A 121,896-nucleotide genomic window follows, 5' to 3' on the forward strand; every position below is an offset into this window, starting at 1 on the left:
AGATTAGGTAACTAATTAAAAATATGGAGTGGGCAAAAAGAATGATCAAGGACAACAGTTTTCTAGCTTGAGGAAGTTGCCAATAAATAATGGTGCTCTTTATTGAGGTATGAAACATTGAAAGTAGAGGTCTACGTAATGAAAATTATCAATGTAGATCTCATGGTGTTAACTTTGAAATGTTCATGAAATTATTAAAGTGGAGATAATAAAAAGGCAGATATGTGATTCTAGAGTTCCATGAGACACTTGGTCTATGTACATATTCAGAATTACTTGACATAGTAATGGAAATTAAAGACACACAGAAGCTGGCAGGGCGCGGTAGCTCACATCTGTAATCCCAGCACTTTGGGAGGCTGAGGCAGGCAGATCACCTGAGGTCAGGAGTTCAAAACGAGCCTGGCCCACATGGCAAAACTCTGCCTCTACTAAAAATACAAAAGTTAGCCAGGCGTGGTGGCACGTGCCTGTATTCCCAGCTACTCGGGAGGCTGAGGCAAAAGAATCACTTGAACCCGGGAGGTGGAGGTTGCAATGAGACGAGATCACACCACTGCCCTCCAGCCTGAGTGGCAGAGCAAGACTCCATCTCAATAAATAAATAAATAAAAATAGAGACACACAGAAGTAGGTGAGATTGTCTAGACAGGGGAAAGTGTAAATGAGGAGAATGAATGACCCTGGGCAGGATTTAAAGGAATGACAACACTTAAAAGTTTAATAGAGAAGGAAAATCTAGCTAAGAAGATTGAGAGCAAACAAAAGAAAAAATGGAATCCTGAAGCATGTCCTGACGTGAAAAAAAAAAAAAAAAGGAAAACAATACTTTTAAAGAAGACTGGAAAATTTTGTTGAGGCTGCTGAGTGGTTAAGTAAGATAAGGACTGAAAAGTGTTATTTGGCTATAGTAACTGGATATAGTTATAATTGGTGAGATTAGCAGGGACCATTTCAGTGGAGCACTGGAGTTGAAAATCAGAATGCAGTGGGTTGAGAAGACAGCAGAAAGTAGGTTAAAAGTGATAGTGTACAGAACTCTTTCAACAAGTCAGGCTGAGAAATGGAGGAGAAAGATAAGAATATAGCTACACAGAGGGACATAGAGTCAATAAATGGTTTAAATATTTACATACTTAAATGTTGATGAGAAAGATCCCATGAAGAGAAAGAGGTTGAAACTAGAGGTTAAAGTAGCGATGAGATTCAGGTGGAGGAAATGACTTCTTATAGGAAACAGAGCCCTTAATTGGTGACAGTAGTGCCATCTGAGTTTAGATTCAGAGGAGGTGGGTATCTGGGCTCATCTAGAGTTGGGGGCTATCCAAGTAAATGCAGCTGACAAAGGGTCAAGGGTGCTAGAGTGTTAGCAAGACTGCAATTGAAATATGGATGCAAAAAATCAAATGTATGAAGGACAAGGACAGGAGGAGACTGGTATATCAGTAGAGAGAAGAGAGATCAATCGCCTAGAGAACCAAATGAGTTAGAAAGACAGACATGGCAGAAATAGTAAAGCAGGAAGCCTTGAAGTGTAGGAGGATGTGGCAGATATTAGCCTAGCCCCACATTGCCCACCTCCTGGTGTTCAGGTCTTTGTGGGATCCTATTCCCTCCCCAGACCAGAGGCGATGATAAAGCACCAGGTTATCTCAGTAATAAGTGAATGAGGTGAAGTGAAGGAAGGAGACAGTGGGAATGGGGAGAACAACTTAGAGAACCTATGACTTGCTTCTAACCAACTAAATACAGCAAAGGAGATGGAATATACCCGATTATGTGCACCTGATTACGTTATGTAAGCCTGTAAATGCTGTCTTCTCTCCCTTGCTGGCTTTGAAGAAGCAAGCTGCCATATTGCGCACTGGCCTATGTCATGGGCGATGTGACAAACAACTGAAGATGCTCTCTGGACAGCAGCCAACAAGAAATGGAGGCTTTCAGTCCAACAGCCTGCAAGAGACTGAATTCTGCTAACAACATGAATCCTGAAGCGTGTCTTGACATGAAAAAAAGGGAAAAGAATATTATTTTAAAAGAGTGGAGAAAGTTGTAGTTGCTAAGTGGTTAAGCAAGCCAAGGACTGAAAAGTGTTACTTGGATATAGTAACTGTATATAGTAATCATTGGTGAGCTTAGCAGGGACCATTTCAGTGGAACACTGGAGTTGAAAACCAGAATGGAGTGAGTTGAGAAGCTAGTGGAAGGGGGTCCTTCCTCAGTCTAGCCTTCATTGAGACTGATGCCCCAGCCAGCATCTTGATAGCAGCACTGAGAGACCCTGAAGCCAAGCCTGTACTTCTAATCCATAGATACTGTGAGATAATAAATGTGTTTTGTTTTAAGCTGCTGACTTTGTGATAATATGGTTACAAAGCATATATAACTAATGCAGAGGATGTCATCAGAGATAGGAATGTCAGACCAGAAGTGATGACAAGCACTGGGTTATCTCAGTAGTAGGTGGATATGGTGAAGTGAAGGAAGGAAACAGTGAGAATGAGAACAACTTAGAGAATCATGTTTTGTTTGTGTTCCATCATGACTAAGAAGTTATATATGCAATGAACTTTGGACTTTGAAGACATATGATTAAACAAAAGGCATTATTGAGAGAACTGTTGGCAGTACACATATGGAAGGATGTGGTATTTTACTGATAATCAAAAAATGAACACAATAATAGGATATCTGTGTCTAGGATAAAAGAATAATCACAGCCCAGTCTTTCAGAAGCCTCAATGCAGTTACTGAGCTTGGTCATTTGACATGTCTGTGTTTGTACATAACTCTGTGACTTACCAACTATGTGACTGCGGGAAATTTTCTTCACTGAGTTTTTGTTTCTTATGTATAAAATGTATATATTAAAGTAGGGTTGTTACGACGATTAAATGAGATAATAGATGGAGAACACTTGTCACTGCACATGGCATAAAGTAAAGCTTAAATATAACTCTTTCTACCAGCTTTTCACAGAAGAAACTCCTACTTCACACACACATATAAATTGATCAAATGAATTCGAAAACTAGAAAATATCACATAGGAGGTCAAAGAAAGATCTTAGAAGAATCTATTTCTAAAAAGTCATCCAGGCCAGGCACGGTGGCTCACATCTGTAATCCCAGCACTTTGGGAGGCCAAGGCAGGTGGATTGCTTGAGGTTAGGAGTTCAAGACCAGCCTGACCAACATGGTGAAACCCCGTCTCTACTAAAAATACAAAAATTAGCCAGGTTTAGTGGCACATGCCTTTAATTTCAGCTACTCAGGAGGCTGAGGCAGGAGAATTGCTTGAACCCGGGAGGCAGAGGTTGCAGTGAGCCAAGATCATGCCACTGAACTACAGCCTAGGAGACACAGCGAGACTCCAACTCAAAAAACAACAACAACAACAAAAACAAACAAACAAACAAACACCTAATCCATCCAGATAGGTAGAATACCACACACAAAAAAAATGATAAATTAATTGTGTCCCAGAAGGGAAGAAGGAGGAAAAGCCTGTTTTGAAAAAGAAATGAGGTAAGGCTTGATTACAGACTTACAGAATGTAACACTAACTTTCAGAAATATGATCTCATTTTCCCCTGAGGAGATACTAAATCGGCATCCATACCTCACAAAAGCAACACACTTTTAAACGCTTCTTTTTCTAACTGTGAGTAAAGACTTTATTTCAGAACTATGTTGTACCTCCAGATGTAGTGCTAGCTTTCGACTGGCCTCATATACAGTGCTTGCCACTTTTTCAAGATGAAAGTAAAGCTATTCTTCCTCAGGTGCTTATTAATCATTGTAAGCTATCGTTTAAAAGCAATAAACAATGCACACATGGTGATTAGCACAGGTTTATTTTTCATAAGAAAATAAAGTCTGGCTCAATATGTTTTGGATTCACACTCACAAGGAAAACCCACCATGTAATTCTCCATCTCTTTACCAAGAAGAAAGAAAGATCACCTGTTCTGAAGGGCACACAATCCTGATATTTAGATTAATTTATGCTTATAACTATCCAAAGAAATTTCAAGAACTAGCTATGTTTGCGAATATATTTTTTGGATATTTTAAATAGAAAAATCACATTTTATGTAAGATAAAAAATCAAAGCACCAAAAGGTTAAATTTCATGGAACCTCTGGTCTTACAAAATACAAATAGGTCTTAAAGTATAAAAGCTTTCTCTTATATCCAACATTTATTCTAATGTTTTGTGCATAAAAGTATCTGTAATGTGTACCAAATGCCCAGGTGTTTACAACTATTAATAAATGAAAATGTTTATAGAACTTCATGCCTTTGGGCAGGACATAAAATTTAGAATACTTCCAACAAAAACCTGAAGAATTTCTTCATAAGTAAATCACATTCGGAAAATAAAACAAAACATACAATTCACAAATTTTAGAAAAAGACAGAATTTGCAGTCATGCTCCACACCACACAAATAATTTTTAACTATGTCACATGCTATTAAATCAGATATTGTTGCCTTAGTTTTAATAATGTCTTTGGTCCAAAAATTGACATAAGTTTTTGTTTCAGTCTGTCAGAACATTTTTTCAGAAATGTATCTGTCCCCTTCTAGACTGCATGACCAAAAAAATTATTGCAAATACACATTTCAAACTAGGTTTAGACGTTTTTATAACACGGCATTTTTCCAAGATAATTATTTATAAGATAAGGAATGCTTTAAATGGTTGATAATATTTAAATTATCATATATTTAGGTTTGATCTAATTATATATTTTTGAAAATATGAAATAAAGTTATCCTTCAAATTTTTTAAAAAATGTTTTACCAAATTGTCTAACTGACTAAATTGTACACAACTTAGTATTGTTGAGGATTGGTTCTGTGTCTTGATTAAGGTAGCCTGTTTTGAATAAATGTCTTAGTATTTTTACACTACTCTTGAGTTAAAAACAGAGCATGTTTTCATTTAGTCATTAGCAAATATTCATTTGCGTATTTTGTTTTAGTGGCTTAGTTGCCAAACATTTAGCTAAATGATAAATAGATACTCATTGAAGAGTTAAACTTTCCAACAGGGTGGTCTTGATATGAGTCAAAGCCAGGAAATTAATGCTTACTTTCCAAAACACCTAATGCATACAAAAGTAATTAATTTGATAGCTGTGTAGGCTTTCAATTCTGTGAATTTATAATGTCTTCCATATTTTATTGTTTACATAGTTAAGGTATTATACTTCCTTATAACATTTACATAGAGTTGAGACACAAATAAGTTAATTTAATTGATGTAATCATTAATTACTGAATCGTCTCAGTTGTGATTGTTCTGTTTTATGAGGTAATTTCACGATGTAGACTGTTTTCCATTATTTTATAATTAAGTACCATTTCTGCACACCCTCTCCTCCCATTAGCTCACCGTTGAAATTCCATGGAAGGAAAATGTATTAATAAATTACACCACTTGCAGCTGATTCAGGTATTACAGAAAATTGACGCTTACTAAAGAAATACTATAAAAATAACAGTTAAGCCATTACCACTAAATAAAGCTATGCTTTAACTGAGTTTGGTTTGACAAGATGCAATTCCAAGAGACATAACTTTCAGGCATCATAAGAAATCTACATGAGACTCCTGTTGCAGGCATCCAGGGATCTCCATCTCAATTCTGTCCTTATTATACTGACTCCAGTCAATGTGCAGAGAGCAAATCAGTGAATTGAGGATGTCCAGTGGGGTGTTAACAAAGTTATGGAGATTCAAAAACACATATAGGATACAGGGCTGGCAGCACCAAAGAGGCTATGGGGATGGCGGTAGATTACAGAGCCTACAGCTGTAGCCAGATGTAGTGAATGCTGCAGATAGATTATTCCATCATGATTCAGACATGATAAAGTACCAATTGTAGACATTTAGTAAATGTAGATGCCATCTGCTAAGTGCTGCTGCTCCTAAAGATTTTAAATCTAGCAACAAAATTTTATCCAATGGAATTAAAAAGTAAATATAATATGTAAAGTACAAACAATAAGACATAATTAATACATAGTCCTTAATATCTGTTCTATAATGAATTAATTATATAGTAAAACAGTTACAATGAATCATGAATAACTTAAATATAAATTGAATAGATTTAAAACAATTATGAAATTATGATTAATATGAATTAAACTGTAATTAATATATCTGCATAGTAACTTTAAGAGAAAATGTCATGGGAATGAAGCTTGAAAAGATGATACAACCTAAGCAAAAAATGCACCTTTTTTGGCAAATTTACAATTAATGCATTTCAAATAAAACTTTGCCAAAATTAACTCCTCCCTTTTCCAATATCCATCCCCAAAGTTCCTTGCTCTGGAGTCAATACTCTGGGGCATGGTCTTAAGCATGCCACGTTGCTATTGTTGATGGGGCCAAAGACCTCTCCAGGTGCTCCGTTCTTGAGGGCTTAGATGTCATCTCCATAAAAATAATTCTGCCATCTGCCTGTATGTCAGCAACTTACTTCTCATTCCCATAAAGGCTCAACCAATATTTTGCAACTTCCCTACTTTAAGAAGAATTCTATTTCAGAAAAATTTAAGCACTTATAAATGTAAAGTGAATAATAGACAGGTCAGCAGGGGTCAGATGAGAAAAGCTCATATATTTTTCCTATAGAATCGGGACTTTTTTCTTAATTGACTATGAATTCGTTGAATAATTTTATGCAGGAGAAGCATATGAAATGAGTTGTGGTATACAAGAATTCATTTAGTGGCACTAGGCATAATGGAGTAGAGTTGAAGGAAATAAATTATAGGCTTGGAAAGCTTAGGGAGATGTTATAGTAATGCTGATAAGAAATGATAGGCCCCTAATATATAATGGACCTAGACAATGATCATGAATAGCTGTTGAACCCCTTAGATAGATGATTATAGAAATTTTTTAAGTGAATGGATTAGTATAATAATGCTTAAAGTCATTGAAAAGTCTTATTGTTACAATGAGAGAAATAGCCATACATTATATGTTCCCAAATATGATGAAATAGAAACCACTTACGGAATATTCTTGCAAAATTTCCATTCAAACCTCTAGAACTAAATATGAGTTTACAGAAAATACAGAGATACAGAAACTGGCTTAAAGATATTAGGACAATACAATCAAATAAATCTGCAATGTTTAGAGAGATCCTACAGAACAAACGACCTGATTTCTTCAGTAAATAAATGGGAAAGAAAAACAAAAAGGGGCTGAGTGTGGTGGCTTACTCCTGTAAATCTCAGCACTTTGGGAAAACAAGGTGGGCAGACCACTTGAGCTCAGGAGTTCCAGACCAGCCTGGCCAACATGGAGAAACCCCATCTTTACTAAAAATACAAAATTTAGCCAGGCATTGTGGCATGGCACGCATCTGTAATCCCAGGTACTCGGGAGGCTGAAGCACGAGAATTGCTTGAACCCAGGAGGTGGAGGTTGCAACGAGCCAAGCTCATGCCACTGCACTCCAGCCTGGGTGACAGACTGAGATTCTGTCTAAAAAATAAATAAATAAATAATAAAAAATTAAAAAAATTAAAAATTTTAAAAATGGAGGAACCTCTCTAAACTAAAGAAGAATCAGTAAAGTTATGTCAACCAAATGCATTGCATGGATCTTGCTTAGGTCCAGATTTGAACAGACCTATTATAAATATATGTGACAATCAAGAAAATGTAGTGGACATATTAATATATTTCATAGTGGACACGAGAATAAATTATTAAGGAATTATTATTTTTATGATGATAAACATTTTGTTCCTATGTTTTAAGAATTTTTTCCTTTTAGAAATGCATACGTTTTACCGAGGAAATGATATAGCATCTGGTACTTATTTTAATATAATCCAGTGGAGGGATGAAATAGAGAGGAATATACATTAAATAAGATTAGCCAAATGTTGGTAATTGTTGAAGCGGAGCCACAGTTGTATTTTACTGTGTTTAAAATTTCCTATAGTGAAAAATTTAAAATGTTTGTTAAATAAAAGAAGCAATAGCTGAGAGGATGGAAAGAAGTATATAATTTTGAGCAATATTTAAGAGGTACTATGCACAAGACATAATGGCCAATTGTATCTAAAAGAGGAAGTGAGGATGGCTCATAAATTTTTAGACTTGTGATTAGAAGTATGAACGTACTGGCCAGGTGCAGTGGCTCATGCCTGTAATCCTAGCACTTTGGGAGACAGAAGCAGGTGGATCACCTGAGGTCAGGAGTTCGAGACCAGCCAGGCCAATATAGCGAAACCCCATCTCTATTAAAAATACAAAAATTAGCGGGACATAGTGGTGGGTGCCTATAGTTCCAGCTACTCAGGGACTGAGGCAGGAGAATCGCTTGAACCTGGGAGATGGAGGTTGCAGTGAGCCGAAATCGTGCCACTGCACTCCAGCCTGGGAGACAGAAAGAGACTCCATCTCAAAAAAAAAAAAAAAAAAAAAAGTACTAATGTACTGTTCATCGAGACAGAAAGTACATGTGGAGGAGCAGATTTAGAAATAAAGATGACCAGTTCAGTTTGGGATTGTGGAGTTGGAAATACTAGCTGGATATCCAAGCAAAAATGTCCAAAGATAATACCAAGAAGAGCTAAGGATAGAAATTAGGGGTACATAAACATGTAAAAGAGACGTAGAGAGGAAGTGAAGGCTGAGGAGTTGTATCCAGATAAATAGGAAACCCAGTTGAGACTGGAGTTACTGAAACAGGAGAAGACATAGTTTCAGGGAAAGGAATTTGTCATAGTGTCAATTAAATAATTAAATGTTAGTTACTATATATCTTTAGTTTTAGCAACTAAATAGCAAGTGGTGTCAGTTCAAGACGGCAAACTGAGCCTATAAATTTATCCCATCTTTTTCCTGGGATTCCACTAAAATAATATTCAGTAGTCCTCCCTTATTCAAGATTTTGCTTTCCATGGCTTCAGTTACCTGTGGTCAAACTCAGCCCAAAAATACTAAATCAAACATTCCAGAAATGAACAATTTGTGATCTTTAAATGGCATGCCATCCTGAGTAGTGTGATGAATTCTCATGCTGTCCATTCTGTCCCACTTGGGATGTGATTCATTCCTTTATCCAGTATATTCACACTAAATACTCTACCCACCCCTTAGTCACTTAGTAGGCATCTCAGTTATAAGATGAGATGGGATGATGCTTATTTTACTTAATAGTAGTCCCAAAGTGCAAGAAGAGTGGTACTGACCATTTGGACATGCCAGAGAGAGGCCTGAAAGTGCTTTTTTGAAGCAAAAAGTGAAAGTCCTCTACTTAAGGAAAAAGTCTTACGCTGAGGTTGCTAAGCTCTATAGTAAAAACAAATCTATTTGTGAAATTGTGAAGAATGAAAAACAAATTTGTGCTAGTTTTACTGTTGCACCTCAAACTGCAAAAGTTATAGCCATAGTGCTTTCATCTTAGATTTAAGATGAAAAGGACATTAAATTTGTGGGTAAAAGACATGAATAGGAATGTGTTTCAACTGATAGCAATCATCCACTGGGGGTCCTGAAACATAGCCCCAAGGTTAAGGAAGGGTTACTGCATACAATTTAAAAGGGCAGAGGCAAACACAGAGCTGTGAAAAGAACAAGAATAAGTTTATCAGTGGATAAACTAGTTCAACACATTTCTAGAAAGTGGAAAACTAGTGGAAGAGTGGAGCTCAATAAAGCAGACTGGGAAAAGATGCAGTCCAGAATAAATATGGAGAAGCTGCAGCCAAGGTGGGAGCCATTCTGTCTTTCAGAACCTGGGGGAGGTTATAGACTCAAGGATACCAGGTGTGATGGGCAGCAGAGTACAGCATAAGACTAAAAACAGAAACAGTTACTGAAAGCCTGCTACTGATTTCCCTTCCTTATATTCAGAATACACAGCAGCCAGGTGTTACCCTCTAGGCAAAAAAAAAAAAAAAAAATAGAAAGGGTTGTGTGTTTTCAAAATAAATTTAACACGCTGTACAAAATGAGTAACTGTGGATGTTGGAGTACCAGAAAAAAAAAAAAAAAAAACATTCTGAGAGTCATGGTTCCCCAAGGTAATGGCAGAGTAGGGAAGAAGGCATGGTCACGGGTCTGGAAACAAAAGGTGATAGACAGAACTAAAAGGTTTAGATATGAGACAGGGAAATGTAGTTAGGATTACCATTCATAATAAAGAGCAAAAATGGAAAAAGACTGAAATAAACTCCCACCAACTATTTTGTGACACTGTAGACTACATAAAGTGATAGGCCCACAGAAACAGGAAGACATGAACAGAGGCTGATAATAAAATATTGAAATGAATCACCCACTGGCTTGGTAACTGGGCGTGCTATACCCTCTATTTATTAAAGTAATTGAATTAGTTATTGAAAAACTTCCTATATGCACGAATAAAAAGATCTAAGACTCCTGCTTCTAGTCAAGATGGAATAAGAGGGATCAGATTAATCAACCCCCTGAAACTACTAAATGGTTAATATTATGATATTTTAATAATGGGAATTAAAACTGAACAAATTTTTTAGGCATTGCATATCAAGTAAGTAAGCAGAGGACACTGACCCCTGAGAGAGGGAAAACAAACAAGGTAAGCCCTATGACTGTCCCAGTTTACTGCCCAGACAGATTTTCTAGGCAGCAATGCAGGGAGGGGGAATTGAGAGAGAGCTAAGCATTAACTTTGAACTGAAGAGACAGACATGGGGTCTAGAGAGGCCAAGGGAACTGGTGTTAAGAAAGCAGAGTACTAGAGAGGAGCCAGCTGCACACAGAAAGCTATGGAGATCCACAGAGGGATACCCTCCAATTCTTCAGCTGTGTATTTAGTACAAAATGCATATTGGGAAATTACTAGAGAAAAGGGAAGAACCACCTGAAAGAAGTAGGTCCTTAGAGCTCACATAGGCCTAAGAATAGTTGGTGTTACAAGAACCAGAGGAGAACACCTCATAATTCAAGGAAAATCAGGTAGTGTCCATTTTTTTCTAGGCAAACTTAGAATAGTATTGTCTTAGTAGCGGAGAAAATAAGATTTAGAATAGAGGTGGTTCTGGTTTCACCTAACAAAGTTTAACAGCAGGCTTGAAAAGATCAAACTATTACTAAGTAATTTAACTGTACTTCAGAGCAAAACTCAAGAATATTTATGGAACTATAATGCCAAGCAACCAACAAAGTGAATGTCACAGTATTTATAATCTGTCTTAGTTTGGGCTGCTAAAATAAATTACCATAGACTGGTGGGTTAAATAACAAATATTTATTTTTCGCAGCTCTGGAAGGTGGGATGTCAGAGATTAGGGTGCCAACATGGTTAAGTTCCGGTAAGAGCCGTCTTCCAGGTTGCAGATGGCCAACTTCTCCAAGTATCTTCACATGGCAGAAAAAAGTGAGAGAGCTCTCTGGAGTCTCTTCAGTAAGGGCACCAATCTCATCTATGAAGTCTCCACTTCCATGCAGAAACTACCTACCAAAGGTCTCACCTCCTAATACTATCGCATTAGGAATTAGGATTTCAACATATGAAGTTTGTGAGGACACAAACACTTTGTCTAAAACCAAAATCTAATAAAAATTATCAGGCATGCAAAAAAGCAGGAAAATATGAGCTGTAAAAAAGACAAAAATCAACAAAATCAGTCCCAGAACTGACACACGTAACAACATCAATACACAAGGACATTAAGATAGGTATTAAAACTGTCTATTCCCTATGCTCAAAAATGTGCAAGAATGTAGAGAAAGATGAATCAGGCAAAGAACAGACTGAAGAGACTTTAAAAGACTCAAATCAAAATTTAGAGATAAAAATGCAATGCTTAAAATTTAAAAAAATACATTTGATGAGGTAAACGGAAGATTAGACATTTAGAATTACCTAAATGTCTAAAAGATACAGAAATTATCTAAAATGAGACACAAAGAATAAAGGCTAAAAAATAAATGAACAGAGCTTCAGTGAGCTGTTGAACAACTTCAAGTGGCCTAATATATATACAGAGTCCTTTAAAGATGGGGAGGAGGAAAACACTGAAGATATAATAACCAAAAAAATTAGATGAACTCTATAAACCTACAGATCCAAGAATAACCTCAAGCACAAGAATATGAAGAAAACTACACCAAGGTATATTAGAATCAAATGGCTTAAAGATGTTGATAAAGGAAAAATATGAAAAGCAATCAGAGAAAAAAGACATTATATACAGAGGAACAAAATAAGAATGAGGGTAATTTCTCGCTGGAAAAATGTAATTAAGAAGATAATAGAGCAACATCTATAAATACTGAAGGGAAAAAAACAACCTGTCAACCTAAAATTCTATACCCGGAAAAACTGTCTCTCAAAAACAAAGGTTAAAAAAAAAAAGACTTTTTCCAATATACAAAAGCTGAGAATAAAATTATCACCAGCAGACCCTTACTACAAGAACTGTTAACGCATGTTCTTCAGGCAGAAGAAAAATCATATCAGATAGAAGTTTGGATTTACACTAAAAAACAAATAGCAGTAGAGACTTTTTCTGATATGCAAAAGCTGAAAATATAACTATCACCACCAGATCCTTACTACAAGAACTGTTAACACATGTTCTTCAAGCAGAAGAAAAATCATATCAGATAGAAGTTTGGATTTACACTAAAAAACAAATAGCAGTAGAGACTTTTTCTGATATACAAAAGCTGAAAATATAACTATCACCACCAGATCCTTACTACAAGAACTGTTAACACATGTTCTTCAAGCAGAAGAAAAATCATATCAGATAGAAGTTTGGATTTACACTAAAAAATAAATAGCAGTAGAAACGGTAAATATATGGATAAATCTAAAAGACTTTTCTTATTTTAAAATCTCTCTAAAAGATAAATGTCTATCTAAATAAAAAATATTAATACCATACTGAAATATATAATATACAGGTAACATATGTGCAAAGGCTGGAAAGGAGAAATGAAAGTATATTGTTTTAAGGTTTTTATACATGAGGTGGTGTAATATTAACTGAACATATAATGTCACAAGTTAAACCCTAAAGTAACCACTAAAAAAAGAATATGAGGCAATAAGCCAATAACAGAAATAAAATGCAATAATAAAAAATGATGAACCCCAAAATAGGGAAAAGAGTAAAAAGGAAATAAACAATAGCTAGGACAAATAGAAAACAAATAGTAAGGTAATGGATTTTAAACCCAACTGAACTACTAATTATATCAAATGTAAAGGGTTTAAATATCTTAATTAAAAGCCATAGGTTATCATATTGGCAAATATAAGCAAAACTCAATCCTATGCTGCTGTACTTTAAATAGACAGAAATAGGTTAAAAGTAAAAGGATGGGAAAAATATATGTTAACATTAATCAAAAGAAAATAGGAGTGGTTATATTAATAATAGAATATTTTAGGACAAAAAATATTACTAGGAAGAAAGCAAGACATTTTGATGACAGAAGGTTCAATTCATTAGGAAGACATAACAAACCTAAATATTTATGTACCCAACAACAAAGCTTCAAATTATACAAAGCAAAAATTAATAGATCTGCAAGAAGAAACAGATAAACCCCTATTCAGCGATATAAATAACCTTTCAATAGTTAACAAACAAGTAGATACAAAATCGAAAAGAAAACATAAGACTTGAACAATGCTATCTACTAAATTGACCTAATCACACTTTCATAGAACGCTTCACGCAAAAACAGCAGAGAATACATTCAACTGTACACAGAATATTTATCAAAATGGACCATTTTCCTGCCCAGAGAAAGTGCCAAAAATTTAAAAATTCTATGCATATGGAATATATTCACTAAAAACAATGGAATTGAGTTAGAATCAACAAGAGAACGTCTTCAAAAATAAATCCCCAAGTCTTTGGTCACAGAAGAACTTAAAGGAGAGAATAGAAAGTGTTTTGAACTGAATGAAAATGAAAGCATGACATTTCAAAATTTCTGGAATGTGGCTAAAGCAGTATTAAGAGGAAAATACCTACATTAGAAAGAGAGAGAGACACCAAGACAGAAAGAGGTCTCAAATCACTGACCTCAGGTTTCATTTTAGGAAACTATCAAAATCAGAGCAAATTAAACCCAAAGTAAGCAGAAGAGAATAAACAATAAAGATCAGAGAGGAAATCAATTAAATTACAAAGAAAAACAATAAAGAAAATAAATAAAACCAAGAGCTGGTTCTTTGAACAAAAATCAGTGAAATTGATAAACCTACAGTCAGATTGTCGAAGAACTAAGAAAAAAAAGATGCAAATGACCACCAATATCAGGAATGAGATAAGTGACATTATTACAGATTCTATAGAATAAAAGGATAACAAGGCAATCGTTATGAACGACTTTGTGCCAATAGATGAAATGGACAGATTCCTTGAAAAGTGGAGGCTACCACAGCTCACCATGCTGCTAACAGTTCACAGCTTCCCTATCTCCAGAGAATTGGTCTTGGCAGAATGGAACCTGCCTACCTGGGGATGCATGACCCCTAAGGGGAAAACCTGCAAATAATAACCCACTATTATAAGGGTTAAAAAAAATTAATCCCTCTACCCTAGTCTCAAGTTGGAACCAATTCTATGGTGCAATTCATGCTCCAGAGCCCCCTTGGAATTAGGCTGAAGATAGATCCCGCTTCCACCCTTATTTAGCTTCCTTCCCTGGCCATATTCTGCTGTTCTCAACCTCCTCTTCCTTAGTTCTTCTCAATGAATTACTTTCCAAGAATCCCTGTTTCAGCCTCTGTTTATAGAAAATCTTACCTAAGATAGGGCACTAGAGGGAGGCTAGAAGGCAAAAGAGAGAGAGAAAAGACTTGCTCCTTTCTCTTAGTTTGCAGTTCCTGGCTACATTACCCCAGCAATGAGCCCTTATCTTGTGTTATGGATTAAATTGTGTCCCGCAAAAGGATGTTAAAATCCTAATGCTCGGTACCTGTAAATATGACCTGATTTGGAAATAGTGTATTTGCTAATGATCAAGGTAACATGAGATCATTAGGGTGAAGTCTAATCCAATATGACTGGTGTCCTTATAAAAAGGAGAAATTTGGATGCAGAGATAGTCATGCATAGAGAACAGATATAGAGAGATCACTACCTACAAACCAAGGAGAAAAACACTGGAGGCTGCCGGAAGCTAGGAGAGAAGCCCAGACACATTGTGCCTCATATGTCTAGGAGGAGCCAACCCTGCCAACATCTTAATTTCAGACTTCTAGCCTACAGAACTGAGATAATAAATTTCTGGGTTTTTGTTGTTGTTGTTTGAGATGGAGTTTCACTCTTGTTGCCCAGGCTGGAGTGCGATGGAGCGATCTCTGCTCACCACAACCTCCGCCTCCCAGGTTCAAGCGTTCTCCTGCCTCAGCCTCCCAAGTAGCGGAGATTCAGACATGCGCCACCACTCCCGGCTAATTTTGTATTTTTAGTAGAGACGGGGTTTCTCCATGTTGGTCAGGCTGGTCTCAAACTCCCGACCTCAGGTGATCCACCCACCTCGGCCTCCCAAAGTGCTGGGATTACAGGCATGAGCCACCCGGCCCGGCCGAATTTCTGTTGTTTTAAGCCACCTAGTTTTGTGGTACCTTGTTAAGGCAGTTCTAGGAAAGGAATATATCCTGTCAATAGCAACTGGTTTCAGCCTCCAATCTTCTTCCCGCACTGACATCATCAGCTTCATTTCATCATCTCAGGTTATCAACACCCCCGGGCAGCAACCCTATCTACACAGCTCTACAAGGACTCTCCAACAAGCATCTAGGTTCTATTAACCCCAACTCTTCCCTCGTCCTCAATCCCTAGGGATGGGAGTGGCTTCCTGCAGTAGTGTTCCCCTTTTGCCTTTTCAGTTCCCTGACATCTATTTAACTAATTCCTCATATGTAATTTGCACTGTGAAAATAGCTAGCATGGTTTATTTCTGACAAAGGCCCCTGATTGAAAACCATCTCATTCTGAATTAAGAGTCTAAATCCATAACATACCTTATAAGATCCCATGCAATGTGGACCCTGGCTATTTCTCTGCCCTTGTTTCTTGTCTCTGCCCAAATATTGCCCCAGTAAACACTTTTCCTGACAATGTATACAAAATTATTATTTCTCCCAACCCCTGCAATCTTTCCCCATGCTCCCTTTTCTCTGCAGCATTCCTCCCCATCTGGTATACTCTATATCTGTTACCCGTCTTCCCCATTAGAATATGAGTTCCATGAAAAAAGTTTTGTTCACTGCTGTGTTCCTAGGGTCCAGAGCAGGCTCTGGCACACAGTAGGTGCTGACTTTTGAAAGAAAGACTAACTGTAGAAAAAATCCTAGAAGCAGCCCTACCATTGTGCCCATTTACCTGAATTATAACCAATCTTTAATTTTTAAAGGCTGTGTATTTATTGCCTCGCTTTGCTGGCCGTCCTTCCTCTGTGGAATCACACTTTAATAGCAAGGTCAGCTGCACTTCTTTAGTGATGGTGCACTTTAAATTGTGTGCTTTCTTCTATTTCACAATTTACTTTTTGAGACAAGGTCTTGTTCTGTCACCCAGGCTGGAGTGCAGTGCAATCATAGCTCACTGCAGCCTTGATCTCCTGGGCTCAAGTGATCCCCCCACCTCAGCTTCCCAAGTAGTTGGGACTACAGGTGTGCTCCACCATGCCCGGATAATTTTTCTAATTTTTTTAGAGATGGAGTCTCACTACGTTGCCCAGGTTGGTCTCCAACTCTGGGGCTCAATCAATCCTCCTACCTTGGACTCCCCAATTGCTGGGATTACAGGGGCAAAACACTGTGCCTGGCCCAATTTAAAGTTTTTATAATGCAAATATGAGCTCCATTTTAAACCTTTAAAAATTATCAACTCAATCAAGATCAGCCACTCAGCAGCATTTATTGAGAGGCCGGTTGCTGTACTATGAGTCTAAACTAAACTATGTTGGGGTCTCCAAAGAAGGAAATGCAATTCCTGCCCTTCTGGAGATTATAATCTCATGAATATTCAACTTGCACATATAAAAACATCTCAGGTATTTACCAATGATGCACAAAAGAAAATAAATAAAATGTATCTATATGCTTGTTAGATGAGGTGCAATGCTTGAAAGGCCATTCAAACTAGAATAATTCTTAGAAGAGGTTGCTGTTAAGCCAGAATTTAAAGAAAGAGACAAAGATGGATAAGTATGAGGTAGGAAAGAAAGGGCACTTGCAAAAACAAAAGGAAATGACAAATACATGGAACTAACTTAATTAGTTACCTGGAGTCTATAAACTAAAAATCTATGAATTTGGCCTCTAGCCTTTCCATTCTGAGTTATCTATTCTGCACTTCTCCTCAAATGTATCAAATTATATTCTGAACTCAAAAGATCCTATACTTTAAACAGTGGTTGGACTCACTTCGTACTCCTTCCAAGTCATCCTAAGTCTCAACTGAAATGTCATTTTCCCAGAGAAGTTTTTTCCAGTCACTTAATCTGAAATAGGTGTGCTTTGTTATTCTGTACCTTAGCATTTCTTTCACACCCTTTACCACAATTTATAACTGTAATTTTATTTGTGACCTTATCATTTGTCTTCTATACTAGATTATTAACTATCTAGAAGCAGGGTGTTTGCATTATTTTTCAGTACTATATACATACTGTTTAGCACGGTGCCTGACACTTAATATATATTTGTTGAAATGGAATTAAATAGTACATATTTCTGTGAAGGCCAGAAATCCATACATAAAACTGATTCCAAAACTCAAAATAATTTTATTTCAAACACTTAACAAAGTTAAATTGTCCTCACTTCTGATACACAAAAATGTATATTCATATAACTCTCTTGATATATACAAATACATACAAACATAATTCACATACATGGTAATATTCTGACCTTTACCTCTGAAATTAATTTCAATTTGTTTCATATATTTCATTTTTTACAATAAACTAAATACGTTCATAAGAATAATTAATTCTTCTAAAGTAGGGAATATAACCCTGGATAGGACCAGGGTATGAGGGTGGGATGGTCCGAGCTAGTGCCAGTTCATACAAGATGCGTTGGTGCACATTTTAAAAAGGACCCACATCCTCTGGGTAGACACAGACACACAGCAACATAAGCTCTGCTTGGTGAATGGAGCCTGGGCAGGACTTCAGCTCCCACTTTAGGTGCTCTTGCACAGGGCATGACCTGCGCATAGGTGGCAGTCCTGGAGAGGGTTGCTCAGTGGTGGTGTGAGCAGAAGATGTGATCTAGCCACCCTTGGGCTGTTCTACTCCTTGCTGGAAAGGGCCGATTTGATTTGTCTGGATTATTTTGGTCAACAAGGGGTCCCTTCTTCTTTTCACCACTCTGTCGGTTTAGCTGAAGAGGGAGACCTCTCCAATGAAAGAGGACCATTTTTCACGTTCGAGTGTGTGCATGGCTATCCTCTGCTTCTTCAGCCTCCAAGGGGGGCTTTTAAGGTTTAATCTAAAGAAATAACCCTGTATTGATTCTTGATTCCTAAGAAATTATGCTGTCAGTCTGGTTGTAGGCAAGGGTTGCAATTTTCCCTCTGGAAAAAACAAATCAGAAGTTAGTCCATTTGTATAACACTGCTTAGTAACTGTTTAGAAATTATATCAGTAACACTAAGAATAAGCTCAAGCTATCTCCTAAGTGACCCAATTTATTGACTTTCAGGACAAACAGTATATGAAATCAATTCTAATTTCCATATATCAAGAAATAACAAGCATGTCTTATTTCAGTAATCTTTTATAAACTTTCTATATCTTAGGGTCATGGGTTATAACAGATGCATAGTATTTTAAAACCAAAATAAATTTACCTTTAAGTGGCCTTAGTCTTGAAGTATAAGCCATAAGAAAGGCCTGTTTCAAAACTACTAACAGGAATTTATCAGAGTAGGAGCTCAAACCACTGAAATACGATTTTAGAAGGACTTTTATTTTGGAAAAAGAATATAAAACTGGCATTTGGGAATAAAGGGTTAGATAGTGGAAAGCAGATTGGATCCGAGTCCTTATTCTCAAACTACCTAATGAGATGAAATTGTGCAAGTGATTTAAATTTGATGAGATTCATCTGGAGATCTATTAATGAGTTTAAAGTCTTAAAGTGCTTACTGCTTTCTGATTAATTTTATATTAAAAGTCCTCAAAGCAGAAAGAATGTCAGATAAAAAAAAGCATGTGAGATCCAAAGTGGGACTTACAATCACATGCATGAAGAAGTCATGTGTATACAACAGCCCCTGGGGAAAATGTTAAATATGTCATGGGGGCCCTACATTTAGCTGAGGACTGGGCCAAACATCCTAGCAGATTCTTTTCAGTTATTCTGATGTGTCATCTCTTTTGGGAAAAACCTAACTTCACTAATATCCAGGCTCAGGAAGTGAAAAAGACAGAAGCCTTACCTAGCCACTGTGACCAGAAGTGATTAATTTAATCAACTGCCCACCTCAACCATCACCAACTTTTGCAATCGCTTGGCGAAATCAATGTCCAACAAGTGAGGCAAACCCAAATGTGGTGAACATTCCTCCATTGCCAAAATGGGACAACTGCCTTATCTCCTCATCAAAGCCCATCTTCTGGGAAATCAGCTTCTCTGTTAAATACCCAAGTGGGCTAGAAGCGCATTTTGTGGGCAACCCTATAGAAGCTCGTCCTGATGCCAACTTGCAGGGATCCAGTAAACCTCAAGTCACCGCTCCTGATAACGTAGACATCTTTTTAGACACACTATTTACACAGACTCTGTCTAGCTGGGGAAAAGGTTAATTTACTTGTATACACGGGGATAAGTAGAGCACAGCGCTTCTGGATGCCCTCAGACTTGCATCTAATTCTTTCTCCAGATCTAACGCCTCTGTTTCTACACCCGGGAGAACCTCTCCCCAGGGACTGCGCGCGCGTGCGTGCAGGTGTGTGTGTGTGTGTGTGTGTGTGTGTGTGTGTGTGTGTGTGTGTGTTAAAACGAACACTAATTCCGCGCCCAGCTTCTCTCTCCGTCCACCTGCGGCCCAAGAACTTGTGTTCCCAGATGGTACCAGCGGGGCCCGGCTTATTCCCGAACACATGTGGGGCCCTGAAAGGGGCGTCGGGGACTAACCCGCCCAAACCGTGGCAAACACTCTGGGAGGCCGACTCGGGCTTGGCCTGTGGCCCGACACACCGCCCCACTCCGCGCACACGCGTCTGTGCCACTTCAGTGGCTTGCAGGACCTCCGGCGAGGATGAGTCTCCAAACCATCTCAGCCTACTCAACGGCATCTGGGATGTCCCCCTGCCTCTAAGTCAGACCCCAAGAAAGATCTTTGAGGACTTGAGCTTCACGTTGAAAAATCAGTGTGGAAAATGGGGGTGTCAGTGCGGCTGGGGGAGACAAAGGGGCCCAAAAGCTCCCTCCCGTCCGCTCCAGCCCACTTAGTTCACCCTCCCACGGGGCGAGGGGCGGGCCGGGGGGCTGGGGTGGGGATGGCCCTGGAAGGGGTCCCTCCCTTCCCACCTCCTACCGCCCACTCTTACTTACTTTCTCTCGGAGCCTCAGCTTGGCCGCCTTTAGCCCAGGCAGTGCGGAGGGGAAGCGGGGAGGAGAGAGCAGCCTGCGGGCTGCAGCAGCCGGGCAGTCCCGGAATCTCCGGACTGCGTCCCTGCCCCAAGCCCGCCGGGAACCCGGGCCGTGGACGCCCCCACCCGGGGGCCGCGGCGAGGCGGGCGCGCGGGGTTCAGCACCCTCGAGGCTGGCTCCGAAGGCTCGCGGCCCTCCCCCTCCGTCCGCCGCCGTCGCGGCTAGCCGCCCCTCCCCGCCGCAGCAGGGAGGCCGCCGGGGCCCGGGGGACGCGCTCGCGCGGGGGCCGCCCCCTCCCCTTCCCTCCACCCTGGGCGGGGGCGCGCGAGAAGCGGTGACGTCAAGGGGCGCGCTGTGGCAGCACCTCCCCGCGCGCTAGTTAAAAAGAAGAAGAAAAGAGGGAACGAAACATGAGAGGCTGTGTGAGAAGCTGCAGCCGCCGGCAGAGGAGACCTCAGCATCATCTAGAGCCCAGCGCTGGCCCTGCCTCCGCCTGCCCCGCCGCCGCCGTCGCCGTTTCTGTTCCTGCTACTGTCCCACCTAAACAACTCCCGTTACACGGACAAGTGAACATCTGTGGCTGTCCTCTCCTTTTCTTCCTCCTCTTCCAACTCCTTCTCCTCCTCCCACTTCCCAGCCCCAGCAGAAAGCCCCCAACCCAACTGACACTGGCACAACTGCAAACGGTGTCATCCGCACAACTTTATCTCGCTCCTCGGGCTCCCCTAAGGCATTGGACCCATCGCCGCGTCTTTTATTTTTTGCAAAGTTGCATCGCTGTACATATTTTTGTCCCCGCCACCTCCCTCTGTCTCTGGAGTGCCCTACAGCCCCGCAAACTCCTCCTGGAGCTGCGCCCTAGTGCCCCTGCTGGGCAGTGGCTTTCCCCCCCATCCTCCCGCGCCCAGCCCCTGCTGCTCTGGGCAGACGATGCTGAAGATGCTCTCCTTTAAGCTGCTGCTGCTGGCCGTGGCTCTGGGCTTCTTTGAAGGAGATGCTAAGTTTGGGGAAAGAAACGAAGGGAGCGGAGCAAGGAGGAGAAGGTGCCTGAATGGGAACCCCCCGAAGCGCCTGAAAAGGAGAGACAGGAGGATGATGTCCCAGCTGGAGCTGCTGAGTGGGGGAGAGATGCTGTGCGGTGGCTTCTACCCTCGGCTGTCCTGCTGCCTGCGGAGTGACAGCCCGGGGCTGGGGCGCCTGGATAATAAGGTAGGCACTCACCGGCTTCACGGATGCGTACTTGGCATATTGGCTGGGTGGGGTTCCCCGTGGCTCTGGCAAAGCCGGTGGCTGTAAAAAGGTCAAAACTTCTTTGGGGGAGTTCTTTTCATAACTTTTCTAAAGCGCTAACGTGATTCCGTTGTGTGTTGCTCTGGGGTAAGCAAGTAGCATTTCCTCCCCCAGAGTCCGCGGTCGGGATGCTGTGCAAACTTGCCTATCTCTGAAAACAGACGCTTCTGCGGTACCCGCACCCTGGGCTGGGTAAATATTTTAAAAGAATCGCGATGAACAGTGTGTTTTGGATCGAATGGGGCATTGGCTGCGGTGAAACTGTAAATTAAGGTGGCTGTGGTTTCCGGTTTATTTTTCTAGGGTAAAAAGATTTGTGCTGTTTTCTCCACGTGCTCGGTTAGGGAGAGGATTGAATCGTAAAGGATGTTGAAGCATGGTTGGTTTATGATCCCCAGCCCCGTCAGAGGGGGGTGTCTTGCATTACATTAGTTAAACCAACAGAAAGGAACTCCTGGTCCTCCGGTTAGGGACCTGAAAAAAACTGGCGAAAGATTTTGCTGGGGCGTTATTTATCACATAAAACTGAGACGATTCTCCGTCATTTTGTAACATTATAAATTCAGACTTTCAGGGTCAGTTGGTGTCTTGGAAGATTTACTCTAAGAATTTGTTTTAAGAGTAATGGCATTTACGTTATCCTTGTGTTAATAAGTTTAACTAAATACTAACATGGTGTTTGTTGACTGTAAAGGCACGCTTGTTTTTGAGTTTGCAATATCGTTCTTGCCAGGAGATGCAGTCATGGGTGGTATCTACTGTACTTCAAGGAATCATTGCTGGCTCACATCATTAACAATCACTGCACGTGAAATAAACAATCAGGTGTCTTTGCTCCCCCTCCCTTTCCCCATTTTAGGTTTAATTAAGAATTCCTCTGTTAGAACACTGCCAGTTGTCAAGGTCTGAGAGACTCTTGGAAAACTTGTGCTTCAGTCTTGCTGGCCCAGGCATAATAAAAAAAAAAAATACCCAGGCTGAATCTAATTTTTATGCTCAGTTCACGGTAGATTTCACTCTATTCTCATGTAAACAGCTCCTACGAATCAACATATGTGTCTGGGTGGTATCTCTCACTTTGTTTTGTAACAAAAAGCCATATTGCATCATTTAATTTGCTCAAGTCATGCAAATAGGAAAAAATCAATAGGACAAAAAGGGGTCGACTTATCCTCCTCCCCACTAAACTGCTGCCCACACACAGAGTCCTGTTGCTTATGGCAAAAGAATAACAACAACACCATTGTATTTGTTAGTTGGTTCACTAATGGGTGAAACTAGAGAACATCATTCTCTTTCAGTCCCCAGCTCTGTCCAAATGTTCATGCCTTTTGAGGGAGCATTTGTCCAACTCCTTCTATTCCCAGATGAGTGAGAACTGTCTTGCTGCAGGTTTTCAGCTGCAACTCTCTTTTTATTCTTACCATATGCAGCAGGAGCCTGAGATTCAGGGAACAGATATTCCAGGATTTTATTCAAAGCAATGTCTTTAAGCTCCTGTGTTGCAATTGAATTAAGTTTCAAAATAGCTATATTCAGGTCACCTTAAAGGTTTTATCAGGAGCCCTAAAGAACCAGGAAATTCAGAGAAAAGTTTAGAAATATTTGCCATTAAGTCTCCCTTGGTGCAATACGTACTATGAATATACTGATGATCTAGAGACCCCTGCAATACTCAACTCTTCCAGAGACATGTGGAATGAAAATTTTGTTCTTGACTAAATGGTGGGGAGAAGGGGAAGGGGGATGGGACCACGGGGAGTTATAGCCCTTAAGAGAAGTTATATAAAAATTTTTTTAAAGAAATCATTCTTTAGGAAGCAATCTGCCATGTTAACTATATACATTCCTTTCTGTTTTATGTGCTTTCAGTCTCCAACAAACCCCTACTCATTTGGAAAGTGTGTCTGAATTAAGTTTGGTACACTAGACTTTTGCTGGTTCTATTACAAGAGGTTTATAAATCAACAATACCCAAATTGTTCAAAACAGAGATTTGCTATAGCTATGCATATGCATTCTTGACCTATGTTAGTTCTCAAGTTTTAATAATTTTTAAAACATGTTATTTTATAATAAACTTCAGTGTTTCCCTTTTTCCCCTAAGCCTTCCTGGATTATAATATATGTTAGGATCTTATTTCATAATGTGTATACAGGAGAGATGATTGCTATTTGAAAGGGCCCTTTTTTGTTTATGGAAGAAAAAAAAATTCCCCAGAAAGATTTCTGCAGCTTTTCAAGAAACTACAGTAGTAGCTTTTTCCTACAGGAAGAAATTTCTTAGACAAATAGATAGTAGCAAACTAGGTAGGAATATTAGCATGCTCAGCTATGCAATTAAGTCCTGTTTCTAGGCTAAGAAATTTTTTTTAATGAACTAGACTTGAGTTCAATTCTTTAGCCATGGAATTATGCTCTATTTTAATTTTTTGTATATTTTAATAATGTTGTATATTGTAATAAGATTGTTAACTACCATGACAAATAAGTACTGTCAAAATTTAGGAAGTCATATTATCTTAGCAATATTTTCGCACTTTCTAAATACAGCATGCTAAAAGGATCTAATTCTTATTAACCAAACTGAATCTGCAACCAACTGAAATACCCCCATTTCTAAAACTTAACTTGTAGCCACAGAGGCATAGAAGCTCTCTCTACCTTGGGTGGTTTCACAGCCAAAGCTGTCAAGGAATGGGTGAAAAGTAATTGTTTTCAAGTGTGCCCTTTTACAATCATTTGTTTGCTCTGGCTCTTTCAGGGACAAAGGCTATTGTTGAACACATCCAACTAAACAAATAACTCATCCTGGGGTCCCTTTAACAGCTGCCTTAGTACAATGATCTATTTACATATTAGCCTAAAATTGAAACTGAACTCTTTAATGACATAATCCAGCACTATAGTTCAGAGACACATGTGTTCTGCCCAACAGCTGAACCACCTTGTAGGCATATGATTTTTAGAAATAACTTTTTGTGTACCAAGTGATCTTAAGGCGACATCTTAATATACTGTCATGTATTTTCTCCTTTTGTCCCCTCATCGAACCCATGTGGGTGCCTTTTGCCCTCTTTGTTTAGTTACTTGGTAAATAAAGAGAAATACAGAAGGTCTCTGTCACCCATTTTACTATTTGTTGATAAGCTATAGTTGGAGGCCACACTTTACTGTGTATCCCCTATTTATCTTACCCTTCTTCTATGGATTTTACTTTCGTGCGGCTAAAGATTAAAGGATGACCTGCCAGATGTTATAAATTAGCAACAGCCACAATGATTACTAGGCATGCTGTAATAATGTTTCGAAGTTTTACATGATTTCTGAAGTATATTTAGTTTAAACCACTGTGATGGTTTTGTATATGGCTTTTAAAAATTGAAACAGGAAATTAGCTTAAATTTCTTCTTAAGATTGACGGCATCATCAGAAATAAAGTTAAGGACCTATATAAGACACAGACATACAGGCAGAAAAGAGGAAGAAATTACCCTACACACACCCAGACTCATCTGTCTAAAACACTGTTGCAGCTTTGGCTGAGTCAGTTTAATTGACTTCAGTAAGACTATTGGTTCATTGAAACCAAAGCCAGAATGATGGCTCTATCTATCTTCAAATAGGTATTTACACTGCAGACCTCACACAGAGCAAAAATGTTACCATCCTGCTGGGCCGGAACAGCATGAAACTTTAAAAAGAATAATATTATACTTGATTTCAGATAATTTATTGAATCCTACTTCTGAAACGTTTGATGAGAGATCTGTGACCAGAACACATTCCAAAAATTGTAAAAGACAAAATTCCTTAGGCACTAAAATCAAGCTCTTCCTGGATAGCAGATGAGAGAGTATACGAGGATCATTTTGTTTTCAGCTATAAAAAATGGAAGAATGCATAATCTCCATAAAACCAAAGGTAATTACATTCCAGTTTTTCAGCCAGCAAAAGAGGTGCCTTCAGCATCCTGCAGTTGTTTTGTTCTTAGTGGACTGTCATATGATAAACAAACAGAATTGCTATATGATAAACAAACAGAACACAGTTGAACACTATTAATATTAAATAGATCTGGTGAGGTCTGCCAGAGTATGGACGATAAAAGGCATTTAAAACATTCTTGGAATGCACATTCTAAGTGTGTAGTGTATGTTTCCTTTTAGAAAATTTTATCCATTTAAGCAATTGTTATTTAAATAAATTGATAAGACAGTACATATAATTGTGATTAATAATAACCTTTCTGAATATTGTAGCTACAACCCATTATACATTTTTCCAAAATATGATAACTTCTATTGGACTTGCTGCATACTAAAATTTCAGTATGCTTGTATTCAATTTTTTTCGTTACTTTGCTCTTGCAGATTCAAATTTTTGTGATGACCTAGAATATCATTATCCCAAAAAACAGAAGCCATAGATTTACCCAAATTAGAACCTTAATTTGTGAATGGAATATTTGTTTAAAACAGTGCTCTAGAATTTAAAATGCTAATTTTGGTTGACAGTTCTAAAGAAGTAATAAAGTATAAATATAGTTAGATGAATTGGGAAAAGGTATAAAATTCAATTCCATTATGATGTTTTTAATATAAAAAATCAATACTTGATTTTGACAGCACTACATTTCACATGTCAAATATTGTGTTGATATTGCCTTCTATATAGATTAAAGGAGATTCTGAAGTCAGGTTTTTAAAGTTACTGCTAAACAACAAGACCTATTCTGTCCACTAATTGCTAAACTCAATGACTCAGTAACTCAAAATGGTCTTCTTGAAATCAAAGACATGTCATTGTAAAAATTGTGATGAAGGTACGCCATTTTTCATTAAAATTCACTACATATTATTCAAAAACACTTCGTTAAACTCTTGTGTTTATTCATGCATATAACATACCTGAGGACCTAGTTAAAAAATTTTTCCTGGCTAAGATATAATGAATAATAAAAATTGGTTTTAAACCTGTTTGATTGCACTTTGGATATTATTTTTATAAAACATGAACAGCAAATCCTACTTTAGAAAATTTTCCCTAATGCAGTCTGCAGATTGAAAACTAATTGAAATTTTAAAAAAATGTAACCCAAGTATATTTTTGACATTATCATATTAAGAATTTCAGGAATGAAATAGATTTTCATGTAAGACACAAATAAGCCATGTCTTGAAAAATTCTGTTTTGCATGCGGTTGGACAAAGGTTGGAATTTTAAATATCATTCAGTATATACTTGAGGCAGAATGAAGTGATAAAGGCTTAAAGAGTCTAAATATAATTGCCTTTTAATTTTTCACACCTGAAGTACAGATGAAGTCTTTGATTTGCAGGAATAAGAAGCACTTTTATGTATCCCTGTCCTTTGTTCTCCCAGCCCAGCTCCAGAGACTATACTTGTATCCTTATAAAGGCATTCTGTATTGTGACACAGTAATTCTTTTCAAAAAACTTCATTGGCTAAATTAGACTTTTCTACTTACACAATTGCAAAAAATAATAATAATAACTAAACCTAAATTTACCTACTAAAAAAATGTTTGTTTCTGATTTATGGCTTTCAGATATTTTCTGTTACCAACAACACAGAATGTGGGAAGTTACTGGAGGAAATCAAATGTGCACTTTGCTCTCCACATTCTCAAAGCCTGTTCCACTCACCTGAGAGAGAAGTCTTGGAAAGAGACCTAGTACTTCCTCTGCTCTGCAAAGACTATTGCAAAGAATTCTTTTACACTTGCCGAGGCCATATTCCAGGTAAGAAAAAAATGCATAAGTAAAATAAACCACTGTAAAATATCCTTGTAAGATACTTGTACTTAAATGCTTATTTACAAAACTTGTAAAATTTATCTTGCCTTTAAAAATACCTATTTTACCTCATAATTAACATTTCCAAATTTATAACTTTTACTGCCTCTAAAGGGAATATTGTAATTTCAGTCTGCAAATATTATAATTGGTTTTGTTGACTTGTTATATATTTCTTGTTAAGCTGGTAATAACAGCTTAACAGATTACAGGTGGTAATCTTTACACACGTTGGATTCTCAATCCAAACTCCTTGTTGGTGCCTTCTTTACCGTAACATCAGCTTCAATATCAAGGCAGCGTCTTCTTCTACATAGCTGATACATATATATATTGGAGAAAGTCCACTGACTTGTAAGATAGATCATTAAACAAAATATGATTAGGAATCCAAAAAGTAATATCTTACAAAGCACTTTCACATAAAATGACTAATTTTCTCCTCAAAAACCCTGTAAGCTAGGTAGGAACAGTGGAGTCCTCTCCAATTGGCAGATGAGGAAATCTGAGCCTTGGGAGAAGTCAAACGCCTTAATCAAAGTTATACAATGAGAAGGTGATAGGAGAGATATGGAATTTCTTATGCATATAGTGTCATGAACATGCCTAGTCACTATTGCAGTTTGGACTCCAATAAGCATATATATTCATTGATTAATTTTTATCATCAAAAATTTGTAAATTTTGGTTGCTGTTGCTTTAGTTGGAAGACTCAACATAGAGGAAGAAAATAATTTAACAAGACATTCTGTTTAGTTGGGCAAAGTCGCACACAAATCTACTGAAGATTAAGCAGTATTTAAGGAAAAGACAAGCTTTAAGAACCGTAGAATGCACCGAGAGAATTTTTTTAAGTGCTATGTACATTTTACTTTTTTCTCTGACCCAGGAAAGTGTAGACTTTTGTATTTTTAATAAAGCTCTCTTAATAACCTTATAGAACATTTTGACTAGGGTTGCTTGCTCCTTTGCATCTAGCATAACATATATCTAAACCCTTTCAATATGAAAATATTATTATTGTCTTCATAAACCACAGCCATGTTTCTAAGCCTTTTCTCAAGCAGCTGTTTCTTCCTCTTTATCACATTCCCCAAAGCAAAGTAGAATAGGTCACGGTTGCCTAGATGGCCTACAAAGAAGTGATAACAGATTAGATACCATAAATGTTTGCTGGAAACTTCAAGTCTTGAACATTTGCCTTTAGGACTATAAATTGAAAGTGATATCAACACTTAGCATTTTTATTTACCATTATCTACTTTAGATAACTATAACATGCTAGATTTGGGGACTTAACTGTGGGGGTCTTTATATATTTGAAGTAATTTTAGCTTCCAAAAACAATAAAATAAAAGTAATATCCACTGAAAGAGAGAGCACAGCAAACAGCTCAGAGCCAGAACTGCAAGCACCTCGCTCCCCAGATCAACATATGTGGTGACGAATGACAAATTTATTTTTCTACAAAGTTTGTATATATGTAAAACTGCTGAAGTGCATCAAGATGTCAAGTGCTTTTGGTGGCCACCCAGGCTGCTTTGAAAGATAACCAGATGAAAGCTCCACTCTAGAAGTGGACAGAGCAGCAACGGTGCTTTCCAGAGACTCTGGAAGGCTTTACCGACAAGCAGAGGGGGCTGCCCCTGCGTACCTCAAATGCTAATGATCATTCTCAATACTTGCCCCAAAAGTGAGCTGTAATAACACACTCTTTGCATTACTTATGCTAATCGATTTGTTGCCTGGATTGATCCTTGGCATGTAGGTTACCATTTCCTAAAGTACAATAAATAAGATGCTAATCCCCACCCTTCCCTGCCCCTGCCCCCAGCACAGAAGTGTCTTTACAATTGTGGAACACAGATTTTTTGGAAATTACTATAAAAGCAAATTTTAATAGTTTTCCCTTAAGTTGATTTAATGATATGGTTCACTTTCCTCTGAAGTTCAAAGTGTTGGAACAGCTACTTTGTGATTCTTTTTTAGAAGAAACTAATCAACATATTTTGACCATCCTCATTAATAGCTTCATCTTTCTACAAATCAAAAACTTGAAGAGGAAGGTACCCCGAGGGATGTATTTTGCTAAAAGAAGCCAAATGCTGGAAGAATTGGGAGAGAGAAATGATTCCAGAGACATCTTCATTTGTTCCTTATTGCCCAATGCATGAAGAAATGTACATATAAATGACTTAACCATTTGCTTTGACTTCATGGCTTTAAGAAAGCACAGTCACTTTAGAATATTCATATACCTATAAGATAGCTACTTCCTAGAAAGCTTAATTAAGAAATAGTCATAGTCTGCTTATTTTCCCAAAAATGGGAAAAGATATTACAAAGCAACATAGTGAGAATATACTAGAGTTTTATTAATCATAATATTTTCCAGTTGTGAATTCACTTAGGGAAGTAAATTCTCAAAACTTCTAAAAATGCCAAAAACTCTCCACTTGTTTCTGCAGGACTTTTCTTCTGCTTAACTGAGCAGGGTAGCTACTTTGCTAGTCACTAAAAGAAGGCATAACACACTCTATGGGAAGCATATCAATGGACATCTATTGGCCTTGCTTCTTCCTCTGTACCTGTAGTCATAATGATTTTTATCACTCTTCGACCTCATCTTCTCAGCAGTAGGTTATTGTAGCGTGAAATGTCTGCACACAATTAGTTCAATTGGTATAATCCTATTGCTAAGAAGGCCAAGGTCAAGGGTTTGATTCAACTGAATTTTCTAGTCCATAACCATTCCTAACCCTGGCCAGTTAGCTTACACATGTGTCTTCTTAGTCCCAAGGAGAGTAAACCAGAAGGAATAAACAGATGGATATATCAAAATCCACCACTTCTATTAGGATATGTTCATGAGTAAGTCTTACTCATGAAGAGTCAGTAACTCTTTTTTTTTTTCCTTATCATGATGAGCAGCACATATAATGAGGAAAAATAACTTTTCCCTGGAATACATGCTGAGAGAAAAGGGAGAACTCAGAATACTCCAAGGAAGCATTTATTTTATACGTCAGTATTTATAGGGTGCTTTGTGGTATAGCAGAACCAGGCTCACGATCCAGGAGAACATTTACAGATCCAAGATAGTTGATAAATGATCAGAACTTAAAAAAAATACAGCTGCTAGAATATTTGGTGTTTGTTCATTATTAGTAGACCTGACCATATTATGATGATCCCGAGTGAGCTAAACATGCACTTTCAGTTAAATGACAAACAAAAGGGAACCCTGGCAATAAATGTTAAAATCTCCCTATTCATCATTGTTCACTGCAGAATCGTGTCATTTAAGGTAAAGTATTAATAAAAGTGTTAGATACTTAAATTCAAATAAAATTACATGATTGTAAAAAAAAAAAAAAGCCCATGTACTTAAGTAAAAATCTTCTGAGTTGGTTTTCACACTTAGGTTATTCAGTTTGTCTAAATTACATAAGAAGCTTGGAGTAAATTTATTGTTAACATTCTGTATTTTTTCTTAATTTGCTAAGCAGGCATTGTACCTCTGGAGCCACCAAGTTTATGAATATGTATTCATTAATCTTTAGATATTCCGTTTGAAAATGACTTCTCATTTCCTCATATTTGTCCCAGTTACTAATTCCCTTTAAATTGGAATCGACCACCAGCATTGTTTATTAATTTCACCTTAAGATGGTATTGGTTAGTAGACAGTAATGCTGAAACACACATTTTTTTTAAGCAAGCTTGAAATTTCTTTTGAATTGCATTTTGAAATTTTTCTGTGACCCTTCTGGCAAACATCACCTTAAAACTATATTTCTCACTCACATATCCAGTTATAAATATGACCATAGTATGACAGTCTTCCTGCATGCATAATATAGGCATGGAGATTTTGTTGCCTGATGGTAAATATTTCCAAAACAAGGTCTAGCCCAAAACTGTGCAAAGAGTTTGATTTAACAATTTAGTTTTTTTTCTCTTTTTACCTCTAAGAGACTTGTTTAACACTATTAGGCAGTTTTCATGTGAATGCTTACCCATTTAAGAAGGGAGGGGAAAAGTTATCTTTTGCAAATGGTGACTTGCTAAAGATGAGTAAATGTTTCTATGGCCTTCATTCCTCTCCCCAGCTTCTAATCCTTGAATTTTTTTTCAAAGAAAAATAACTTTCCAATTGCCTTGCCCCTCCCGTGGAGCACTTCCCAGCTGCTTGCCTCTTTTTCTCTGTGCCCCCCGCCGCATGCATGTACACACACATACACACACACTCCCAAGGACATCTGCTCTTACTTGCCTGGTTGCCAAGACAAGATCCTTTCCAATAGCCTAGTCAGAAATTGGCAGGGAAGAGTCTCTCTCAGAAAGTTCAGGGTGAGACATTTCACTCAAAAGTTAGGTCAAAATGTACTTCAAGCTTTACAACCATTTGGGACCTTCACATTCTAAGATAAGTTTTAGGTTTGAGGGGTCCTAGGTCAAGCACACAGAAAGTAAACTTGTAGTGTCTTTTATGCGCCACTGATGAGTCTCACTTGGCTGATCCCAAATTCTTATTCTTAGAAATCCTTGCTAAATCTGAATTTGTTATACGACTTCTAAATTTCTACTGAGCTACTCAATATGTTTATCACAAAATTGATGAGGTGTGAAAATATAATTTGTTATATAAAAATAAAAACTTTAGATATATAATATAAAGTATAAGACCAGAAGCAGCAATTTAGGACCATATATAAGACTGACTCTGGTAGCACCGACATATTTTGAGAGCAGAAATCATTAGAATGTGGAAGTGAGTCTTGCTAATATGTCCCAGAAAGGTAACACCTTATTAACTCAAATTGTAAAAGTAATATCAAAACTTTTTTGCCATAAAGTTCTTTTCTTTCATATTCAAAGATAGCTGTCTTTATATGATAAAATATTTAATGTGTAAGAAAAGAAAAAACATCTTACTTTTAGATCCTATTAAGTAACTCCGTTGTGTTTTTCTTTTGGCTTGTTGATATGTCAGCTTTTCTGTTTGAGATGATTGAAGGAATATTTTAAATATAATTTTTCTATTACACATTAATCATTATCTCCTATAAGTGAGGTGCAGGAAAAAGGCACTTACATATTTGAAAATGGAGGCTCTGTTATAAGCACCAATTCATTGCTTGATCATTACACAGTAAGTCAGTTGTTTATTATAGCATATAATGACCTTGTGTTATTCATTAGATTTATTATTTAATCTTATGTAAGTGGCAATACACTAAGACTTGTAAAATGACCAAAACTGGCACTTGATGGCCTGTCTCCTTCTTGATTCTTGTTTGTTCATCTGAGGAAGTTATTTAATATTGTAGGAAAAAATGCTAAATACTGATGAGATACGCTTACAGGTACAACATACAGTAACTAGAGAATCTTGAAAAGACATCAATGCAATAGCAAGATAAATGCTGAGTTTGTCTTATTTGTACTTCATGGGAGCCTTTTAATACCCAATACAATATTATTTCACTTTTACCACAATTTTTAAATTTAGTTTAAAACACAAATGGGAATCCCAACCCCCGATATTTTTCATTCTTTTTATTTAGTATTTATTTATTTATTTATTTATTTATTTATTTATTTATTTTTTCAGAAGGTGTCTCACTGTGGCTCAGGCTAGAGTGCAGTGGTGTGTTCTCAGTTCGCTCCAACCTCCACCTCCCGGTTCAAGTGATTCTCCTGCCTCAGCCTCCCGAATAGCTAGGATTATAGGTGCATGCCACCATGCCCTGCTAATTTTTATATTTTTAGTAGAGACGGGGTTTCACCATGTTGACCAGGTTGGTCTCAAACTCCTGACCTCAGGTGATCCACCCACCTCAGCCTCACAAAGTGGTGGGATTACAGGACTGTTTTTATTTCAGTCTAGGTTCTTCCTAAAATATCCACCTAGTTTCTCAAAATTCTTTTCCTCATCTTATATCTTTCAAATAAGGTGGTTTTACTATGACATTAAGTGCTTCTAATGAGTCTTTTTATATTTTTTAAAGGTTTCCTTCAAACAACTGCGGATGAGTTTTGCTTTTACTATGCAAGAAAAGATGGTGGGTTGTGCTTTCCAGATTTTCCAAGAAAACAAGTCAGAGGACCAGCATCTAACTACTTGGACCAGATGGAAGAATATGACAAAGTGGAAGAGATCAGCAGGTTCATAAAGATAAATGCTCTTTAATCTTTTAAAAAAAACCCAACTGACAAATCTTGTGGTTTTGACAGTGAATCAACTGTCTGTGCTTATGTTCAGCAGCTATATCCTCCAGATGCTTTATTTTTTTCTTTGTGGTAGTTTGTTTCTCTAAAATTCTAGCTTAAATGCTTTTAATACTTAGACTACTGATCGTATATTATGAGCTTGGCTTCTCTATGACTCATGTGAATTTTATGGGTATAGTTTTAAGCCTGAATTTTATGATTGTTGTTAGTCTATGGCACTGTGAAAATGTTCAGCACAATTACTATTAGCAAATCAGATTTTTCTAAATAGATCTTAGAACTTTCTCTCTACATGCCTTCCATAAGGTTTATTTATTGTGAGTAAAACTAATTTTAATTATAGTCGCTGAAATATGAGAAAATGAGATTATGACATTTGAAAATATACACATGCTTTGATTCTCTTATTTTACTTTCTGATAGAAGGCTGTTTTGTTTTTTGCCATTGAAAGAATTTAAAAGAACCACTTAAAAGAATTATATTGTGACCCTTGGGTTAGCAAGCACTTCATGGTTCTCAAAACCATGATTCCTAGAGGAAATAGAGTTTGAAAAGGATGCCAAGTGCATCTCTTATCTCCTTCATCTCAAGAAAAGCTTACTGGTTTTCTTTAATTTGTTTAGAAAGCACAAACACAACTGCTTCTGTATTCAGGAGGTTGTGAGTGGGCTGCGGCAGCCCGTTGGTGCCCTGCATAGTGGGGATGGCTCGCACCGTCTCTTCATTCTGGAAAAAGAAGGTTATGTGAAGATACTTACCCCTGAAGGAGAAATTTTCAAGGAGCCTTATTTGGACATTCACAAACTTGTTCAAAGTGGAATAAAGGTTGGCTTTTTAAATTTTATTTATTTTTGTGCTGGCTATGTTAATTTTATTTTAGTGTTACCTTCCTCACTGAAGGTATTTCTTTGTAATAAAAGAAAGAATCTTGCAGGAGAAAATAAGGGGGCAACATAAGAAACAATAATTATGGCACCTGAATTAGGACAGTGACATTAAATTTCTGTTATTTGTTGACTATTGTGCGCTGCAATCGAATTGATATTTGACATGCTTTCCCCATGTAATTGACACATTTAAAGGAATCTTTGGCTTTATAAAGTATTTGTTTAAATATTGTTTAATGGGCATAACACAGGATTGTACATCAGCATTTGCTAGTAGAAACAAAGAGGTCTTTTGGTTATTTTGGCAATTGCAAATCATTCTTTCACCATCTCTGTTTTTGAGTCTGTCTCATAAAAAATACTACTTATACTACAACTTCCTTGTACAATGTTTTTACAGGTAAGTCAAATATTTCTATAATTAGCCATCTATAAAACATATATTGCCCTCTTTTTCACTTCTCTAATTTGAATTCTCATTTTAAATCACCTAGGTATGTAAACAAAATTATTGTCAAGTTTGTTTCACGTGAGTGACACAGTACAACATTAGCAGTACTAAACCATAAAGCAAATTATGACGTTCTAAAATTAAGACACATTTAATAGCTCATGCCTATTTTAGAATGAAACAAAGTAACAATATGATTTGGGAAGAACTGGTTATCCTTTTCATTTCTTAACTGAAAAAAAAAACCTGAAGGAGGATTTATAGTCTTCTACTCACATAGAAATGAACTCTTTCTTGCTTTGTTGTGCTGTACTCCAGTGGTAAGAAGACTCAAATCAGAAGAAACAAGTCAGGAAAAATATAGATATATTCCTGCTATCTATTTCATTTTCTTATCGTGTGAGAGTTAAGATGACTCCAGTCTTTATTTTTTACCATTGTAAATAATGTTATTTATTATTCATGTACATTTTACTTAATCTGGTCATGGATGACTTCCTTAATATTCATTCACAGGAAGGGCATTACTGAGTTGAAGATTATAACCATAATACATATTGCCAATTTGCTTTAAAAATATTTTCAGATATTTGAGAATAATACTAATTATTTGAGAGAACTGATATTAATATTAACAATAGTTTTCAAATGTGCTTTGAGTAAAAATGTTGGTATTAAAAAGATATGTATGATGTAATATAGATGTAAGGAGGGCTCAGAATACTGGAAAATTTTTTGTAACAAGAACTGATGTTCTTGTTTCTACCTCAATTTGACTTCCTTTTAAATCGGGGTTCCTTCAGCATCCCTATTTCAATTTACACCCTTCGTAGGGCTCTCTGATGATTCATTACCATATTCAGCTCTGACATGGAGATGTTTCATTATGTAATAAAATTGTACAAGCAAGGATATAACAGTACCTTGGTTCTGAGTATGTGTGTTCTGCAGTCTTCCAGGAATTCTGCAGTACTTGGCCAAATTTACAAGAAAACTTGCAGAATTTGGACCTCCTTTTCCAGAAGAGCTCCTGGGTTTCTGGGGCCTAAAATATACTTCAAAACCTGTTATTCTGGTGAACTTATATGACATATTTTAAGATGCAATATTTTAAATTCCTTTGATGTTTTAGCACTAATTATGTCCACAAGATAGGAATATGTCACATGGATATCAGAGTGTATAGTGAGTAATAAGATCACATCCTTCTTACTTCAAGCAGGTCATGCTGCATGTGACCTTTATCTCAGTGTCTATGGAACTCCCCGATTGGAAGAGTTAAGGCCACTGTCAGTATGATGGGGCAGATACCACCACATTTATGAGTTGAACATAGCACTGATTTTGGTGGTTGCCCCTCAGAGACTTGTAATGTAAAAGCATTTTCACAGCTATTTCTGGCTTCTTTAATATATGAAAGTTATCATATATTTATGACAGTATTCTGTGTTTGTCAATAATCATTTTGCATAAGTAATGCCAATACGAATTTTCATAAATTATTATACATATCAACTATTCTCTATTTTTTCAGTTTTAAAATCCTAAGAGAGGGCATAAAGCTGTTTAACAGACTAAAGTATTAGTTGCAATACTCAAATCACAGAATTGGTAATACATACTAAACCCAACCTCCACACGTTTGAAATTGAGAATAATACAAACCACAGTGCAGAACCCCTTCACAATTACATTAATTGATGACTAAGAGGAATATGTTAAGTCAGACATAAGGAGGAATTTCTGATTATAAGTGTTTCTAAAATCTATTGCTGGCTATTTAAAAAAATCTGGAATTCCTTGTCTGCTAATGTAAATTAATTGGGAGTGATTTCTGTCACATGGTAAAGGCTGACCTTTTTTAAGGCCAAGAGTTGGACTTGCTTATCTCTTTAAACCTCTACCAACTCTGATTCTTATAAGTGCTTGAGGGGGATGCCATCAGCCAAGAGCCAATCATAAGGGAACTTGGACAACTCTTCCTAAATGGGTCCTAACTGAAGCCAGAAAGATGATGTCTTATTTTTAAACACCAAGATCGTGCTGCCTAAATTGTAGGAGATTGTAGTACCCTGGGGGCTAAACTGTCTGCAGTTCACAGAGAAAAAGTTAATCTGCAAAAAATGCAAAGCACAAGCTAAAGAATTAACTTCTTTTTGCTACAGAAAAAAAGGTGTGGCATTGAGATTAAAGAGTAAGTCAGGAATATGTTTTTAAAATATGTAGTGATTTGATAGCTCTTTGATGATAGTGTACTCTACAAGCTAATCACTAATACTGGCACTGGGAAGAATGGGCCACATGTCAAACTGATGAGCAAACTTTAAAACTTTCATTGTGTGTGTGGCTGTGTGTGTGCATGTGCACATGCAGCGTTGTTATTGTTCTGTTGTTATCATTTTATTCCAAAGGGCAAAAATTACAAAAATTTTACTATCTCCAGAAAGAAACACTTCTTTAAGATACTGGGTGATTTGAAATCTTTAAATTGAGCTTATATCTGAGCTCTGAAATCAGAGCTTCTGGCAAGTGCTAGAACCAGCTTTGTCTATCTAAAGTCCTTGGCAATGATAGACTAATGCCTCTAATGATACTGTGAAGAATGGCTTCACAGTATAATCACCCGGGAGCTTTCAAAAATTCTTATAGCCAAGTTGGGTGTGGTGTCTCATGCCTGTAATTCCAACACTTTGGGAGGCCAAGGCAGGAGGATTACTTGAGGTCAGAAGTTCCAGACCAACCTGGCCAATATGTTGAAACCATGTCTCTAATAAAATTACAAAAAAAATTAGCCGGGCATGGTGGCATGCACCTGTAGTCCCAGCTACTCAGAAGGCTGAGGCAAGAGAATCACTTGAACTGGACCTGGGAGGTGGAGGTTGCAGTGAGCCAAGATCATGCCTCTGCACTCTAGCCTAGGCAACAGAGCGAGACTCCATTTCAAAAAAAAAAAACTTCTTATACCCCAAAACAGTCAGTCAGAATATCTGGGGTTGGCACCCAGGCATCAATATGTTTTTAAAGCTTTCCCAGGTAATTCCAATGTGTAGCCAATTTGAAAACTACTGATGTAGCCTGAGCCAAGCTTCTGGATCACTTACACATTGAATGAGACATATTTTCTCTGCCAAGCCTACACCGAAGTCCTATTACTGACTTAACAACTAAGAGCAGGTGGTTGGATACCAGTTGTCATTTGCCCTGTACCTTTTCTAATTTACTTAGTTTATATATATTACTTATCCAACTTGAGTGAGGAATTGGGTTAATTCTGGCAGCATGTAAGATGCTTGATATAAAGCATATGAAATAGCATTTGAAAAAAATGGTATTTAAAAATCTCAAGTTAATTCTAACTGGGAAATGGCTTTACCCATTAATCTTTTTCTGTTTTTGTTCCATTTTGGAATCCGGTGCTCAGCTAGTTGGCAAAACTGCTATTGTTCCTGTTCTTAAAATATGTGGATTGTGATTATATATATAAACCCTTGTTAAAAGCAACAAGGCCACCAGAAGATACTCTAGTGTAATTTCACCAAAATGCCCCCGACTGCCAAGAATGTGAAAGTCAGCCTTAGCTTTGCATGTGTGTTAAAGGAAGGATATGCCCGCACCTGTCACTTGGCAGGGTGGCCCCTCAAGGAAACTAGCAAACACCATTCTCCACCACTTAGTTCTTGCGAGTGGTCAGAGGATGAAGAGGTTCACACCCTCAGCAGCCCTCGGCTAGCAGCACACAGCAGACACAGCTGAAAGCCTTGTCTATCATTGGAACAAGTGTCACTGGACTCCTGTCCCTCTCTATCTACTTGGATCCTCATTTCAAAAGATGCTTTTAGAAGCAGTCCTTTTACCAGGGGAGGAGAGGACGTGAGGCTGAAAGCTGCTAATTGTCCAGGTGACTGAGCCAATTGAGGTGGAGCTCTTGAGAGACAGCAGTCCCGGTGCCCGGGAGTCACAGGAGCATGTGGAGGAGGATGCAGGGTCCACCAGGGCAAGCCCTGATGGGGCAGCCTCTGGTTTCACAGGCTTGTAAATCACAAACATAATTATGAGTATCAAAAATTTGTGAAATCTAAGTCCTCATCAACCATGGAGGCTGATGTTCCATTTCTCTGAACTTTGTCAAACCTTTTTACATTTTTTTCTTTGACTTGCAATCTTAAGGCAACCCATGAAGCATTAGTGTATTTTTGCTTGAGTGAAATGAGTCAAAGCAGATTGAGAAGCAATTTATTTTTCAAAAGTAGTATTGGTAACATAGCATGCATACACATTATACACACATACACATATGGTGATTACTAGATCATGTAGCAAATGCTTCCCCAGAAAAACTGCTGAGAACTCTGCTTTTAAGCACACATTAGGTTAGAATAAAGCCTGTGTTAATAGAAAGAAAGCAACAGATTATATTTGTTAAATATTACAATAGAAGAATCACCATTGTGGCACATTTTTGTATACTGAATGGCATTTTTACTTTTTGACTTATCAGATTACTGCTCAGAAGTCATAATGCCTCATCTAAAAGAGAGTTGCTATAGTGGTGGAAATAAACAATAAATAAACTCATTAAAAAGTGGTAGAAATTGTCTTCCCCAAAATAAAAATTTTTAAGCAACTTCTTTATAGTTTAAAATTCTGGTCACAAACCGTTTATGTTATGTAAAAATGTAAACAAAATGCAGATTGCAAATAAAGATGTTTTTATTTGTTTTTTGTGTGTTTGTTTATTTTTTGAGACAGAGTCTTGCTCTGTTGCCCAGGCTGCCGAGTGCAGTGGTGTGATCTCAGCTCACTGTAACCTCCTGGGTTCAAGAGATTCTCCTGCCTCAGCCTTCTGAGTAGCTGGGATTACAGGCGTGTGCCACCATGCCTGGCTAATTTTTGTAGTTTTAGTAGAGACAGGGTTTCCTCATGTTGCCCAGGCTGTTCTCAAACTCCTGGACTCAAGCGATGCACCTGCCTCAGCCTCCCAAAGTGCTGGGATTCCACCACACTTGGCCTCTTATAAGTAAAGTTTTCGACTGCAGTTATTTCTAATATCAATGTAGTAATGGCATGGCTTTTAATCCAACTACTTTTATTTTATTGAGTGTTGCTGATCCTTTATATCACAATGCTCTGTACTCTGTGAAAAATGTCATTTTCAATTTTTATGTAAGTTTAATCTCATTCTAAATGTATAAATTCCCACAAAGAAAAATTATTTTTCATAATGCCAAAAGTCCCTTAATAATGTGAAATAACCTCAGTGTAATTTTTCATTTGGTTGAGTTAGTTTTTGCTCCTGGTATTCTTTCATTATTTTTGAATTTGCTATTCTATTGATAAAACCTTTTAATAAGTATAAGTGGGCATTTATGTGGTTATGCCAGTTTAAGGCAGTTTAATCTATAGTTTATTTTCCACCCTATTTTTTACTGAAGCAGAAACTGGAGTGACAGATGCCATGTTTCTCCAGTTGAGTAGAGAAAGCCCTGCCTTCTCCTAAATTTTAGGTCCCATCAGTCACAGCAGAGGTGAGGAAAGTTTTTACATTAATATCTTTATATTTACCTAAGATTTGAAGGGCAGAGGAAATAGAAGCTATAAATCTGAGCAATCTCATGGTAATCACTTAAAACAAGTGAAAAATCGGGAAATCTGGACCCTAGAAAAAGTCTGCCATCTTTAAAGGGCATCTCTTTAAGTGAGATATCTACCGTCTTCTACAGACCGTCTCTGACTAGAAAAAATAAGAAAATCTACTGATGATATAAGTTATCATTGTTTTCCAGTGGCTGTATTACCTCATAAAAAGAAAATATCAAACATCACAAAACTATCTCTAAATGGCAGAGAATTCCCTTTGGTACAGAATTCCCTTTTGAAGATTGTTTCCTGATACTACAGTCGTGTGTGTGTGTGTGTGTGTGTGTGTGTGTGTGTGTGTGTGTGTGTGTGTGTGTGATGAGAACACTTAAGAAATCTATTCTCTTAGCAAATTTCAAGTATACAATAAAGTTTAATACTACAGTCTTCAAGCAAGCCATGTTGTTAGCAGGCACTCTCTTCTTCTTTCTTATTAATCATAACCACCACTTTTTAAGTCCTTACTTTCATAGTCATTTCATTGATTACTTCTGGAATCCCTGTCAGGTAGGTGTTAATATCCCTTTTCACAGATGAAGGGACTGAGGCCCACATGTTAAGGAAACTGCCCCGATACCACAGCTAGCAAGTACCACAGACAGATTTCAAATGCAGTTTGTCTGACACTGTGCTCTCAACCAGGGTGCTAAGCTGCTAAATGCTGCTATATGCCTCTAATGAGTGGCACTGCATGAGAGGAGAGACTGCAGAGCATGTTAAGAAAACAAGATTGGTGATGGTTGGTGTCAGCATGCTCAATGAGGAGGCTGAGAGCCCAGCATTTAGAGTCATGGATAGACACCTGGGTTCTGACCACTGTTCCTACCAAGTCTTACTGGTTGTTTGGCCTTGGGCAAGTTGTTTAACTTCTCTAGGCTCACTTTCTTTATCTGTTAAATAGAGACAATAAAAGGTCACACCTAATATTTTGCATGCACAATCACACATAAATGTGAAGTGCTTTGTAAGCTGTTAACCATCATCTATCATACTAACATAAAAAGGAGGGGAAGAAGGAAAATATGCATGACTCACAAGCTCCAGTGACCACTGCTAGCAATACACCCTGGGGTTGAAACAGTCCCTCATAAAATGAATTTTGGTGGCTCACTTCCAATCCCAGCATTTTGGGAGGCTGAAGCAGGAAAATCACTTGAGGCCAGGAGTTCAAGACCAGCTTTATCAACATAGTGACACCCCATCTTCTACCAAAAATTTAAACATTAGCCAGGTGTGATGGCATGCACCTATAGTCTCAGCTACTCAAGAGGCTCAGCGAGAGGATCCCTTGAGCCCAGGAGTTCAAGGTTGCAGTGAGCTATGATTTTGCCACCAAACTCCAGCCTGAGTGACAGAGTCAGACCTCATCTCAAAAAAATAATAAATAATAAATAATAAAACAAAATGTATCTGTATAACTTACGGGAAACTCATGATAGTGTTAGCATTCGCACCAAAATAATACGGCAGTCCCTTGGAAACAGTTATTGACGCATGTGGAGTGGCTTTCTTTACCTCAGAAAGATAGACCTAGGATATGTTTTCTATTTAAATGTGTTACTAGAGAAAAACAACACCTTTTGACAGCATCAATTTTTGACATTAATTATAGGGTATTGCTGCCCACCTCACTGCAAAGTCCCCAGCTCTGGAGTTTCTCGAAGCACATGACACGATGACTAAGCACAAAGCAGCTGACCCATAAGAACTACAGCAAGCTTTCAGCAGCATTTCCTTGCTTTCATAGTAGTTTTTCTCAACCTGGATATTATAGTAATGTCGGTCTTTTTTGTGTTTATTTTGGAACATGGTTTCTGTCAATCTACCACAGAGTTAATAAATTGTAGGATTTGCAAAGGAAATATACTGGGACTGAAAAGTAAGAAGGCACATATTTTTGCCCACTAGCAACTATGGCTCACAGCACAGATTTACAATGTCAGTTGGGAGGCGGGCAATTGGGTAAAGCTGCTATAAAATTAACATGAAATGGATGTTACAGAGAGTATATTTCTCAAGAAATTATTATGATTATTATTATTATTTTGAAAAGCAGATCAGGCCAGGCGCAGTGGCTCACACCTGTAATCCCAGCACTTTGGGAGGCCGCGCCGGAGGACCATTTGACGTCAGGAATTCAAGACCAGCCTGGCCGACGTGGTGAAACCCCGTCTCTATTAAAAATATAAAAACTAGCCGGGTATGGTGGCAGATGCCTATAATCCCAGCTACTTGGGAAGCTGAGGCAGGAGAATCACTTGAACCCTGGAGGCGGAGGTTGCAGTGAGCCGAGATCGCGCCACGCCACTGCACTCGAGCCTGGGTGACAGTCAGATTCCATCTCAAAAAAAAAAGCAGATCAGTAAAATGTGCCATGAAATCAGAGAAGAGAGAACTTTAAAAGATTGTAAAGTTAAATAACAGCAACAGTAGACAGTAGACATTATCAGTGAAACGTGCTGAAGATCAGGTGCAAGAATACATAAGTGGGGCCGCTCTTAGTGGCTCACGCCTGTAATCCCAACACTTTGGGAGGCCTAGGCGGGCAGATCACGAGGTCAAGAGATCGAGATGATCATGGCCAATATAGTGAAACCCCTTCTTTACTAAAAATACAAAAATTAGCTGGCTGTGGGGGTGCACACCTGTAGTCCCAGCTACTCAGGAGGCTGAGGTAGGAGAATTGCTTGAACCTGGGAGGCAGACGGTGCAGTGAGCCGAGATCACGCCACTGCACTCCAGCCTGGTGACAGAGCGAGAGTCCATCTCAAAGAAAAACAAAACAAAACAAAAGAATATATAAATGAAAGAGCCCCAACTACCTATCTCTCAAACCTCAGGCTACAATAGACCCTCTTTCTATCACATTGATAAATTTTTTATATAAAGTCTAAATCTGTAAGCAAATTTGCTCTTTGGTTTGTGTCTACCTTTCTATGACCAACTTTGGAAGTTTGTTTATGTAGTGTAAGGCTTTTAACAGACTTCTTTCATCTTTGCACTTATATAATAAGTATACACATAAATTTATTTTATATAATATATAATATTTATATGCAATAAGTATGTACAACAAATATGTTGTCAATTACTACAATACATTTTAAGGTATTTGTTGATAGTAGTCATCAATTGATATTTAATTTTAAAGTCTATAATTATGTTGAGCTATTACAAATCAAAGTGCCCAGAACTGAGGACATAATCAAAAGCGTTTTAAAAACTAGATCATTGGCTAGAAATTAAAATTATCTTTGGACCTTTCAGTCAAATATGTTTTGAAAAATAAGATGCTATTTATCAAGACCATTTTATAACGTGTTATCATGAGAAAAGTTTTTTCTAAATCACGTAACTTTCTATCCAGCATGACCTGTGATACCAGCTGACAATGTATATGGTCACAGTGGCACTCAGGAATTACCATCAGAAGGGAGGTCAAATTGGAATCCTTTATCTAAAGAATTTCCATTTTACTCAATCTGTACATGTCATATACACCTTAAAGTTCATCTATTCACTCACTTAAAATATTATGCAATTCCTCAGTCCTCAGCTTCAACTTACAGAAAATCTATTAAAATAACAACTTGTTTAAGATAAAATATGTGCTAATTACTCTATCATACCTCTATGTAGTAGAGTAACAAAAAAAAGAGAATGTCAATGAATATGATCTAAACTAATTCCATCATTGCTAGCAGTTGAAATAATTTAATCTGATTATAGAACTAAATCCAGTAAACTGAAGCTTAACACAAAAATAAAGCATTATTTTAAAATATCTTACAGTTTTATATATGGCCACAAAAATTCTTGTGGAAAGAGTTTTTTCAAACATGCAAATATTGAATAATGTGACTTTCTCTTTAAGAGTAGCTAAATTGGCTGGGTGTAGTGGCTTACATCTGTAATCCCAGCACTTTGGGAGGCCAAGCGGATCACGAGGTCAAGAGATCCAGACTATCCTGACAAACATGGAAAAACCCTGTCTCTACTTAAAAAAAAAAAAAAAAAAAAAATTAGCTGGGTGTGGTGGTGTGCACCTGCAGTCCCAGCTACTTGGGAGGCTGAGGCAGGAGAATCGCTTGAACCCAGGAGGCAGAGGTTTCAGTGAGCCGAGATCACACCACAGCACTCCAGCCTGGTGACACAGTGAGATTCCATCTCAAAAAAAAAAAGCTGAATTGGTCCCCTGCAGTCGCTCACGCCTGTAATCCCAGCACTTTGGGAGGCTGAGGCCGGCGGATCACCTGAAGTAATGAGTGCTCAATCAGCCTGGCCAACATAGTGAAACCCCGTCTCTAATAAAAATACAAAAATTAGCCAGGCATGGTGGTGCGTGCCTGCAATCCCAGCTACTTGGGAGGCTGAGGCAGTAGAATCGCTTGAATTCGGGAGACAGAGGTTGCAATGAGTCGAGATTATGCCACTGCACTCCAGCCTGGGTGACTGAAGAGACTGTCAAAAAAAAAAAAAAAAAAAGCTAAATTATTTACTTTTAGTTTGGTGCAAAAGTAATTGCGGTTTTTGCCATACTATTTAGTTCTAATAAGCTGTTTCTAAACCACCCTCTTATTCTAACCCAACTTTGATCCAAACAGACCACAAACTTTCATAAAAATGGCATCTGTCCTCAGGCTTTTCTAGATAGGGAAACATGTCTGTTTCATAAGAAACCTTAGTCCACAGTTTCAAACTGTTCAGAAGAATTTCTTTAAGAAAAAAAAAAAAACAAAAACAGGATTGTGCCTGTGAGTGAAAAGATGCTTAAGATTTGAAAAAAGAAAGAAAGAAAGAAAGAAAGTGCTAGTCTTAAGAGGATAGAAATAACGAAATTTAATTCCCATTAAATTCTTAGGCTTTCTAGGAAAGCTGTGGTGATGAGGCTTCCGTAAGTGCAAATATCTTTGTGGATGGCTGTGAACACATATGTTCAGGAAAAGTGAAACAAAACTTGAACCAACGTCCCTCCACACACAGGTCACCAAACATCTGTCATAAGTTATCAATTACTACCCTAGACTGGACTCAAGCCTGTGACCCGAGGTTGAAAAAGTCACACAGTTCATTCTCTTACCCTGTCTGTGATTTTTCTATGTATCATCTTTAAAGCTTCTGTTTAAATCTCCAGGGATTTGGAAGATCAGATGACCCCATGAAGTTAATAATATATTTACACTCGAGGTGTCTATGTATATCACCGTGGGGTTGATCACGCTTGCTGCACCAAAATGCTTTAACCTATAGTTGGCATGGCTCTTTAATTGCATAAATTCCTTAATTGCAACCTACAAACAATGTCTCCTTGTCCAAGGAGGGTGTTTTTTTTTTCTTAAGATTTTGGCTTTGATTAAATGTTAATACATATAAGACTTCTGGGCAAACAAGCAAACAAAAACTGAAAACTCTTCTGGGCATGACTAGGTGAGCTTCTTCCCTTGAGAAGAATTAGTTATTGGAGGGACTACTAAATAAAACTTAGGTGACAGCATCAATTTTCAGAGCCTTTGATCTCTAATGGGTTGCATTCCTGTAATATCCCACCTCAGTTGGATGTGTGAGAACTAATCATGGCATAGCCATATCACTCACTCACTGATCATATGATGATACCAGTTTTGCCACACAGTGATGGCATCTCTCTTCGGGGATCATGACGGCCTCATCTATGAAGTCAAAGGACTAGGCTAAATAATACCTTGGGTCAGCCACGCCTGTAATCCCAGCACTTTGGGAGACTGAGGTAGGCAGATTACAAGATCAGGAGTTCAAGACCAGCCTGGCCAAGATAGTGAAACCCTGTCTCTACTAAAAATACAAAAAATTAGCTGAGCGTGGTGATGGGCACCTGTAATCTGAGCTACTCGGGAGGCTGAGGCAGGAGAATCACTTGAACCCAGGAGGCAGAGGTTGCAGTGAGCCGAGATCATGCCACTGCACTCCAGCCCGGGCAACACTTCAAGACTCCATCACAAATAAATAAATAAATAAAAACAAATAATAACAATACCTTAGGTCCTTTCTTGTTCTACAATTCTGAGGAATGGAAAGTAGTGCAAATCTCCAAGAGAATTATGGAAAAGATAAGGGTTCAGTGTGATCAGGCATTGGATGACTCCATGCTTGTCCAGGCTCAGAAACTGTGGGACATACTTTGCTTTATTTTGATTTTTTTTCCCTTTGTAATAATACAGAAACCCAGTCAGCATCTCCCAATGCAGAGTTTGGGTGGGTACCTTGCCTCATAGGCCAATAGGTGCATCGTCTTTCTGTATGATCATCATTGCTCTAGTTAAATTTTAACAAGCTGCAGTAACTCAACATGTAGTGAGATTTCAGGTTTCAGTTAATGACAAGATAATGTCTTGAATGTACAGGGAACAGGGAAGCAAATTTTCAAACCTCGGTCAAGGTGAAGACATACCATGACTTCGAAGTGGACAGTACTTGGGGTGGTAGGGGAGAAGCCCAGCCTGGAACTGAGTGAAGGAAGAGGAGAGTAGTTGTAGGAGATGAGATTGCAGAGTTGAGCATCTGTGTGTTGGTGGGAGCATGAAGTGTGCAGGCTCTGCTAAGGTCTTTGGCTTCTATACTGAGTGAGATGAGTGAGATAGGGAATCACTGGAGAGTTTGAACTGGAGTGATATGATCTGACTTAAACTTTTAATTTTTTATTTTTTTTTAATTTTTATTTTATTTATTTATTTATTTGAGATGGAGTCTTGCTTTGTCACCCAGGCTGGAGTGCAGTGGCACAATCTCGGCTTACTGCAACCCCTGCCTCCCGGGTTCAAGTGATTCTCCTGCCTCAGCCTCCCAAGTAGCTGGGATTACAGGCACCTGCCACCACGCCCAGCTATTTTTTGTATTTTTAGTAGATACAGGGTTTCACCATATTGGCCAGGCTGGAACTCCTGACCTCAGATGATTCGCCCGCCTCAGCCTCCCAAAGTGCTGGGACTGTAGGCATGAGCTACAGGGCCTGGCTCCGGCCCAAACTTTTTAAACAAGATCTATAGCAGCCATGCTGAGAGTAGACTTGGAGAGGCAAGGGTGGAAGCAGGGATGTAGGGTAGAATACTGACTTCTAGTACCAGCTCTGCTGTGAATGTTCTTTGTGCCTGTGAGCCAGTCATTTCACCACAAGAGCCTCAATTTTTACCTGTAAAATGAGAGGATCATTAATATCTGAGGTTCCTTTCATTTCTACCTTTCAGTGGGTCAATACTTGAAAGAATACTGCAAATTTTTTCCTATTAAACATAAGCATTTTTACACATGGTGTTTCCAAAATTTATACCTTCTTTCTCATAGTTTCAAAGTGCAAATTTTGAAACTCAGTACATTAGCAACATAGGATATTTCATGGGTTCTGGTGAAAGGTTGTAAATTACAGGAAAATATCAATTGTGGTAATGTAATGAAGAAGGCTCACTCTACGCCAGTTGTAATTGCTAATTCATGAAAATGGTAACCACAATTAAAGACTGTTTGAATGAGACACACACACACATGTGTTCCTCCTAGGAAATGCACATTTAAAGGGGGAAAGGGGGGAAAATATGATTATTTTTTAAAGGATAACTATACTTGGGTTTAGCGTATAAAAGGTCAAAATCCAGGTATCCTGAAGTCAGAGAGGATTAAAATGATAATGGAATATAAAAACATAGACCTCTAATAAGGGGATACGGAAAGCTTATTGTAGGGAATTTCTAACCTTTTAAATTGTAAAATAATTGACCTTACTAATAAAGTACCTATAATTCACTCTCAAAAGTAGAATAATCCCAAATATCCATAATGGGTTTCTTCTTTGTTGTAGATATTTGAGCAAATAACCTCATCTAACAAATCATCCTTTCAGGCTGTATGTTAAGCTGGCAAAGAACTGTCCCCTTTCGTACCTGCATCTGAATCTATGGAAGTTAATTTGGTTGTGGATAGAGTAAATTAGATGTGAAAAATTGAAAAAGGAAAGAGGTTAATGCTTGATCATCTTACTTGCACATGTAAGGATTGCAGGGCTCTGTGTTTCCTTGAGAGAATTCCCATGATGCCAATTAACCTAACTTATTCCAAAACAATTCTCTGTTTGGAAAGAATAATTTTCATTGTGGGTGTTCCTTGAAATTGTATGCCTCATCCCCTGTTATTACTGAGATGTGTGCTGTGCAATTGAAAGTACCAACCTCGTTTCCATACACTGTATAGATTAGAGCTGTATCCCACACACAGTGTCAAATAATGTTTTAATTTTGTCCAATGAACACATATTTTAACTTCTAGCAATTTTTTAAAATGTGCGAAGGCCATCTCTGCTTAATATTAAACTCAATATCTTCTGTCAAAAAATAAAAGCAGGAGACTTGTTTTAATCAGGAAATAGCTTTTCTTGCCATTTATTTTTTAAACCAACTTCCTTGGCTGGGTTTAAATGGCATCTTCATTTTTTAAAATAGTATAATGCATTTTTCCTCCACTGTGAGAATAAACTGGACTAGAAAAGGTTGAAAAGGATATAACTAACTTTTGGTAAATGTATTATCCTTTTTATTAGACTGCGTTCTCTATTTGGATTGCTGGAGTAAAAAAAAAACGAATAAATCAATTAACAAATATGCATTCTGAAATTTAATTTGGTGAATAGAATATATGTGCTTTTCATCAGGTACACACCTTTTTAAGTCTGAAACCACCACACACAAAGAATTTAATTCTGACAGACATTTGTTCTCAGCATAAATACTTTAGGGCCAATAGTTGTCCCCACTTAATCATGCTTCTTAAAAGTGAATTCCAGAAGACTTGAGGCCCCAAATGACCCCTGGTAAGGTGAGTTGTCAGTAAATTACTTTTATGATGTGCCCTAGGGAAGTAGGTCTGCTAGAAACTTGGTAGGGAACTGGGCCCCTTTGCCTGTAGGGGGATGACCTTTAACTTCATCTAACCTTTGTGTTTCTAATTCTAAATTTCTGGGAGGCAGTTAGTCACATTGTTGGATATCATTTTAAAAGAGTCTCTCCTTTACTCAGAAGACAGTGTTAACCACAATTTTGTTGTTTAACCTAATAAAATGCTTAACCTAATAAGCATTTATTTCTATACTTTAATTTTAAATACCATTTAATGAATTGAAATAGAAATGAGTTCCAAATGGATTCATAGTTAAATTATGACTGCTTTAGATAAAATTTAGGAAACACTGCAGAACATTTAATCTCTCTAATTTTGCTAATTTGAACTTACTATGTGACTTGAAAATGCATAAGAACAATTAGAGATGAATGAAGATATTACATCAGAATACAATTAATTTTTCACAAAATATTTAGTTACTGAAGACAAATCTTGCTAACTTTGTTGTCTTCATTACGAGAAAGTATTTATGGTGCTTTTAAGGAATAATAAATACAATGAAATTATCAAACAGGAATTTAGATTCAGTTTTGGATTAAAAAAACCTTATTTGGCTATATTAAACTGAAACCATTGGGAAATAATTTTTGTTTACAGGACATAAAATACAAAGAGATTATTAATTTCTCATTAGTTTTGGCTAACATTTGATAGGGCAGTATTTTTCATTCTTTCCTAAACAAAAATAGTTCATGGCTCAGTTTTGTTATCTATAATTGTACTATTTGATTAAAAAATATTTACATATGTATATATACATATGTGTGTGTATATATATGCATAAAACACTGTATTGTTTAATGAAATATTACTAAAAATATAAACTTTTCTAAAAAATTACACACCTAATTTTTAACCAGAGAATGTTTCGGTATATGAGTACATAGACTAAATGTGGAATATTTCCATAATCTCTTTGGTTTATATTTCAGTTTATAGCATAAGCAAAGCCAGGCAGTCTAAACTTTGCATTTGATATCAATCCTTTGGAGGAGATCAACAATAAGCAGTCATAGGAGCCATTAGTATAACTTCAGTAATTTTTCAGTGGGGAAAGGAGATCATCAAAATTCTTTCCTATAAACCAAAGGTTCTGGCTCAAGAGTGTATGTAAACAAGATGTATGTTTTAAATACAGCTTAAATGCCACCCAGGAGAGAAATTCAATGGTGAAAGAGTTGTCAACAGACTGAGGGCAATCTTTAAATGATGGGGAAAATATTAAATTAATGACACTAATGTTGGGAATACACAGGCATCTGCTTCCAAGAAATTCAGCACAAAATGTCCCCTTTTCCCCCACTCTAAATTGTTTATATAGTAAAGCAAAAGATTTTACTTGAGAACATGGCAACCAAACTCAGAATTTTGAAACAAATTTGAAAATAAAGTTAGAATAAAATGTTATTATAATCCTGCCAAAAGCATTTGTTCATCATCATGTACATTTCTACTTAGATATGGCTAGGAGCAGAGTTTTTTAAGTTATTGTTTGTGTGTTTGTTTTTGTTTGGTCAAAAATTTTGCATGAAAGTAAATTTATTGTTGTAACCATTACAGCATGTCCCACGTTATCATTCTCTGGAGACTTGCTATTCAGTTTCCATTCAACCTGGACCAAAACACACACTCATAATGTGTTCTATGCAATGAACAGGGCCCATCTCTGGAGCCATCTCTGGGGCCCAACCCAAAACACAGGACCTAGAATGTGGAAGGTAGTTTCCCCACAGGAATATCAGTGTACTTTCATCAGAGGAAGGTAAATGGGTGGTGGTCAGGAAAAGCAACAAGGATATGAGGAACTCAAATTTCATGAGGGAGAGGAAATAGAAGCAGAAAAACTATAAATGACCTGATGTATGCCGTAAGGAAGGTATAACCAAAGTCTTGGAGATGCCAGAGGAAAGAACAGGTGAACTGGTAACTCCATCCTTCTGAGGATGTCTGTGTCTCACATAGGAATGATTCTTAAAGGATATGGGCCTTGCCTTTCATGCAAGAAACATGATTAAGAGATTGAGATTAGGCTAAACATGTAAACCGAGGCCAGAGAGGGTACCTATAAAACATCTTATATGTTCAGCTAGGGACTCTGTGTCTCTTCTGTGGTAAACAGCAAGGACAGTTACGGCCAGCCTCCTAGTGACATGTTAGGTCTCTGTGCAACCAGTTGGCTTAAGACAAATGTTACCTTAGCTACTGTGACTGCTGTTCTTCCCCTTGTACAGGATTTGGGAGCTTCTCCCTGTTTGGGGGACAAGACAGCTTAAAAACTGAGTCTCAAAAGAATTGAAAAATGAATGCAAGGGGAGAAGACTTTAGGAAAAACAGAAACTTAATTCAGATGGGCTTCATCAAAAACCAAACAATTTTACTTTCCCCCGTGTTGGCTTCATTTTTTCGCAGGCTTTCTCCTTGCGGCACAGATTGTAGCAGTTCTAGGCTTACATCCTACCAGCTTAGCAAATCCAGGAGAATGAGGGCTGCTTTTCTGTGAGTCTCAACAGCAGTCTCATAACAGATGCCACTGGATTGGGCCCCACACCCATCCTGGGGCCACTCATGGGTCCCAGAACTTCTTTGGAGCCAAGGACAGAGTCCAAAGCACTCAGCCACAATTGTGGTAAGGGTACCACCCCAAGGGGAAATCGAGGTGTTGTTAGTAGAGAAAGGAGTGGACCCTGGGCAGCAATAACAACAGACATTCACGGCTTACAGAACAAGTAAGACCACTTGGAGCCGGAGTCCAGGCTCTTAATATTCAATCCTGCCTGACATTCTCCCTGTGCTTCTTAGTACTGGGCTTTCCTCTGTTAGAGACGTTTAAGGTTTACAAAGCAACCCAACTAAGGCTTTTGCTTGGTAGAGTGTGCCTAATTAGATGGTATTTTCTTAATGTTCATATAATATTTGTTTCTTGCTTACTTATATCTACTTCCTTTTATAAGACATGTAGACCCAGAGAGGTACCCACATTTGAGGTAGCAATGAAATATGTCCAGGAAGCCTTGCTGGAATGCCAGAAGCAATGGGGTCAAAAAGACTGACTTAGTAACTTCTAAGTTGCAGAAAATGGCTCATCTCCCAAAAAAGGAGTAGCTGAATCCTTGTAGGAAACACATCTATACAACCTATAGTCCCATCCTTACTTTAAAAGTCTTTTGTAAAATTTCTATTTTATTTCTGTCCATTAATCATATTTATTAGGGAATCACTGTAATTTGCGTCTAAAACTATAAGAATAACAGAAGTATATCAGGAACTGCCTCCAAAATGCTTATATAGAGATTATGAAACATCTAATGATGAGGTTTTGTACTTTGGTAACTTAATTTTGAAATATTTTGTACCCTACGGCTCTAAAGTTCACATTTTCTTTCCAATGATGTTGAACTCCATTATGTGCAATTTAATTAACTTTGGTAAACAAGTATGACTTTTTTTTATTATTATTACACTTTAAGTTCTGGGATGCATGTGCAGAACATGCAGGTTTGTTACATATGTATACACGTTCCATGGTGGTTTGCTGCACCTATCAACCTGTCATCTACATGAGGTGTTTCTCCTAATGCTATCCCTCCCCTAGCCCCCCATCCCCCTGACAGGCCTCGGTGTGTGATGTTCCCCTCCCTGAGTCCACGTGTTCTCATTCTTCAACTCCAACTTATCAGTGAGAACATGCAGTGTTTGGCTTTCTGTTCCTGTGTTAGTTTGCTGAGAATTGTGGCTTCCAGCTTCATCCATGTCCCCGCAAAGGACATGAAATCATTGTTTTTATGGCTACGTAGTATTCCATGGTGTATGTATGTCACATTTTCTTTATCCAGTCTATCATTGATGGGCATTTCGGTTGGTTCTTTGCTATTGTGAACAGTGCTGCAATAAACATACCTGTGCATGTGTCTTTATAGTAGCATGATTTATAATCCTTAGGGGTTTATAATGGGATTGCTGGGTCAAATGGTATTTCTGGTTCTAGATCCTTGGGGAATCCCCATACTGTCTTCCACAATGGTTGAACTAATTTACACTTCCACCAACAGTGTAAGAGCATTCCTATTTCTCCACATCCTCTCCAGCATCTGTTGTTTCCTGACTTTTTAATGATCTCTTTTCTAACTGGCGTGAGATGATATCTCACTGTGGTTTTGATTTGCATTTCTCTAATGACCAGTGATGATTAGTTTTTTTTTTCTATGTTTATTGGCCGCATAAATGCCTTCTTTTGAGAAGTGTCTGTTCATATCATTTGCCCACTTTTTGATGGGGCTGTTTTTTTCTTGTAAATTTGTTTAAGTTCTTTGTAGATTCTGGATATTAGCCCTTTGTCAGATTTATAGATTGCAGAAATTTTCTCCCATTCTGTAGGTTGCCTGTTCTCTCTGATGATAGTTTCTTTTGCTGTGCAGAAGCTTTTTAGTTTAATTAGATCCCATTTGTTGATTTTGGCTATTTTTTGCCATTGCTTTTGGTGTTTCAGTCATGAAGTCTTTGCCCATGCCTATGTCCTGAATGGTATTGCCTAGGTTTTCTTCTAGGGCAGTTTTAGGTCTTACATTTAAGTTTTTAATCCATCTTGAGTTAATTTTTGTATAAAGTGTAAGTAAGGGGTCCAGTTTCAGTTTTCTGTATATGGCTAGCCAGTTTTCCCAACACCATTTATTAATTAGGGAATCCTTTCCCCATTGCTTGTTTTCATCCGGTTTGTCAAAGATCAGATAATTGTAGACGTGTGGCATTATTTCTGAGGCCTCTGTTCTGTTCTGTATGACATATTTTGTCTTTAGTCATAATAATATGACTAACATGCTGTAGACTACTTAAAATGTAATATTTTCAGTATTTCTTTATACTTTGAAATATGCAGGACATTTCTGAACATTCTAATGAGCCTATTAGTGTGCCTTTGCTATTTAATATGCATATTAAAATCTGTTCTTGTTTATTCACTTATATAAAAACAAGAGAAAGTTTAAAAAGCACAAATCCTGACTCTGTTGGAGAATGTGTGTGCTTTTATCTCTAGCAATTTGGGAAGATTTTAAATAGTCATTTGTTTTCTCATTGACAGTCTTTGTTATATTTAAACATGTTCATGAAATTAATGCTAACTATATACAATAAGCATTCAAAAATAAAAAGTTAATTTCTTTTTAATGAAAAGAACATGTTTATGTCTTATATGTCTGAGTTTTAGGTAGGAGTAGTTTTGTGCAATTATATGACATGATTTTAGTTTTTTCTGACTAAAAACATGCTTATGTCCTCACTGTGCTTTACCAAAAAAAACTTCTTGTTTTCTATTGTCTGCCATAGCCATTCTAAAAGCAATGTTTAATTTACTTATGTAGAAAGTTTAAATAACCTTTCTGCTTTATTTCACCACCTTGACCCCTTGTCATGCTGTTCATTCTGCCATTCATTCAAATGATGGGAAGACATTTTTCTTTAAGACAAGCTTTTTACCCATGGCGCAACCTAGCTAGAGGATTGTTACCAGAAGACAGTTACAAAGCTACTTTCTGTTTGATCAAAAAACTGACAGATTTGTGGAAATCAGCTCAGAAGAATAATCTATTTTCTAAGATCTCTATGTAGGAACTTAGTAAATGTCTTCCCTGTACTTTGTAGATCTGCAAAAATAATATGGTTCAGCTCTACATCAGAGCTATGACTATATGTTTGCCATTCATTGATGAATTCATTCATTCATTGAGAGAATGATTACTGGACTTCTTCTAAATGAAACAGAGGAACTCTATTTTTACATGTTGATGGATTACTAATTGTAAACATTCAGGTAGATATTTATGGTATTAGAAAGAGAGAAAGATAGAAGGAATGAGGGCTTTTGGACTTGTGTCCAGGATTACTGTCTAAGCAGGTTCAAATGTTTTCCTATTTACTTGTTTACTGTCAGGATATTGACGCCATCTCATTGTTCCCAGTATTGACCTGCAAAATACTAAAATGCAGAAAATTTCTATTTATCTCTACCAAGGAATAGGAACTTCTCATTAACTATATATTTTGACTGACTAATAATTTAAAAGATACACGGTGAAAATGACCAGTTTTCAAAGAATGTACATAAAAGTATCATGAAAAATGTGAAAACAGCTTATTCTTATATGTAAAATATGAAATACTGTATTATTCAGGTCATCTTTACAAATATATCAGATTCACCATCTTTCACTTTTCTTTATGTGAAACCCATTGAGACTAGGTAAGTATTAGAATTCAGGGATTTTCAGGTGTATATTAAGTCAATATGATTTGTATATTATACATTAATCTAACTGCAGAAAACATCTGAATATATAAAGACTATGAATCGTTTCATAACCATTCAGGTCTAGTTTTGCTGGCAAATAAATATGCATAAAACATAAACATAAACATAAAAAAAAGCCTTTGCTCTTCAGAGCTTCTTGGACTTCAAAAGTCTATCGGATTGCAGAGTTCTTTTTTTTTTTTTTTGAGACAGAGTCTCGCTCCATCACCCAGGCTGGAGTGCAGTGGCGTAATCTCGGCTCACTGCAGCCTCCGCCTCCTGGGTCAAGCAATTCTCCTGCCTCAGCCTCCCAAGTAACTGGGACTACAGGTGCAGGACACCACACCTGGCTAATTTTTGTATTTTTAATAGAGCTGGTGTTTCACCCTGTTGGTCAGGATGGTCTTGATCTCTTGACCTTGTGATCTTCCCGCCTCGGCCTCCCAACGTGCTGGGATTACAGGCGTGAGCCACTGCATCCGGCCCCCAGATTGCAGACTTCTTATCTCACAGCAGCATGCTTTAGCATCTCATTTATCTGGCAATCAGATTTCATCATCACCTTTGGGGGGCAGAATTGGGAAGGCAAAATGAAGCAACATTGGCTTCTGAGCATCAGAGAAAATAGCTGTGGGCCACGTGCTTTAGTTATAAAATTATAAAACTTTTCGAATTGGAAGGAACCTTTGGAATCATGCCACCTAGCTCTTTCATTCTACAGCTGTGGAAGCTAAAGCATAGGGAGACAAAATTGTTAGTTTGAGGTTGGCTAGCCAAACAGAGCCATACTCATGTTGAATTATTTGTAAAATTAATCTTCATTGTTTAACAAGCCTAATGTTTTGCTGTAAGCTTTCCCAGAACGTTCATGTTTCTGAGTGATAGTGATTAGAACAGCAGATTAGAAATATGGGGGACATAGAAAGCACTCTAGAGACTAATTTACCGAGAAGTGGAACTGAGAAGCAGAGGAGGAAGCAGGAGATTTGCAGGACAGCAAAAACTTCTCAACATACTCTGAAAGTTAGACAGCACGAGTAATAGATTCCTTTAGGGATAACAATGGCTGCTGGTTGTTCAGGTGCTCTTAACCAAAGGAAATGCATTTTCCCATGAAAACAAAGTGAAGGGCCACATGGCACCACGTTTTGACAAACCCATTCACTCTGGGTTGGATTTATTTCTTTCAAAACACCACCAAATATCAAAGTAAAAGAGTATTTCAGGGGACTGGAATATATGGGAAATCTCTATCTCTGTTCAATTTTCCTGTAAACTTGAAACTTCTCTAAAAAATAAATCTGTTAGAAAGAGAGAGATTGCATTCACTTCTCATTGATATTTCAATCAATGGAATTTCTTAACAGACAACTTTGGGAAGAGAGACTGAAATAGCAGCATTACTGCTATTGACTATTAGTTATTTTTAAGAAAACACCATCTCTATGTGTCAAACAAAATACAGATGAGACCATTTTTTAAAAGGTTGATACTAAGACTCTAAGAACAAGTTAAAACTGTATTTACGTAGGCAAGGATGTGTAAAATATATTTTTCAAAGATCACCGGCCAAATTTTTATTAGCTTAATCTCTGTTAAAGTGCAAATATTACTGAGAAAGCTGACTGTTATCCTTACCAGTCTTTTTAGTTTAATGAGAGCAAATTCCAGTTCTTGTCTCAAATGCAGATTTTGATAAAACAAAGCTTGGATATATTTGCGTTTAGAGGAAATAGATTTAAGCAAAGAGAGAAAGAAAGGCAAAACCTGAGAGGGTTTGGACACTGAAAACAAGTCTCTGGTTTTATAATCTTGCCCACATTAAAGTAGTAACTTCTAGAATAAAGCTCCATTGTCAGGTCATAGGATTTTACGTTCTTGTCCAGTAATTTTGAAACATTATTAATTTGCTTGGATTGTTGATATGTAATTAATCATTAATGTTTCTTGTTTTCTATCTAAAATAAAGGAGCTTGGATCAGATTGAACAGAAATAAAATATCTTCTTAATCTTAGTCCTCACTTGAGATAAACACAGAGCTAAGCTATTCACTTTAGTCTTAATTTTTATATAAGAAATAAATAATAAGTTGGTATTTTATGAGGAGTTTCTGAATATAAAAGTTGAGCTATAGTTTAAAAATATTGTGGCTAATTACAACATTTCCTTTTGTTTTAGGAATGGTAAAGAGTTAACAAAAGACTACTGTGTTTAAATGGTTGGTTCTTGGAAATTAAATTTAAGATAATAGTCAAATAATGTAAATTTAATTGCATTTAAAACTTACGATAAATTATAGTATACCAACTGCTTCCACATATGTGGATATTATTTAGCTTTTAGGCCAGAGTAAAGTGTACTTAAGACATACTATATGGTAATGACTTAGATTCAGGCTTGACAATCTACGGATTGAATCTGGCCTGTAGCCTGTTTTTGTAAATAAAGTTTTATTGGAACACAACCACATCATTTGTTTATGTATTCTCTGTGGCTACTTTTGTGCTACAACAGCGAGGTTTGAGTAGCTGCCAGAGAGATTCCATGGCCCACAAAGCCTTACGTATTTAATATTATATCTGGCTCTTTAAGAAAAACGTTTGCTGACCCGCGATTTGGATGGTCAATTAATGATTCTCAGTACACTCCTCCCTGAGAAGTTGTGTTGCCTTAAATCTTTGAAGACCTCCTGTAGTCTCTCAGCTACTTAGGAGGCTGAGGCAGGAGAATTGCTTGAACCCAGGAGGCAGAGGTTGCAGTGAGCTGAGATTGCACCACTGCACTCCAGCCTGAGCGACAGAGTGAGACTCCGTCTAAAAAAAAAAAAGAAAAGAAAGAAAGAATTAGGCCAGTCGCAGTGACTCACACCTGTAATCCCACCATTTTGTGAGGCCAGGGTGGGCGGATCACCTGAGGTCAGGAGTTCAAGACCATCCTGGCCAACATGGCAAAACCCGTCTCTATGAAAAATACAAAAAAAAAAAAAAAAAAGAATTTTTTCTTTTTCTTTTTTTTTTTTTTTTTTGAGACGGAGTCTCGCTTTGTCACCCAGGCTGGAGTGCAGTGGCGCGATCTCAGCTCACTGCAAGCTCTGCCTCCCGGGTTCACGCCATTCTCCTGCCTCAGCCTCCAGGGTAGCTGGGACTACAGGCGCTCGCCACCACGCCCGGCTAATTTTTTTTTTATTTTTATTTTTTATTTTTTGTATTTTTAGTAGAAACGTGGCTTCACCGTGTTAGCTAAGATGGTCTCAATCTCCCGACCTCGTGATCCGCCTGCCTCGGCCTCCCAAAGTGCTGGGATTACAGGCGTGAGCCACCGCCCCTGGCCAAAACAAAATCTTTGAAGACACTAGAATAACATTTGTACAAGGATATTTTAACAAAATTAGGGATATTCTAAAAAGTTTAGCATATTTATCTAAATACACATTATAGTCCTATTTGAGACTATGGTTTATATTTCCTAGGGCTTTGAATTTTTTAGGACATCATTAGAAGGAGCCATTTTTTATTTCCATATACCAGACTAGTGAAAAGAAAGTGGCATTGTTGCTTCTGATTGTATTCTGTAACTTTCAACTCTAAATGACTTGTGTAGGATTTCCACCACTAATTGGTTTGCCTGGGTCTTGTACACATATTTCAAATCCTAACTTCATTATCTTGGCCCCCTGCATATACTGATACTCTCTACCATTATCAATGGAACAATTTCCATGTACTGTACAACTGCAACCTTTTGCACTATACAAGATAGCCCAAGAACACCCTTCATGAATTGCATCATAACTGTAGCACTGCCCAACTTACACTGACATTCCCCGTCCATGTGGGCCATAAGCTCCTGGAGAAGAGGGATCATACCAATATCATTTTCCTGCGTGTCAGCCTTGGGCAGTGTTTGCTATTCAAAACTGAAATTTTTATCTAGAAGTGTACTTTTAGAATTTTCTCCTCTGTTCAAGCTCAGTAGTTGAAGTATATATTAAAGTAAGGGTGTCCATTTAATTTGTCACCAAATTGAGACAATTCTGAGAGTTAAAGATGAATCTTTGAATAGTTGTACTAGGACATAGACCAGAACTATGTTCAGAAAACCAGGACATACAGTCACCTTAATATTTGGAGATTTTTAAACTACAAAATTTCCTTAACTATACCATGTGTGATATTAAATAGTTGTACCTCATAAAGTAGACATTAAAATGACTTTTATAATAGCAACAAATGACCAAAAACAAAAACATTTGAAAAACTGTGGAATTTCAGTTAACTTGGAGTTAGTATCTTATGCCTGATAGAAGCAACATGATGGCAAGCCTCCTTTTCTTGATCTTGTACTTTCATAGGACCTTCTCATCCTTTTCATCATCAAGAAAATCATGTGGCTGTCACTATAGACAACAAACAACTACCAATAAAAGAAAAAAAATAGAAGAAGGAAGGCGGCTCCTCTAGGATTGTGTCAGGATTAGAAAATAATGTCTTGCACCAGCCATCTTGTTCCATTTCTTTCCTATTTAATTATTGCTCTTTTTATTAAAAAGCATAATCAGGCATGCATTGATCTTACAATAAGCTTTGCTTATAGTAAAACTGGAGCACATTTTAAATTATGCAGTTCACTATATTAAGCCAGGACTTTCCAGTCCACCCAAAGTTTCCCGTAAAGTTCTGTTTGACCTTTGTATAAAGACCACCTTTACTAGGTGACTTATTTTTGCTGCCCTCTTGGGTGGTCGAATGAGGCAAATTTCCCTGTTGAACAACATACAACCTTCTTTTTTGCCAACTGAACATTACACTGGGATGTGGCTTGGAGGCACAGTTTCTCAATACTATAAACAACTGCTTTCTTGGAACAGCTTGTTGCTGAAGCATAAAGAGAGGTTACTCTTGGTTTAGCCTTGAGTAGCATATGAATTGGTTAAGGAAGTAAGTGTGGCTCACCCACCAAATTACAGTGGCCATAATATAATTAAGTTCGGTATCCTCCCTAGAGGCTCTAAGAAGTATTATTATGACACCAAACTTAAAGAAGAGGGATTTTTTTTTTAAGAGCCAGGAAATTCATGAGAAGCAGTCTTTGGGGAAAATGCTGCAAAGATTTTAAAAACTCCATAGAAATATCTAAAAGTTGTTCAAGAAAAAAGGCTGGTTAAAATACAGTAGTTAGTTATCTATGATCCTGAGTACTGTTAAATCAGTATCTCTCACAAGAATAGGGTGCCTTGGGATTAAAGATGGTATTGAAATTGGGATGGAGAACAAAAGGGAAGATTAAAGATACCTTAGAAATATTAATAGTAAAACAAAGGAAAAATAGGAAATGTTACTAAAAGAAATTATGGGAAAGGCAATTGCTCTCTGCTTATCCAAATTGTAATTAAAACATAAAATTTCTAAAAACAACTTAGACTTTTAAGTTAAAGACTTAATTTAGACTGTTAAAAGATTATTAAAGACCTACACGTCTCTAAGTGGAAAGAAGGAGAAAAGAGAATGAGAATGTAGAGCCATTTGCTGGCTCAGCTTAAGGCCACAGCTTTCTTAGCAATGCAGCTTGTACAGTTGTCAGAACTTTCTGGTAGAACCCTAGTCTGGGTGCAACAGTCACAGAGACAAATATGAAAATAGGAACACGTATGAAAACTTAAACACTTAAAAAGAAAGATGCTTAGCCTCTATTTATTTCCAAATAATTGCTGTTCAAGGCATTGCTCTTTATCTCTTGGGCCCCGTGACAGAGTGGCTTAAAATAAATCATCAAGTCTTCAGGGCAAGTGTGATTTATTTTTTGGTCATATACTGCTGCTTTGTCATTCTATGTAATTGTTATATTCAGCCAGTCTGCTTATCATTGGTTACAGCTTCATAATGTCGCAAATAATCCTGCTTATGTTTATCTGTCTAGGTGTCAGCCATCCATGCCATAAATCCTATAACAACCTAATAATATTCTCTTCATGTGTTTTGTGCAGAAGCTACATTGCAATAAGTATGGCTTTCACATAAGTAGAGAGTTTTGGAGTACAGGAGTGACTCGGGGCAAAGTGTGATTCCACAGATGGTGCTGCTCAGACAAATCAAAGGGCTGAATGTAGCATCTGGCAAATCCATCTTTAATGCAGCCATTCCTCTACATGGCTTTGGTTTAGAGTATACATTAATGCATTAACTCTAGGCTAGTACAGAGCTTAATGATGCATCCCTGCTTAATTTCTACCAATTTCACAGAGGATATTTTTGTCTCCTGCAAGTAGGAATCAAGAAAGTTTACTAGATGTGCTCATAGTGTAGTGAGCCTTATGTGGGAAAAGGAAAACCAACACCTTTGAATTCTTTCATTCTGTGTGGAGTTGCCCTAAATTAAGCTGATGCTTCAGTGTCTTCATCCCTTACACAATCAGTTGCATCACTCCTCCACCACAGAGCCATAAAACTCACTGGTCTAGTCAGTGCTTTAGATGTTTCAGGTGCCTAATAACTTTTGGCAACTTTTTTTTTTTTTTTTTTTTTTGCTATTGGCCTATAGGTCATCTCAGCATTATCAAAACTAAGTTTGATAACTTACATTCTATTTGCATATGGCTTTTAACTTGTTAGGAATGGAAATCCACCTTTTTGAAGTTCCACTGTGTTACAGAGTCTTTACAAGTTCCAATCTTGTAAACCAGGTATGATTATCCCTTTTTATGGATAAGGAAACTCATGTTCAGAAAGTTAAGTAATCTTCTCGATGATATATATCTAGCAACTGGTCGACCCAGGATTCAAATTTTATGTCTAATAATTGTGGACAAAATCCACCTAATAACCATCCAAAACCCAGCCTGTGAACGCATTTAAAGAAATTTTGCTCTAGAATCAGCACTGATTTTCAACTCTGCTGTCTTCTGTGAACATTGCATAATAAACTAACACTAAGTCAAACACAGACCATGTTCCCACCCAAGTCAGCCTTGGTTCCCAAGCACAAGTCACTTTCAGAATAGCTTGTTGTTGAAGCAGGAAAAAAAAAAATTGTGCTTGATTTGGCCTTGAGTAGCAATGTGAATTATAAAGGAAGTTAAGCATGGCTTGCTAGAAGAGTCCCAGCGGTGCTGGTGCTTCTATAGAATTAATTGGAGAGTCTTTTTTTTTTTTGAAGTCCCAGGCAGCCAATGAGTGAAAATGCATAATTTATGCAAGTGTTGGGGAAAAGGTACACCTGTGCCAAGATAAGATTTTCCTATCTTGGATGAGTGGGAAGTTTAATTTTTCTGCAAAAATAAATTGGAAGTCTAAATATTAGAACTTATGGGGAAGAGTTATGCCTTCTAATGTATTTAAATAAACGTGAGGTTCTTCTGTTCCTTTTCCCAGTCTATTTTATCCTTTAAAAGACACAAGTCATGGGGAGCATGTTAAATGTCAAAGAAACTATGTAAACTGGTAGATGTTAATTAACTCTGCCAGACAAAACAGTTGCAGGATTCGATAAATGAGGAAATGCATCATCTAAGAAGTTATATGCAAGAACGGAAGGGATGAGAAGTCATTCTCATACACACAAAACTTCTCAATTCTCCTGTGTCTGGATGAAGGCCATAGACATTTTATGAATTTAAAGTGGGAGCACCAAAAATGTCATTGGAGTGCTTATTTCTTCAAGCTTGGTGTGTTATAAATGTCATCTAGGGACGATGCCATACCAGTAGGAAGATATCATTTACAGCGTGTTCTAGACACTGAAACCATTTCAGTCACAGATAAATATCTTCCCAAGGGTTTGGTTTGCAAAAAGAAAAAAAAAATCTTTCTATCAATTGCTGGATTAGGTCATACAATTCTTTCAATCTATAGCAATTAAACTATACCTGCACACATGTGATTTACAAGACAGTTTGATTTCAGAGAGCTTTTATTAATGTATTTTATTTCACTCAGAGTGTGTTCTTTATAACAAACAGGAAATCTCACTAACTCTAATCCAAAGTTTGAGCAATGGAAAGGCACATAGATGATGTCGTACATTATAAATATTTTTTGTACTTGCTAGCTTATTTCTAAGGAAATTATGAGAATGACATCATAATGATGACTGACTTTTATTAGTGTTTTTGCTCTGAAGATCTAGACAAGTAGTTACAAAGAAAAACAAATTGTCTAGTGTTACCACTTAATACTTTGCCTGATGTTTTCTAGTGACATTAATCTTGGGAAGTGATTCCAGGACTTCTATGCTACCATGAGTTCTCTTTTATATATTTATCATCAAAAAGAACATGGTGGTAAAGTACAACATTTTTAAAAACTCAAAACAGGAAATAATTACTTTTGATTTTTGCCTGGAGCACTGCTTGGATTAGTCTACAACTTGAAAAACAATTTTAGACCAATATTTTATAGACCATTATTTGTTACTATCAGAGGAAGGTTTAACATAACTGTTTATTATACATTTTAGCAAGATGCTTCTTTTTTCTACTAATATCAAATAGAAATTGTTAACGTTCTGTTTTTAACTGAAGCCTTACTCTAATATCTTTTCTAGGTAAATTATTTTATTTTATTTTATTTTTTTGAGACGGAGTTTCGCCCTGTCGCCCAGGCTGGAATGCAATGGTGTGATCTCAGCTCACTGCAACCTCCACCTCCTGGCTTTAAGCAATTCTCCTGCCTCAGCCTCCCAGGTAGCTGGGATTACAGGTGTGCACCATCACGCCCAGCTAATTTTTGTATTTTTATAGAGACAGGGTTTCACTATGTTGGCCAGGCTGGTCTCAAACTCCTGACCTCACGTGATCCATCCACCTTGGCCTCCCAAAATACTGGGATTACAGGCGGGTAAACCATTTTAAATGACTTATTTGATATCGGTATGTTTTGAAAGAGAAGATAATTGTGTAAAGATAGATGAAATTCATGAAATTGAGGTATAGGTCTTAGAGTCTACTATTAACCCACACACTGAATATTTGAATATCTAGAGGTATCAGTCATTGAGCTAAGTGCTAAGGTGCAATCAAAGAATAATAAAACTTGATTTCCATCTAAGATTTCTTCTGTATGGGGTAGGGAGATTGGTAGGTATAATCAACACAAAGTGATATGATGGTAGTATGGTGTCCTAGCAACACCTGGAAAGTAATAGGACGAAAAGAAAAAGACATGCTTGCTAAACTCTGGAGTCAAGGAGGACTTTGCAGAAGTGCTGGAGCTGGTCTTAAATGATCAACAAGTTATTCCATAGAAACTAGATGGGAATGATCTTCAAAGCAGAGGGAACAAACAAATGCAAATGCATCAGGATATGAAAGCCAAGGGAGCATCAGAGTTGACCATAGCTGGAAAGACACGAACATGAGATGGAATGACAGAGTGGAGACTGGAAAGAGAGGTTAAGGCCATATTGTAAAGTATCTCATGGCCCCTGATAAATTATTTGGGCCTATTTTATAGGTGATAAGAGTAAAAAAGTTTTGCTTTGTTGTTATTTTGAAGAGGCAAAGTAAAATGACCAGATTTGTTTGTTACAAATCTATGTGAAGAATGGACCAGTGTCTTATCATTAGCATGGCCAACAGAAACAAAAAACTCTCACAGTCAAAGAAGAAAAATGAACTGTCCTTCATGCTGTCCATGATTTTTTTTTAACCTCCATTTAGATTTATATCAGGCAATTCAAAGAAAACAGCTTTATCTGTGTTTTAACCAGCTCAGCAGCAGGGGATGCCAAAGTCACTCCAGCATTAATAAGGGCAGTTCTAACTTAGGCCATATTCCTACTTCAAGACTGTTTCGAAATGCTGTGTAATATTACACAAAATAATATTTCATGGTATATTGAGGGGCTCCCAGACAATCTTACATGCATCTCTGATATCTACCATTTATTAAAATGGAAAGATTGCCAATTTTCCAATAGAAAAAAACCAAAACTTCCTTTATCATTTTCACAGTGATAAAATATAGACCACCAGATATCTGGATTTCTAATATAAACATCAATATGGCCTTATATTTTGCTTATAAGTATAAACAAACTTCAAGGTTTATTATATCATGCATACTAATTTTGATAGGCAATTTCACATTTGAGTCCCTGATTCCTGCTGTCTAGGCTTATATGTGTGACATAAAGACAATATTTTTGCATCTGGCGATATTTAAGAAAGAGAAGAGCAAGGCAATTGGTTGATGTTGCTGACATTTGTGTCCATAATTAGGCTGATGGATTGCTGCTTCAGGAGTTTTGCTTTTTTAACCATTTGATGATTCTTGAAATATCTATGTAGTTTTTGCTAATGTGCTTGTATTTCTATTTTCTTTTTTTAATAATCACACATAGTACATATAAATACAAACAGTGCCTCCATTTATATACTTAAATGTCTATGTATAGGATTTTTTTACATAAGGAAGGAGATGCCTTTTTAAATTAATTTTTAAATTTGATTTCAATAACTCCAGCCACCCAGTAAAACATGTAGCTTTACTTCAAAAGCTGCACATGAGAAGTCTAAGTACCATCAGCAATGCCTCCTCCAAAGCCCTCACTCTAAAGTCACTTGTCACACATTCTATCAAATAAGGGAGAAAAAAACAAACACTATATCCAATTATAGTTTTCCACCTGAAACTACCAAAATAGAAAAAAAAATTTTTCCTATTAAAATGGAAAAAGTCTAAGTGCTCAGGTAGAATCATTGAATTATCATTTTTGCTAGAGTTGACCTTATGCATTTCAAGGGTGGCACCATCATGTACAGGAACAATATGCTCATTGCTCCTCCCACCCATCCCCACCATGATGAAGAAAAGAGCTGATTAGTGAACAACTAATAAATATGTGCCATCTGGGTACTAGTAACTTTAAATTTTTATTTAATGTATTTTTCATTTTTTAAGAAAATACCTTGTGAAGTAGAAGTTATCATGCCTTTACAATAAAAAAAAGCTGAAGCTCAGGAGTGTTAAATTATTTCCCCCAAGTCAAACAGCCTGGAAGTCACATAAGTGAAGATTCAAACCCAACTGTCATGTAATAGAGCCCACATTCTCTCCACCGTATTTACGTGTGCCCTCAGATACCGAAAATTCTCCACAACCAGCAAGAATAGGAGGTACACATATTTTTGTACTCTTCTCTTCCATTTCTCTTTTTCCCAAAGAATCATACTCATTACAGATAAAGTATCTCTCTGGGAGATGCTGTTCTTTCTTTACCTGGAACCTTCTTCCCTTTCTGGCTCCTTCTCATCCTTGAAGTCTCAACTTGAATTTTTAGACAGGTCTTCCCTCTTTAGAAAGGTCTTTGCTAACGCCCTAGTCTGAATTAGATTCCCCCTGAATTCTTTCCCGTAACACCCTATTCTTGTCTTTTATAGCCCTCTCCAAAGTTGAAATACGTATTTATGTATAGCCTTACTTGTGTAAAGTCTCTCCCCAACTAGAATACAATAGCCCAGGCTGTGGTATATTTTAACAATGGCTAAATTTTCTTGAGCACCAATAGTGTGTCAGGGGTCATCCTTCTATCTTTCCATGCAACAACTCACAAGGTAGGAAATGCGTGTATTTTGAAAGTGGTAAAACTGAGACACAGAGAGGCTAAGGTAACTCTCCCAAAGTTAGAAAGCCATCAAGTGGAGGAGCCAAGTTGCAAAGCAAGGTAGTCTGGATCCCTGAGCCCATACTCTTAAACACCATGCTATGAATGAATAGGAATCTGACACATGAGGACATGGAAGCAACTGGCATACCACATCTGCCCCTTAATGACTGAGTGATGTGCTGGAATCTGAGAGCAAGAGCTGTGGAATGAGTGAGGATAAATGTTCATAACGTTATAGGTGTTGAAGAGAGTGGGTGCTGGCAGTGAGGAAAGTGGAACCACTATAAACACTTCATTTGCCCTACGATTTAGAATCAGGAACTAATCTCTGCATAGTGATTCTGGGAATTGGAACGGGACTCCTTAATTTTCCATCAGTTTTTTTTTCCAAACTGCTACCTGGGTCAAATTATGAACATACTAGAACACTGGTTAGTCTTTCACTGTTTGGCTCTTCCCTTAGTTGACTAACAACACAGTCTCAAGCAATTTTAACATCTGAAGTTCCCTCAAATTCTGTCCTTTGATCCAAAATTGTATTAATCATAGATATTTAAAGTAAATTTTCCATTATATTAAAAATTATAAGGAACAGAGCTTTTATTCATTGAAATCTATCCTATTGGAGAAACTCCCATGGAAAACGTGAATAGCTGGACACTGTCCTCCTTAAAATAAATCCTCATGTATTTAAATAAGGTTATTTGTACTCCTCAGAGTTTTTTCTTTTGTGACTTTAAGAAATTCAAGCCCTCCCTTTAGACTTTCTTTATAAATCCTATTCTAATTTTATAATCACTTTTCTATCTTTAATCTGAACTTCATCCAGATTAAACTTTTTTTAGATATGTATAATATATAGTTCCCACATTTATTTTATCTGAATGGAGAAGACCATAATTTCTTTCCTATAGAAAACATGGAATTACAAAATTTTACATTTTAAATTGTCACATAATTTAATACTAAAGATGCATTTGGTCAGAAATATATATTATTAGTTTTTATTCAGAATTAATACAAAGATATAAGATATCAAATATCAAAAATATTTTCTTAATTTAGATATCTGAGCCATAGCAATGTTTATTTGCTAAATGTTGATTTGTAGCTAATGATATTTTGGAATAAGAATAATTTTTCATATTAAAAATGAATGTTTAGATTGTTCATATTGTAGTGTTTTAATGTTTCTGTGTTGTTAGAATTCTGCATTTGATCATTTTGTAAAATAGTACTTAATAAAAATATCAAAGATTCAAAGAATTTGATTCTGCTACTTGGTAAATTGCAAGTTTAATTGACATACAAATCATGTAAATACAAACTCTACTTAGAAAATAATTTTTAAAGTACCATAATTGTTATATGACCTTGAAGTTCCAGCAATCTATTGCATAACTCTTCAAGAGAAGTCACATGGAGGAAACCTCATATTTCCTTAAATTTATTAGTGTTCCTTGGTGGTCTAAACTATTGGGGTTTTTTTTTTCAAGGTTTCTTTTCAAAGCAATGATCTTACTTAATTGCTTAATGTTTTCTCTTATATGAGTCAATTTGAGTTCCTATTTAGAGTAACAATAGAAATACATAATGGCTAAGAGTAGTGAAACATGACTAGGAAACTCAAGTATACCAGTGTTATATTTCTATATAATGACGTGAAGATAATGCTTTTAGCTGCATGACCAGCATATTAGCCACACATCGTAAAAACCAAACTTCATAAAAGCAAGAGGTCAAATTCATTAAAAACAATTTTGTACCCTTTGCTACAGTTAAGCATTTATCTTTAATATTGTGATTTCTTTCTTCTATTGAAAAGGCCCTGAATCTCCCATTTCCTGACAGGAGAAAAAAAAAATTAAAGTAAAAAGGTATAAATCACATGAAACTATCAAGAAAACTTACTTTATATTCCTGGGTTTAATGTTTAAAATCAAATGGTAAGACTTTATGCCTCAGAGATTTTAGCTTTAAAGATGGTGAATGAAATAATAAGTCCATTTTATTTCATTTGTTTTCAACATAAAAATCTAATATTCCAGTAATTCCATAAAATTAACTTTTGTTTTTATAAAAGTTAATGGTTCTTATGTTTGTAAGATTATCACTAATAAAATATGAAAATGCATTTGTCTTTATTATAGACCAAGTCATTCTAAAAAAGACATTTCTTAGCCATTAAGTAAAATAAATTATAAGGGGGTCTGAAAAAGTTAATGGGTTTTCTAAATTGCCTTCCTTATTCCAAAGGAAATACTTGCTTTTCTAACAAGATTTGCTCGATATTTGTCAATTTAATTTTTTTTAACTATTCATGATTTAAGAATGGCCCTAAGAGTGAAATCCATGAGACACTGAGAGAAGAAAGAATTGAACCTCTCCAAACATAAATAGTATTTCCTTTATTCTGTGGCATCATCTAGTCTTCGGGGATATGTATGTTTTTAATGGGTATGCATGCTCTCATACACTCCTTGAATAATTTTGTATTCGTCCTTAGTTTATAATTGAACATCCAAATTTAAATCTAAATTTGGTACCTTTTTTGTTCTTATGAATATGTGTCATATTAGTCAATAGGGCTCCGAAGTAATTTTCACAGCTAATTGCTACTATCAAAAATACACATTTTTCTATCATAAATCTTGGCAGTGCATTTTCACATTGGGTTTGTTTTTGGAGGGGAGGAAATATTGTAATTTGCCATCGGTATTACTGAAGAACACACAAATGTCGGGGTCTATTTCTTTCACCCCTTATATTTGTCTACTAAATAAATTTCTTTATGTTTAACTTTAGAGGATAAATTTTATATATTTTAAGGAAAAAACGATATTTCTACAATAGCAAAGTTATGGGTGTTTCAATTTTAGAACAAAAATTTAGATTACATCAAGCCTTACAAATCATTCATTAATAAACCAGCCACTGGTAACACATGCCACCTAAATCTCCTGAAAAGATATCCACAAATCTTTATCAAAAGTATGTGGTGAGCCTGGTGCTAAATATAAATATAAATGTGCATGTCCATGCCTGCAATTTTCTGAAGTCCAAAAGTTCTTTGGATGGCAAGCAGCAAGTTAATACTTCTTCTACATAACGTGCACACATTCCTCATCTGATCAAAATGTAGGACTTCACATTCTCTACTTCAAAATTACATTCCCTACTTGAGAAGCTTATTATGTTATAGAACAACTGAATGTGAGAAGAGTTCTTCCCTCTCTGTGCACTATAATAGTTATATCTTCAATTTGAATAGCACTTTAGAGCTCATTAAGTAATTTTACATTCATCATCTTCTTGGATTATCTGAGCAACCTTATGTGATAGATTTAAGATATTTACCAAGAAGTTTTCCTTTGCCTCAGTGAGCGTATTTACACCACATAAATTTACACAAATCTGCACCTCTTTTTTTTTTCCCAAACAGGCCATTTACTGGCACAACACTACCTTAAAACCTAAATTAACCTTTGTGTTAAAATAATTGAGGTACACACTTCAGTATATCCCACATAAGTTAAAATGACTAAATCACTTAATTTAAAGTAATATATATGAGTTAAAGTAACTGAGGGATGAGCTTCATTTTATTCCCTTGCAGAACTTCAGAAACCCAAGATACTTAAGACTGTTTCAAAACTGCCTCAGTTCATGAACAATGGGTGCTGATAAGAGAACACAGTCTCTTCTTTTTTTGTTCATTTCTTCATTTAGGAAGTACTTGGTAGAGCACTGTAACATAATAGTTCCCATTGTGTGTCTTCCAATCACAGTCTCTGCTTTGCTACTTCTATTTAAGCATTTGGGGCAAGTTACTCAATTCCTCTATGCCTCTTGTTTCCTTACATGGAAAGTAAAGATAATAAAACAGTGTTAAACTCTAGAGTTGCTATAAAGTTCAAACAGAATATTGCTTGAAAATCACTTAGCACAGTCTCTGTCATGCAGTAAGAACTCAGTACATCCTATTTATACTATAACAAGGAGGTACAGTCAGTACCTCCACTGTCAATGAGGTACTATGTAAGACATCAGAAATACCACGATGTGGTCTCTGCCTTCAAGAAGCTTACAGTCTATTGGAGACTTGCTCCTAATTTACATATCTAACATTTTGTGGTGTCTAACAAAGTAGTTAGCTTAATATTTTACCCTTTTACAGTTCAGTCTAGAATTTTTTTAAAATTTTTTGGTTCAACAAGTCTTAAGCCTATGGTTCATAATAGTTTTGTGAGGTTACAAAGCTTTTTCTAATTGTAATTTTTATTCATTTTTATTCCCAAGAATATTCTTATAGTTTTGTTAAACCATCATTAATTTATTTTCATTTAGCCTCAGTGCACAGAATAAAAGCTTTGCTTTCTCTAAGTGTCACCAATGTTTCTATAACTTTTTTCTTTAAAAAATTGTTTATTGCTAGGAGTTTCCTTTTGAGAAGGGTTTTTTATGCTTTTTGGATGCTTATTGTTTTATTACTTTATTATTTCAAATAGATATTTCACACAGTTTAATTTTATTAGAGCATTTTGTCTCATTGAGAAGATATTTTAGAAAATGGAACTTTGGAATAGATATTATAGCATCTGATGCGTATTGAGCCAGATAGTCCCTTGTGTTTAAGTCATTCTCTGATATTATATTGGATTCCTTGGGCACATATATTAAAGTTTCCACAGCTGTCGACTGCTGCCTGAGCAAGATAAAAGGTACAAGTCAATCCAATCTCTAATATGCCGTAATGTATCACATGCCACAGTTCAAATGCTTTAAAAGCCTAGGGAGGAAATAGTAATATGAACATAATAAATTAAATTCCATTTGATAAATATAAATTTTATATAAAATAAATCATATATACATAACATATTGTGACTATAATAGTTATAAGTATATAACTGAGTACGTATATATACATTTTTCCTCATAGATGGAAATGTCAAAAGATCATTCATATATGGAATAAGAAGGAGCTATGAAACTAGAAATTCTAGAAAATAGCCACTTCCAATACGTCCAATATCCTCACTCTGAGTAGGCTGTAACTTAAACCTAGTATTACTGATTTATTTTGTTTTTTGAAGAGAGTAGAGAAGAGAATTATTGTGACTTACAGGTAGATGATTTCCATGTGGAATCTCTTTTATTCTCCCATTTGCACTTTTCTAATTTGTCTTTGCATCTGCTACCTTCAAAAGATAAAATGCTTGAAAATCCTAAACATAGATTTGACATGGACCAATTGCTACATACCAGAGATTATATACCCCATGAGACACTTCCTAAAATTCTGAATTGCTGGTTATCTTCTAGCAGCTCTCCAATGTTATCTGAAGCAGGACAGATTTCTTTGTCAGGTGTGATGGAGTGTGATGAAGATGAGCTTGTGTCCCACCAGCATTTGAAAATTTTATATGCAGTTATGCACTGCATAAAGACATTTGAGTCAACAACGGACCACATATACAATGGTGGTCCCATAAGATTATAACACCATATTTTTACAGTACCTTTTCTATGTTTACATGCATAGATGCTGACCATTGTATTAAGTTGCCTACAATAGTCAGTAAAGTAACATGCTACACAGCTTTGCAGCCTAGGAGCAACAGGCCATACCACATAGCCTAGATGTGTAGTAGGCTCTACCATCTCAGAAGGTATCCCCATTGTTAAGCTATTCATGACTGTACCTTCTTGGAGGACTGAAACAGTGAGTAAACACGATTAAGGAGAAGAGAAAAGTTGAGCACCAGCATTCCGTTAATTGGAGTAAGTTTAAAGGAAAACCAAATCTGGAAAAGCAGAGGAAATTTTAATGAAAAGGGAGAATTCCTATTAGAATTGATATGTCCTTCGTTTATTGTGGCTGGTTTCATCCTCAGGGAATAGTGCAGGTCAGAAAAGCCAAAAGAGTGGATTACAAAATGAAACAAGATATTTTATGTCTTTTCCCAAACTTAAGTTTAGAAGAAAAAACAAGTCAAGTTCAAGAGTAAGAATTTTATGAACGAAGAGAAAACTACCAAATTATTAGAAGTATTCTCAAATAGACTTGATCATGATCTCCATTTCCCTAGAAAAGAGAATGGGCTAAGTAACCTTTCAGGTTCTTTCTGGGATGTTTTCTGACACCAAATGAGAGGTTTACTCTCATGCCCACCAGTCCTCCCACACCAATTGTGCGTCCAACAATTTGATTTAGTTCAATTCAATTCTGAAACTATCTGGACTTAGCTCAGACCTCACAGGTTAAGGGCTCAGCCCCATAAGACTGCCCCTACTTCAAATACCAACCACAAATGGGATGCCCATGCTACCACATTTCTGCTGAGCAGGCTACAAATTTGGGGGTTCTCATAATTCGCCTTCAGCCTTGGTAATTCACTATAATGACTCATAGAACACAGGAAAGCACTTTTATTTACGGTTACTGGTTTACTATGAAGGATACGACTCAGGAACAGCCAAATGGAAGAGAGGCATAAAACAAGATATTGGACGGGGGTGCTGTACAGAGCTCCCCTGCCCTCTTTGGGTGTGCCACTCTCTGTGAACCCTATTGTTTAGGGTCTTAAGGAGGTTTCATTACACAGACATGATTGATTGAATTACTGGCCATTGGTGATTGAACCCAACCTCCAACCTCTCTTGCTCCCTGGGGTTGTGGGGTAGGCTGAAAGTTCCAATTCTCTAATCACATGGTGGGTTCCTCTGGCTGCAAGCCCCCATCTTGAAGTTATCTAGAAGCCCACCAAAGTCAGCTTAGTAGTATAAAATCAGGTGTGATTAAAGCGGCTCCTTACAAATGAAAAAAAATGCACTCCTATCACTCAGGAAATTCCAAGAGTTTTAGAGGCTTTGTGCCAAGAACTGGAGACAAAGAACAAACTTTTTTTTTTTTTTTAAATATATCACAGAAAAAAATCATGCAGTCCTTCCCATAAGCTAACCCAGGGACCTCAGGGGATTGACTCCTATTCTGAGACCAATTTAGACTTTTGGAACTATTGAAAAGCGATGCTCCTTATCTTTTCCAAGAGTTGTGAAGAAATCAGTGCTCTGCAATGTGTTTCACAGCTTATACACACAGCAAAATAACACAGTTTTAATCAACTTAAAATGCAAAGATTGTCCTCCAGTTAGTAGAAATGGTTTATATATATTTAATTTTACCTTCTCTGTATCTTGGAATCTCGTTTGACTAACTTGGGAGTTTTGATCTGAACTTAATTCATATGTGAAAGTTTCACATGTCCACATTTTATCAGATGGTCTTCTCTCTCCTTCTGCTCAATTCTGAAGGATAGTTTCACTTCATTTTGAAGAATGTTGGTTATTCTTCCAATACTGACAGCTATGAGAAAGAGCTTGTTGTAACAGAGTGTACCTTAAGTATCTCCTTGTGAACTTATATATGAACTTCACTGGTCTCCTCTTTCAGTGCTCACAGGAGGGCATGGCCATGAAGACACAAGTCAGAAATGCTTGGGATCCTTTTTTAGAAACCGATTAAAATATTCATGTGGTAGGCAGAATAATGCCCCTCCGCAAATGATGTCCTTGTCCTTTCCCTAGAACTTGTGAATGTGTTACCTTATATGGCAAAGGGGAATTAAGGTTGCAATGGAATTAAGATTGCTAAACAGCACATAGGGAGATTATCCTGGATCATCTGGGTGGGCTCAGTGTAATCACAAGTTCTTAAAAGTGGAAGAGGAAGACAAAGGAGGTCAGAGTGATGTGATATGAGAAGGATTCAACCCACCATTGCTAGCTTTGAAGATGGAAGAAAGAAGACACAAACTGAGAAATGCAGATGGCTTCCATAAATTGGAAAATGAAAGAAAATGGATTATCTTCTAGCACCTCCAGAAAGAAACTTAGCTCTGCCAACATTTATTATAACCCGTGAGACCCATGTTGAACTCTAATCTACAAATTAAGATAAAAAATTTGTGTTATTTCAAGCCACAAAGTTTGTGGTAAATTTTCATGGCAGCGATAGAAAATGAATACAATCTGGTACTGTGTTTGAACTAACAGTTCTCAAACAAACCTGTTTTGCCATTTCTGATCAGCAAATAGTTCCAGTCTAAGAGAAAGCATAGATTTGCATGAGAGGGTCCCATTTTAGTCCCAAGTCCTCTTTTTCCTCTTTTTCCTTTCATGATGCATATCAGCAAAACATAGGCAAGAAAATGACAGTTAATGAAAGAAATGTGAAAGCCTGCCTTGGAGCAAAAGTATATATCTTATAGGGAATTCAAAATACCACCACTCTATTCTTATATTAATTCTTAAAAATTCCTTGAGCATTAAGAGAGCAACAATTTTACCAGAGAGCTTCATTCGTACCTGTGTGCCTGTGTCATGTACATAAAATAAATTACCAGATGGTCTTACTGTTTGTAGAAACTCTGCTTACTTCTTCATGTAATTTAGTTTTTATGTAATTAAGCTGTTTTTTTCTTTAGCAAGTTTTAGAGTGGAGAAAGCTCAGGTGCCAATATATAAATTAATCTTTTTGTCAGAAGTTACCAAAAGTATTTATTTCTTATCTTTAATACTTGATTTTTGACCATGCACATTTCTAACAGTGTAGCATTGTTCATCCTCCTCAAAAATCTCCAAGTATGATGGGAATGAAACAACTCAAAATTCAAAACTATACTTTGTTATGTGCTTCCATATACAAACTCATTGAGAGGAGGAATTTATTCTTATTGATTGTTTATCCCTAAGCACCAACACATTATATCCAACACATAATGGGTATTCAATAAGTATTTGTGGAATAAGTGTAAAATTAAAAAAAAAATAGTTGGCAGTAACAACTAATGTCTTGAACATAGTGTCACATTATTTAGTTTATGTTTCATGGCTTTCATAATATCGTAGGGTCATGTTGTGGATGACTGAACTTGAAGTCAGCCACTTACCAAAAGGTCACTAAGAAAAATTATGTTTCCTAAAATGTACAAGTCAGTATTTCCTGAAGGACATTAGGGCAAATTTAAAGCAAAAACAGAAACCAGAAAAAAACTAACTGTAACCACATTAAAGTATGAAGAGAATGTTGTCTTTTAAATATCACAATGAAAGATGTTGTCCTATAATGTCTGTTAAAAAAGAAAAAATAGGGCCGAGTGTGGTGGCTCATGCCTGTAATACCCACACTGTCAGAAACCAAGGCAAGAGGATCGCTTGAGCCCAGAAGTTCAAGGCTGCAGTGAGCCATGATTGTGACACTGCACTCCAGCCAGGGTGATAGAGTGAAACCATGTATAAAAAAAGAAAAGAAAAAAATACTTTCTGTTATAATCATTTTATGATTATCTCTTCTTTCAAATGGATATTTAATTATTCAAAGAAGAGGAATATTCTTAATTGGTTAGAACTTTGATCTGTTCACCAGGGAAGAATTTATCCCAAAGCTGCAACACTAGGTCTGATCTTGTATTTACATTAAAGTATCAGTACTCTTCATTTTGGGGTTGTCTATTTTCTGTGGACCCTGTGAAATTGCTTTTAAGAGCTGACTGATAACTAGAATGGCAGACAGTTAAACACTTATTAAAAGCGCCTGAAAAGGGTTTTATTATTTCCTCTGAAACAAGTTAGTCTACGGTTCCAAATCGCGGGAACATTATTTTCAAATCATTCAACACTCCAAATTTGAGCAGTCATTTGTGCTTGCTGTCCAGTAGGGCTGTCCAGAAGTTGATGTAGCATTGAGAGCTGAGCAAAGGGGAAGAGGGGGTCCTGTGGCAGCCTATGAAGCTTGGATGAGGTTCAAGTCAGTAAGTTGTTTTCTTTTTAAAGCATTACCAAACTGAGGAAACCCTAAATTCTTGTTTGTAAATTACTTGTTGCCCTTTTAGCTTTCAGTTTGGTTCTAGCAATGCTGTCTGTGCATTCCCAGAAGCACAATATACAAAGTGCTCAGTGCTAATAATGAAGTACAATTATAATGTGAATATTTAGACAAATCACTGCTTTTCACATGGGTAAGGATAAACATTTTGGACACTGGTTAACAGTTTTTAAAAGTATAATGTTAGGGCTAGGCACAGTGGCTCACGCCTGTAATCCCAGCACTTTGGGAGGCCGAGAAAGGTGGATCACCTGAGTTCAGGAGTTCAAGACCAGCCTGGCCAACATGGTGAAACCCTGTCTCTGCTAAAATTCAAAATTAGCTGGGCATGGTGCGAGTGCCTGTAATCCCAAGTACCCGGGAGGCTGAGGCAGGAGAATCACTTGAACCCAGGAGACGGAGATTGCAGTGAGCCGAGATTGCGCCATTGCACTCCAGCCTGGGCAAAAAGAATGAAACTCCATCTCAAAAACAAAACAAAAAAAAAGGATAATGTTAGAAATCAGTGTCTTTTTGAAAGGCAAGACTGCCTGAATCACGACTCTTCCATTTGCCATTCTATTAATATGTTTTTCTCCCTTTTTAGCCAGCTTGGCTCAACTAATCACTAGAAGCTCAAGCATAAAATAAAAACTCCCCAGATGCTCCCTAGACTCAGTTCAATAATTGACATTTCTGGAAGGAGTGTATGATTTTGATTCCATATTCTCTGAGCCATAAAACCACACATAATGAAGGGGTAGGATGAGAAGGGGTTAGAAGGAGAGCAGTTAGTAACATTGGCACCAGGGCTTTGTTTTTTTCTACTGAGCCTCTAAAGCTGGGTTATCGGATTTGGAAATAGAGTGAAGAGAAGGGAGTCTTTGGGCTAGGGGATCAGACCAACAGAATGGGGCTTTGAACACACGCAGTCAGAGCTGGGACAAAGGGGACTAAGATAATAGAAGGAAGTACAGGAGGCTGGGAGGTCTGGTCTGCTGGCCAGTCCCGGCTCCAGGCACCAACGTCCAGGCTCTCGGGCTAGGACGGTGTCCTGGTGAAGACTACAGCTGAAGCATCCTTAAATATCTGGTGGTGTTTCTGATGGTGTGGCCTCTAACTGACCCTGGTCTAAAATTAACCCTTCAGTGCCCAATCAACATATTTCTTCATAAGACCTTGAAAAATGACCCAGACCTTAGAGATAGGTTTGCATTTGAGAGTTAAATCATAATTTGTCAGTAATATATTTTAATTAAGTAGACAACATAATTCTGAAGTCTAATTCAAGTGAAATGTGAGCTCTCAATACATTCATCTCCTGGCACACTGTGGCACACCAGGAGTCTATCTGTCCTTTCTAATTTCTGAATATTTAGGAATCCTGTTATATAATTTTAAAATCTAGATTCAAGAAAATCTAGGATATTTATATAATACATTAAATTGTTTTCATCAGTGTAGTTATGAAAGTGAGTATTTCTCTGAAATGACTTAAGAGTAGTCAAATTTCTAAACTACTTTGCACCTGGAAGTTGACCCAAAAATGAGATCATATGTAATGATTAATCAATTGTAAATCCTATTACCTGAAAATGTCAGAATTACTGACTTTTTTAAAATTGCTTTTTTGATTTATTTCTCTATCATTCACATGTCTGATTCTGTTTCCATATTTGGCACTTTAGTAAATGTCAAAAATGCCCCCAAAGTCATTTATGCGATAGATGGTATCTCTAAAGTGAACAATTGTCTTCTATCACTTGTGGATTTGTTTAAATCTCTTTTCCCATCTGTCTTTCTACAGTGCCTTAATTCTACATTCTTAATTCCTGAGAAGCAACCAGCACAGTTTTGAAGCATGTTGCTATCCAATTCAAATTGTATTTCTGATGATTTGATTAAAAACTACAAAGAACTACTTTCAACAAAAGCTGCTTATAGTGGAACACAAACATTTGTGAAGCAGGCATGCAGTACTTAACCTGCACTCACAGCTTTAGGGGGAAATATATTTGAGGGAGGAATTAATCACAAACGAAATCCCACCCTCGGGCCTCGTTAGACAATCCGTCAAGGAGGTTCAAATGTGCAGTGGCTTCTCTACAGTCAAATTGTACTTACATATCCTAGCTTCCAGTGTCTCAGAAGAAAGCCAAAAGATTTTTATTTAATGAAGATTTAAGCAGAAAAACAGCACCATCGAGTCAATATTAAAATCACCAGAACAAGATAATCTGAAAAACAGAGAGTCATTCATATATCGGTCATTAGAGTTTTACCTTTATGATTAAAATTAAAATTATGCATATTGTGATGTGGAGGAAAGTTGACTTTTTGACATTTAAATAATGACTTGGTCGTTCTGTGTATTTGCAGCCATTTTAATATTTGTATGCTCTGAAAGTTTGGATATTCTACTTTGGGTGATCTATATCTAAAAACAGTTTTCTCTAAGCCAGGAAACAAATCATTGTTTATTAAAAGTAAACTTTTCTGCCTAAACCTTTCAATTCTGAACTCCATGTAAAATAAGAGCTACAAACAGTTCTATGCTTTGCTAGTAACATATACTATTGTGTGGGGGACAAAAACATGAGAGTGCTTCCATGACTGAACATGACCTTGTGAAGAGGTTGCAGTATTAGAGATTTTTTTTTCTCTGCTAACACTTGAGAAGGAATAACTTCTCATAGCTTTTTGCCATACGCTATGTCGTGATGTTTAATGGAATAAATAAGGTGATGTGCTATCAGCAGTTGCAGCGTTCAATTTCTATGCCATGTTTTTCTCCGAGAAAGTGCTTCCTGGCTTTACTAGTATGTGAACTTTAAGGCTCTGATCTAGGTAATTTTAGATACTTTGATTTCATTATAGAAATTCCTAGACTATTTGTGGGATAAAACAAAGGCTAAGACCATATTGAATTTCAACAAGTTGAATTAGCAGAAAATGAAGATAAAATGCCTTTCTATTTAAGAACATGAAGATGTTTTAATTGTTATAGCATTTGGCATGCCTAATGTATACAATCCTTGTCATTCATATAATAACACAAGAAAGTTGTTTGGGATTTTTCTTTAATTTCCTAGTGTCCCCTTTCCTCTCTAGCATTTCTCCCACTCCTTCCCCAGCCGTGGCCTTTAGGCATCCTCTGGCTGCTTCATCCTTCTGTAAAGAAAAACCCTATGCAGCGAAGGGATTCATGTAAAACTGCCTCATTTCCAGATAGATAGGCAAGGCTGCCTATTACCTAGCTATGATGAACAGACCACCATCGTTGTGACAACTGATGTAGATGCCTCCAGGGTAAAGCAAAGGTTTACATATTACACAAGCAATTTAACTGTTTTCTAAACATATTGCCAAGACAGTGGGAGTTGGCAGCCCACACTGTGTTTTAGGTTTCGGAGACTTGGATTAGAAGTGACTGTTGATTATGAACCTTTTTATTTGTCTTCTATGAACTACAAGGAACCTAGTAACCCGGGAAAGAATTCTTCACAGCACTTGAACTTGTCTTCCTAGCGTCCCAAGATTACATACACAAATCACTTGACAAAAGTGGTGTAAGACTCTTGCACATAGATAACCACACAAGACAATTGTCTTGTTCTAACCCTTAAAGAGTTCCACAAAGTGAAATGTTTTATAATCCTTTTTTGTGCAGTAGGCAAGGGAGAAAAGAAAGGAGGTTGGGCAAAGATTATCCAAAAGAAAGAAAGAGACTCTTTTGGGGTTCCAGTTGAAACACAATAAAGAACATAATTAACTTTACAATTCTTTGTGTTTTTCATTTGATTGCAGGGAGGAGATGAAAGAGGACTGCTAAGCCTCGCATTCCATCCCAATTACAAGAAAAATGGAAAGTTGTATGTGTCTTATACCACCAACCAAGAACGGTGGGCTATCGGGCCTCATGACCACATTCTTAGGGTTGTGGAATACACAGTATCCAGGTATCACTAAAAGGCATTGAAGCATAGAAATTTCTCATCTTATTTTCTCATCATCTTTTCATAAGTTTTTTTATTTAGAAGTTGCAAATAAGTAACCATAAGGTGGCAATAATTAAATCATTACCTCCATCTTGCTGAAAACTCCATATGTGTCTTTAAGAGAAATGGAGAACAACAATGGTTTTGACATTTTTCCTCAATTATCTCTCAACTTAAAGGCTACTTCTGAAACTTGGAAAATAATGTGATTTTCCAGCAATTTCTGTTAGCTCCATTTCAAATATATGTTTCCTTATTTACTATGTGCCAGGAGTTTGTTTTTTCATTTATATACTATTTACTTTCTGATGGACTCATCTTAAATCTTTTAACAGTCATGGTATTGTTTTCTTCCCACAATGTAGAAAAAATCCACACCAAGTTGATTTGAGAACAGCCAGAGTCTTTCTTGAAGTTGCAGAACTCCACAGAAAGCATCTGGGAGGACAACTGCTCTTTGGCCCTGACGGCTTTTTGTACATCATTCTCGGTGATGGGATGATTACACTGGATGATATGGAAGAAATGGATGGGTTAAGGTAAAAGGCTGATCACAGATGGGTTCCTCTCAAGGGTAAAATAGTTTAAGTGCCAGAAGAAAAGGTGGGCACCAGTGAATTAAGAACCATCTTTGAATGGTCACCTTGGTTAAATACTTAACTTTTGTCATCAGTGTCTGCATTTATGAAATGAAGAGGAATTCACTAACATGCTACGTGATCTTTTGTTTGTCATGAAAAGAGTTACTGTTGTGTAGTTCTCTGTTCCAGGGCTGCCTCTGCTCCACATAGCACTGAGAAGCAGTGGCCCTGTACAACCATACTGCCTCTCAACACTGTGTAATAGGCTAATATCGCCCAGCGAACCTTCCTGGGAGATATAGAATACATAGGTTTAGGCTGACAAAAATTAAGAGAACAGAGGCAAAAAAAAAAAAAAAGCAGTGTACTACTGATGCCACAGTCCTCAGCCACCATCACACAGTGTCTTGGTTCAGTTGCTTGTCTGGAACGGCCCAGTTTCATTTTCCACAATAAGGAATTTATTTTATTTAATTATTCCTTTATTTATTCAGACAAGGTCTCACTCTATTGCTCAGGCCAGCATGTAGCAGCACCATTATGGCTCACTGTGGCTTCAAACCCCTGGGCTCAAGAGATCCGCCTGGCCACATGCCACCACATCTGGCTCATTTTAAAATTTTTTGTAGAGATGGAGTCTCGCTATGTTGCCAGGCTGGCCTTGAACTCTTGGCATTAAACAGTCCTCTCACCTTGGCTTCCCAAAGTGCTGGGATTACAGACGTGAGCCACTGCATCCAGCCACTTTAATATTTTATTTCAACTAAGGGGATGATTTTTTCATCAATAGAGCAAGCTCACCATATTTAATATAGGTGAAATATATAATGAAAATGTAAAACACATATTCTGTCCCCCAATTTCTCAGTGATTTCACAGGCTCAGTGCTACGGCTGGATGTGGACACAGACATGTGCAACGTGCCTTATTCCATACCAAGGAGCAACCCACACTTCAACAGCACCAACCAGCCCCCCGAAGTGTTTGCTCATGGGCTCCACGATCCAGGCAGGTGAGAACACAAGTCTGTCTTCTCACTGGCTTTTAAGCCGGGCGGGGATCCGAGAACTGGAAAAATATAGCATAGAGCATATACCATCACAGAGCAGCCAAAGGTAGTATCTAAGGCCATGCCTCTAAAGTCACAACAGGTCATTACTCAAGTGAGTATTTAGCACTCTGTCTTCTATTACTGTGAGAAGCAGATTGAGAAGGCAGATTAGACAACGAAAAGGACAACTTCATGGAGAAAATTTCACCTTAAAATGTGGAGAGGTTATTATCAGATAAACACTATTGGGCTAGTATAATGACCAAGACTTTAATCTGAACAGTTTAGAGAGATCAACTTTTTGATTTGTCTCCTTAAATCCCACTAAGTCTTAAGTTCTTTATATATTACATGGGGGTGATAATAACTGCCTTGCTATGATTAAATAAAAATCTGTAAGTAAAGTACCAAATAGTGTGTCTGACTCCTGGTAGGTTTTAAATGAATTGCAATTCTTGTTTTCATAGCTTCACTTAAATATGATGCTGCAGTGTTAATTTGCAAGGAGTTGAGCTAAATATTAACTTTTATTTCACTTCGAAAACATTGCAAATACTAAAGGACTCCGTATTAACTGTTGGTACTACCATGAACCAAAACAAAGGAAAACTAAAAAGTATGTAGAGTGAGAAATTTGGGGTACATTTTGTAAAAATGCTATGAAGTATAATACAGCAATTCAGTAACGAAAGCTTCATCCAGTCTATGGTCTATTATTCATACTCAGGGATATCTGGCCACATCCATTTATTTACTAACTAGGTTATTACTACCATTTAATGTTTATTGAGTGTTCACTATGTGCAAGGTGAATATTTCTCAAACTTTTTATTTTTATAATCCCTCATGCCCTTCATCTCCCCTCCATCAAACCCAAGTCTACAGTTCATTTCCTTTTTGGCATCTCAGCAGATCTTAAAATCTGTGAGACAGGGAATACTTAAGGTGGGTTCAGGATGTGGAGGAAACTGTCACATTCCATTCCTAGAGCTCAGAACTCACAGATACCACCACAAAGCAACACTTTGAAGTCAGGCAGCCTGAGTCACCACAATCCCACTGGAGCTTTCTCACAACCTTCCTGGGGGTCCTGAACCTCAATGCAAAAACATGGGATGAGGTGCTTTACAGACCAGATGTGTGGCAAGATGCCTGTGCTGTGGAGCCTCCCCACCTCTGGCGGCAGAGGGCTGAAGGAAAAGTTGGTGTTTATATTCCACCTCCCTCCAAAAGTATTCTAAGCAGAAGACGATTTAATAAAGCAGAAAGAAAACTAAATTAATTATTGGCTAAAAATAAAGGGAACTTTTATTAAGCACTTGCGGTGGGGTGCTGAACTAAGTATCTTGTGTACTTTATCTCCTCTCTGCTTCTCAGCAAGGCTCACCATCAGCCCCACTTCTCCCACTCCCCTTTTATTAATAGACTAGTTAAAGGACAGTGGTAGATGCACAGCAAAATTGAGAAAAAGGTATAGACATTTTTGTATTACCCTTACCTCCACACATGCATAGTCTCTCCCATTATGATCATCCCCCATAGAGAAACATTTGTTATAGTTGATGAACTGACATTGACATGTCATAATCACCCAGAGCCCATGGTTTACATTAGGGTTCACTCTTGGTGTTGTGAATTCTGTAGGTTTAGACAAATGGATAATGACATGTATCCACCATTATAGTATCACCCAGAGAGTTTCACTGGCAGGGCCCTTTTTCACATGAGAAACTGAAGGTTACAAGGGTCAAGCAGTTCTTAGTGGACCTGTATTCAGCCAGAGCCATAGCTCCAAGCCCCCAGCAACTCTACCTGGCCTGCTTTCCAGATTTGCTGTTTCTTGTTGGAAACAAGTCAAACCTCTTTTTCTCATAGTTTCTCTATCTTCAAAGAAAGGTAATAGAGGAAAATGTTCTCTCCGCTGTGGATTTAGTTCCACCTTAAGTCACAGCATGACTGTACCATGATCCCTGCCAGGCATTGTCTTCTGTGAATCATTGAACTAGAGAGGACAATAAAGGGACTGTTGCCACAGAACAACTAACCCATCTTTGGCAGGTCAGGCTTATGGTTTCCCTATCATGAATGAGATCATCTGGAGCCAAGAGTTTACGCTTTGTTTTTTGTTTGTTCTTTTATAATTGCTACATGACTCTTACATCTCTTAAGAACCAGCACCAACTCTCAATTTTTTATTTTATTTTTTAAATTTCTTTATTAGCTCCAATGGTTTCATTTTGTTTTTGAGTAATTAATATATTTTGTTGGCCTAGAACAGTGATTCTCAATGGGATAATTTTGCCCCCAGGGGACATTTGGCTATGTCTGGAAACATTTTTGGTTTTCACAATTAGAGTGTGATGGGGGTGAGGGAGTGATGCTACTGGCATTTTGCCTGTAGAGGCCAGAGATGCTGCTAAACACCCTACAGTTGGCAGCACAGCCTCCCCAGACAAAAAATTACCTGGCCCAAAATGTCAGCAGTGCCAAGATTGAGAAACCTAAAAACAATGCAAGCCTGTTTTCCACACTTTTGATAACTTCCAAAATTGTATTATATAACTTCATTCTTCCCCCAACCCAAGCTCCTCATATCCAGTCCCTCAGTGATTGAAACATTCCACAAACCTTGAACCCCTCTTATATTCCTGGCTTTGAACCAGATAACAGGAAGATAGTGATGAAGTTGCAAGTCCTACCTCCCCTTATGGAGCTTCCTGTCACTGGCTTAAGTCACAGAGATACTCTGGCCCCCAGATTAGGGATGGAAAACATGAAAACAGAGTCAACGTAAAAGACCTCGATGTTTGTAGGGACCAGCTTTACTATATTCCTGGAATTAAAGCACATGTTTTCCTGTGTTAGAGCAGCCTAAGTTTTAGAATGCAGCAATTTCATGTAAGAAACCCAAAATCAATGTTATAACTAGTACTGTTTTGTGTGGCACAGAGATGAGTTGACGGTGACATTGTTTTTTTTTTTTATGTTATTTTACCTTAAGTTCTGGGATACATGTGCTGAACTTGCAGGTTTGTTACGTAGGTTTACATGTGCCATGGTAGTTTGCTGCACCTATCAACCTGTCTGTCATCTAGGTTTTAAGCCCGTATGCGTTAGGTATTTGTCCTAAGGCTCTTCGTCCCCCTGCACCCCGCCCCCTAACAGGCCCCAGTGTGTGATGTTTCCCTCCCTGTGTCCATGTGTTCTCATTGTTCAACTCCCACTTACGAGTAAGAACAGGCGGTGTTTGGTTTTCTGTTCCTGGATGGTGACACTGATTCTTATTCACAATACTTTACCAGTGTATTATACATGTGATATTCCTTAAGAACAGACTAACAATTGTTTTAAGACAGTGTGCATATTTATAACATAAGAAATTATAAATCATAACAAGAGAAATTAAGAAATATATTCCAGAGATTAAGCTTCAACCAAGTAAGCAAACACATCGGACTACTTCCTTCAGTGCTTTCTAGAAGATCCAAACTAAATTGCCATAGGATCCTTGCCAGTCCACAAAGGGCTCCTTCCTATGTCAGGAATCTCCAGTCTGAGCTTGGAAAAGATCACGGTAGGAATTAATGTGTATCCCCTCTTGTTATGCAGATGTGCTGTGGATCGACATCCCACTGATATAAACATCAATTTAACGATACTGTGTTCAGACTCCAATGGAAAAAACAGATCATCAGCCAGAATTCTACAGATAATAAAGGGGAAAGATTATGGTATGTAGAGCATAATTTGCTGATTTTGCTTTAGTTCAAGTTTTGTCTTAGTATATTTAGTAACTGAAGAGAAAAGGATTTCTGAAAAATGAGCATTTGGGAAAGCGTAAAAACACTGGCCTAACAATCATGCAGGAGTAAATTGCTCACTTTTTAAAGCTCCAGTGACTCTTACAAGCCCTGAGGGTTCCATCTGGTTAATTACCATGGATTGAAAGGTTCTCAGTAGGTCCAAAAAATTTAACCGTCCTTCAAAAGTTAGCAGCTTATATTTTGTTCATCAGAGAATCAAGATGAATAAGTTCTATTCAGTAGGGGAGAGCAGCTTGTCTTAACATCTTATATACAGAGAAAAAACAAGTGTTAAAAGTAAGACGTTTCTCAATATCCAACATGCCTGTCTCAGCAGTTAGGAAAATTGTAAGTGATTCAAATAAGAATGTAATTTTTAAAAAAATGTTTATCTTAGAGAAAACAAAGTAATCAACTTGTAAAAACTAGTCATGGGAATGGGACATTTAAGCAGTATTTTTAATAACATGATTACTTGAATATTTAGAGAGAACATGTAAAAATATAAAGTTGGATAATAATAAAGTTCAAAACACTTAGTATTTTTCAATATTTTAGTATTTATTCCTTTTGAAGGAAGCAATATATCAACCATTATTATGATTCAGGAAACACAGTAGATTAAGATTATTAAATTGATTGCTTTTTCTATTTACTCATTCAATACAGATATTTATTTAACACCAGGAATGAAGCAGCTGTGTTAGTTCATGTGGTATTCAGTTATTTTACTTTTTTTTTCAGGTGTGTGTGTGTGTGTGTGTGTGCACGCGCATCTTTTAAAAGCCAAACCAAAGAGTAATGTGATTTGGAAAAAAAAAACAAAAAACTAATGAGTCACTAGCTCGATGGAATTTTGGCTACATTTGTAGATTAAACAAAATTCTACAGTCACATTAATTGAGGTTAAGCTAAAATTGGTTACAATATTAACAGCACTACATTTATTTATTTTAAAACACATCTACAGTGCTTACTACATGCCAGACCCTGTAGTAAGCACTTTATACTCATTTCTTTTACAGAACAACTCTATGTGATAGGCACTATCATTGGCCACATTGTACAAATGAGGAAACTGAGGCACAGAACGATTAATTGTCACACAACACAAAGTGGCAGAGTCTGGATTTGAATCTGAGCAGCCTAACTCCAGAGTTTGTGACCTTAATTATTCAATTATGCTACCTCTCAGTGTGTTCATTATTTAAAATTTCTCTTATCTTTTCTACTTTTTTGTAGTCTCATATACACCATAATCACATGGGAGGGGAAGAGGTCGTTAAAAATTACTATCTTTTCACAAAAGCTTTTGATAAAATCTGTTGATAATGACTTATTTGATCTTAAATACATAAAAGGTAATTTTCAGATTAATTTGCAAGTAGCTTTAGAGCTTTTCCATTACAATTAGCATGCAGATATCCAAGTATGTAATGGCCTGCACAGAAAGATAGAGACACAAGACTATACACATGTAATCAGGAGTTATTGAAATAGACTTTGTTATCCACAAAACTCTATAAACAAAACATTAAAATATTTTAAATGAAGATATTACTTGACTAAGTTACAACATTTTCACATATAGAATAAATGCATGTTTAAAGACCTTTTATGTACTATGTTTTTATTTTCATTAAAGTGTAGGCTTTTAAACATTTTACATATTTTGACAGAGCTCTGTCTCAATTTACTCAATATATGCAGAAGCATTTCTACACAAAACTTAGTATGTAAAGCCTTAAATGTTTTTTTTAAAGTATTTTGGTTCAAAGTAAATAATCATGAGTCCCAAAATATCCAGATTCTAATTTCATTGAAAACTTGGCATGTCTTGAAAATTCAACAACAGCAAGCGTTTGCAGAGCATTCTGATTTCATTAAGCTGTACATGGATGTCCTTTAATGTTGATGCTATTTAGCAAAGACTGTTTTCATTAAATAGCTCTAGCAAGAAACCCTTTGGTGTATCATAGAACACATTTCAGAGTTAAATTACTATAGTAATTGTTGTTTGGTGTACATTCCTTTTACTTTATGAAAATATGTTTCATTTGATCTAATGCTATGTTTCTTTCCAGAAAGTGAGCCATCACTCTTAGAATTCAAGCCATTCAGTAATGGTCCTTTGGTTGGTGGATTTGTATACCGGGGCTGCCAGTCAGAAAGATTGTATGGAAGCTACGTGTTTGGAGATCGTAATGGGTAGGTTTCCTGATACCACAACAGTATGATATACCAAATGACATATCCATTAATCATTTGGCAAACTGCCACAAAATATTCAAATGATTGTCTTTTTGTGCATCAGATGGGGAATACACATAAATATTATTTACTTTTAGTTCCATAGATATAGTGGTTTAATTGAAGAACTTCCAAAAAGATGCTCTCTCAACAGGCTTGATAGATTTCATAAAATAATTTTTAAGGGCACAGAAGTCTTCAGATGGACTTTTCATATTATTTAGGCTCTTCCCTTCATCCTCAACATAAATTTACCATGACAATAAATAATTTGAAAACTATTGTTTTACTTGCTGTATAAATATTTTTAAAATTATACTGGAAGGCTCAAGATTTTTGGTTTTGCCAAATTTTCAGGACTTTAAGCAAGATAATATAATTTGTCTCTATAAGTAGGAATAATACAAAATTAAATTTTAGTCTCAATTTTCAAGGTCACATTGTGGATAATTGTAAGAAACTCTGTGACGAAATCCAAATTAAGAATCTTGTTTTCCAAGTCACTGGCATTCAGCCATATGGCAGAGCTGATACTCTTGGTCGCTACAAGGAACTAGAAAAATGTACTGACCCCATGCTCTTCCCCTGTTCCTCTCTCTGATTAATAGCACAGCATGGATTCTAGTCCTGGCGAGGAAGTATCATTCTCTGGATGAAGGGGAGGGCTTTTCTCATACTCAGGTACTTTTAGTGCCCCCTCCAAACAAAATACTATCTTTAAGTACTTTCTCCACATATGGGAATTTCACAGTACTCACACACGTTATGGGCTATATTATTTTTCCCTTTAGAAGCCAGGTCTATGGCAAAGCAATTGTTTGTTATGAATTTTATTTTAAACATTTTATTGTCATCAATAAACAACAGTATGTATTCATTGTAGCTTTATGGTATGTTTCTGTTGTAGGAATTTCTTAACTCTCCAGCAAAGTCCTGTGACAAAGCAGTGGCAAGAAAAACCACTCTGTCTCGGCACTAGTGGGTCCTGTAGAGGCTACTTTTCCGGTCACATCTTGGGATTTGGAGAAGATGAACTAGGTACTGTACAATCTAGTTCTGTTAAGTTTCATTCTCACTTCCTTTTTCAAGAGGCTTTGTTCTGCCCTGAAGAATAAATACAGCAATCTTATCCTCTACTTGTTGGAAATGTAATCTACAGCAAAGATGACCTACTCCAGAGATTAAGACAGTCCAGTTACATATTCTCTACCAGTAACTTTTCCCTGAGAGCCTTTATATTTTATTTTCACACTAGAATACTAAAATATAAGGCAGAAAAATGGGAGGCAGGAAAAGAATTTTTTAGTCCTGAAGAGATAATTTTTTAAATGTTTAATGATATTTTTGATTATACATCTGAGTAGTTTGTGTATATTATCTATCTAAAAACCTTTCCATGTATCCAAGTCTCTTGGAATAAATAAAAAAGTTTTGTTGGAATCTGAAACTTGCCTTACCCACTATTTCTTTTTTTTTTTTTCTTTTTTCTTTTTGCCCATTGGGGCATGAAATTTGAGCAAGATGATCTGAGTGCAGATCTTCTTTCCAACAGAATAGAAATTATGTTCTCATGGGACAATCTATGGTATAACATGTAATATACTTCTTGGCATGTTTACCAAAATGTATGCAGCTTAAAAAGCAAAAAAGAAGTTGAAATTGAAATATGATCAATCAGTGAGTAAAAATTTTACTCTCTACTAATTTAAATTACAGAGATCAATGTAGTTTCATAGCGACTCCCTTTAAAAAATAATATTCAAACAAACCTTAACTACTATGCTCCTTTAGCCTCAGAGATAAATTTCTAGGCATAAAGAAGAATGTATGTTTCCCATGTTAATCAGAATATTTTCCCTAAAACTTCAGATTTGGTTTTTTTTTACATCAAATGGAGACTTCATCAGAAATAGTTTCATGCCCTTTACTTAGAATAATAAGGGACTCAGACAAGACTGTTGAAACACATAAGATATGTTTCAGAGCCACAGGAATATAACAATTCAAAGAAGAGACTCCAGTCTATTCTTTTGTTGTTCCAGCACTGAAAGCAATTTAAAATTTTTCCTTAACATTCCCCTACCGCACTCAAAGGAACCAGAAAGATACTTCTCCTCACTTACATCCTCTGTAATATAATTTTAATTTCACTGGCAAACAATGATTTCAAATTTAAAAGAATGAGGCCGGGCATGGTGGCTCACGCCTGTAATCCCAGCAATTTGGGAGGCCAAGGCAGGTGGATCGTCTGACATTGGGAATTCAAGACCAGCCTGGCCAACATGGTGAAGCTCTGTCTCTACAAAAACTACAAAAAATTAGCCGGGTATACTGACAGGCCCCTGTAATCACAGTTACTTGGGAGGCTGAGGCAGGAGAATCACTTGAACCCTGGAGGCGGAGGTTGCAGTGAGCCGAGATCGCACCATTGCACTCCAGCCTGGGCAACACAAGCAAAACTCCGTCTCAAAAAAAAAAAAAAAAAAAAAGTAAAAGAATGGTTTGTGTCTGAGTTAGAGATGAATGTTTAAATGTTGTGACTGAATAATTCTGATTTTCCCAGACCTTGCTACAAATGATTCATCATCACTCATTATGTTAACATCACCACCATTAGGTAAAATATCCCAAATGTCTGTGTACACCTAATACTATTTAGAAGCAGAACTAAAAAATAAAGATATATAATCCTGACTCTCCAAAAGCTACAACCCTGTATATACCTCATAATTAAAATAAATACAGTTTCACTGGATTACATTTTAATGTGAAACTCGCTAGCTTTAATTGAAGAACCATATAAGAAAATGAGTAAGTTTTTGCACCTTTTGAAATAAAAGTATTGAGAGTCTGGGACTTTGCATATTATTTTTTTAACTATAAAGTCAGGATGGATTTGTTGTGAGGATTAAATGAAGTAAACTATAAAATACTTGACAAAATAATATTAATTCTTTTGCTTACATTGCTTTGTACTTTCATTTTTATTTTTTCTGTTGTGCCTACGTTTTTAGTACAAACTGTGTAAATCCTTTTCAGAAGTAGAAAAGTAGCAGGGTGTGTTTAATGCATAATAATAAGAGAAATATAGACTAAAGGATTTTTCATGAGGGAGGACCAAATATAAATTTTAAAACTTTATAAATGTGTAATTATAAATATGGCTTCAAATTTTCTATTCACATGATCAATTCAACACATAGAATTATATGGAAGTAGTGGTGATAAACGGGGTGGTTTTCTCCTAAAAGAGTACCCCATCTGTTGTATTTCATCATTATGAACACAGCTAGCATCAAGAGTTAGAGTTTAGAGAGTTGAGACTGAGCATCAAGGTCTCTCTCTCTCTCTTTCTATCTCTCTCTCTCTCAATCCTTCTCTCCCCCTCCCCCAGTGTTTATTTTAACATATTTTGATATACTTTCATGTCTTCTAAAAAGCTAAAGATTAAGAAGGCACAACCCAATTTCATGTGGCCTCAAATTATCAATTAACGGTAACAACTTGATAACTGACATGCATCAATCTTGCACAGAAATAAATCAAGATAAAATTTGTCCATTCAATATCCATTCTACAAATATTTATTGAGCACCTTCTCTGTGCAAAGCTCTGTTCTGGATGCTGGGGATGCAGCAGTGGATAAAGAGACAAAAGTCTAAACTAGTGTCATGAAATTTATATTGTACAGGAGGAGGAAAATCAAAATAAATTTTTTTTAAAATACAGCATATAAATTGGTAATAAACGCTTTGAAGAAAAATCTAGTAGTGAAGAGGAATTTGTTGGGAGTTGGGGAAGGTGCAATTTTAAAGTGCAGTCAGGAAAGATGATATTTAAGTACAGCCTTGAAGAAGGGGGGAATAATGAACCTAGTGGAGACTCACAGGAGGATGGAGCCTGTAATAGGGGCCTGGAACAGCAAGAACTTGAGACAGAAGCCTGAGCTGGGAACTTGCCTCTCATGTGTGAAATCACAAGCCGGTGAGGCTAGAGAAGAGTGAACAAGAGGGCAAAATGTTGCAGATGAGGTTATAGCAGTAAGTGCTACTGTCAGGACTTGCTTTTGCTCTGGATGAGATAAGAAGCTATTGCAGGGCATTGAAACAAAGGAGTGTGATCCAACGTACATGATCTAACTCCTTTGAAAAGAATCACTGTGGCTGGTACGTTGAGAATACACACAGAAGAACAAGAGTGGCAACAGGGAGCTCAGTTAGACAGCTGTTGCCATAATCTAGATGAGAAATAATATCTGCTTGCACTGGAGTAGTAGTGGGATATGGAAAGGAGTGACTGGAATCTGGAATTCTGGATGCACTGTAAAGGCAGACATGTAAGACTCTTGCATAATCTTTAGGCAAGTGATTTTCTTGTGGATAGATGGAGATAGATTGACATATAGAATAACTGCCAGGCAATAGGAAGTAAGGACCTCTACTGCTATAAATTTGCTTATTGCTATTTCTTTCTTTAACAGGTGAAGTTTACATTTTATCAAGCAGTAAAAGTATGACCCAGACTCACAATGGAAAACTCTACAAAATTGTAGATCCCAAAAGGTGAGATTTCCTTTTATCCCATTAAGTCAAGTAATTTTCTTCTTCCAATTATTTTAGTTCATTCAATTAATGATAGGAATGTCACAATTAGCAATCAGCCAAGATGTACACTTTTATCATTTCCATATGCTTAGAGCTGTCCTGAAAGGATTTTCTTCGCCTGTCTATGATGACTGATGCCACTATGCAGAACTTTGAAAGCTCATTCATGTCGTTCTTGCTGTCATCACAGAGCAGCATTATATTCATGGAATCAGAGTCCTCAGTTAAAAGCCAGAAAGGGGCCCTGACGTGTGAGGCAGGCTTAGGCTCTGGTGTTGGAAGCCATAAACCCTCCTTATTGTTAAGAAAACGAGAAACATACTGGCAGACATGACAGCTGCTTGGTATGATTTTTGTTAAGTAAACAGGTAAGTTACTTTGGCAGTTCAACATCTGAGCCTCATTTGGAAACTATCTGAAAGCCTGCAGTGCTCATGAAGACTGTGGTGACTAGACAAATAAAAACTTAAGTAGGGTTTTGTTATTTGCTTCAGCAAAAGAAAGATTTGAATGTTTTATTCCTTTAAAGAATATGTTTATCTCACCCCTGGTCCTTCCCACTCACCCATCACAACATTTATACATATGTACTTCAATCATCTTGAATCATCACTAGTCAGTTGTTAATTTCATGGATCAAACCTGAGCTATCAGAAGCTGATAAAATTATATGTTGCCAAAAATACATTAGTCATAAATTTAGAAACAGCTAATCATAACAAAACCTAAGGATTCTCACAGACACGACTGTTGTTGAGCACTAGGACTTGTTACTCTTTAGCCACACCATGCTGCAAATTTTGGATTCCTTCTATGCTATTTTCATGACTCCATTTTCAAATTACAATTCAAGTCTTTTTCAAAAGAATTAACTCTAATAACCTGAAAAGTTTACTAAGGGCACTTTAAAATATTCTTTCTCAATTGTAAATTGTATATGTTTTTCTGAGATTTTGTCCTTTTTCTATACAACAAAACGCTTTTCTGAGGGAAATGTAGGTCGACATTGGCTCTTGCAGAACAAAAAAAGAATCAGTTCAAACAATCTCTGGGCAGTATCACATATCACATATCACAGGTTGATAACATCCCTTCTCTATTTAACTGTATACATTTTCTTTCACAGTAAGATAAATACCCATCTATATACTATAGTGATTTTTTTTCCGCAAGTGTGAAATTAATGACCTCCATAAGAAAAGCAAAGATAAATGAAAATAAAATCAGACACTTAGGGGATTATTGAAGTTGGCAACCTTAAGAATAAAAATCAAACTAATGTTAATTCACAAAATAGCAGCATTCTAAAGACTCATAATGAGGTGTACGGATTTCACTCAGATATAATACAATTAGTTTCAAAACAGTCATTGTTATTCCGTTATACTGTCTAAGTCTATGTGTTTTTGCAAAGTACCTGGTAGCATTGTAATGGATTCTCTCTCCTTCTCACAAAAATCTTTCTCTCTTCATCTGGATTGTTTAGTCTGTGGCTGAGTTTAGGTGCATTTTACACCTTCAATCTATTATTAGTGTCTAATTACCAAGGTTGCCATAAGGGACCTTGGCTTTGTGATCTTAGTTCTCCTCTAGTAGGGTGGTCTCAGAGTGACATACCTGAAGGCCTGACTTCTCATTATGGTGCCTGTTTCTGGTGAGTCATGTCATGTGGGGGGCCCGGGTTAAGATTTGTGTTTGCTTTTCAGAAGGTGGGGGAAGTAGCAAAGTCCCAAAGAAACCGTCCTTGTACACAGACATGAGCATAAATTTCAAAATTAAACTGACTATAAGAAAACAAATGTTTTTATAAACATTTGTTGGGAGCCTCATGCTGTTTTGATTTGGCCATCAACGTTTATTATCATAATATTTCTTCCTAGATGAGTTGAAGTTCTATATAAGCAGACACTTAAGTATGTGAACAGGATTATTTTGGAAACAAACTAATTACAAGCATAGTAGTGTTCAGGAGGTCTGTGTTAGGGTAGAATTGTTTTTCTAAAATTTTTGAGGTAGAATTTTAAAAAAGATTCTTGTCAGCTAAAAAAACAATATATAGACACGTTTTGTTATACCAAAAATCAAACACAAATTAAACTCTTAGGTTAATTGTATTCTCATACCAAAACCCCCAGGTTTGCTAGAATAATGTTTTCAGACTAACTTTCAAACATCAGTTGATTTGTGGCCCAAGAAGAGAAAAGCAGCAAACTATGAAATTTTTATTTTCTATATTATATGTCATAGAAGTTACATTCTTACCATAGGATTTATGTTTTTCCTATTTTTCCCTACATGTGCACACACAGACACACACAAAAACACACACACACACAATGAGGGAGTTTAGAAACCATAGAAACTATATACGCAGCATCTCTTAAATCATTTTGGCAAAAACAGATAAGGTTCTAGTATTACCACCTCAGTCTGTAAGGACAATTTGATCTAAAGCTGTAAGTTACATAATCATTTACATAAGTTCAAATCAATTATAGTGTGCAGCAATCTCAGAAAAGGATGGTGAGATATTCTCTTGTAAAAATTAAATGCCATTGTTTAGCATGAAAAAAAATAGAAAATGCCTAGAACTCAGGAGTTATTTAAGGAAAAAAAAAAAAAAACAAAACTTCCAGGCCGGGCGTGGTGGCTCACGCCTGTAATCCCAGCACTTTGGGAGGCCAAGGTGGGTGGATCACCTGAGGTCAGGAGTTTGAGACTAGCCTGGCCAACCTGGTAAAAACTCCGTCTCTAGTAAAACTACAAAAAACTAGCTGGGCATGGTAGCGGGTGCCTGTAATCCCAGCTACTCAGTAGGCTGAGGCAGGAGAATCACTTGAACCCAGGAGGAGGAGGTTGCAGTGAACCGAGATTGTGCCATTGCACTCCAGCCTGGGTGACAGAGCAAGACTCTGTCTCAAAAAAAAAAAAAAAAAAAAAAAAAAAAGCAACTTCCGAGGAAACAGAAAAGGAATTAAGTTTGCCTCCATGTTAGAACATTGTACACACTCCTGGAATACCTTCAGGGACTGAACAGTCACATCTTATGGCAGGGCAGAGTTAGGGTCAAATCAACACCAGTCACCCAGTTGGCTCAGCCAACCCACGGGATCCAAAAAAGTCTCTAGTACTGAATTCAGCATGCCATAGCCTGGGGGATCCTTCAGCTAGCAATTCTGAAAAACAGATTTAGATGAACTGAGCACAAAATCTTGGCAATAACTTTACTTTCACTTAGTAATGCCATCTAAAACTAGTCAAGATTGGGAGCAAGTCTATCTAGGTCAGACAGGGAGTCAACTGGTCTGATCTCTAAATCTTCCTTAGTGTAGCACTCAGCATAGATTATTTCACCATACTGTGCCCGTTTGTCCATCAAAAATATATAGAAGATGATATTTCTGTCCCTGCTGCATTCTACAGAGGGCTGTGAAGGTGTTTAAATAATCTATTTTAAACATATTATTCTTTAGTAATTTTTGTGTGTTTATTCCAGGCATTCCAGGATTATTTTCAGATGATCTCTCAACTTTTAAGGTTTCTTTATTTCCAAAACTGGAATAAAGACATCTATGGAGCTTCTAAGAATGCTCAGTAGAGCCAGGCGTGGTGGCCCACGCCTGTAATCCCAGCACTTTGGGAGGCCGAGATGGGAGGATCACTTGAGGTCAGGAGTTCAAGACCAGCCTGGCCAACATGGTGAAACCCTCTATCTACTAAAAATACAAAAAATTATCTGGGCATGGTAGTGCATGCCTGTAATCCCAGCTATTCAGGAGGCTGAGGCAGGATAATCACTTGAATCCAGGAGGTGGAGGTTGCAGTGAGCCGAGATCATGCCACTGCACACTGCAGCCTGGGCAACAGGGTGAGACTCTGTTTCAAAAAAAAAAAAGAACTCTCAATACATAGTTTTCAAATTATACCTTGGATGCTCTTTGCTAAATCCTTTCAGAATTACATAAATGTTCCTAGGGGTGGAAATTAAAGAATTCTGACAAAGTTATGTAACTTCCAAGATTTATTTTTATAGAACACAAATTTTTTTATAGTATTGACAAATATTATTTAATTTTTGTTTCAGACGAACTTAAACCAAATGACTTTTTTTGAAACATTTCCAGGGTTTATGTCTCTAGGAATTTGTAAAGGAAAATTATTCTCCATCATGTTGATTTAATTACTATGTACCCACTCTTGCTATATTTTAACATATCATTTATCTGTTACCCAACCAAGCCACACAGACCATTCCCTTAATAAGTCTATAAATTAACAATGCAAATTCCAGGCTCGAGAGGTCATTTTACATACATGTTGTATCCCCAATCTCCTCTGTGACCAATATCAAAAACTGCCCCTCATTCCTCTTCCCCCCATGGCCCACTCACTGCCCTTTGTTTATTGTTTTCTTAATATCTTCATCCTACTTCTTATTAGACTGGATGCTAAAGAGTGCTTTTTTTCAAAAAAATCACTTCATAAGAGGAAACCAGTTCTGTTTATCCTTTGCATATATCTCAGGGAGCCAGCAGGCAGCTCTGCCATCCTAAAGAAAGTTACACATAATAGAGCAGCTTTAGCCCAATAAGCCAGTCTATCCCAATTCATCAGTCAAAGTTTTATGCAAGTGGCCCCCCTAAGTTGATAAATTCCCACAGTGCCTGTTGACCCAGCTGCCAAGTCCTCTTGCAGCAGGTGGTGTTTTCATGGCCACCCTGACAGTAATACAAACTGTTTAGCAGCTCCATTGACCTTTCAGCTATTAACAGGGATACAGGCTCCACTAGGGACTAGTTTTCAAACATGACAGAATTTCTTAACACTAGAGGTCATGAACAAGTATATGCCCTATAAAAGTCCATTCAGCATGGTGGATTTGAAGTCTAAGAGGCAAGGAAACATTTTCCACATTTTTGCTATCATCATTATTCTATGTATCCAGTAACCAAAGATGAATATACATGTATCTGCCTGACTATATTTTATTATCAGTATACTAGATTTCCTGTTGTGGTGCACAATACCTTTTCATCTAACAAATCCCTACTAAGCTGCCATATAGCATCTGAAATTTTAGAGATATACCACAAAAGATTTGGGCAACATCAAAGTTGAAACTTCTAATGAATGGATGAGCATGCATACACAATAGATGGTAGCAGCCTGAGTATCACTAAAATTTTATTCATACTTTAGTAAGATTTGCATACACGTACATGTGTACAGACACACTGAAACATACAGGTAACACATGCAATGTTATGTAGAGCTGTCACCTATTTCAAAATAAATAGGTGCTATTATATAATAATTTATGACAAAAAACTTTGTGTGACCATGTTATTTTAAAGGGTTTATGTCTTATTTTTAAAAACCATCATATGCTTTTATTCCAAATGCTGACAGATGTGTATTTATAAAATGCAAAACTACTTCTATTTCTCCCCTACTTGAAATCCTTCACTGGTCTCCCACAGCTATTAAAGATGAATCTAAACTTTTAATTTTTCCCCAACTTTAAGATATAATTGACAAATAAGAATTGCATATATTTACAGTGTACAACATGATGTTTTGATAAATGTTGTGAAATGACTGAGTCAAGTTAGCTAGCATATCCATCACCTTACCTACTTATCATTATTTCTGGTGAGAACATATATCAGTCTTCTTTTGTGTGTGTGTGTATATATATATATTTATACATATATATGTATAAGTATATATATATGTGTGTATGCATATATATATATATATATATATCTCCTATTTCCTGGAAATGTGACATATGACCACAGCATTCAAAGGAATTTTCTCTTTTATACTAAGTAGTCTCTCTTAAGCTATCAATTTTGATACTTAGAATATCATCTTCTTTAGTACTTGGACAGATTGCTATGAAAACTTGACTGAATTGCCACTTCAAACTGGCATTCATCTAAAAAGCCATAAAATGGAGAATGTGGATGGTGAAGAATATATTCTTCAAAGTGAGACTTATATATTGAGTGAAAAATTCTTAAAAGCATTTTCTTTTCAATTAACATGGCCACCACCACTGCCACGCCCACCACTATCTCTTGTAGGACAATGCTAGAAGTCTGATATTAGTCCTTTTGAATATCTTATACTTTTATAGTAAATTGGTATATCATCAGATATTGCAGAACCTTAAAGACAGATTTAATGTTGCATTAGATATGTCTGAAACAGTCATGCAAATTTTTTGAAAAGATGTTTTCTAGAGGAAGATGTAGCTTATAAAGAAAAAACTGCATCTTAGCATCATTTCGTTACTAATTCATTTTGTTTGATTTAAAAAATTTGTTACTTAAATGACTTATTTTTGTCAACCGTGACGAATGATATATGAACATCAAAATTTGGAAATTCATCAGGCTAGTCATCTTCAAAGAGAATTTGAACTGACATTCCTGTGCTCTTTTATAGGAAAGAAACTTGTTTTAAATTTCTTTTCTCCTTTAAAGCATTTAGTGAATCTTAAATTTCTACCTTTGTATGATATGAAATTAAAACACTGGTAGATCTATTGCTTTATAAGTGGGGAAATGGAGCTAAGAATTTATTTTTTGATGATTTCTAAAACAAAAATACTGCATTCTTTAAGTCTTTTGAATTATGTTGTAATACAAGTGTTATTTATTTATTCTGTGGGTGTGTGTGCATGCGTGTGTGTGTGTGTGTTTGAGACGGAGTTTTGTTCTTGATGCCCAGGATGGAGTGCAATGGCACGATCTCGGCTCACTGCAACCTCTGCCTCCCGGGTTCAAGCGATTCTCCTGCCTCAGCCTCCCAAGTAGCTGGGATTACAGGTGCACACTATGAAACCCGGCTAATTTTTTGTATTTTTTGTAGAGACGGGGGTTTCACCATGTTGGCCAGGCTGGTCTCGAACTCCTGGCCTCAGGTGATCTGCCTGGCTTGGCCTCCCAAAGTGCTGGGATTACAGACATGAGCCACCGTGTCCAGCCTATTTACTCTATTTGTTAATATTAGTTGTCATTCCCCTGGGCTATTTTCATCACAATAAAAATAGATAAAATCAGAAAAAAATTCTCTGGTTATATTAAGTTACTAAAGCAATACTTTTGTCTAACATTTTTATCAATTATGGTTTATGAATTAAGTATTTAAATTAAAAACTTGATTTTGGACATGAAATTCTGAACAGAATATATTTCCTTCTTTATATTAGGAAGCAATGGCATTGGCTTTTTTATTATACCCTAATTATTTAGTTTTTATTTTGTGTCATATCAGAGTAAGTACAGATATAATCCAAGATTCCTGATTTCATTAAGTCCTGATTTCATTAGAAGCATTTTTTAATGTCTCCTGTGTTCAGTATACTATATTTGCATTATGTGCTACAGAGGGAGAGAATGAATGAGAAGTTGGTCCCATCCCCTAAGGAGTTTATTTTCACTTTAAATCAGGAGATTGCATATATTATTAAAATGTGAAAAATATTATTTGAGGTAAAACAGTTTGAAACAAAAATACTGTACCATAACCCTGTACATTATATATTGCCAAATTAATGATCCAGAAGTTATTGATGTAGGTAAAATTCACCATGATTTGGTTTCCCATTCAAGTCTGTTCTGCTACAGTGCAAATTTCTTTAACACTAATAAGTTCATATACAAAAGAGAATATCAGCACAACATGAAAGTAGTTATGTAGCTTTTCAAGCAAGAGGTAACGAGAATTATAAGGAAAGGAACATGCCCTCAGCCTTGCTGTTGCACAGGCAGAAAAAAGCCTTCTCAACTGAGCAGTCAATGAAAAGTAAGTGCCTGTACTGGGTTTCCCTCTCTCTCGATGCATCCCACAGTCTTCCATGGCTCTCTTCAGGGTGCACATCCGCTTTTCAGAGTTCCACTTCCATCATTATTTTGTTTTGTGTGTTTCTAATCTCTCCTGAAGCGACCTCCAGCTACTTCTGAGCTGCTTGCTTGGTTGCCCAAACTTTCTTCCAAGGTACCAGCTTTTGTTTTCACCACTGCTTTAGTTACAAAGCTGCACAGATCTTGAGGGGTCTGCCCCAAACCAATTCTTCCCATAAGCCCTTGTCTTAGTCAGCTGAGGTTGTTATAACAAAATACCTAGGTGGCTTAAACAACAGACTTCTGATCGTACTGGAGGAAATCCAAGAGCAGGGTACCAGCATGGTTGGATGCTTGGTGAAGGCTCCGTTTCTGGTTTGCATATTGCCACCTTCTCACTGTATCCTAACACGATGGAGAGAGAAAGCAAGCTCTCTGGTGACCCTTCTTATAATGGCAATAATCGCATCATGGGGGCTCAATCTTCATGACCTTATTTAAATCTCACTTCTTCCCAAAGACCCTGTCTCCTAATGCTGTTATTTTGGGGGTTAGGGCCTCAATATGTGATTTTGGAGGGAAACAAGCAGTCCATAACAGCCCCCTTATTTTAAGTGCCATTTTGTGGAATACAATATTTTTCAGGAACATGTACATTGAATTACAGTAGAAATGCCTATCTTTCTATATTCACTGCTCATATTATAGTTGATCAGTTTCTAAAGCTAGGATATTGCAAATATAATACCACAAATACCTAAGGCAGTTTGATAAAACTGGACCTTGTCTTTTTATCTAAAAGCACATGACATTATTATTTAGTTTCATTAATCTTTTCTCCTAGGTTTTCCCTGTAAGGTATTACATAACTTTTCATGTCCTGAATTTCCCTTGGAAATATATGCATTGAGTTAAGTTGATAAACCAAAGTTGATACAGGAGATCCACATACCCTTTTAGATATTTGTGTACTGTGGTGTTGATGTTTGTATAGTGAGATTAATAGGACCTGAAATGTGGGTACATTGTTACCTTTTTTCCTAAAGTAAGAGGGCCAGTTCAGTGGAAAGAACACTGAACCAGGAAAGAGTTCCAGAATTCTCTGTAACTAGCTGTGTGAAAGCCACTTAATCTCTTCATACACTTTCTGATCTTTTAAATTTAAGAATTACAAAGCTGACCCTCTCTCATGAGAATAAAGTTAAACTTGAAAAATGCAAGTGGCTTCATTATTTGCTTTTATTATGGTTGCATCTTTAACCACAGAAGAAAATTAGATGGATATTTGTGAAATTTCTGACAATGTTATTAGCAGTAGACAGTCAAACCTGTGGCTCAATTCACTAAGTTACTACTGCTTTTGCCTCCTTTGAAAGGTTTAGTGCCAACTCAGTTTCAAACTGCCTAGGTATTAAAGCCAAGTAACACTGTTTCTTAGTGAGCAAGTGAGTTCAACCTGTGAGGATGAGACTTTTAAATCTCAGAAATCCTCAAAATGAAGAAAATATTAGTCGCAAAGAAGACAGCCAATGCTGAGCCCCACTTGTTTTCAGCACATTTCAGGACACAGAAATTTCTAGACACTATGTAAAAATAAGATAGAACATTAGCTTTATCCATCCTAAACTCAAATTTTAGAAATGTTTAATACAAATTAAAAATTAGAATATGATTTATAAGGTATATAAATTCAGAGTTATCCTTGAATTCAAAGGTTTTTTTTCCTCTTTATTCTAGTATCAGAGTTATTTAAGAATACATAATACAGATATTTCTGCAGCCTACATATGCTATAATGTCAAGGAAGGTATTCCTTAAAAATAAAATAAAAGCTGTAACTCTTAAAACATTTAATTTCTTGCTGTACTTCAGATAGTACTTGAAAAATACATTAGGAAATGTGTGTTGCTGTCAATCCTGCCATGAAGTCCCAATGAGATCAATATTACATGGTTACACAGGAAGAGATTCCATTGGCTCTGTTCTTCTACCCGGAATATGATTGTATTATAAATATATGATTCCTCGGCGAAATTGAGTTTGTATAATGCATTGTTGTTTTTAAAGCTGCCTACAAAATGGCTATGTGTAGTCTCAAAACATGCGGTAAATCCTTCAGAATACAGCATTCTACTCCTTATAAGTAAACTGACACTGAAGAAAGAAACACCGATATGACTAGGAAAAATTCAGTGAGTAGCCAGATTAAAGACAACTACGAAGAAGAAAAATATCAGTTTGTGTACTGCCTTTGAGAAAGGCACTAAAATGATTAATAAAAAGATGACACAGCAAGTACTATACTAGCACTTATTCCTATTCGTAAAGCTCCACAGATGGGAGACAGTAAAAATTTATCCCATCATAAGAAATTTTTCACTTCCTTACCCTTTTTTAGGTAAAAGTGATGAGTATTGGCTTAAAAATGATGAGTGGTCAAGGATAATCACTGTGTATCAAATTGCTTACAGCGTGAGGAAATTCATTAAACCATAGAATCTACTGCGGCATTCGAAGACTGCCTCCTTGTTCAGGGCAAGGATTCCACCCATTTGGAAGATTTCAGAGCATTCTGTACTTGGAAGTGCCTGAATACACTAATTAATGGCCACATTGATTCCTCCTGGCTGGGAAATGGACCTAATTTAGAAACAGGCCTCACAAACTTGAATATGCATGTGAGTCACCTGGCCATTTTGCTAAAGATTCAAAATCAGCAGGTCTGGGGTTAGAGCCTGAGATTCTGCATTCTGTGGAATGAGGATTTTGACTTATCAATTTTTCCTAACTCATGAGAATGAAAGAAAGCATGGAAGAAAAGTAGTTTTTTAAATGTTAGAGTTGCAAGGGTGCTCTTTTCCATGTGTCCCAATGTGTCTGTGGATAAAGGAGTAACACAGCTCTCATGTTACCTTCCACCCTTAAACATAAAGCTGTCTAAGACAAGCTACAGAATTATTACATCTTCTAATACCTCCATCAGGATATCATACATAAGTATTACTCTTGATCTGCATATCTTGTTTTACAATGAAATGAATTCAAAATCTGGACACCTCACAAAAATTTCAGAATGAGCTCCTTTACTTTTTGTTAGACAAAATAGATTTCTGCAGTGCTCATTTGGAAGGGTAGTCCTGCTCAGACAGGATTTATCCTCGTACCTCCACACAGAATCAAAGGACTTCTCATGTACTGATTTATTTGTTCATCCCCTAAATTAAATATCATGAAATGAAAACCGTTCAGAATACCACTACCCAAAGACATTCACTGTTGGTCTTAGCTATTCACAGAAAGTCATCACCTCTAATGGATGTTATAAATAACTTATGCTTCTCAACTTCCCTTCTTTCAAAAAAGTATCCAAATCTTTATACTACTACACAAAGCAAGCCAAAGTTGGTTTCTAAGAAAATTTTTTAAATTTCTGAAAACAGTGCTTTATACATTAAAGAATGTTGGACAGTTTTTTGCACTAGGGTTTTAGTGTTTCATTATTTGTCATGCGTGAAGGGATTAGGAAATATGTTTTTCTGATTTAAATTAAGTTCAAAGGCTATGGGGATAGCTGTCAACAAATAGGCTAGATATATTCTTTTTTACAAGCCTAAACAACCTCTTGGGTAAGTTTTCTGTTTTGAAAGTTACTCTGACTTCATTTAGTAAAGTGAAGGTTCCAAAAGTTTAAAGAGTTATTGTTTAAAAGAAGAACGAGACAATTCAAATGATTCTTATTAGATCGTACATTAAAGCACCCAATTTTCCAGTCCAATAAAAATAAGTATGAAAATGGGTTAATGCATCACAGATATATACCCTAAAGTTTTGTTTAGACTCTATCTAGGTGTGTATATGTAGTACTTAAGTATATGTAAGATGGTCTATTTCAACATGACAATAATAATAAAGTTTAAAGGTACTGTTTATTCCTTTTTTGTTTCTCTTTATTTCATGTAAAAGGGCCCTGTTCTTTTCAGTAAAAGGAAGAATGTCACCATTACAAAGAGTTATTGGAGGGGAATGGTTGGAATCACCAAAAATCTTTGTCAGACGCTACCAAATATTAGAAAAATGAATTTTAATGTGTTGACTTAATTCCCATCTGTAAGAGAAGACAATCCTATCTCTTTATCTCATGCTCACCTTGACTTCTTAGCCTTCGGTTTATTTACTATGATTATAATTATTATCAAAATGCATCTTTCAGAATGAGTATAACTGTACCTTGGAAAAAAACTTTAAGACAAGTTTATTTAGGCAATAGAGTGAAATACAGTAAATGTTTTGTGTTTATGATATGAAAGTATAGCAATTAGATTTTAAGGATATCCCTCCCCTGAATGGCCCATATTTTCCTAATATCTTTACACAACAACATAGAAGGGGCGCAAACACCCTTTTAAAATTCCATATTCTTATTAATTTCATTCATTCAATAGATTTCTATTAACCATCTTCCATGTGCAACACATTCTTCTAGGTCCTGGGGAGCCACAAGAGATGAGAGGAAGTGTTTGTCCTCATGGAGTTCATATTTCAGAGAGTGTATTTGAGAAAGTTACTACTATATAAATTCAATTTAATTTGTTTATTTTACTTATTTATTTTGAGATGGAGTTTCACTCTTGTTGCCCAGGCTGGAGTGCAATGGCATGATCTTGGCTCACTGCAACCTCCGCCTCCTGGGTTCCAGCAATTCTCCTGCCTCAGCCTCCTGAGTAGCTGGGATTACAGACACCCAGGACAACACTCAGCTAATTTTTGTATTTTTAGTACAGACAGGCTTTCACCATATTGGCCAGGCTGGTCTCAAACTCCTGACCTCAGGTGATCCACCCACCTCAACCTCCCAACATGCTGGGATTACAGGTGTGAGCCACCGTACCTGACCTAATTTAATTTAATAAACATTTATTGACTGACTATACAGGATTTTCCTAGTTCCTATGAATATGAATACTTGAAGAAGATAAAATACATGGTGGTATAAATGTCATCTCTCTATAACATCCCTTAAAGTAGTTGCCTCCTCATCTGTATTTCTATGATACTTCATGTGGGCCTGTATCATAGCAAAGATCACACTGCATTATACTTTTGTGTATTCATGTTTGTCTTATCCTCAGTGGTCTGTGTGAGGCTCAGGACCCTGTACTATTTATGTCTTATCTCCCTGAAGAGCGCAGTACTTGCCCAAGTAAATGATTGGACTTGAAGAGGATTGAGTATGTACCTTCTGCCCTCAGAAAACCTTCAGTGAAGAAGGGAAAAAAATAGATAAACAGCCTATTCCTGAAGAGAACCCTAAAAGAGACAGGCAATCTTTTAGGTAAATGTTCATATTAAGGGAGCCCTGATAGAGTAACAGTTTAAAAGAGAGAGGATTGATTTAATATAATAAGTACAGAATGTTATTTATCAACTGTGTAGAACAAAAAAAAGATAATTTCTCCTGGTATTTAAATAAAACTTGAGGGAATTACAATGTTTGTATATTACAGCCACACAGTCTTATATAAATTAAAGTAAACAAGCCCAGGTGTGAAATAATTACTACATCCGTGGGTAAACAAGCATTTACCAAATCTTAGGGAAAAAAATATTTAGAATCTTCTCCCTAATCTGAGTTTCCTTATGTTTGAATGTTTGGTGAAAAACAGTCAAAGCATCAAATTGGAGTATCAGCAGAGAAACAGGGGTCAGACACTCTCCCCTAAAGAATAGCCCTTCAGTATCAGATTCCTATTTATCATGTCCTCATTCCTTTTCCCAGTGCCCATGAATCAGTGTTCCTATACTTTGCCTCGAACAGGCAACATCTTCTCGTTTTTGTTTAACAAAGTTCATCTATATTCATGACCTAAATGATGCCATCTCTTTGGATTCACCTATTCAGGCATAAACCATCTCATGGGGTAGTATGTGAGAGTAGGTACCTGCAAATTTTGCATTGCCTATAACATGTAATAGATTTTTGACATACTCTATTTCTGGGTCTCTTTTCTTGAATGAGTCAGAAAGTGGGTGAGCAAGTGAGTAAGGAATAGAAATTAGATGCACAGAATTCTGCAATTTCAACTAGAATATTTGTTTACTGAATGCCACTCAGTGGCCTATGACTCAGAAGAATTTCATGGCTACTGAAAAACTGCTCTTCTTGTGGTCAGAAATGCCACCATTGTCTCACAAACAAAATAAGAATTTTAAATAAGAAAGAAATAGAATATACTTCGGATACTCAAGAACAAGAAGAAGGCGAAGATTGTGTCCTTACTTTTCTTGGCATAGTCATTTAACATTTTCTCTACCTTATCCCACCCCACCCTTACTCCCAGAAAGACACTTTTGAGGAACATATGGAAACTGTTAATGTTTTCTGAATAAAAATATGCTTAGTGCATAGAATGCCTGAAGGGCCTTTCACATAAATTGACCATTCCTAGATTCAAATAAGAGGCTGAATAGATTTAAGGGAGTTTTCTGAATTGTCATGTTAGCTACAGAACATAGCACTTTCGACATAGAGTGGGACTTTTCTTCGGGAGAAGAGCTAGGGAAGCCACCGTACATTTTAAATATTTTTGTTTTTAACATATATGGTTTTTATATGGTTTTGAGTCATTGTAGAAACAGCCTGAGATCAGGACCCAAATTATCATCACTGTTCATATTGCCATAGGGACATAACAAGGTAACCTATCTCAAAAAAATTCAGTCTGCAGGGCTTAATTATTTGCTTATCTCAAAAAGCTCTGTAATTTACCTCTTGAGGTTTTGACCTGTAATGATCACCTTCTTTTTATGGTACTTAAGGTGTCCATTTGCTTGGCCGTCCTAATGCTGTTGATTTGACTGTCAATGAAAACATTTGTTTACATTCCTTAACTGAAAAGAAACTTCTCACCACACTGTGGCACAGGTAACAGCGACTGATAGGAAAGTGCCACTGGATATTTTTTTCCCTGAAGATTAGGTAATGAGCAGTTGTGACCATGACTCCAGCCTGACCCAGCTCAAATGACATCTTATTTTAAAAACAGTAAGAACCATAAAAATCTTCTGAAGGCATCTTGGTTTCCACTATAAATGATGGCAGTTGTAGAACAATTAAAATCTATGACTTTTTACATTGCAAATAAGATGTTTCTGTTTGCTACTTTTAGCATTCTTTTTTCCTTATAGCAGGACAAAATCAAATTATTTATATATACATATATAATCATTACATATATGGATCAAAATCAGATTTTATATATATATAATCTTCACATATATATGGATCTTTCTGTGCATGGAGTTTAAACTTCAACTCAATAGTATACACACATATATTATGGTCACCTTTCAAGAAAAATCAGTCTAAAAATATTATCTCAAAAGAAATATAAAATTAAAACAAAAATAGAATTTAAAAAAAAAACAAAGATTCCAAAGGTTTTCAGGCTACAAGTCATTTTGATGAATGCCTTCAGCCCTGTACTACTGCCAACTGTGTCAATAACAAGTGAAACTATCTCAGACACTATTCCTAAACATTTTTGTAGATATAGGGGGAAAAGTTTTAAGATATTCATACTACTTTACTTTAAATATTGCAATTGTTAGAAATTCTTACTTACCAAATGTGAAATATCAATTTAATTAAAGATAGTTTCATCAATGGGCTTTGATCAGGATAAAGTTTCTTAGAATGTTTAATGTGTTTAGTTGGGTTACAAACTGGTTAGTTTGTTTCCTCACTGGTATGTATTTCCTATCCTTAGAAAGTTGTAAATCTGACTGAGTCACTTAAAAAAAAAAAAGTCTCTCTAGAAAGTAAGAGGCATGCTTTGTAAGCCACAGAATCACTAGATTTCATTCCACTGTTGATTTTCAAATGGAATACACTTTCAACTATTGTGTTTTAATGTAGACCTTTAATGCCTGAGGAATGCAGAGCCACGGTACAACCTGCACAGACACTGACTTCAGAGTGCTCCAGGCTCTGTCGAAACGGCTACTGCACCCCCACGGGAAAGTGTTGCTGCAGTCCAGGCTGGGAGGGGGACTTCTGCAGAACTGGTTAGTATTTCTGTTTTCACCTGAAAAGGACTGGGGATGAGCCAATCCTTAGGTACTCAAAAACTCAACATTGATTGTTTCTTCTACAATAATATAGTGTTCAAAAGTATTTAGCCATTTACAATACTATTAATGCTCATCTGTTTATGAGCTTGTAAGTAAAATCTTGCTCATTTTCTTAATGTAAACAATTCACTTATGCAAGTTAATTATAAATATACAAAATCTTTAAATGACTGAGTCCTTTCGAAAAGTAAAAAATGCAAATAGCACAACTAGATCATCTCTTTGGGCCTCTTGGTCCTGGGTTCTGAAATTTCACACTAGCCAATGACTTAGTGTTTGCAAAGCCCCTCTCCAAGCGCTAGCATTTTCCAGACACCCTGTAAATGCCCTCCCTGGCTTTACTGCTTGCTTTCCTACCACAGCAGACTAAAAACAGGGCTTTTCAATGGGTGTTATTAAATAAAACGGGAAAATGCAATTATCTAGAGACATATTATGAGATTTTTTTTCATGCTTTTTGCCACTCCCCTGTGAACCATCAACTAGGTGTGCATCTGCTCAGAGAGAGCAAAGGAGATTTATTCCAGGGTTGTTCTAGCCTATAACTTGATAGTTCCTCAATTATGTGCAATGATGCTTAAGTTCTACTTGGTGTGAAGTCAGAAAATTAGATAAATTTAGAAACCTAGAGTTTAAAATGTGTATGTTGAAAATGCGTAATCAACAACCAGCATATACCATCACTTAGAAATGATTTTGATCTCGGCTATTTCAAATATTAAAATACTTATTGCCAATGAAAATTAAAACCTCAAATTAACATTTAATATTATTTATTCATAAATGCTATCTTTTTGTTTGTCCTCAAGATGTATTTCAAAAAATTATAACTATAACTTGTCTATTTTTATATTGCCTAACAAAAAAACCAACATTTAAAACCACATATAGAGGATATATTTTAAACTTACATTGCTTCAGCATTAATAACATTATGTGTGTGATTAATACTATGGTTATGTATCTAGGAAGGAGTTATCAAAATTAAAACTCAACAGAAATTAAGTAATTACATTATTTAAAACAAATGCTTACATGTTATTTACCCATCTTCTCTGCCTTTTTGTTGGTTGACCAAAAATATGAGAATCAGTATTCAAATGTAATGATATTCAAATTCCTGCTAATTTATTATCTCTCTGCTTCCTTTGCTGCCTAACAATATCTACTTTTTCTGCATCTTTTTTTTTTTTTTTTTGAGGTGGAGTCTCTCTCTGTCGCCCAGGCTGGAGGGCAGTGAGGCAATCTCGGCTCACCACAACCTCCACCTCCTGGGTTCAAGTGATTCTCCCGCTTCAGCTTCCCGAGTAGCTTGGATTATAGGCGCCCACCACCATGCCCTCCTAATTTTTGTATTTATAGTGGAGATGGGTTTCCACCACGTTGGCCAGGCTGGTCTTGAACTCTCAACCTCATGTGATCTGCCACCTTGGCCTCCCAGAGTGCTTGGATAACAGGTGTGAGCCACCATGCCCAGCCTCTCTGCATCTTTTAGTAACAGAATATAACATAAAGTGTCCATTCTGTTATATTCCCTGCTTTGCATTTTGCCTAATCTCTTATGTTACCTGAAGCCTGCTAGTGACAGTATATTTAAACTGAGGGTGAATGAATTATCTCGAATACAGATGGCACTATACATACCTTAATAGATATTAATAATAAATTGTGATATAAATGAAAATAGACATACATTGAGTTAACATAAAGTTTTACTCCATGAGGTACTTTCATTTTTACACTGAATCAATTTAAATAGTTTGAATATATAACATTTACCAAAACCATTTTATAAAAATAATCTGTTTATGTGGGATGTTTTGGACCTAAGCAGGAATTTTATTCGTGTACTCACATTGTTTACTCATCTCCCACAGATTTAAAGCATAAAATTGTTTATTTTCTTCTTACTTTTTCTTTCCCATGTGTCAACCACAGACACCTGGAATTTGATTAACGCATTTGAAAGGTCAAAATGACCCTGTCTCGTCAAAACATAAGGAAATGTACTGAAGGAATTTGACTCCATCCCCAGTGACTGTACTCCCCAGATTTAATCATAAAATAGCAATTTATGTACCCAATTTTGTGTCTCATTTTAGCAGTATATCTTCTTATTTCCCATTTATATTGTAGTGGTAAAATTCTTTAATGAATAAATTCTGTGCTGTAGGGTAACCCTGAAAAGGTTTGCTCAGAACATCCTTTGCTGGCCAACTGCACTGACTCCAGAAAGAGACTTCTAAGTGTAATCAGAGAGCAAAGCATATGCTGTCTGCCCCCTGGAAGCAAGAGGAAGGAAGAATCCAAGGGAGTTTATATGGTGGATATTCCACCCAACCAAAATCCAAAACTGACTGTTCCTTTCTGTTGCACTGGAGATGCTTGAGCCTCCGTGTCTCCCCCTCAGGCTGGGCCACTCCCATGTTGAGATCCTACCTTGAAGGAATGGGAACATAGAGCTTGGGAGGCCCTCTGTAGAGAATGCTCCTGTGAAGCAGAGATTTCAAAGGACTAAAATCTTCATTTTAAATAGAGTTAATTTTGCAAAGGGTTGCAATTGTTTCTCATGATCTCTGCTTCTCTAGAAATCTTTCTCATTCTCTGCTGAGTTCAGGCCTCCAAATAACTATGGGTGTAAAAGCCTGTTTCCTACTTGTATATTTGTCTTTCAGATCATTTTGTAACTATCTCCCTCCTTTTTTCCCTCGCTTCCCTTATTCAGCAAATATTTGTTGGTCTCATGCTCAGTCCTGTTTCTGACATACAGAATGAGAGTGTGATGTTCTTGCTCTCTTTTTCTCTCCCAGCAAAATGTGAGCCAGCATGTCGTCATGGAGGTGTCTGTGTTAGACCGAACAAGTGCCTCTGTAAAAAAGGATATCTTGGTCCTCAATGTGAACAAGTGGACAGAAACATCCGCAGAGTGACCAGGGCAGGTATTCTTGATCAGATCATTGACATGACATCTTACTTGCTGGATCTAACAAGTTACATTGTATAGTTTCTGGGACTGTTGGGGACTGTTTGAATATTCTATTCCAATGGGCATTTATTTTTTATCCTGTCATTAAAAAAAAAAGACTGTTATCCTGCTACACACTCCTGTGATTTCATTCTCTTTTATTAATTTAAAAATAATTTCCAGAAATGTGCAGATCCTCTGTGTGTATGTCAGCATGTTTGTTCACATATGCACATACACATACTCATAACCCCTATATGCGTTGTTGCATAACAGATGATTTTTTAAAATATATACTTCCTTGTGCAAAGTAATTTACACAGAAATTCCATTGTAAATTGATAACGGATTTTTTATGTCACTAGAAGAGATTATTTGACTTCCCAGGAATTTTCTGTCTGTAATCACTAAAGTCAACTTTAATAGAGTTTTGAAACAGTACTGTGCAATCCGATGGCTCTAATAAAAAAGGCAATATTTTTATATTAAAGTACTATACTAGGAGAGAATGTTTCAGAACTCCCTGATGAATTTCTAAGTGAGCAACTTGATATAAAATTGTAATCTTCATTTTTGTCAGTGTATCCAGTTACAGAATGTTACACACTTACCTTTTTATTGGCTGAGAAATCTGGTTATTTCATCTTAATCTCAAGATTGTTTTCAAGTGTTTTATAATTAAATCATAATAGCATATTTTAAAATCAATCTTCCTAAAAGGTCTGCTTTTATTGTATATTTTATTTAACAATAGGCACTGGGTTTGTGTTACATATTTATATATTTTATTTTATTTTTATAATATAGACATCACCTAGATGAAACACCTTTACCCTGTCCTGTAAAACACTAAAGTTACATTTTTCACCAACTTAATTGGAAAGAAGGGGAGTGAGAAAGCAAACAGTCTTTAATGTGCTGTGGATCTAATCTAGCAAGGTATCCTTGTGCCAACATGTAATCATTAACGACGGATGAAAAAGCAAGAAAACAGCCAATCCTTATAAAATTCCAGCATTAAACATTTGTAAAGTGCTTTTCACCATAGCAAGACTGTCAGAGTCTATGTTATTAGAATGTTGCAGATTTCCACTGAATCGAACCTCACTGGAGAAGAGCTCACTTGTTTTTTAAAAATCTTGGCTATGTAAGCTGTCACCTGTACAAATTTTTAACATAATAATTCTTGCCAAATATGACTTTAAATGTACGTGTTCCTTCAGAACTCAATGAAAATACTCTTTGGTTAATGTATCAATAAATTTTCTGTAAATGTTCTGTTCAGGGTTTTACAGAGATGACATGTTCTGACTTAAAACTGCAAAAAGTCTAGTAGATATTTTTCTTCATGGTTTTCAAAGCCAGCTCTCCACGTTTGGATTTTAACAAAATATAAGGCCTCTTTGCACTAGTGAAAAAACACATCTACTCATGACAAGTGCACACCCACTATGGCTGTCCTTCTTCTGTAAACATCCATTCCTCTAGAATCTAAATTGTAGAGCAGTATAGATTATGCAGCGCCAGCTGACTTTCTAAACCTTCTCCTTACCTTTAGGAATACAAGCCTCAGTTAAAAAAATATATTGTAGCTAGTACTTCTCTATTGTTTTAAGGTGAGAGATTTGCAATTAAAGCCCAGTAAGCATTTATATAGAAGCCACAATGTAGAAAGATTGGTTAAGTACACTGCTCTTGTCTTCCATATATGATTACTTAAGTTTCAAGTGACCTCATGCCAAATGGAAATGGGTTGAGAAATCTTGGTTCAGTGCTTAGTGAACAATAGCCTGCATTAAAAAGTGCATGCATAATTTTGCACAATTTAGATTCAATTGACAGTCTATTCAAAGAAGTCTCAGGATTAAATGAGCATGGAGACCAAATTGCCCTCTTACCCCAGAAAAGGGGTGGTCCCTTCTAGTCACACTAACACTTCATTGGCCCAACAGTGTGACAAATCTTGCAATGAACCATGCAGTAGCCTGCATCTGTAGGTTAATAGCAATCTTTTGTCTCCATTGCTTTCTCTTCATAGCCCTTTTACTGAATTCCATCACAGAAAGTTTTACAATTAAAAAAAAATGTCCTGACAACCATTTTTGTAAATGGACCTTACCATCTAATCATCCCTTATTCAACGTGGGTGACATTAACAAAATGTGAACTTCTTGTGAGGGAGCCAGCTGTCTAAATCTGTCAAATTGTGCAGTTTTATTACACATTCTCCAATTCTTCCTAGTTTCCCTGAAAACAATAAGGATACTGCTATATATTCAGTAAAATCTAAAAAAATCAAGCATTACTTCTTACATCTTTAAACTTTCCATCTCCTCCCCAAAATAAAAGGTGTTCTATTGCCATTAGTTCTACTGTTTTAAAATATCTATATTAAGTTGACCAGGCCCAGATTTTTTATACAGCTTTTTCCCAAGTGAAAGATTTTCAAGTGACTTAGAAAAACATATGTGCCCCAGGTGTCATTGCCTTTTCTTTTGTGAGTCATTAGAATGAAAGGCCAAGTTCTTCTCAAGAGAAGATAGCAAGATCCACGGATATTAAGCCAAGCAAAGAAAGTAAAATCATTGGAGTCATTTCTTTCTGTTCTTAGGAGAAAAGTAGATAGCACTGGCTAATTGATGGCAACATATTTTAAATTAAGTGGTCAATTCAAAAAATCTCTTTGACCTTTTCTTTCAAGTAGATTTTTTTAAACGCATGACTGGAGAATTATCTTCAATGATTCATGATGAGAGGCAGGTAGGAATTGGTTAAGAAGTATGAGCAGGAAAAAATTATTGTTTAATCACATGAAAGGCAACATCTGTTCAGTTCATAAAGCACACAATCTCGAATGGAAGAAAAAAAGGTCCTTCGTAAGAATACTGATGCATAAGATAAAGACGAAATAATGAAAAAGAAAAATGTATATTATTATTCCCTTGTCCATTCTCAAGTTTAAGCTGTGGTTGTCAGTTGAATGTGAAATGATGTTATAGTTGTTTTAAATGGTTGGAAATAACCTTTCTACTACTGTTTCTGCCACACTGTTGTCCTGGTTCATAGAACCTTGTTTTCTTGACAGTTATTTAAGGTAATAAAAGGAACACAATTTGGCAGATCTTTAAGTGAAAGAGAGAAAAAATTTAAGAAATTGAGTGATGGCTAAAAGTAAGTGCTTCCATCCATAACTTTTCTTCTTGGATTTTTTTCAATGTAATTATTGTAAAATATATTTTTTTATTTTATCATGAAGAATACTCGGAAGGTTTCTCAGATTAATGAGCATCTCATAAAGAGTAGAGAAACCAACACATACAATATATACACACAACCTAAATAGAAAACTATTTTCTTTGTCATTTGCATGCCCCAGAGAAGTTACTTCTTCCCTATTTATTTCTTTGAAAATAATTACAAAATAGTATACTAACAATTTTAATCCATTTGCTGGTTTTTTTTTTTTTTTTTGGTTTTTTTTGTTTTTTTTGAGACGGAGCCTTGCTATGTTGCCCAGGCTGCAGAGCAGTGGCACGATCTCAGCTCACTGCAACCTCTGCCTCCCGGGTTCAAGCAATTCTCCTGCCTCAGCCTCCCAAGTAGCTGGGATTACAAGTGCCCGCCACCACACCCGGCTAATTTTTTTGTGTTTTTTAGTACAGACAGGGTTTCACCATGTTGGCCAGGCTGATTTCAAACTCCAGACTTCAAGTGATCCAGCCGCCCAGGCCTCCCAAAGTGCTAGGATTACAGGCGTGAGCCACCATGCCCGGCTTCCATTTGCTTTTGATATTGTTTTTATCTCTGAGTTACAAACTATACAAGCTTACCAGGTATAAGGTGTGAGGTTAGATGCTACATCTAGGAGCATTCAAGATATACATTAATTTAAACTTTTATTAGTCTAACTTTCTGTTAAGTCTCTTAGCTTTGAAACATAAAAGAGAAATCAAGCCCAAATTTTTAGAGGAAGGCTAAGGTATACTATTGGCAGTTGTAGTTTTAATTGTAACTGACTGATTAACCAATTAATTTATAAAATGTTACCTATATTGTCTGTGTTCTCCTCCTCTCCCTCCCTCCTTCTCTCTCTCTCTCCCCCTCTCGCTCTCTTGGCTAATATATATGTGTATGTGTGTATATATATATGTATATATATACACACACACACATACATACATACATACATACATATATTCTTTTTCCTTTTAACCACTTCCCTCTCCTACATTTTCTATTGGTTTTGCCTAAATAGACATGTTCTCAATACACCCATGTTGAAGGTATCCTGGGCTAGATTGCTATTGATTTTGCTGGTTATGATCTTTTCTTTGTTTTTCTGAAAAATAGCCTCTCTTGGTTCCACATTTTCTCAAATTCTATATAACAAATAATAGTGGATAGTAAACAAATGACATACTAGGCTGATCTATTACAATCATTGAAAGAAATAAGGAAGAGCAGAAATCACTAACAGTCCAGAGGCTCCAATTCAGCTGCTCTAGCATAGATACAGGAAAGACATGGAGAATAACACTGGGGTTAGCTAACAGCAGGGAAAGTTAGTAGCTATTTCCTAGCCAAGGAACAACTTTCTCTATGGAATAATTTTAAGAAAATTATTCCAAATCTGTGAGGAAAAAATAAGAAGCAGTTCCTCAATGGAGACTTTATAAATCTTAATTTCCCCACCCCTGGGATGAGATTTGAAGTTGCAGAGGACTCAGACCAAAGTCCCATGGCAGAAAATGTACATATTTTTAAACTACTCCCAGGAAGTAAACTATTACTGTGAATGCTGGCAATACCATCGGAAAGTTTATCTTTAAAATACCTAAAAATAAATATATATTTGCTATCTTATCCTCTTTTTGTCACACAAACATAAATTGGTCCTATATATATTTATATATATGGTTATATATATTTGGTTATATATATATCTTTATATATATATATCTTATATATATAAGATATATTATATATGATATATATAAGATATATATATAAGATATATATAATATATCTTATATATATAAGATATATATAATATATCTTATATATATAAGATATATATGATATATATAATGTCTTATATATAAGATATATATTATATATCTTATATATATATCTTATATATATCTTAATACATATATATATATCTTAATACATATATATAACCATGGAACCTGCCAAACACTAATCCTAGCCAACTTCAATCCTTCTTTCTCTTAACTATCTTCTCTGAATAAGTTCTGGACTTCACCTTAAAATAAGTTTTTAGGAGAGTAATATATATTCATGGGATTGTGAGGGAGCATCGTAGAGCTGTTTTCTTCTCAGTCATAGTGGTGGTTTTCCTAGCTGCTATGGAAAGGTTTGTTCACTTATGAGATTAGGACTTTTCTTAAATTCCTTATTAAATATGAACCTAAGGCATACCCGTCATTTACCTTGATTCCCATATAATTTGTATAAGTCATATATAAGTCCATTGACAAAATAAAAAAATAAATAATTGGATTCCTTGTATCAACAGAAAGCCTTGTGCTTAAAACCTGTTATTCTTCTTTGAGCCAGACTAAACAGTAACATTTAAAAAATGGTATCAGCTCAACATTAAATCTAAGGTTACTTCTCACATACATCATAAAGTCAGCCATCATCTTTCATTTAGGATTTCTTGGGGTTTTCTTTTTGCATATATAGATTATGTATTACTTAAATCCAAAATACATGTGTGTATATATATACATATATATGTAACTTAATATAAATGTTTGATGAGTTATCTCAATTGACTATAATCTTCTAAGTCAGAAAACATTTAAGTACATAATATAAAAAGAACTGAACATTAACAGTAATGGGAAATTCATAATGGCTAAATATGAAATAAGCTTTGTCTTTGCAGTTACAAACTAATTCTTGTACATTTTCCTTTTCACTAAAAAAATAACTAATTGATAGTTTCCATTCACATGAACAAGTTATAATCAGGTCTGGGATAGTATGCCCAAAACCTATGTTTCTTTACCTTATATTCTTAAAATCTGAGACATGATTTTTCTAGAACAAATTAAGATTTCATGTACAATAGAGTCCCTTTCCTAATACTGTTATGAAGAAACCAAGTTGACTACCTTATGAGAGATCAGATATTTCCCTTATCTCATTATATTCACAGCATATGTTTGGACATGCATTTCACCAAGAACCATGTAGTAATAAGATAAATGGTAACTGAGGTACTATGGAATTTTTAGAACTTGATTCCCCAGGACATGCTACAGTAAACTAAACTATTTATTCAAAAGTAACCCAACTAATTAAAGTGAAAAAAATTGTTGAATCACAATGAACAAACATAAAACAATACTTAAATGAGAATTCTGTGTCTTTTTTGGTTTTATCTGTGATTTATTTTGTCCAGTATTAAGGAATGGTTATCTTTATCATTCTTCTAACATGTTTTGGTTTCTCTAATGGTTCATTTTCCTTTAGGTTATGAAAATTAGGGCAGTTTGTCCAGAACCTTACTCACAGGAGACACCAGACCCAACCCATGCTTAGATTTCTGTTAATAAAAGGGAGAAGGGTACTTGAACAGGTAGTAAAGGCAGGTACAAGTTTAAGGGAGCAGGGCTAACATATGTACTAGGTGAGATTTCTATAAATGTCTGAAAAGTTACATGCATAGTCATTTGCTCAGGTAATTTCTCTGAATTTGAACTTATTTGATTTATTTAACCAAGTTATTATAATATGCAGTTCTCTTTAATCAATCTTCTATTATTCAATCATCTATCAATTTATTAATTCAACAAATATTTATTAAAGTGCCTACCATGATTATGTGCTGTAGAAAAGACAAGGACATTTACTAGGGGGGATTGTGGGCCCAATGGGCATCATGAGCATGTCTGAAGCAAAAGACAATAATCACATCCAACGGCACCAGTTCAGCTCAACTTTAGAATTCAGCAGTAACAGTACAGATGGCCTAAAGTACATCTGTGTGTATCTGTACGTGTGCACACACCCATGTATATATATTTATCTATCTGTACAAACACTACATATGTATACACACTATCTATGTAAAATATAATATATGTATAATGCATATAAATTCTAACAAGTGTATTTGTGTTATCTTTAAAATAGAACAATTGTATCTTGAAGTGGTAAATGCAGAGAATTGGTTTTATTGTTGATCTGTGGATTTAATGATTTCTAGGTGAAAAGGATGTTTAAGTGTACAATTTCTTTTCTTAATTTAATATATTTATGTAAATGCATGCCTGAAATTTGGTTAGATTGGCTGTGTTTTGTGTCTTTTAACGTGATCAAATGATTAAACTTTATGTTATGACTTGATGTACATGCGCTATTTTAAAATTCTTTTTTATTTTAGAATTTAAAACTTTTTTCTAAATATACAGACTGATTATATAAACACCAATTTTTAAATACTCTGTAGCCAAACTACTTCAAAATATTCTCATCTTTTGTCATTTTTTACTTTCTAATTTTAAAATTTTCTTCCAAAATATATGCCAATGTTAAGGGTCAGTTTCATTAGGCAGCCATGAAGATGTTACATTGATAAATTTGTTCTAGGTTGTAAGTCCCTTAAACCCCATCCTTTCAAGTAAGTAAGAATAAGTAAAGAATGTAGAAGAGCAGTTAGGAACACTGGGTGCCCAAATTGAAGGGAAGAAGCATGTGGAGCGGGAGGGACATGAACGAAGGTGATTGCAGGTACCCCAAAACTTTGTTGACCTCGCCTTTTTGCTTCTAGTTAACCCTACCAGGAGTATTTTGATCTGTTAATTTGAGCACAAATTTAAAATCTGCCAATTTTTTTTTTTTTTTTAGAAAAGCAAAATGTGTTCATCTAAGTCCCCTTTCTTCCTGGATAAATGCATCTCTTTGACTCGTTGAAAGGAAAAGCTATCTCTCTGCAAGATATTATAATTTCTAAAAGAATAAAACGTGTTACAAAGTGTTTATTCAGAAAGTGTTCTTCCGCTCAGATTGCTCCTTAGAAGTTTTAAGTTAGACGAAACGTCACCATGAAAAGAGCCCTCTAGCTCATGTTCACAACAGCCCAGGAAGCACCGGAATTCTTTGTGTTTCTACCCTTCCGGTTCCTAGAATGCGTCCTTGTGGCTCAGACCATGATCACCCTTTTGTTTCTTGTGTGTCTACTATTTTTGAATCCCTGATAGACCTACATCATTTCCTACATACGTGAAGAAAATAATAGTATATATGTCCACTCTAGTGATGGAAGTGATTTCTCGCTAATCTCTCTGGATTCCTTCACTGTCTCTTTTTTGGCTTCTCAGCTCTGCCATCACCAGCGTAAGCAATTCCCTGCTTTAAATTCCCGCTGTGGTAAACATTTAAAGTAGCCTCCATTTCCCATTTTTAGGTGCTGAGTGCTACAATTTCGTTTTTTGTTTTTTGTTTTTTTGAGACAGAGTTTTGCTCTTTTTTTTTTTTTTTTTTTTTACCAAGTCTTGCTCTGTCGCCAAGCGGGAGTGCAGTGGCACTATCTCGGCTCACTGCAACCTCTGCCTCCCGGTTCAAGCAATTCTCCTGCCTCAGCCTCCCAATTAGCTGGGAAGCTGGGAGTACAGACAGGCACCACCATGCCCAGCTAATTTTTGTATTTTTAGTAGAGATGGGGTTTCACCATGTTGGCCACGATGGTCTCAATCTCTTGACCTCATGACCTGCCCACCTTGGCCTCCCAAAGTTCTGGGATTACAGGCATGAACCACAGCACCCAGTCAGAGTTTCACTCTTGTTGCCCAGGCTGGAGTGCAATGGCGCGATCTAGGCTCACTGCAACCTACACCTCCTGGGTTCTCCCCCAGCTTCCCAAGTAGGTGAGATTACAGGCACCCGCCACCATGCCTGGCTAATTTTTGTATTTTTAGTACAGTCGGGGTTTCACCATGTTGGCCAGGCTGTTCTCGAACTCTTGACCTCAGGTGATCCCCCAGCCTCAGACTCCCAAAGTGCTGGGGTTA

General features: G+C 36.6%; 1 protein-coding gene across 2 annotated transcripts; it reads left to right on the top strand.

The window, feature by feature from the left end:
• Positions 1-21,041: 21,041 nt before the first annotated feature.
• Positions 21,042-120,232, top strand: HHIP (hedgehog interacting protein). 2 transcript variants are annotated; one of them, XM_019025922.3, is made up of 14 exons: positions 21,549-21,829; positions 27,483-27,675; positions 33,744-33,900; positions 34,591-34,792; positions 81,425-81,576; positions 81,981-82,154; positions 83,065-83,208; positions 86,857-86,978; positions 89,135-89,258; positions 90,208-90,338; positions 93,781-93,862; positions 109,673-109,821; positions 112,698-112,826; positions 113,660-117,792. In XM_019025922.3, exons 1-14 carry the CDS (start codon positions 21,551-21,553, stop codon positions 113,668-113,670), a joined length of 2,049 nt encoding a protein of 682 aa, XP_018881467.1. In that variant the 5' UTR covers positions 21,549-21,550; the 3' UTR covers positions 113,671-117,792. The 2 variants fall into 2 exon arrangements, with proteins under 2 accessions (XP_004040482.1, XP_018881467.1); XM_004040434.5 differs by having other exon boundaries at positions 21,042-21,829; positions 112,698-120,232.
• Positions 120,233-121,896: the final 1,664 nt, after the last annotated feature.

Source organism: Gorilla gorilla, chromosome 3, assembly GCF_029281585.2.
Source record: "Gorilla gorilla gorilla isolate KB3781 chromosome 3, NHGRI_mGorGor1-v2.1_pri, whole genome shotgun sequence".
Classification (NCBI taxonomy): Eukaryota; Metazoa; Chordata; class Mammalia; order Primates; family Hominidae; genus Gorilla; species Gorilla gorilla.

What these genes read in the sequence shown, in the direction of transcription:
- HHIP (XM_004040434.5), top strand. Translation starts at nt 21,551, where the DNA reads ATGCTGAAGATGCTCTCCTTTAAGCTGCTGCTGCTGGCCGTGGCTCTG. An exon ending in TGGGGCGCCTGGATAATAAG is followed by an intron (nt 21,830 to 27,482) that starts GTAGGCACTCAC and finishes TATGGCTTTCAG; the next exon opens with ATATTTTCTGTTACCAACAA. An exon ending in GTGGAATACACAGTATCCAG is followed by an intron (nt 81,577 to 81,980) that starts GTATCACTAAAA and finishes CCCACAATGTAG; the next exon opens with AAAAAATCCACACCAAGTTG.